The sequence below is a fragment of the Castanea sativa genome, chromosome 9 (assembly GCF_040712315.1).
Source record: "Castanea sativa cultivar Marrone di Chiusa Pesio chromosome 9, ASM4071231v1".
Taxonomy (NCBI): domain Eukaryota; kingdom Viridiplantae; phylum Streptophyta; class Magnoliopsida; order Fagales; family Fagaceae; genus Castanea; species Castanea sativa.
In genome coordinates this window covers 237256-381087 of record NC_134021.1, presented here as the reverse complement: position 1 = coordinate 381087, position 143832 = coordinate 237256, and the positions used below count along the sequence as shown (strand labels likewise).

Here is a 143832-nt window from a genome sequence, read left to right as displayed (position 1 = left end):
TTCCCATTATATTAGTGTAGTAGTAAGCATCAGCACCTGGTAAAAACCTAGCAAGCCCAAAATCTGCAACCTGAACAAAAGATCCCAGGTACATTATTTATCATAAAAGTCAATATTAAAAAAGTATTTAATTACAAAATGAGTATGAAGTTTTTCCGCATAACTTATGCCATGCAAACAGCACCATGCAATTAAATGACACAACTTTCTGTTTGTTGTGGGCAGAGGAAAAGAGAAAAAGGAATCAAAATTTTTCCCATCATGGCAGCATCTCCTGATCCATTCCAAGCCAAGGATAATCGAAATGGATCTAAATCTAGAACTTTCAAAACTCAATCACAGATATAGATGGAGAAGCAAGTCAAAAATAAACAATGGAGACATTCATGTATAGATATTTGAAACTAAACAAATAATCCTGAAACTTGTTAACATGTATAGTGTTGTGGGCTTTAGGCCCAACTAGTTTACTTGTATAGCACACATTCTTGTACTACACTCTTACTTGTACTGTACTCATATACCTCCTATATAAAGGCACTCATGTATATTATTTTAGTGAGAAATACAATACTATTGAATTCAGCATTTCTAACATGGTATCAGAGCCACTGCTCTGACCTTTTCTTAGCAGTCTTGTCTTTATTGGTGGTACTCTATTCTCAACATCGCTTCCACCATCACAGCAGCCGACGTAGTTTTTCGCCGTAGAACCTCTGACGTCTTCCAGTCATTGTCCTTGGGTTTCGGACCTGCAGCTGCCGTCGTTGAGGAGTACCGCACCACACAGATCACTGCACTTCCTATCTCCGCCATGCATCTTGCTCCAATAAATATTTTTTAGGTACCACAGTGATCGCCTCTTCCCGATCTACTCAATCGTGGAAGCCTCACAGTAATCAGAGCCTTCACGCGCCCTCACACACCATCCAAATCTTCTGCACTAAAGCTCACGCGCCCACGCGTCGAAATTCTTCCTCACGCGCCGCCACGCGCTCACACGCGCTGCACGCGCCAGACTTGCACCTGTTGACGTCAGCCCTAAGTGACGTCATCACTGCCATGTCATCGCTGACATCATCGTCCATCTGCGCTGCTGACGTCACTCGCCACGTCATCGTTGACCCGCGTTGACTTTGACTTGAAGGTTGACTTTGACCGTTGACTTTTCTACAAGGTTGACTTTTTTGTAGTCCAAGTGCTCCTTATCCAGTTTTTCGCGTAGATTTCATTTTTGCAATCTATTTTTGCATATTTTGCTTCTAAATGAAGAATAAGGACAGGTCTTCTTCCTTTTGCAACAATCGTCGCCGACAATCCAGCAAACGTTTTTGCAATTTTTGCAAACGTTTTTGCCATAATATTGAGACTTGCTATTAGCGCAATAAATCAGCTGTTTCAATTCCTGCTGCCACTATTAACATTAAGAGTGTCCAACCAATGACTCCCGTCTCTGCACAGTCTAAGTCTTCAGGTCGCACTTTCACCATGTCCACAGATGACCTTAAAAAAATCATTGCCAATGTCATTCGTATGGTTGGTAATGCATCTTATTCCTCTTCTCTCTCAGCTTTATCCAGTATGTCTCCTTCCTCTTGGCTTATGGATTCTGCTTGTTGCAATCACATGACACCTCACTCGTCCTTATTTTCTGAACTTAAACCTGCACCACACCCTATTACTATTCGCACAGCAAATGGTTCCACAATGTCTGGTCATAATATAGATTCCGTTTCAACCTCCAACCTCTCAGTTTCTAGGGTCTTTAATGTTCCTGACCTTTCTTACAATTTGTTTTCTGTGGGACAATTAGCTGAGTTGGGTTATCGAATTATATTTAATTATTCTGGGTGTATTGTGCAGGATCCAAGGACAGGACAGGAGCTAGGGATCGGTCCCAGAGTTGGGCGTATGTTTCCGGTGGACAACCTTCGTCTTCCACTTGTTGCTCCTGTTTCTATTGCCGCAGCTGCTGCAGTTTCTTCTATTCCTTCCCTTGCACTTTGGCATGCTCGACTTGGTCACGCATCTTCTTCCCGTGTACAACAATTGGCTTCTAGAGGTTTGTTAGGTTCAGTATCTACAGAAAATTTTGATTGTGTTTCATGTCAGTTAGGAAAACAACCAGCTTTGCCTTTTAATTCTAGTGAATCTATATCCACTGATATCTTTGACCTTATTCATTCTTATGTTTGCGGACCTTCCTCTGTCTCTAGTATTGGTGAATCTCGATATTTTGTTGTCTTTGTTGATGGTTACTCTCGCTATAGCTGGATTTTTAATATGAAACATCGTTCTGAATTATTGCAAGTATATTCTAATTTTGCGAAAATGGTTGAAACTCAATTTTCTAAACGTATCAAAATTTTTCGATCTGATAATGCTCTTGAGTACACTCAATATGCTTTCCAAGCTGTTTTGCATTCCTATGGCACTGTTCATCAACTAACTTGTCCAGGTACCTCTCAGCAAAATGGTAGAGCCGAACGAAAATTTCGTCATATTCTTGACACTGTTCGTGCTCTTCTTCTCTCTGCCAAAGTTCTTGCTCCTTTTTGGGGCGAAGCTGCTCTTCATGCTGTTCATGCTATTAATTGCATTCCCAGTCCTATCATCCAAAATCAAACTCCATATGAGCGCCTTTTTGGGTCACCTCCAGACTATCACCACCTTCGCTCATTCGGCTCTGCTTGTTTCGTTCTTCTTCAGCCACATGAGTATAACAAACTTGAACCTAGGTCAAGACTTTGTTGTTTTCTTGGCTATGGTGAAACTCAAAAGGGGTATCGGTGTTATGATCCTATTTCTCATTGTCTTCGTATCTCCCGCAATGTTGTCTTTTGGGAACATCGCCTCTTTGTCGAGCTCTCTCACTTCCGTACTTCTCTATCTTCCTCTTTTGTCTTAGATCTATTTCCAGATGAGACACATATTCCTTCTGTAGCTGCTCCTGACCCTCCTATAGCTAATCATGATCCTCCTGTAGCTGCTCCTGATTCTTCTATTGACTTCTTTGTCCAACCACCAAATATCCTTGATCCCTTTCCTAGTTCCCTCTTTAATGAACAGGTGGAAGATGAACAGGTGGAAGACGAGCTACCCAACCTTGATCTTGGGTCCCCTGCTCCTGCTCCGCCTGAAGATCATGCACAAGACATTCCATCTCGTCACTTAACTCGGTTAAGGTCCATTCCTGCACATTTACTTGACTATCATTGTTACACTGCCCTTGCTACACTGCACGAGCCTCACACCTATCGTGAGGCTTCCACTGACCCTTTATGGCAGATTGCAATGAAATAGGAACTTGATGCATTATCTAAAAACCATACTTGGGACTTGGTCACTCTCCCCTCTGGGAAATCTGTGGTTGGTTGTAAGTGGATCTATAAGATTAAGACTCACTCTGATGGGTCCATTAAGCGCTACAAAGTTCGTCTTGTTGCAAAAAGTTTTACACAGAAGTATAGGATTGATTATGAAGAAACCTTTGCTCCGGTTGCTCGTATCTCATCTGTTCGTGCCCTCTTAGTTGTTGCTGCTGCCAGTAAATAGGATCTTTTCCAGATGGATGTCAAAAATGCATTCCTTAATGGGAATTTAAGTGAAGAAGTTTATATGCAACCTCCTCCTGGTCTCTCTGTTAAATCAAACAAGGTTTGTCACCTTCGACGTGCACTTTATGGCCTTAAACAAGCTCCACGAGCTTGGTTTGCCGAATTCAGCTCTACCATCTCTCGCTTGGGTTACATGGTCAGTCATTATGATTCTGCCTTATTTCTTCGTCGCACTGACAAAGACATTATTTTACTTTTTCTGTATGTGGATGATATGATCATAACTGGTGATGACCTCAGTGGCATTCAAGAACTCAAGGATTTTCTCAGTCAGCAGTTTGAGATGAAAGATTTTGGACATCTCAGCTACTTCTTGGGTCTTGAAATCACTCATTGTACAGATGGACTTTACATTACTCAAGCTAAGTATGCCTCTGAACTCTTGTCTAGAGTTGGACTCACTGATAGCAAGACTGTTGACACTCCAGTCGAGCTTAATACTCATCTGACTCCTTCAGGGGGGAAACCATTGTCTAATCCCTCTCTTTACAGACGCTTAGTTGGTAGCCTAGTTTATCTTACTGTTAGTCGTCCAGACATTTCCTATCCTGTTTACCAGGTGACCCAATATCTGTCTGCTTCACGATTGACTCACTATGTTGCTGTTCTGCGAATTCTTCGGTACCTAAAGGGCACTCTCTTCCATGGTCTTTTCTACTCTGCTCAGTCTCCTCTTGTTCTTCGTACATTTTCTGATGCTGATTGGGCAGGAGATCCCACTGATCACAGGTCCACTATTGGTTATTGCTTTCTTCTTGGTTCTTCTCTGATTTCTTGGCGAAGAAAGAAACAAACTCATGTGGCCCATTCTAGTACTAAAGCAGAATATCGTGCCCTTGCTGATACCACATCTGAGCTTCTTTGGCTACGATGGCTTCTCAAAGACTTAGATGTGTCTACATCCTTTACTATCCCTCTTTATTGTGATAACAAGAGTGCCATTCATATTGCTCACAATGATGTCTTCCATGAACGGACTAAATACATCGAGATCGATTGTCATTTTATCCGTTATCATCTTGTCCATGGTGCTCTCAAGCTAATCTCAGTCTCCTCTACAGATCAACTTGCAGATATCTTCACCAAGTCACATCCTAAGGGACGCCTTTGTACTTTGGTTGACAACCTCAAGTTGGTCTCACATCCATCTTGAGTTTGAGGGGGGCTATTAACATGTATAGTGTTGTGGGCTTTAGGCCCAACTAGTTTACTTGTATATTACACATTCTTGTACTACACTCTTACTTGTACTGCACTCATATGCCTCCTATATAAAGACACTTATGTATATTCTTTTAGTGAGAAATACAATACTATTGAATTCAGTATTTATAACAAAACTTAATAACCTTACCTTTGCATCAAAGTTATCATCAATAAGAATATTAGCTGCCTTGATGTCACGGTGTATGATCTTAGGCTGACCTGAAGAACATTTAGCTCCAAAGGAGAGTGAAGCTATAACCAGAAAATATTTTTATTGTTTGCTAAAGATAGAACATAAAGGAAACTCACAGTCCTCAAGCAGATATGCCAATCCTTTTGCAGCGCCTAGAGCTATTTTCATTCTATTTGGCCAGCTCAGAGTAGGTGCCCCCTCTCCTGCAATTAATGTCATTTTTCTTTAATAAAACAATGTTTGGTAATTTAGAAAATAAGGTTACTAGACCAAAATCAAGTTGAAAAAAAAATGATCTCAATCTTAACAACACATTGAAATCCAACTTGCCATTAAAACTCTCAGGACGGTATAACCCTATAGGAATGCTACTTGAAATGACAACCCAATGATGCTACTCAGTGAAGTTTAATCACCAATTTGACTATTTTTACTCTCTCTTTTTCACATAAGGTTATTAAAGAGGTTTATGCCTCTCCACTAATACTTTCGGCCAATTAAGTTGCATTTAAGAGGTTTGTATCAATTAGAGAAATTTAGAGAAATATTTAACAATGCAAAAGATTAAGAGGTTTGTATCAATAGAGAAATCTAGAGAAATATTTAACAATGTAAAAGATCTTCTTGTTCTACAATAACTCAACTTCTCTAATATCATACAATGATATATGTCATCTTCTGATTTTGCTTATATATTACCATATTTTGAAGCAACTCTTGAGTTCATAGTAAATTAAGTATAATTTTTTCGTTTTTTGTTTTTTTAAAAAAAAATCGTTATACATTTCATAAAGTAAGCCCCAATTCAATTACTTTTGACAATTTTATCTACTAGTTCTACAATTCTACTTATACAACTAAAATCTTTCAAGAATCTTATTACTCCAGTAACAAGTTTGTTTGGCATGAATTAGTTTTGCTAACTTATTTTACTATTCAGTTTATTTTTTGCTACTATTCATGAGTCTCACTGCACTTTTTGGCACTATTCATAAGTCACACTTTACTATTTTAGCTAATTTTTACTTTTATTTATAGTATTTTCAACAAAAATTTTCAGTTTTAACAAAATAAGCGATTCCAAACAGACACTAGATATTTTCAGTTTATAGCTCTTTCATTCAAGTTTTACTATAAAAATGCTTTCCCTTGGTCATTTTTTCTAACCCGTGAAACTTTATGTAATTCTTGAGGTCATCATTCCAGTAAACCTGCACTTTGTGAACTAGTGATGCAAATTCTTGATTGACTTAGAACCGACATAGGAAAAATTAAGTGGAGCTAACCAATTGTATCATGACTATGCTTAAGGACCTTCACTTTTTTAATAGATTATCTTGGGGAAATGATAACTTCTTGCTCTATTCTTTCAACAACAACAGGACATTTCTGTTTGTAAGAACAAAAGAGACAAATATATTTTACATTTAAGACCACCAACTTGAATTATTATCCCCCAAGAAAACAAAAAAAAAAAGGTTACAGATGAAACAAAATAATATAATCACCAAAAAGACTTACCATGTAGATGAAAATCCAACGTTTTGTTTGGGACAAAGTCATAAACAAGCATTCTCTGTGTCCCATCTATGCAGTATCCAACCAGTGAAACAAGGTTTTTGTGATGGATACGGCTAAGGGTATTAACCTCTCTCCGAAATTCCTTCTCCCCCTGTTCACTTCCAGATTTCAACTGCTTAACTGCAACCTTTTTGCCACCTGAAAGGGTTCCTTTATGAACATAACCAAAACCACCTTCACCAAGGGATTCGGAGAAATTGTTAGTTGCCTTGGCTAAATCTTCATATGAAAATTGCTTCAGAGAATAATCTGAGAGGTTGCCAAGGGATGGTAATGGCTTTTGTTTCTCAGAGTCTGGAACATCAAAAGGTTCATCTGGAGAATCAACGATCAGCACAAAAAATAAATAAATCAGCGAGTATGAGTTAATATCATAATGAGTAGCAGTTTCTGAAAATACATATAGGCTAGATCATAAATTAAATGAAATATTTTCATTATCAAGAAAAATGAATAATAATATACAGCGTTCAATGAGATCCATTTGATGACAAAAGGTAAAATAAATGGATACCACTCCCACGGCCATGTGCTGCACCTCTTCTTCCATGAGAAGCTATTATTGGATTGAGGAATTATGGGAAATTAGTTCAGAAAAAAGAAAAGAAAAAAAACTTCTGGTTGTACTTCAAGAATGTTAGGCATCTGTACCTATGTTTGTAAATAGTATTGTGTTGTAAGTGACGGGTATGACAGTTAGCAATAAGTAGTTGGATTAGTTAGCTTAGCTGATAATCTGGAGGTTAGTTAGAAGCTGATGCTTGTATAAGAAGAGAATAGTTCATTGTATCTTGTCATTGATGATTAACATTGTGCTTATGAAACTGACTCTCTCTCTCTCTCTCTCTCTCTCTCTCTCTCTCTCTCTCTCTCTCTCTCTCTACATTTCTGCTATGGAGGTCTAGGTGCCCTTGAAGTGACCTACTACAATATCCCTAATCCCATTCTGATTCATAACATCGGTATCAAAGCCGACCACCACGTCGAGTAATTAAATGCAACTTGTTGAGTATGAAATCAAATAAGTTACAGTTTCGTGGTCGGATCTCGAAAGAGGTAACTTAGAGGTTAGATTAAAATGTCTTGTTAAGTCATTGAATAATTGATATGTGAGTAGAGTTGCTAAACAAAATTTGAGTAAAAGATCAACATGAATGCCTAGGAATTCACTTTATTTTTTTAAAAAAGGTTATAGCTAGGAATTCACAGCCCTCATCGTCGATTTCAAGAGCTAATAACAACATGAAACATAAAAACCAAATTATAAAATTCACGGATATATTCACCAAATGTACAGATCATAATCCTTGACTATTAAAATAGGGGAAAACCCCATTACTCACTACATGAATAGATCAAAGCATGTAAAAGAAAATAACTGAAGTAATTTCAAATTTCTCTCAGGCATTTTGTCACACTTTTAATGGTGATAAGGCTAAACTCTTTTCATGTGTAAGGCCCTAAAAGTCCCAACTATTATAGGTTATGTGAGGGCAAATATAAAATTCAATCTACAAATTGTAGACATGAAGTTGTAAACTAAATAAGTGAATTCATTTGATAGGAGTATCTAGATTTTGAATATATTTGAATTGTTATTAATTAAAGTTCATATAATTTGTTCAAAATACTTTAAATTATATGTGCATATATTTTAACTAATATTCCTATCTATTAGTACTTAGATAAACGTGGTGATATAATCTATTCGATTTGGATGATAAAGGCCATAAAAAAAAATGATTTGGATGATAATGATAATAATAATAAACTCAGGGGTTGGTCGAGTTGGTTGGGCTCTCGATCTCAAGATGCTTGTACCGGGTTCGACTGGGTGTGCTCCCTAGTTCGAGTCCGGCTACTTACACTTTGAAAAAATTTCTTGAGCCAGCGATTTATCTCATTATGGGCCCACCTGTCACGAGCAGTGATTAGTCTCTAGTTAAAAGTTTTGAGAATACACTGTGTGATAGCAAAAAATAAAAGCAATAATAATAATAATAATCATAAACAGTAAACAGATGCTTTTTGTTAACAAATGAAAGCATGTATATAATTGAAATTTAGGGTCTGTTTGGTTTGTTATCTCAAACTTACATTTTTACATTTTAAATAATATGACACACATTTTTACATATATTTTTACTCACTCATATTTCAAAAAATTACAAAAATCTCATTTTAAACTACAAAAATTTTATCTCAAACTTCTCTACCAAATATTTTTAAAATTTTAAAAAAATTGTTTTAATTTTCAAAACATTACAATAAATTCACATGAGATGTCAGGTGGCTCATAAACCAAGAGCCACAACTACCGCATAAAAGAAAAAGAAAAATAAAGGATGGTATGACTCAAAACATGAGAACAAGGGAATAGAAGAAAGGGTGGGGCAGATTGAGAAAGCTTGAGTAAGAGATGGAGATGACCAGCGACGTGAGATGACAACAGGAAAAATGTGATAACGACAGCAACGACGTGATTTTTGCCACTAAATTCTTCCTCTTCTTTTTTCTTTTTCACTTTTTTGTACGGCCTGTGGCTAGTGAGTAAGTTCCAAATTGCAAGGGCGGCAGGGAATTCAGGTTTTATGCGTGGCAGTGTGCGTCTGAACTCTGAAATTTTCAATTTGCGAGTTTTTAGAAAAAACCACAAATAGACAATTTTGCTCACAACTTGCTCATATGATAAGTTGTGATAGGTGAAAGGGTGATCTACTATCACTTCTTCACTAACCACAACTCGCTACATGAGCGAGTTATGGATAAAGTTGTACACTAGTTTGTGGCACCAGAACTTCCCTTTCAGAAACAAAGTCAAGAAACAAATGGGCCTTTTGGTATAAGAGTTTAAATAAATATTTTCAACTTTTAAACACATTTTTACATATTTTTTTATCCACATGTATTTCTAAAAAAATACAAACAATATTACTATAACATGTTATCAAACACCTCCGAAATCATGGAGTCAGATTTTCAACGTGAATCATGCGGTATTTAGGCAGTGTTTATAGTATTTGTAGATAAATAAATATACTTATTAAATAAATAAAAATAAAAACAAAAAACCTTACTTTTACCTTTAGGTCCTTGTGGTTGTGTTAAAGCACCACTGTCAGTGTGACTGTAAATATACTCCTCCTTCTTGCCATTTCTTCGTCTATAGAAAATTATGAAAATCCTCACCAAATACAACAAAATTATAATATGTAAAGGATGGATAAGCAACCCTACCTGAGCATGCAAAGTTCCCCTAGCTCATGGGTTGGCATTCGAGGACAAGTGTTAGTAACAGGGGGAGGGAGTGGAGTGATTTTATTTTGCCTTCGTGTCACACGGCTTTTTTCCAATAGAGTAAATGCAGATTAGAAAGCATTCAAAAACTAGTTCAATCACATGACATTTATGTTTTTTCCACAATTGGAACTATAAATACTGAGGCTATATCCTCATTGAAATTAAGAGCAAAACTCAGGTAGAATTACTTCAGTGTTATACCTTGAGTTTTTCAGTTAAATTCAAGCACATACATGCATGCGTAGGTCAATGCAATAAAAATGGTATTATCTTTCCCAAAGATATTTAAATTCAACTATATAACAGCTAGCAGTCACATGTTGAGTATAGTTGGGAACTTAAAGTCCTTAAGTTTTATTCATAAATTATTGATTGTCCAATTAACTACTTTATGCAGCAAAGCTCTCATTTCAACATGTATCAATTTTTCAACAAATACTACTATAATATGAAAAAGATGGATAAGAAACCCTACCCAAGTATGCCAAGTTCCATTGCTGCTTTGTACTGGAAGGGAATCTCCATTAGGGAAGCCAAAGCAAAATCTGTTTCTTTCTTTGAGGGTGTTACAACTCTAGACATAATTGCAGTAAAGTTAACAAACTACAAACAGAGAAGACATAGTTTAAAGTCAATGCATGTTGAATTATATTCAACTTATATGGAACGATACAGAGAATTACATGGAACTCAATCGTGTACTACTACTGTGATACCTGAAAATTATCATATTCACGATGAGGGATCTTATCATCAAAGTTCTTCATGCCTTCCCAGGGTCCGTCACCAACGCCGACCAGAACAATTGACAGTGGATAAAAACTGGAAGTTAAAAATATAAGTGTCCGTGCCTCCACCATATCCACTTATTTCTCAGTTAAAAGTAAGCTTGTAAATTATTGTACAGCATTTATGATTTACCGACCAAAATTTTTAATCTTAATCTTAGGACTTAGGTTGAGAGTGTTGACAAACATTATTTTGAAATAGTTATAGCTAGTTTGAATGGAGAGGAAGTAGAGAAGAGTAGAATAGAGTTGGTTGAAAATTGAATTCAATTCTCCTGAGTCACAGCAAATTTTGACGAATCCCATTTGGACAAAACAAGGCTCTCTGTACGTACACTTTGTCTAAAGATGATCTATGACACAGCATATTTCAAGTCAGCAAGTCTCCTCAGCCCTAGCCCACCATTAATATTGCAAAAGCCTAAGTGACTTTTGCAATGCCCTTTATTACATTAGCACCATTCCAAAAAAAAAAATTTGAGAAAAATTGTCAATGGTTGCCATTACTCTTTAAGGAATCACACTGCCCCATCTAAACTTGTATAGTAACCAGAACAGACTGTATAACTGGCAAAAACATTCTATTATAGGACCACGGTATCCACTACATTGCTCACTGCAAACCCACAACAACTAACATAACCAGCACTCAACATATCAAATACAAGAATTAATATAAATTATGGCTTTGAATTCATCTTGTAGTAATTTTTTTCAAAGACTCCAATCTCCAGTATATATATTTTTTAATACTGGACAAAAGAATGCCTACTCTAGTTTTTTAAAGAATAACACACAAAAAGGACAGCAGAATAGCTCATAATGTAATTATAGAATATTGAAGATAAACTATAAGATCAAAAGGCTTGGGGACGGGGGAGGAAATTTGACACAAGCCTAAGGAGAAATTTTAAATAATTAATCTGCAAGGTCACCTTGCATTGACAATTGATTTGATTGTTTCTTCTTCTTGTGCACTTAGTTCTGTAACTCTTGTATTGGCGCTTCTTGTAACCTTCAGAATAGAAGACATTGCTCAAAATAAGAATAACTGTGTGTATGCAACAATGTGTCAGTTCAAGAGAGTTTGAGAGATGACTTTGAATTTAACCTGGCCATCAGCAATGAGAACCAGTACATGGTGCTGGCCACCATTTTTCTGTACAGTGTCAATTGCAGCCTCAATTACCGGAGCATAAGAAGTTGGCCCTTAAACACAATTACACAAATCGAAGCCACGACTTTTGAGATAAAGCAAAATATTATAGAATGATGTGAAACCAGAAAAGTCCATGGTTTTGATAATGAAAAGCAATTGCCAATTAATGAAAATATCAGCTTTCAAGAATATAAAACCAACCTCTAAGTTGCAAGTTTGGAACTATTTTTTTGTAGCATGAAAAGACTCCATCAAAACCATTGCAAGGTGAATGACCATCGTGAAAGCTAAACACGCCATGATCTTCAGTACTTGCTATAACAGAAAATAAATCCAGTGATTATATGAAAAAATGAGAGAAACTTGTCCTGATATTCTTTAGGGCACTAGACATACCGTCACCAAAACCATAACAAGGAATTAAGTTGCATTTGCAGAAAGGGGATAAAGTCTTCCCAATGATAGAGATGGCCTTCTCATACGGATTAAGTTCATCTCCAATTGTATGCAAGCTCCGCTTATTGAATGAGACTTTGCCTTCAATAACAAAACCAATGCATTGGCTTCCCAGATATACAAATCAAATGCAAACCATTTTGACAAATAAATGATATTAAAAAGACAAAACTGTTGCATTGCCTCCACTTTAGATTCTCGACCATGTGATCATTGCATTATAACCAGACTGGATAGGCAGTGGCATCATAAGTAGGAGTAGAAATCACATGTTAACAAAGTACAGGGGGGAGGAGAAACAGCAGATTATGTGTTATAGAGGGCCTGCTAAAGATGCAATGACCTTCACTGTAATGCCTTCTACACCAAAACTATCTAGTGTCAAGTCTAATAATGCATGACCTTAAGGTTGAGAAAACACCATTCAAGAAGATAATAAGGAACATATATAGTAATTCTTTTCTATTTAAGTTTGATTATACCCCAGGGTTCTGTAAGGGCGAATAGAAGAATATTGACTAGGGGATATCAATTTCTGCTCCATGAATAACTCATACAATAATGAATGAAACTGTTTAGCGTGCCATCCTTACTGCCACAAACCTTTCAATTCATTGCTTGCAGTGAAATCAATTCCAACGATAAGATTGGTTGATTCTAGACCTGCCTCTCTCAATGCTGCAATAACCTATTAGAAAAGAGAGCCCATTCAAAAATTCAACTTCATGTTAAAAGTAGTTCTAAATATATCATGTATCAGATGATTTTGCAATGTTATTCTTGGCATGCAAATTGTTGCCAATAATTTCCAAAGTCACATATTATAAAAATTCAAAATCCAATGATTTGATGAATGGCAAATGTACAAACTGTCATCCATGGTTACTAAAATTTAGCATTTTGTCCCAAAAAACTCAAATTTAAAATAGTCATATAACCCATATTTGAGGGCAATGATCTTTCCAAAAAATTCCCTTTTTCATAACAAAACAAAAGCAAATCTCGTAGCAGAAAATATTCTTTGAATAAAAATATGTGTTTGGTATGATAGTTTATTTATTTTACTTATTTAGGACGAAAATTAAAAGTTTGGTATTTCGAGATTTGGGTATTGTGGAACTGTTTTCCTAATGGATTATTTATTTAGTAGCCTACCAATTTGCAATTTGTTTATGGGGCAGTTGTATTGATACTTAAGGTCTGTTTGGATATCATTTATTTTGCTGAAATTGAAAACTTATTACTGAAAGTATTGTAAATAAAGATAAAAATTAGTTGAAATAGCACAGCAGACTCATAAATAATACCAAAAAGTGTAGTGAGACTCATGCATAGTAGCAAAAATAAACTGAATAGTAAAATAATTTTAATTTTTCATTGGTATCCAAACACACACTTAGGGTCCGTTTAGTTGGAGGAGTCAAAAAGTAGGAGGATAGAAAATGGTGGGGGATGGAAAAGTGGGAGAATAGAAAATATTTTATTTTCTCTCCTTTTTGTTTGGTTGAGAGTGAAAAAGTGGAAGATGAATAAAATGAATTTGCATAAATTTATTCATATACTCTTGTTGAAGAATGATACTTAATTAAAACAAAAAAAGTGACAAATAATCACAAAAAAAAGAGCAATCATCCAATTTTATTAAAAAAAAAAATAATATCCAAAAAAAAGAAGAGGCAATGTTACTGCTAAAAAAAAAGAAAAGAAAGAGAGGCAACAACCCAGAAAAAGAAAAAAAAGAAAAAAGGCCAACGGTACTAAAAATCAAAAGAAACAAAAAGAATAAAAAAAAGAAGAAGAAAGGCAATAGCCTAGAGAAGAAAAAAAAACAAAAAAAGGGCAACGGTACTACCCAGTGAAAAAAAGAAAAAAGGCAACTGCCCAGAAGAAGAAGAAGAAAAAAAAAAAAAAGCAACTTGAGGAATGTGCACATGGATATTTTTGTCAATTAAGAAAAAATTTATCCTCACTCAGTTTTCTTTTTATTTTGGAAAAAAAAACTTTTTGGTGAGTCCAGAGAGAAAACACCTAGGCCCCACTATTTATTTTTCTCCCTCCCCACCCAACTAAACACTCTTAAAAAAAATTTCATCTTATTTTCTCTCCAAAGTTTTTCATCCTCCTTATTTCACCTCCAAACAAACACACCCTTAATTTTCGAGTTTCTAAGACATATGGAATCAACGTTTTCAATCAAGAAATATTATCAAAACTAGGTTTTATATTATATACACTTTGATTAGGTAGAATAGAATTTCGATCTTCTCTAAAAAAAAATAGAATAAAAATAAAGAATTCAAAACAATATAAACCAATCTACTGAGCACGCGTTCTTTTTTTATAAATTTTATAAGTAAATGAAAATAGCAAAAACTAAATAAATTTAAAAAAGAAAAAAGAAAAAAAGAGCACATGTAGACAAATGAAGGAAAGGAAAGCAAACCTGTCCAAGTGAGTGGAAATTATCAGGGATGTAACCATATTTCTGCTTGACTGAATACTTTCCTCCTCTTCTTGGTCCATGACTACTACTACTATTCACTGATGGTTGTCTGGACATAGCTGTAGGAATATGATACGACATCGTTCTTCCTCCCTTAAACTTCCGTTACTGGTAATAATACTACTTGGTCGCGGCGGCTGGTCCGATTGGGTGTTTTCCGTAAACTTGTTTTCAGTAGAATGAAACAAAGCTAAAAAAGTAAACGATTGGTGTATTTGTATTGTATTTTAGTGGAATGGTTTCTATTTTTGTAGCTTTATAATACTACTAGACCTGTGGACGTGGTTCAGATTATTGATTCTGCTTCTAATGATTCAGAGGATTCTTTCTAGTACTGGTCGGAATTTTTGTCACCATTATTTATGCATCTGGGAAATTCTTACCTACTCCCGGAAGCTGACCTTGTAGTCCCAGCCAATAAGAGCAAAACATGTATCACAGTTTACCAGTGGATAGATAAACAAAAGCTGAAAAAGTTGTAAGATTGCGTGGCTTACTAGAATATACTGTTGTTGCCAGGTACACCATCTTTGTAAAACTTGAATTCTCATACCATACTCCAAACTCAAAAGTCAAAAGATTATACCAATTACAATAACTCCTAGTATTTGTCTTTTTCTAGCTGGCAGCAAGGAGTTACTCAAAAAATGAAATTTTGAATCCTTGAGATACTTGCAAAAGGTCAAGGAATACATCTTTTAATACACACTTTGTTATAGCTTGTTTGAGTGTCAATGCAAAAAGTTTGTATAAGTGATGTAATCTAATTATCAATTTGACTCCAAACAAATTGTGATAAATTGTGTGACAAATGGTGTCCCAAAAAAAGCTTGGGAAACTTGCCCTACCTCCATGCCATTAACTCATTCGTTTTCCCTTCTCTCTTATGTTTTGCTTCCTCCTTTCATAATGTGTTAGGCTATCTTGGTCCTTCCTTAGGCTAGTGCTAGAACATGGGTCCAACTGATTTGGATGGCCCAAAGGGCTTTCTTGAGTGGGATTTCTTGGCCCAACTCATGAAGCAAGAAAGGATGGGCTCTCAAGCCCATTCCTTGTAATAATGAGCTTGAGTCTAATTCTTTAGGAATGTGAAGGTTGTCAGGCAAAAGCCCAACCCATGTAGGCCCTTAAAAAAATCAATTTTGGGTTCTTCCTATGGCCTTGAATAAATTGGGCCCATTTTAATTTCCTTTTGTTGACTTGACATAATTTTTTCATTGAGGTCATGCTTGTGACACATCATATATTATTATATAATAAAAGTTAGACTTAGATATCGTGGTTACGCCAAGTGATTTTATCAAATTGTAGAAATTTTGTTAAATTTTTAAAAATACATATATAATTTTTTTAAGGGGAAAAAAAAAAGCCTTTGAACAAGCTACAAAGCCTACAATTAGATTGACACCTCATATTATTCAGTTGTTAATTATGAGTTTTTTTTTTTTTAATTAGTCCATAGGGAAATATTAGTCCATATGGACCAAAAAAAAAAGGTCCATAGGGATATATTGTAGGGTTTGTATATTCAGGTGATATGCTTCTAAAAAATTGATGGACCATGTTCTTGCATCAATGATGCAAAAGGGTGGGGACTCAACGATAGGTCCGGTTACGTACCCTAAGGTATTACGGAATGATAATATTGTTGTTTATCATTTTTTGTTGTCTATCATATTGATAAGTTTAACATGTATTTCATACACTTGTAATCTATCTAATATATAAATCATACCCTCGTAAATCCTAATCCTGGAAGATTAAATGATTAAACATGTCATTTTCCTCCTACTTATTGGCGTCAAATCCTCTATAGATCTGGTATATATTTCATAAACATCAATTAGTATTAGTTATGAATCTCTTTCGTTGAATAATTGTCAAATTATACTGGGTCTTTATATATTAAATGGGGCACACGATTAACACGACACTGCAAACTTCCATTTTTTATTGTTGGGTCATCCATGATGGCATTGAGAGATGTGAACTCGCGTGAAGTGTTATAAATAAAAATAATAATGGCTTTCTTGTTCTTGTAGAATAAGTAAATAAAATACAGTGGATAATTAAGTTTCAATTTCTAGTAGCCAAGGTCAAAAATAAAAGCGGCCATAAAAAAAAAAGTCAAAAATAAAAGCACTCTTGGTCCTTAAATGATAGCTAATAACTGATTTTAGTATTTAAAATTGAAAGTGATTGCTTTTAGTTCCTTAAATAACTATTGTATGTACTTTCTCAAAAAGAAAAAGAAAAAGAAGACTATTATATGTAGAATTAAAAGTGGCCACTTTAATTAAATTGAATGTTTTTTTTTTTTTTGGTGGTTTGTACAAGACTTATGTGAAGGTGTGTAACAACTCATTCAATTGAAATTTAAAACGATTGCATTAGTTCCTTAAATGACTATTATATGTCGAGAACTAAAAGTGGTCACTTTAATTAATTTGAATGAATGTTTTTTGTGGTTTGTACAAGACTTATAACAAAGGTGTGTAACAATGAGTTTAATGTGGTATAAGATTATGAAAGAACTCCACAACTTAGACTTTGAATTAATGGCTTGTTAACAAGAAAATACAAATTTCCTTTATCGGACCGTACCACATATAAGAAAAAAGGCTTAAACAAAGGTTAGCTACAAAATTGGTTGTAGTCTTAGACTATAACCTTACTCAATAAAATAAACAATACTACATATTTTGAAATTTTTAACTATTAAATTGCATATTTTTTACACTTTTAATACACATGTCAAATTTTGTATCACTAAAATATTATATAGTATGTGATCTATAAGTTTATATTTTATGCATAATTTTAAACTATAAAAACTTGTAATTTAAACAATTTATTAATGACATATTTATTCATCTTTATTTTTTTAGAAATTTTGCAAGCATGGAGAATATAAAAAGGAGATGTAATCCAATTGTGGATTTGTCAAAATTCACCTTCAATAAAAAGATGTTGAGTAAGGTTGTAACTTTAAGTTACTGTCAATTTTGTAATTAAACTTTGTCTAAAAGGCACTATAATGATGCTAAACCAAATTGTTTTTTTATTTATTTTTATTTTATTGATATATCATGCCAAATTTTGAGGGTCTTAAGCTGGAGGAATATCTATATTAGAGATTTTCAGCACAAGCTTTATAAAAGCCCAATAGAGAACCTCAAAAAACCAATCTTAAGAATATCTAAGAGAAGATTAATTCTTTCAGAAATTGATTTCATAAGTTTTCTTTGTTGTTGTAAAGATAATAGAGAATTAGAGATGCTTGAACTTGATAGATGCGAGTTGGAACTTGGAAAGACCTTATTGGCGTCAGATGAAGCACTAAATAATTTTTTTTTTAACCAAAAAAAAAAAGGCTTTCTTGTCCATGAATTTTTTAATATTATAATCTCTTGTCCCTGGAGTTTATTTTATTTGTTTGGAGTTGGTAACTTGGTCTCATAATTTTTTTCCTTCTATTGTATTGAAATGGTTTTCCATGGAAATTTTGGTGATTTGCCACTGAGTTGTGTTTAGGCTTGGGAATTTTTGTTATATTGCGACCCAACAGTGATTGCAATGTTAATTATGACTCTTGACTTAACTGACAAAGATGTCCAACAAAATAGGAACACTTAATTTGAGCCAAAAGAAAATGACAATTTTCGGAATTAATAATTAATCAGAAAGAAAAAACTACATCATCTGCACAATGAGATAAGGCGTGGGAATGCTAAGATCCCAAATACATGATTTCTATGTCACATTGGCAATAACATATAAATTAAGCTGTCACAGAAGTCTCCACTGCAACCTTGCCTGAATAAGCAACTTCTGATTTTATGTCAGCTTCCAAGAGTTCTGGTATTGCTTCCCTAATGTTGTGAATGCTTTCTAATGCATAATCTGCACCTTTAACTCTCTGAGATTTGCCAACCTGCATTTTGGAGTAGGCACAGTAGGATACACGTTAATGTTGTGAGATTTTATTGTGTCCCAAGACTTTCACTTTCTCATGAAGCATATTTATAGTACAAAATTTCCAATGACTTACCAAGACAGTGTGAAGGCCCAAACATTTTCCAGCTTGTATGTTGCGGACACTATCCTCAAAGAACAACTGAAAGAGCAAGAATATAGATGATGAAAGATATGTTAGTAAAATTTTAACACAGAAAATTAAAAGATGATACTAAAATTCTAAAAGAAGATGATAATCTTACAGTTCTCTGGGGGTTTATATTGGCTATTTTGAGAGCCCGTTCTATGGCATCTACTGATGGTTTGCAGACAATGGGTGTCTTTGGTAATGCCAAACTGGGGTTTGGCTGAGCAAAATGCCCAATGATATCAAATATTTTAGAGCTACTAATAGTATTGGTATTGGTAGAAGTAGTAGTAGTGCTTAGTCCCACAAACTCAATATCATCTTCATCATCAGAAACGGTGCTCTTGTGAGTGGGATTAAGGGTCTCAAAGCAGATAATCCCTTCAAAACAGTCTTCTAATCCAAGCTTGTTAAGTACTTTGACTGCATGAACCTTGTCTGCATTTGTGAAGATCTATTGGCCAAAAAAAGAAAAAAGAAAAAAAAAGATCATAAGAAATAAGAAGACAGTCACACCTCTGGCCTTCACTAGGCACCATGATACCATTTGGTAATAAATTACTTACAACTTTCCTATAAGGCAGGCTCAGCAAAAGACTTCTCATAACTGGATCAGGTTTTAAATTCTCATAGGGTAATCTCCCATGAACAAAACTGTAAGACATGAAAATGAAAGGTCAATAAAAGTTCAATACCAATACAACAAGAGGCGTACAGGATACAAAAAGGAGTAAAAAAATTCCTACCCATGGTATTCATCATAGTCAAAGTCATAGCCAATTGCCTGCAAGGGAGAATCCCACAAGACATAATTTATCACTTGTCATTTCACCAAACAAAAAAATTGAAAAAGAAAAGCCACGAAAGGCCAAAGGTTCCCAACAAAATAAAAAGGGAAAAAATCAAAACCATACCCTAAGACCAGCCATTGTTGTTCCATAATTCTTGTATAATAGGTTACCCAAGTGAAAGATTTTGCTCTTGTCTATGCCAAGCTTTTCAACCATATAATCTACAACAAAGGAATTATCCATAAACAGATTAGAAATGCAGAATTGAAAATATAAGAGAGAAATCTGAGGCATAAGTAGTTCATAACTACCATATAGACTTACCTTCTATATTCTTGCTGCATGATGTTGCAATACCAGAACTAAGGGGATATAGAGTATCATCCAAATCTGCAAGTTTAAACAAACAATTAGTTACAATCATTACCTGAGGAAATTCAGATTAGCACACAAAATGTTTTGAATAAGAAGGCCTACCAAACAGAAGGCAGTCATATTTTGGCCTCTGAGTCTGCCTGAATTCCATTTTGCTCAGCAACCCTTGAATAGAGAACACAAACGAGTGAACACTAAGCTCCAAGACAACTTAAATCCAGCAAAGTTTATATGAACATTCATTTTGAGCCTGAAACGACAAATTTTCATGGCTTCTAAATAATTGAGGCCCCTATTGACTCAGATCATCACCATAGGAAATTATAAAAAAGGGTATCTATTGAGGATAAGGCTTAGTCAAGTTTCTGGATGGACAATCCACATCCACTTACTACAAATTGAATCAAAAACAGGTGGACCAGTTCACTTTATTGGGCTAAAACACCTTAGCACGTAACTGAAAGCTCAAAAGTTTCCATTTTAAAACAACTTGCTGGCGATAGCTATTAACCTCCTCAGACAAAGGCAAAGGCATAAAGGCATCATTAGAGATCTTTAAACAAAGTTCATGTGATTTAGCAAACCTTTTCCAGAGTGTATTATAACTTTAAGCATCAAATACAACTCATTAGACACAAACTTCAGGCCGAACTAAAAAGGAATTATATTAAACTAGAAATGGATTATCACTTTAATCAACAAGAGCTTTTACGAAACATAGCTATCAATGAAAGGACTACAATATCACTTTTTAAAGCTCAACATAAAATAACCATTAAAACAATAACAAACATTGAGTACACGAATCAAAACCGGGTTTATTGTGAACCAATTCAAAACTGTAGTTTAATTTGTAACAAAAATGAACCTTGGCCATATGATTTCAGTCATGACCCAACATTTAAAAAGGTCGAAAATGTTAGAATTGGAACAATAAAACAACAACAGAGACTCCAAACCTTTAAACAAATGTAACCAAGAAAACTGGAGAAAGAAGAAGAAAACACGTCCGAGATACCCATCCATTGCTAAGGGAATCAAAGAATGCAAAAGCCAAAACCAAATAACATAAGCAATACTCAAAACTCCAATGACCCAGAACCTAAAAAATGAAAAAAAAAAAAAAAAAAAAAAAACTGAAATGCTAGAGAACTAAGGACTAAAGTGCAAGAATTGGACTTACCAAATTCGAAATGAGCAATGAAAGAAAAGAAGGAAAATTGGGTAATTATGAGAGAAACAGAGGAACTGCAAAGAGAATGTGAAAGATTGAAGAAGTGGGGGGAGGAAGAAGTGAAAGAAAGGTTGGCTTAAATAGGCGTAAACCGTTGCCTCTATCTCTCGGCTCTATGATTTGAAAACTAATTAAAATATTTTATTTTAGTATTTTTAATAGACACGTTTCATTAACTAACTCAGGGACAATAATTTAAGATAGGGACTGCTTAAGATAGAAGGAACAAGGAAGGTAACAGGAAGGCCACGGAACGTTTCGACTTTCGAACGTTAAAAAAACCCGTGTAGGATTCTACTTTTAATTGTTTCTTTTGTCCATAAAACTCCCATTTTTTCCTCAAAAATTCTAGTACTGGTCGGAATTTTTGCCACCGTTGTCTATGCATCGGATTATGAGCTGTGGAAAAAAGAAATGATAGTTTCGGATTTGTTTAAAAACTAAAAATACTATTAAAAAAATAATTTTTAAATATATATATACTACTGTAAAACCCAATCTTAAAATTATATTTGCTAAAGTCTATGCTTACAAGTCCTATAAACAATACACCGAACCCACAGAAAAACACAAAACGCTAAGCGGTGAGAAATAATTTCGTTGCGGTCCAAATTCCACCTCCGTGTAACAATGATAAATAAGCATCACAGTTTACCACGTGGATAGATTAACAAAAGCTGTAAAAGTTGTAAGATTGCGTGGCTTACTAGAATATACTGTTGTTGCCAGCTACACCATCCACCAAATTGTGAATTGTCACTAACTCATTGGTCCAGATTTTCTATTTTGGATCTAAACTCTAAAAGCCTAAACGACGACTACTACTGGTCTACTAGACCCGTGGTTCAGATTATTGATTCTGCTTCTAATTTTTCAGTATTCCGGAACTGACCCTGAAGTGTAGGGTACATTTTGTGGCTGCTATAATTGGACATAATAAGCCAATACATAAGCATAAAAAAAGGACAAAACCAATTTGACAAGGTCGAACAGATTATTTTTGAAATAAGCGGGAAGGAATAAAAGTATAAAACAAGGTACATGCCTAGTGCAGCACAGTTACCTAATCAGAGAAGCCAGCTCAAAAATATTAAATTAAAGTTAATTAAAAAAGTCCACAAAACTTTGTTCCAACTAATTTGGGGGTCCTGTTTAGCAAAAAAAAAAAAAAAAAAACTAATTTGGGGGTCCTTTGCAGCTGATATTTGTATTAATAGAGCAATTTTGGAAGGTGACTCACTGGAGGTTATCACAGCACTATCTCAGGATGCTCCTATACCGTCCTCAATTGGTCCATGGATTGATGATGCTAAGATCTACTCAAATAGTTTTTTTAAATTGCAATATTCTCATGTGAAGAAAGAATGTAATAGGATGGCTCATAATCTGACAAGATATGTGATATACATTTTAGATTTTATAGTGTGGATGGAGGATATCCCACCACATATTTCATCCATTTTCCAGGCTGATTTAGCCGGGTTATCTTAATAAAGTTCAGTATTTTCTCCCCTAAAAAAAAAAAAAAAATTGGAGGTCATTAAAGTCAAATAAAAGAAATGGTTAATCCATGACTTCGTAAGCTGTAGAGACCAGAGAACATAATTATTTAAATGAGATCTTGAATATTGGATCAATAAGTTAAAGGGCACGACCAATTTCAATATAGTGAAAATTGATGTATTATAATTATAAATTACTGTCTATGACGTTAATAAATTGTGGAAAGAAAAAAATATTGTATTCCTAACATTGTTGATATTGGATAGAGAGTTCTCAAGATACATTTTGGTTCTTTTGGCAAAAGAGGTACAAATAAGAAATTAAGAGTTTATAGACACAAGAGTTTGACCACCAAAAAAAAAAAAAATGACACTTACTAATGTGACAGATTGTTTAGTGGTAGGTAAAAAGATTGGTCATTAATGAGCTTGATAATAATATGTGAAAGTTTGTCAACTTAACAAGTGTTAAAAAATTTGCCATTTTTTTTTGTGTGTGTGCGCGCGCGCAAAGCATTAAGTTAATGGCTTTCAATTCCATTCCCAACCATCTAGGCACTTCTTCTTCTCTCAAAAAAAAAAGCAATCTAGACACTTCTGGACACATGTCATTCAGATGGAGATCTAGTATGATATTTTGGTAATTAGAAGAACAAAAATCAGCATCAATGCCCCCAAGGAAGGAGAGGTGGCTTTAGTGGGGGTGGGTTTGATTGAGGAAAGATACAAATGAGAATGATTGATTCGTGGGAGTTTACCAAACAAAATTGTTTCTAGACGGCGAGTTTAGAAACATGCCAACATTTAACTTGCTTTTACAATATTTTTTTGAGTATCAAATTGATGCCTCATAAAGATCTTTGATCAAGCCAAAGAGTTACTTAAAATTGTACTACTGGGTTATATGAAACTCTACAAGTATAAGTGTTTGTGGAGTATGGAGGGAAAGAGCTAGAGTTCAAGTCTCCAGAAAGAATCTTCACATACATATACATTTAGATTAAGCTAGAGTAGAAATTCTATCTTGTAAAAAAAAAAAAAAAAAAAAAGTTACTGAAGCTCCTACCCTTGTCTTCTTTATAAAAAAAAGTTCCTGATCCTCAAATTTAAAAATCCATCTTTTGGTTTTATGAAACTTAATATGCCGATAAGTCAAATACGAGGACTTCAAGGAAATAAAAAAGGTACCAACATGAGTTTTCCTTTTTATGAAGAAATAGATCTTTTGGCCTTATGAAACTCTATGCTAATCTAGTATCAATATGAGGTCTTTAAGGAAAAAAAAGGGGTAGCATTAGCAATATGAATTTGCCTTTTTTATGAAAGTGGTTTGTGTGCATTTGATATTACTGTAGAAAGTAAAATTTCAATGGTAAAACTTTTACAGTATAATCTGTTAACTAAAAAGAAGTATTACGTTCACAACATTTTCACAACAAATTATAGGTGATAAGTTGTTATTGGTTCTAATTTAAATTCACTACTAAAATTATTTTTTTGCCAATTCTGTAATAATCAATAACAACTTATCACTTATAATATTTTAAGTAGTTGATAAATTATCAAAAAATTTAAAACTCTTTTACGGAATTGCCAAAAAATTGGTAATTTCTACTTATAGAGTTTCAAGGCTTTTAAAGCATTTTTCTAATTTCATACTACGAAACACATCCTTGTACTAATGAAAGGGAAACATCAGCCAAGTTCATAATTTTAAGGGAACTCCACTTCGAGAATCATCATTTACATGCACAAAACTCAATAAATATCTGTCAACGTGTGATGTACATCAAGACTGAGTATTTACAAGAGTATATAATTCAATTGTCACAAGTAAAGAGGAGAATTAAACCTTGATTTCTTTGTAAAGAAAACTAGACAGTATTACTAAATTACAAAACTCTTCACATACTGGAAAAGAAAATGGTGATTTTATTTTAAAAAGTTGATCTAAACTAATAATATTATACACATTAAAGATCTAATTTTGTTGTGGATTACCTGTACAAATTAAATCAATTGTCGATGTAACGTGCACAAATATAAATTGCAATTTGGAGAAAAAATATATGACCGTAGATAGTTGTCAATACAAATTGTAAATGATATGTTCCTATTCAACTAACTAAGGTCATATCATGGCAACAAATTAAAAAAACATATAAACAAGGTCATATCTTCATATAATATTTTTGCCATTGCTTCCATCAAGTACAACATATATATAATCCAAGACCACTGTTTCCTATGTTGTTATCTTTTATATAATGTGTGTGAATGTGGAGCTTCCATATGTATTTATGCATATGATACACAGGCACAGCACATATAATTTAAGCCACCAAGAAAGTGAAAAGGACTAACCTAATGCGGACCACGGTACAACTTGTTTTCTCTATAATTTAATGTGCTTGGATGAAATAATTGGATGCCTAAGATTGCATATATATCAGCAAAACTACAAGAAAAGTAGATGAAAAAACAAGCTGAGAATTGAAAAGAAAATTGTTGGGGTTGGCTTTGTTTAGTCATTCTTTCACACTCACTAAATTTTATAATATAGGCAAGATGGTCACGTATTTGAAAAACACATGAAGAGTTGGGGGAGCTAACTCAGTCTGGGACTTCGAACCCACCATATTTCTAATTATTTCTCTCAATTATTTCATAAATCTGGGCTGGCTATGATTATGACTGATTATTTTGTCATATAGTTTGAGCTACAATTATTATACAAAATACTGTGATTATTATTGGACCTTGTAGATCAATTAGGTGGGTTTGGTTGACTGTGAAAGCTACAGCAACGGAGATTGTAAATAATGTGATCTGGCTAACAAGTCATTAGAACTTTTGAACCTGAGATAATGCCATATTACAGCAATAATTTATTCAGGATGGTTTTAAATAATAGGGGTATGATTAGTATTTAAATTTGGCCATGGCACCTCCTAGCTCTAAAATTAGGTGCCCTTGGTTATTAAATTCCTGGGATTTTTGGTCCCTTGATTTTTTTTTCCCCTTGTTTTGGAAGTTCACCTATTTTTATATTGCTGATTTAACAATAATAATCTTTAATCACTGCACACACTTAACATAATAGTCACTCCACATGTATAAGTACTTGTGGGGTGTAAGGGGAGCAAGAGCTTGAAGTTCAAGACATTAGACTAAAGTAGATTTCTGTCTAAAATAAAAAAAAATATAAAAAAAAAACAATGCTAATCTTTTGAGTGCATTTTTTTTGTTTTGTTTTGTTTTGTTTTTTTGTGGAGAAGCAATAATGTTAATCTTAATGCTACTAGCGGCATTATTGAGCTTCTAAATTTTGATATTTGAATATAATTTATTCTGATACTAGATACGCAAAGATTGGTAATATAAGACCAATAAGGCAATCCACAACCATATAAATTTCAAGATTTTATCGTCCTTTTTTTTTTTTGTTAATATGCTTCAAAAAGTGAAATTATTACATTATAGATTCAGACACTAACTAAAAAAGTAATAATAATAATAAAAAGCTTATTGGAAACTAAATACTCGATTCAATTTTGAGTAGTTGTGACATTACTATCGCAATAGACAAGATAAGCTACAAGCATTTACCCAATATTATATTAAATTTTCATTCTTGTGATAACTAACGCTCTGTTTGTTTCAACATCAACGTTTTTTGAAAAATTGTTCATTTTTCGAAGAGCATTTTTTAGAAAACTATATCATTTTTCAGTATTTGGTAACGACCTTGAAAATAAGTTTGAGAATGTTTTCTTGTGTTTGGTATGCAAATTTTTATTTTTATTTTTTATATCTCTTATGTAATTTAAAACATGCGTATTATGTAAACTAACTAATGTAATCAATATTATTAAAAAAAAAAAAAACCAAGAATGAATTTGGTTTTCATACTAAAATTTTGACAATAGATACAATAAAAATTAGTTGTCAAATTTTCATAATCTCTACCACTCATTTTGCTCATATATATGGACAAGAACGTCCACACACACACACACACACACACACACACACATATCAACATTTTGTCTATATACATAAAATTGACAGGGAAATACATTTTTAATAAGTACAAAATAACAATAACTTTTCATTGTCTACTCTTTTTGCTGGTACACTAATTGTCTACTATGGCCAACTAGAAGTCCTTAATATTACTCAAAATTATGTATTTATATAATGTATTTACATAATATATTATCACTACATAGTATCTGTATAATGTATCTATCAACAAAAAAGATTGTCCTATGTAAAAGCAATTTAGAGCCACATAGGCACTATGTTTAAAATTTTCATCTTTTGCTTCATTCATTCATTCATTCTTCTTTTTTATTTTTTATTTTTTTATTTTTTTAGTACTTTTATGTGCAAAAAAAACTTATACATGGAATCCATCAAACCAAAAATTTCTTAGAGAAAAAAAATAAAATAAACTTTGAAATTCAAAGTAAAGAATTGAGATTTTTGGTAGAGGAATGAATAATTACCGCTCCAAATATGTTCTCTTTTGCAAGTTGGTAGAGAGGAATGAAATAATTACTGAGTAATAAGGGAAAAAATCTACTAAAAGAACTGTGTTATAAAGGGAAAGAGAAATATGGAGAGAGAGTGAGGGAGAGAGATCTATGGAAGAAGAGAGACAAGAGTGAGTGACAGTGAGGGTGTGAGTAAAGAAAAAGAAAAGGAAAAAGAGAGAGTGAGAGTGAGAGAGCGTACTGTGAGAGAGAGATTGTTTTCTAAAAATTTTTTTTGGAAAACAAGCTATAAAAAACAAGCCTTATTTTTATTAGGATTTTTCATTAACTAAAGATAATTTTCCATTGACCACTTTTTTTTTTTGTTCTACCAAACACTGAAAAATGTAAAAAACTATCTTTACAGAAATTTTTCCAGCAAAACAAACAGAGCGTAATTAATTATAACTCGAAATTAGGTAGTTTTGTTCATGAAGTTACTTTTTATAACATGAGCTGATTGAAATGTTTACAAACATTCTATGTATTTACGAAATCATTTGTTGTACGCCTGTACCTAATTCCAAAAAGTCAAAACTCCACAGCTAGCCCTGGCTGCTCTAGGATTTTTTATAGAGTCAATAAAAGATGAATCTTGTAGTCTATAAGGTTTTCTTATTACAAATTTGTTCATAGTACTAGCAAGACAATAAAAGATAAATTATTAATTTATTTGGCATATTGTTTCATAATATAATGAACATATTAATTATTGTTGAAAAGATGAAATTTTGGAAATTATTTATTATTTTTATATATAATAATCATTTTAATTATTGTTGTTAAGTGAACTTTAATTATTATTATTACTCAGAATTCTTTTATCTATTAGTTTGTCTTTACCCTTTACAATTCTTTATTTAACAATCCAATTCAACTTTGACAACTGCTGTTCTTTGTAATTGTATTAAGTGTACGTTTGGGTCTTGATTATAAGCCAACTTATTGCTTCTTTTTTTCCCTACTATTTCTATGGATCTCATGTGAGTTCATACTTATTTTATTTAGTTTTTACATTTTTATTTAGAGTACTTTCAGCAAAAAGATATATAAATTTCTATCTACATGAGTACTTTTCCCTACGATATATATATGGCTATGGCTAGCATCACCTCTAACAGCAAGCCATATTATTTATAAGGAGAAATCAAATTACATCAAGAACTTTGATGCACTTTTACGCTCTGCATGTAATTCACAATTCCTTTGTTCTCTGTGTTTGCAAATGTTATGGTATGAGAAGAATGATCAAGAGTCTTGTAATTCTACTAATATACTTTATGGTGTATTTAGCAAAGATATCTAGGTGGGGGAGGGGTGGGGGGCTATGGGGACCAGGACCCCCTTGACTTTTCAAAAAACCCTTCCTCCCTTTTGCTTTTTTGGTAAAAAAAAAATTGAACATAAATTTCAATAATGGCCTCCCCTAGATTTTTACTAAAAACACATAATGCATTTATATATTTGACTAATGCATTTTTTGTTTCCTCCAATTATTATTATGTCATAGATAGCTCATTAAGTTAAAGTGTATTAAATGTAGGGCAACACTTAAATACAGTACTTTAGGTGTTGTTACTTAGGTATCTTTTTTCAGATTTAGCCATGTGGTTATTTAACTAAAAAATACACTTTCAACTCATGAAAAAAAAAATCCACATAGCAAAATCTTAAGAAGAGAACCTAAGAAACAACACCTAAGTACTATACCTAAATCTTGCCCCTAAATGTATACCATACATAATTTAATTGTGTTTTATTTTAATTAAATTGATTTATATATTTTTAGACATGACAAGACTCCTTTTTTTCTTCTTATAAAGAGGTAAAGACTTATTTGATATAAATATTTTTATTTTTGTAAGAAAATATCATATATTAAATCAAAATTACAAACATTCCATAAATAAGTAATAAATAAATATTTTATATATATGTTTGTGTGTGTGTGTGTGTGTGTTATTCTTTGGATTTAATTTAATTTTTTTTATATTTAGCTTGACCCCTTGAAAAATATTTCTGGCTCTGCCACTATATCTATGCTAGGGTTTGAGAAGAGTTTGGATGTTATAAATCCAATTTAATTATGTGTTTATCCAACAAATTTAAGTGTATGTCTTTGTTTTATTTTAATAAATCAACAAAATGCATTGGCATTTCATACCACCATTTTCCGATTTGACTTGTGCAACCCTATTAATGGTAGAACAAACAAGCATATTTGAGTTTTTAAAATATAAATGGAATAGATTTAGAATGGAATGAGGCTGTAACCTATGCAATGCACAAGAAAGTTTAATAAAATACGGTTTTTTCTTATTTTTATTTTTGTTGTCTAAATGTGAAATTGGATAATTATGGATGCTAATTGCTAATTGAGCTACAAGGCTCTTAACAATTTATGATATTTATTATGGTTGGGAGTGAGGGGTTTGAACCCTAAATATCTTCATTCGATAGTTGGTCATCTTATTTAGGATACTCAAGTTTTTGTAAACTCCTTACAAAGCTTTAGATTTTCTCATACCTATAGGCAAGGTAATTCTATCATTGATGCCTTGACAAAGAAAGCTAGATTTGGTTCTTCATTAACTATTTGGATGGAGTCTGTTCCTCCTAATATATGTACTCTTGTTTCAGCTGACAAGCCTTTTCTTGATTAATAAAACCTCTCCAAACCGATTCTCATAAAAAAAGAAGAAGTTATTAATGGACATTTATTATAATTATATTTTATCTCTGATCAAAAAAATAATTGTTTTTGTATATGAAACTATATATTCTACCATTTAAAGAGATAAGATCAACTAAAAGCTATATATATTAAATGTAATAGGTTTTGGCACATATCTGACATGTGAAATATTTTGAGGGATAAGATTTGAATTTTTTTTCCCGGAACTAATCCATTACCATTCCTATATAATAAAATAAAAACAAAACATTTTTTTTAAAATAATTTTATATATATTGGTTGATAAAATCCACAAACCAACCTATAACCATCTCTTTTCACACCGTAACTATCTTAAACACCGACTAATTTTTTTTTTTTTGTTTTGGTGAGGGGGGTTGGGTTTGGTATTTGTTCTTTTATATAATTATATAGATCTTATACATACATTATGTGCTAATGTGAAACTTATGTAGCATTTAAGTATTGCCAAGTTTCCCTTTTACGTAAAGTATGAAGATTAAACAAAGATCAATTAAATATTTTTAATAAAATTACAGAAAAGGACAACCACACTAATTTAATTCACTAGTCATGGTTAAGAGAAGTATCATCATTAACAACTTTGAAAGTTGGGTTGGTAAACACAATATCAAATATATAGTAGAACCATTTGAGGAAGTGATGCAAACTCAATTCTTCTGTAACTATGCATATTTTTCCATAACTTACTATTGAAGTGGTCTTCCGTAAATTGTGAACAATTACTTTTATATAAACAGACTACTTTTCTTTATTACTCATAATTAATCACGTAGGAATTATTATAAAATTGTGCATTAGGTTTTCTTATGCAAAGTACATGATATGAGCATAGGGTCTCCACTCATCTAAACCATTCAATACTCCGTACCATTATTTATAGCCACTCAAAAACGTAATTAGCAACAATCATAAACCCCACATATGATTGGCAGTATCTCCATCGGTTTGCTTTCCAACTAGGAGGCCAATAATGCTTGGATTTATAGATTGGCTTTTACTCTCAAAAGCAACAATGGTTTGTCCAGAATGATTTCCTGGTAGCGCACTTAACCCCAACATCAATCTTAGCCTAATAAAATGAACAATAATGCTAGTATTACACTCACAAACACACATTTTGTCGCAATTATCTTATGTGACAGATTGTGATTGACTGTTTGTTAATATCATATGTACCTATTATTTTTTCTCTACCACTCATAGTCTGTCATGTAAGATAATTGTGGCAAAATGTGTGTATTTGTGTATAGCATTATTGTAAAATGGAATCACATCACAAATTACATATCAAATATTGAGTCAGCATCCAACAAATCTTAATGTCCTTACAGAGAATGCACCATAATACCATTGATTTTGGGAGGGGGGGAGGGGGGGTGTTAATAGTCTGTAGCATTCACCCTTGATAATGGATGTTGATGAAGTGGAATTTATAATGATTAAGAAACTTTTTTTTAATACCAGATTATGAAACCTTACATATATTGATACTTTGCTCAGCCCCTACAATATTAAGTTGATTAAGTCAAGTACGAATCCCTCGTTGTGTTACCTTAAAAGATATAATAAATCTAAGGACATAACTTTTATTACAATTTGTTGAAGTTATAGATTATGAGCGGCGGATAATTGCTTTTATATGTTCTCCACTTTTTTTTTTTTTAAAAAAAAAACTTATGGTTGACCACTTCAATAAGTTCTTAAAAAAATTGTGAAAAAATAAATATCAATTGAAGATATGGGACCCTCAAAAAAATTGAAGATATGGGAATATGTTATTACCACATACAAATACACATATTTTGCCACAACTATCTTACGTAGCAAATTGTGATTAATTATATCATTTTTGCAAGGACCAATAATTTTTTCTCTACCCTTAGTAGTTTGTTGTGTAGGACAATTATGGTAAAATTTGTGCGTTTGTTTGTACCATTATCGAAAAATGGAATCACATCACAAATAACTTATCAAATATAGAGTCAGCATCCAACAAATATTAATGTCCCAACAGAGAATGCACCATGACACCATTGATCCCTTGATTCTTTCTTCTTTTTTTTTTTTTGGGGGGGGTGGGGGGTGTTGTTCGGGGCGGTGTTAATAATCATTATTAACACAGGAGTTGATGGTAGAGAAACAAAAGTAGGATATAAAGCAAAAAATGTTCCAATTTTGTTAAACAAAAAGAAATTTGTTAGACCCTTGATAATGGATGTTGATGAACTGCAAACTATAATTATTATTAAACTTAAAATTTTTTAATTTTTTTTTTATACCAGATTACAAAACCTTGCATATATTGATACTTTGCTCAACTCCTAGAATATTATGTTAGTTAGGTAAAGTTCTCCTTCCCTCTCCATACAACGATATAATAAATCTAGAGATATAATTTATATTTTAACTTGTTGAAGTTATCCATTATAACTGATGGACCATCACTTTTACATATTTCCGCTACTGTTTTTTAACTTACAATCGACCAATTCAATAAATTGTGCAAAAAAAAAACTATAAAATAAAATAAAATTGTAAGCATGGGAATATGCCTGTATAGCCTAAAAATTATTCAGTCGAGAGTACAGTCCGCCTGCCTCTCATTGAAGCGGACAAAACCTACAAGTGGGAATTGTCTTTATGTGAGAGGAGGACGGAGTTGGGACTCCACCCAATGGACATTAAAAAAAAAAAAAAAAAAGAATAAAAAGAGAGATTATTTGCAGAAAATTCATGCGGTTAGATTCAATGACCAAAGGACAACTATCTCCCTGGCATCTATTAAGACATTTAAACTAAAAATAAAATAAAATCTAGAACTATAAATTTTTTTACAACTTCTTATTACAATTGTGACATAATAGAGTGTGATTGGTATAAAAAATAATAAATTTACCTGTAAATAATTATTAATTACTCATATTCTGTTACGTCAAAGTTGTAACGAAAAAATTGTAAAATAAATTGTGATACTACAAAAAAATCAACTCTCTCTGCCACGTCCCGTCCTGAAGAATACTTTCGGCCTCCTATGTTCAGTAAAATCTATCTATCATCAAATCATGAAATATATTTAAATGCCGCCAGCTACAATTTGAGGTTGAGAGACTTCAATGAAGTAAAAGATTTTGTTGTGTTCCGACGAACAAAATTAGAGTTTTAACATAGATTTTAGCTATCTTAACTGGTAAAGTCTTTGACAGTTGAATAAGAGGTTTAGGGTTCAATTCCCACCTACACCAAAAACTGATTGGTGTCTTGGTCTGATGATAAAGAGCTATCATCAGGAGCGGACGCTATAGGTTAAAACTCTCTCTCAAAAAAAAAAAAATTATAGCTTTAATCATTTTTTTTTTTTAGTATACTAAATATTTTTAATACACACGGAAAAGAGAAAAGAAGATTTTAAAGAAACTTAAGATTTGTTTGGTTTGCGAGGTCCACGTCTCACGTCTGCTTTCTTTTTTTCTTTTTTTTTTTCAGCTCAGTGCAAATAGACAAATGAACATTTCTAAAAGTAGTGAACAATAATGAACAGTAATCAGAAAATATTTTTTTTATTATTTTCAATAAAATAAACATTATCCAAACACACTTATAATAGTATTTATTCCAAAAGTCTAGCTTTAATCTACTTTAATCCAATAGAGCAATGCTAGAGCTTTAAGGGACACAACCGCACCCACACACTTTGCTTAAACATTAAAGACCCACTCTGGACGGTCCAAATCCGAGTGAGTGTATTTGCATTCATTCTCATCTCTCATTCAGTCAGTCATTCACCACTTGTTTTGTGAACTTAAAGTGGGGTCAAAAAATACATGCGGCACACACTTGAATGCAAATTGGGAATTATATCAATCATATTTATGCGTACAGTTGTATAACACAAACCAAAGCCACATATAGGTAGCGTGATTCCAAAGAAACAAAAGCCCCAAAGTGCGTAACTTTCATCATCCATCGTCAATGACAAATGATGTAAAGTCAAAAAATTAGTCACCACGAAATCCTTACTTTGAAAGGGAGTCTACCGCAGCATTCGTCAAAGAGTAAGTCACCATCCAATGTTGTATACCGTCACATCCACCAGAGTATAAATCAATTCAAAGCCCAGTGTTTTGGAATAGTATATATATTAAATAAATACAATAGTATTTCAACCAACATTGGCTCCATAATAATTATGATGTTATTTATTTTTTTGTGTAAGTAAAATTAAACTCCCAATTTCTTATTCGATAATAAGAGACTACAATTGAGTTAACAATTGATTTTTTACTTCCCTTAGAAGATATTTACAAGTTGGTTCAGATACATGTGGCTAATGAAAGAATTTTAACGTCAAAAAAATTTAATTTATACAACCACAAGCCTTATGAAGAGCTATGCCGGGACAACATCTGGTTCCAAAGGTGATGACCTGCCATCCACTGTGCCAGCCTCTGTGGTCTCTTTCGGCTCCTTATCTTCATCTTGGAACCCTTGCTTAAACCTATCATAATTTGTGGGCTCGCTTGACTTGAACGGGCGCTCCCCTAATATTCGAACCAGGTCTTCTTGATTAAGGACCTCCTTTTCAAGCAAAAGCTCTGCTACCTGCATTACATGCTCTTTGTGCTCCTCTATAAGCTGAATGGTGCGATCATAGGCCTTACCCACCCATTCTCTAACTTCCCCGTCGATAATTGCACCAGTCTTACTGCTGTAGGGCTTGGTCATCTCAAATGCATCATCCCTTTGAGGAAAAGAAAGAAGACCTACCTTGTCACTGAAACCATAAACTGCAACTTGGGCATAGGTCATCTTGGTCACTTTCTCCAAGTCATTCTGGGCTCCAGTTGAGATCTTCCCCAACAAAACCTGATCCAAGAGAAATATCACAGTACCATAATTAAATGGCTCAATGAGAATTTTATCAATCATGGCCAAACATAACCTAGTTTCTATACTTAAAGAAAAGTGGGCCTATAAAGGCAGACCAGCTCAATACCTACTAACCACGGCCTTATATGTTGGCCATTGCACAAAATTGCTTTAATGTATGTATACTTAAAAGTTAAAACACATATACCACAAATAACAAATGATGTGATAATTATAAACATTATGATCTCCCTGTTTAAGTACCGTTCACATGGTATTCATGAAATGGATAATATATACATATCAGATTTTAAACTACAGGGAAACACAGCATCCAGGAAATTAGAAATTTCTGTTTCCCCCCTTTCTTCTGCAAGGAATGATATGTTCCACAAAAGGTAATATTTCACATGAAGAAAGTGAGAAACAAAGTATTGACATTCCCTACTGTCTAGATCTAAACCTCAAGAGTTGAGTCTTTTTATATTGGGAATAGGATGCACCTGGTGGTTCTTGAACCCACAACCTCATTCTCTACCTCACTCTTTCAAGTTCAGTCTTAAGTTTCATGTTCTATCCTTTTTGGAGGAAATTTGCCATTTAACATGATTTTTGAAACATTTTGTTAGTAAGCACGTTTTTGAAACTAGTTTGTAAACTAGCATCTCGAGTCTTTGAGACTTGATTTGTAGTGCTGGCATGGAATAATTTATCCACATGGAACCCGAATTCTATAAAAGTAAATCTGAGGAAGAAGAAGAAGTAGATCCAACGAAGAAATCCGAGCAGATCCGACAAAGAAGAACAGAGAACGGCAGAAAACGCAGGAACTCAAGTCTTAGAGACTCGAGTTCCGCATGGATTTTCTTCCACATTAGATTGCCACCACTTGCAACTTGAGTCTTTAGAGTCTCAAGTTCCATTTTTGAACTCGAGTTTCAGAGCCCAAAGTGCTAGTTTGCTAAATAGTTTTGCAAACTTGACAACTAACTAAGATGTTCCAAAAATAAAGCTAGATGCCAAAAAAATTCATCCTTTTTTGACTGGTAATGTAATTGTAAAAGAATAACCATTTAAAGACCGAAATAGTGTCTGTTCACACTAACTACTTAAACATCCAAATATTGTTGAGAGATTCAGGGGAGAGGGGATGAAATAGACATAGCTCTTCAATCAATTGTCATGGAACATTCATTACCTATATAAATAAATAAAAACTTTTACAAAACTACTTTGTGCTAGTGGTCTTATCAACTTTCTACACGCAGACACAAACATATAAAGTTCTATGCTCTGTTTATTGCCAAGATGTCACTGGAAAAGAGGAGGAAAATTAGAATCTCATATAATTTCAGAACCTGAAAGTTACATTCCTTACAGCTTCTAAGCAATGAAAATGATCATTATCTATCGATAAATAAAAACCATAAGAACGAAAACACAATAACATTAGTGAAAGAGAAACGAAGTACATTACGTACAACCAATCACATGGTAGATAAATTATGCACAACATAGTTCAGACCCACACCTCATGGCTCACTATATTTGTCAATTGAAGAGTTGAAGCTAAACTGTATTTCAAAATCTCAATTAAGAGAAATTCTTTGAAAAAGTGCATATACATACCCTGATAATAGATCAGTATGTACCACTTTTAAGCAAGTCCCCACTAACTCAACCAGAAAAAATGCAGAAAGAAGGGAAAGAGGATCAGTAAAATCACCTGCTCAGAAGCTCGACCACCGAGGGTCATGCAAGTCACATCAAAGAGCTGCTCTTTGGTCATTAATAGATTTTCATTGGGAACATATTGAGCAAAACCCAGTGCCGCAGTACCACGGGGAACAATGGTAACTTTAAGCAAGGGTTCAGCATGTTCCAAGAACCATCCAGCAACAGCATGACCAGACTCATGGTAAGCAACAGTACGCCGTTCCAACTTGCTTATTACCTGCAGAAAGAAATGGGTAGTGGTTAACATGTCTTAAAAAAAAATGGACTTAATAATGGCTAATGGCTTTATTGTTAAGAGTTTAAGTCCACCATCAAATTACTGATGCCATCAGCACACAGGAATTTACAATACACTGCAGGTCCATCGCCAAATCAACTGCTGCCGTCAGCAGTTAACAGAATTATTCCATATGCCAACATTTATGCAGCTATCTTTTAATATTTGGTTGTTAACCTCAAAAAAGTTAAGTTTTTCAACACTTAAAGTCTGAAAAACACTTACACAGAGACAAAAAAATCAACTCATTTACAAAGAAGTAAACATCAACCAACCAAGTCAGTGGGCGATGGCAAATACTCCAGATGAGAAATAAGTAAAATATGAACCAACCAGGTTACTGTGGGGTGGCAACTATTCCAGTACTCCCATTCAGAACTATAGACCAGTATCAATAAAAAACTTTTTTTTTCTCTGCTTAAATAGCAAAACTTTCAAAAAATGATGCCCTTTCACCCTTGAAATCTAATTTGTCATAACTTACAAATATCATATTTAAAATTCAATTCTCTCTATAGTTTAGTGTTTGTGAAATGTACACAAAGCCACTGTCATTTATAGGCTATAGTTTGGTCACTGGAGGATCCTAACAAGCACATTTGAGAAAGATTTGAAACCAGGGCCTCCCAACAAGGTAAAAAAATGGCAGCACCCGGGAAAGAGCTCACTAAAGTGACTAAAGCTAGCCAGTGAGCTTTTGCTCTTAGTGATTAATCTATCCCTTCCTTTCCTTATCTGTCAGTGGGCTTGAGGCTTAAAACACTGGGAGAACTCTTTAGCTGTTGTCACAGAATTAGAGGCTGCAAATTGTTGCAAAACTCTAATGAACTAAACTAAAGAAGACAAGAGAAAAAAAGAGTTCTGGTTTTCTTTCATTTAAGATTTTGTTTTCACTTTTGACATCAGACAATAAAATTCTTTAGAGACTTCAAATTCCCAGAAAGAAGTCTTTTTTCAGTACATTTAATAATGAGTTCTAGGTTAAAGGGCTTTTACAAGTCAAAGATTAAGAGCTTGATAGAGTAATATGTTCTGCAAAATACTCAACTTCTACCAAGAGATAGTTTAAGTGAGAAAATTTGGGAACGCTTCTAACATATAAACTAATAATAAAATCAAATCAATTTGAAATGTAGCTTTGGAGATTAGTAAAAAATATACACCCAGAGTCAACTGCTTTTTCCGAGGGTACGGCAGTCATACTGAGTATATGCATACAACATTAGTACAATGTTCTATATAAACAAGTACATGCATGAGATAGAGATTACCCTGTTCTTCTTTTCAAGACCACCTATAACTCTGTCTATAGCTGCCTCAAAATGTTCCATCGTAATCACTGCACTCTCATTCCTCGCGGCAATTAAAGCAGCTTCATTGCAAACATTAGCAATGTCTGCTCCAGCAAATCCAGGAGTAAGGGCAGCAAGCCTTTGAGAGTAGTATGATGGCTCATGATCCAGTTTCAGCTTCTTCAGATAAATTTGAAAAATCTGATTACGACCTTTGATGTCAGGTTTATCAATTGTAATTTGACGATCAAACCGACCAGGCCTCAACAAGGCTTTATCTAAAATGTCGGGCCTATTTGTACCAGCAAGTACAACAACTCCTGTAGTGGTTCCAAAACCATCCATCTCTACAAGTAATTGGTTGAGAGTACTTTCACGCTCATCATTTCCACCTGAGAAACCTCCACGCCCCCTAGCCCGACCAATTGCATCTATCTCATCAATAAATATTATACTGGGTGCACATTGTCTTGCCTCTTGAAATAAGCTTCGAACCCTTGATGGCCCAACACCAACGAACATTTCCATAAAATCTGACCCAGATATAGATAAAAAAGGGACAGCAGATTCACCTGCAGTTGCCTTTGCAAGAAGCGTCTTCCCAGTGCCTGGAGGGCCCACAAGAAGTGCACCTTTTGGAATTTTCGCTCCTAATTCCTCATACTTCTTTGGATTCTTGAGGAAATGAACAAACTCCATGATTTCTTGCTTTGCCTCATCACAGCCAGCTACATCTTTAAAATATACCTGGACACCATATGAGAATTCAAAAGGGATGATCATGCTGATTAGCTCTCTTGAATTTCATTTGCTATCATTTTGAAAAACAAGATAAGATACAATAAATGTGATAATGCAAAGTGGAGTAACGGAACCCCAGAATAACCTTGTTTTTTGCGTTCTTATCCACTTTTGTAATATGAGCTTTTCCAATGTTGAATATTCCACGGCCACCTTTTCCACCAGAACCACCAACACCAAATCCACTTTGCATTCTTCGCCCCATGAACCAAAGGGATCCTAAAAGCAATACTGTTGGCGCAAACCTCATCAATTCTTGGTACCAATTCACTTGAGAAGCATATGTTACAGGAACATAATCATGAGGGTCAATCCCTAATGCTTCTTGCGCTTCCTGCAGCTTCTCCTCAAAAGATTCAACACTTCCAATGTTAAAATAGAATTTATACTGGCTTGCATTTCCATTTGTAGGGGTACCATTGATAGGACTTTGGGCAACATCGTCATTGGTCTGATTTTTAACACGTGGTGAGCTCCTCACATACACTTTTGCAACTGATTTGTTTGTAACAACAATGCGATCCACCAGGCCAGGTTCAAGTAGCTTGTTTTTGAATTCTTGGAAGCTAATCTGAGCAAAGACATCAATAAGCTATCAAAGAGTTATAGGAATAAAATATTACAAAAACCAAAAGACAAATCAGAAACAATTAGAAATAATTTATCCATATCTAGAGGGGGAACAGTGTCCATTTGGGAACAACTTATCTAGGCTTTTTACTAAAAGTGTGCTAAAGTATACTTGTATTTAAAAGAAGTGAGGTTTTAAAAAATTATACATAAAAGTAAAACATTGTACATAAAAGCTAAAAGCTAAAAGTTGAGTTTATGAGCTCAAGCCAAACAGACACTCAAGAATATTCAATACCACAAAGTTCTTTCTTCATCCAATAATAATATTACAACATTCAAGATCATCAAGTTAAAAGAGGTCATTCATTGCATGCCTACATTAAAATTAAAAAGACTAAAGATTAATCAGTAATGTGCAGAAGTTGGACTCCAAACAAATATCATTGGAAAGTCAAACACCAAAATCATTAACACTCACATATACCAATAGGAGGGAAAGGAAGGTGCAATAATATTTTATCAGCAGCCAGAAGAAGGAAGCATGGAGCCATTGACCATGGTGCATACAAGTAAAATGAAATATAAATTGTTTACTATGCATACCAACTATTTCAAATATCCATTAGATTGGTATGTATGGTAAACCTGATGACAACAGACAAATACTGGTAGGTGACCTTAATTCACCAAAGGCAGTAACTTAATGCAATCTACACATCTACTAGAAACCAATAAACTCGTTGCTGAAATAGTACCGAACAATCTGACCTGCTTTTGATCACGAGGACTGAATAAAACTGATGAAAAGATAAAGGCAATGAACAGTAATGGAGTGATTAAACTTTGAAACTGCTTCACCAAGTTCTCCTGGGAATTCCCATGATCACCACTATTTGAGTCCCCTAGAGAGGTACACAAAATATGAACATCATACGACCACAAATGACACTTTAGCATTAAAATTTTAAAATTATAATTAAAAGAAAAAAAAGATCAGAAGCAAATAGAGAACATGCTGCTGTAAACCAAATGAACATTGAAAATGCAGTTCTGCCTCAAACTAAGGACTAGAATGAAGCTGTACAACGAATTGTTGGTCTTGGAATCATATTTAGCTGCCAGTCCTATCACCAGCATCATCTATATGACATTAACACTGACTCCACAGTTCTAGTTTGCCACAGCAACATTTCAACAACAAAGTACACCTACCACCAGTATCATATAAGGGATGATTGAAGGAAAGTATTAGCAATACTCAAACAAAACCAACTGCCAGAAGCCTTGTAGCTCAACTAGCAGGTTTCAAATGGAGACGCCTAGGTTCCTACAATGCATGAGTATGGATATGGGTATTGGTACGATAAGGGTATGGGTACGGGGATACAACATTTTTTGAAAAGCCTATGATTTGATACATCGGAGATACGGAAATTAATTAATATTTACCTTTAGGTATATTTAAATATTTTTGTACATAATTTAAGTTTATTTTAAGTTTTAAAATTAACAACAATAAAATGCTTGAAAACATATCTAAATTTAATTTAAAGGCAATACTAAACAACAAACAAGGACAATGACATTATAAAATGTTGTCTCAAATACAATGACTGAGACTGATTATTGGCAAATTTATCAGACACTTTTTGGGTATTCATTTTACCTACGAATTTCATGAACAATAAATATAAACTATATAACAGAATAACAGTAAACAAGTGTGCAATAGTATATCACAGTGGCTAACCAACAAACAATATTATATTGTATCACTATATCAATATCTCACAAGTCCACAGGCCACAATGATGCAATATATATCCTAATAAATTCCAAAGTCAGCAGGTAACTCAAGTCAAAACAAACAATATATAGCAACATAATTAAGGCCTAAGGGCAATAAGGCTAAAAGCCCAGGCCACTGAGCAAGTGAGCAGCAAAACTGCTGTATCCGTGCATTATAGCTAGGTTCAAATCCCCCTCTCCCAACTATCAAATTATCAAAAATATTTTTTTGATAAGCAATGGTTAAATCAAATCATCAAAAATATTTTAAAAAAAACAAACTATAATCATTGTTAATTAAATCCCATCAACAATCACATTTTGTCAGAAAATAGAGAGAGTGATAAATAAACTTCTTGGTATTATTGATGTGCAAAATTGCCATCACTAAGCACTCTTATACATAATAGTAAACACAGCTAAAACTAACTAAAAAAAGACTAACCAACTAGTTAACAAACTAACTAATTACTAAAAACACAAAAGCAAATGTGGAAAATATGTAGAGAAAATCTAACCTAAAAGCTACAATCTCTAATCTAAAGATACAATTTCTGATACCTTTAACCGGTTGAGCTTGCGAACAAATATATATTAGTAGTATAAACGCAAACCCCGAACGAAAATTCACAATAGAATTGATCAATGTTCAACACAATTTAGCATATATTACACAAAAAAGCATTAGACCTTACCTTTCGACTCGGATTTCTGTCCTTTCCCTTTCGGAACTTCCTTCCTGTCCTTCGGGTAGTAATTTTCATATTCTACTACATTCACAAATTATTCAAAATAAACAAATTGAAAATTTTCTTTTCAAAAAAAAAAAAAAAAAAAACTGATTGAAAAATCAGAGACGCTAATCATTGATTTACTTTTCTTTTTGGGCGCTTCGCTAGAGAAAAATCGGCGAACCCTAGGGTTTGCGATGACGGAACTGAAATTCGATAAGTACGAATTCGAAACGAGCTGCTTCCCGGCTCCAAAGGAAGTGACGAAGCCCCTCACAAGCCCTAATCCACCATCGAGACGTGAAATGCACGCACTTCCCGAAGAGGACAAATGCGATTCGTTCGGTAACAAACTCCTCTCAGTATAGTTACCAGAATTTAAATTCTGCGCAGCCAAACAAAGTTTGATTTTTTACACCAAAAATCATAAATATCTCATCTAAAAATAGCATAAATTTTCTTTATTCAAAAGATAGAGAGGGAGAGAAAGTTTACTCTTTGGAACGAGGAACGAGTGGAGCGAAAAAGAGAGCGTCCGATCCTTGAGAAAATCATTGTATCGATGATCGGTACATGAATTGGTTGACGCTTGTGTTGTGTATATAGTGTAATAGTACTTGAATGAGTATTAGACCCTGTTTGGTTGCCGAGAAAATTTCTAACTATGCTCCGGAAATTGAAAAATAAATGGAATGAGCTATATATCAATCTGCGTGGGAGAGGTATTAAGAGGAGCTGGGGAGTGAGCTATAAATGGAATTGGACCTCTGTGAATAACCGTACTTATTAGAGACCGCCTTCTTTTTTGTCTAAATTACTCGAATGCCCTTGGGAAAGGAGCATAGATACGCCATTTGCGTAGGTCTGTTTAGCCATTAATATTATGCTGAATTTTAATACAAAGAAAGGAATCAGGATTTATAACATAAAAATTATTCTCAAGCAGGCCCACTGCATGAAGTTTCTTTGACATTGGCTTTCAGGGGCCCTCTGGGTTTCTCTCAAACGGCCCAATTTCAATTGGACCTTCTATGTGAGTATTTCAAACCAAAGCTACTAGAGAAGAGAAGATAGAAGGTGAACCACATGCTCTTATTTTGCTGAAATTGAAAATTTTTTAATGAAAATACTGTAAATAAAGGTAAAAGTTAGCTGAAATAATACAATGAGATCCATGTTTTGTACCAAAAAGTGTACTGAGACCTCTGAATAGTTGTAAAAAAAATTTTGAAAAGTAAAATAAGCTGACAAATTTCATCAATGCCAAACGCACACTTAGTCTTAATTGACATCTAATGACAATAATAATAAGTTAAGAATCATGAGGTCACTTCATGGTAAATTCTCTGTTTCACCCTTAGTCTCCTTCTACCATAAATATCTCACTCTCAATTCTTATAAATTTGCACCATTTCCTTTCATCTTTTCTCTCCCTCTTCGTTAATTCACTATATCATAGTCCCTTTCTAAACACATCATTACGGACACAACTTCTTTGCTACTTTACTTTGATTTCCCATCTTTTAATTTTCTTGTACTTCATTGAAAATTTAATATGTTGGCATCTTTGGGGGGTAAAAACTCATTAACAAACATTTTGGTTTTGGGCCTGGTTGGCTGGTACCAGTTTGTTTTTGATCAGGGCCTCCAGGCCCAAAGGTCAATCTGTACTATAAAGGTCCGAGGAGGAATGTATCATCGGACAGGCCCGACGATGACCCTAGGACTCGCTAAACGGGTTAAAGGCTGAATTCTGGGAAAAAACTGATGGGTAAGAGGGTGATCCAAGCACCCTCTAGAAGCGAGGATGTGAGAGAAATATCTAAGGAAAAGGCTGCTACCACCACATTAAAAACCTTGCATCTACCTCCCTAGCCACATTAATGGGGAAATGACTTCTGAACAGTAGGATTTAGCCTCCCTGCTATTTGTTTGAAGACTTCAAGGTGGCGGTGGACGTGACAAGTATCTAGGGAGAAGATTTGTATGATACGTGGATGAACCAGTGAAGGAGAAGTATATAATGAAACGAGAGAGGAAAGAGAAGGGGATCGACATTTTTTGCTAAGAAAACAAAACAGGAACTAAGAATTGTAAACTTGGGCATAGAAAGAGAATATTTATACAACTCGTTCTCGGCTTACGTCCGAAGAGATCCCTTTGTCATATTTGTTTATCATTCGCATAGACAGTGGCACTCTTACCTGTTAATCAAACTTCCAACATCCCTAACCTAGATTTCAAATCCATTCTCTACAAATTTTATTGTATAAGGCTCATTGGGCCTGAGCCCAACACTCGTTTTTGGGTCCGGGTACAATTATGCACTTACAATTAGCGCCGTCTGTGGGAAATCTAGCGTTGAAGGAATTGGAACATCATGGCAGGTTTGGGTTCACACCATGCAGAATCTCAGAGATCGCAGCCCGAAGATCTTTTTGAGAGTCCTGATGCGAGTCATACGCATGGTGGAGGCAGTGCCACCCATGAGGATGATGCCAAGGCCATGCAGAGGGAGATTGACCACCTTAAGAAGAGGTTGGGCCGTGTCAGACGAAGGCGGGTTTCACCCCCATCCAATCCTTCTTCAGGGGAATCCCGGGGAGGCAGTTACACTTCAAGGTCTAGGACTCCCCCCCAGCGAAACTTTCTCTTGCGAAGAGGATGACCTACCGGGTCGTAAGCATCGGAAACTCCCTTCTAGGGGCTTGGGGAACGACGCTATGAGCCGAGCGTTACACCAACTCTTCAAATCGTCCTTCTCACGCAGGATTGAGAATGGAAGGCTCCCCAAGCGGTTCACCCAGCCCACCTTCACCATTTATAATGGCCAGACAGACCCGATGGAACATGTGAGCCACTTTAATCAGAGGATGGTGGTGCATTCTCACAATGAAACCTTGATGTGCAAAGTCTTTCCTTTTAGCTTGGGACCTGTTGCTATGAGATGGTTCAATGGACTAAAGTCAGGGTCTGTCGGTTCGTTCAGGGAACTTACTAGGGCATTCGCGTCTCAGTTCATTACATGCAGCAGAGTTCCTTGACCGTTGGACTCGTTATTATCTATGGCCATGAGGGAGGGTGAGACGTTGAAAGCATACTCCGACAGGTATTGGGAGATGTTCAACGAGATAGATGGAGATTTTGACGAGGTGGCGATCAATACTTTTAAAGTGGGCCGTCCCATTAATCACGACTTGAGAAAATCCTTGACCAAAAAGCCCGTACGGAGTGTATGTCGCCTCATGGACCGTATTGACGAGTACAAAAGGGTTAAGGAAGATCAACAGTAGGGTAAGGGTAAGGCGAAGGTTATCCTGTAGGAGAGAAGGAATTTCAGGTCGGACAGGTATCACAATAATAAGCCGAGGAGAGATTACTCTGGGCAGTCTGGCTCAGCCACTCCTCAAGCAGTTAATACTATATTCCAAGAACAAGTGCACCAACTGCTGGAGAAAGTCTGTAAGGAACCCTACTTTAGATGGCCCTGTAAGATGGCGGGGGACCCTACGAAGCGGAATCTGAATCTTTTTTGCCAGTACCATCAGGATGTGGGTCATACTATCGAAAATTGTCGGACCCTCTAGAACCATCTGAAACAGCTTGTTAGCGAGGGGAAGTTGAAGCAGCACCTATACCAACCTAACGGGCAAGGCAGTCAGTCAGGCTCAAATAATCAGAAGAACAACTCGTCTTAGCCGCCCTTAGGAACGATTAACGTCATCTTCGCTGCACCTGGCAGGACCGATTCCTGTCCTACCAGGGTCATGGCAGTGTCACACTCTCAAGCCGAGGAGTCAGGCTCGAAGCCGAAGAGGATTAAAGGGGATGTGCCTGTCTTGGGATTCTCAGAGGAGGATAAGGTTAGGACCATCCAACCTCATGATGACGCTCTGGTGGTCACTTTGAGGATAGGCAATTACGACGTCAAAAGGGTGATGATCGATCAAGGCAGCGGCGCGGATATTATGTATCCCGACTTATTCAAGGGGCTAAGGTTAAAACTAGAAGATCTCACTCCTTATGACTCCCCCCCTGATAAGCTTCGAAGGGAAGGCTGTCATACCAAATGGAAAAATTCGATTGCCTGTACAGTCTGGTTAGGAAACGGTCGATGTGGATTTTATTATGGTTGACGCATATTCCCCATACACGGTCATCCTTGCCAAGCCTTGGTTGCACGCTTTGGGTGCTGTCTCCTCAACTTTGCACGTTAAATTAAAATTCCCTTCGGGAGGACTCATCGAAGAAATCCTTGGCAGCCAAGCAGCGGCAAGGCAATGCATATCGGCTACAGTATTGCATCAAGCCAAATCAGAGTCCTCGGCCTCGGTTATGAAGGACTTATAGCAATTAACGACTCTAGATGCGCCCGATGCGGTGACAGTAGAGGAAGCCATGTGTGAAGATTTGGAGAGGTTTCTCATAGCCGATGACCCCGAAAGGTTCTTTCAAGTTGGTATACGGTTACCACACCAAGAGAAGATGGAATTGGTGAAGTTTTTAAAGGACAATATTGATATTTTTGCCTGGGATCCCTATGAGGCTCTGGGGGTTAACCCAAGCTTCATTTGTCATCACTTGAATGTCAACCCTACAGTTATTCCTAGGAGGCAGCCACCTCGGCATTCCTCCAAAGAACATTCTGAGGCTGTTAAAGAAGAAGTGCTCAAGCTCAAAAGGGCTGGGGCTATTAAAGAAGTTTTCTACCCGGAGTGGTTGGCGCATACAGTTGTGGTGAAAAAGAAGAACGAAAAGTGGAGGGTATATATGGACTTTACCGATCTAAACAAAGCTTGCCCAAAGGACTCGTTTCCGATGCCACGCATCGATCAGCTTGTGGATGCCACGGTCGGACATCCTCGGATGAGCTTTTTAGATGCTTTCCAGAGTTATCACGAAATTCCATTGGCGGCGGACAATCAGGAGAAGACTGCTTTCATTACTCCAACAGGGAACTATCACTATAAAGTGATGCCGTTCGGATTGAAGAACGCAGGGGCTACTTACCAAAGGATGATGACCAGAATGTTTGAGTCGCAACTCGGAAAGACCATTGAGATATATGTGGACGATATGGTAGTGAAGAGTAAGACAATACCCACACACGTGAATGATTTGGACGACACCTTTCAAATACTTAGAAAGTACAAGCTGCGCCTCAACGCCTCAAAGTGTTCTTTTGAGGTGGGTTCCGGAAAGTTCCTAGGCTACATGGTGACTCATAGAGGGATAGAGGTGAATCTGGTGCAGGTTAGAGTCATCCAAGGCTTACAACCACCTAGAAATCCAAAGGAAGTTTAGAAATTGACCGGGATGACCGCCGCCCTCAACAGGTTTATCTCTCGCTCAGCTGAAAGGTGCAGACCTTTTTTCCAACTGTTGAATAAATGGAAACAATTTCAGTAGACCGAGGAGTGTGCTTTAGCTTTCCAACAACTTAAGGAATATCTTTCCTGGCCATCCATTATGTCTCGGCCAAAGGTTGATGAAATCTTGTTTGCATACCTAGTTATGGCTGTCCATGCAGTCAGCTTGGTCCTTATAAGGGACGACGGCGGGGTACAGAGACCGGTCTATTATGTCAGCAAATCCTTGAATGAAGCTGAAGTGCATTATTTGCCTTTAGAGAAGGTAATTCTGGCTGTAGTCCATGCCACGCGAAAGTTTCCTCACTATTTTCAGTCCCACACTGTGGTGGTTTTAACCCAACTGCCTTTCAAGTCAGTATTGCGAAGTGCTGACTACTCGGGAAGGGTAGCTAAGTGGGGGACTATTTTGGGAGCTTTCGATATCAAATACATGTCACGCACCTCGGTCAAGGGCCAGGTTCTCGCAGATTTGGTGGCAGAGTTCGCTGAACCATCATTAGAAGAAACTGCGAAGGAATCACACATGGATTAAAAACTAGTTGGCATGATCACAAGTAAAGGACCACTGACTTGGAACATGTATGTTGATGGGGCAGCCAACCAAAGGGGGTCTGGTGTCGGACTTGTTTTGGTATCCCCTAGGGGAATTGTCTTCGAAAAATCATTGAGATTAGCGTTCTCGGCGACTAATAACGAGGCCGAGTACGAAGCGGTCTTGGTCGACATGAACATGGCACGTAGAATGGGGGGAAAGGAAGTTCATATGTTCTCGGATTCCCAGTTAGTGGTTGGCCAAGTGACGGGGACCATGGAGGCTAGGGATCCAAGAATGCAAGAGTACCTAACCCAGGTCAAATGCTTACAATCCGAATTTGATTCCTTTATCCTTTCTCATGTTTCTAGAGGTGGAAACACACATGCGGACTCGTTGGCCACTTTGGCAACATCCTCGGCTCAGTTTTTGCCTAGGATTATCCTCGTTGAAGACTTGCTAGAACCAACTCTGATCACTGCAAGTGCCGTCCATATCCATCTGATAAGACCCGGACCTAGTTGGATTGACCCTGTGGTATCTTTTCTAAAAAGCGACATTCTTCCTGAGGACAAGCCTGAAGCATAAGATTCGTCGAAAGGTGCCTCATTTCTGGCTATTCGAGGATCAGAAATTGTATAAATACTTCTTCTCCGGACCATACTTATTATGTGTACACCCTGAGTCAATGGAGGCACTTTTGGAAGAATTGCATGAGGGAATTTGCGGAAGCCACACTGGGGGTAGGTCCTTAGCCCATAAGGCTCTGACTCAGGGATATTGGTGGCCCAATATGCAGAGGGAAGCTCAAGACTACACGAGAAAGTGTGACTAATGCCAAAGGTTCGCTCCCAACATTCATCAGCCTGGGGGAGTCCTTAATCCTTTGTCTAGTCCTTGGCCTTTCGCTCAATGGGGATTAGATATAGTAGGGCCTTTCCCGAGGGCCATGGGAAACAAAAGGTGGCTACTCGTGAAAACCGACTACTTCACCAAGTGGGTCGAAGCTGAGCCCTTAGCAAATATTAAGGATATTGACTCCACGAAGTTTATTTGGAAGAATATTATCACTAGGTTTGGGGTACCCCACACACTTATCTCAGATAACAGCGTCCAATTCGATAGTAGAGCTTTCAGGAAGTATTGTAGTGACATGGGCATTACAAACAGATACTCCACCCTAGCTTATCCTTAGGGAAATGGGCAGGCCGAGGCCGTTAACAAAGTCATAGTCAGTGGACTTAAAAAGAGGCTGGATGGCACGAATGGTAGATGGGTAGAGGAGCTACCACATGTTTTATGGACGTATCGGACTACGCCGCGCAGGTCCACTAGAGAAACACCATTCTCTATGACTTATGGGGCCGAGACGGTGATACCTTTAGAATCAAGTTTCCCCACGCTAAGGACGAGTTCTTTTAGCCTAGAAAGTAATGAGGATCTCCTGGAGAAAAGCCTGGATTTGGTTGATGAACGGCGAGAGACCGCTATGATCCAAATGATTTATTATCAGCAGAAGCTTAAACGAGGGTATGATGCCCATGTGAAGCTAAGGCCACTAGCGCTTGGGGATCTAGTGTTGAGAAAAGTTGTGGATACTGCCAAAAACCCAGCATGGGGAAAGCTAGGACCAAATTGGGAAGGACCCTATCGGATCATCTCTGTAGCAGGCATAGGATCATATCGACTAGCTGGTCTAGATGAAAAAATTGTGCAACGCTCCTGGAATGTAAACAACCTACGGAGGTATTATAATTAATAAAGATCACTTTTGTCATTCGTCGTTCAAAATTATCAATATGTACATGGGTTTATCCCTTACAATTTCTAAGTGTCAAACAGAAACTTGATTATGGATGGTCCTCAGACCACATACCTTGTGAAAATTAATATCTTATCATTTGTTAAACAGAACCTTAGTTATGTCGGGTCCATAGACCTTCTACTTTGGGGATATTAACATCTTATGTTACTATTTCTAAGTGTCAAACAGAAACTTGGTCATGGATGGTCCTCGGACCACATACCTTGTGAAAATTGATATCTTATCATTTGTTAAACAGAACCTTAGTTATGTCGGGTCCATAGACCTTCTACTTTGAGAAAATTAACATCTTATGTTACTATTTCTAAGTGTCAAACATAAACTTGGTCATGGATGGTCCTCGAACCACATACCTTATGGAAATTGATATCTTATTATTTGTTAAACAGAACCTTAGTTATGTCGGGTCCATAGACCTTCTACTTTGGGGAAATTAACATCTTATGTTACTATTTCTAAGTGTCAAACAGACACTTGGTCATGGATGGTCCTCGAACCACACACCTTGTAGAAATTGATATCTTATCATTTGTTAAACAGAACCTTAGTTATGTCGGGTCTATAGACCTTCTACTTTAGGGAAATTAACATCTTATGTTACTATTTCTAAGTGTCAAACAGAAACTTGGTCATGGATGGTCCTCGGACTACATACCTTGTGGAAATTGATATCTTATCATTTGTTAAACAGAACCTTAGTTATGTCGGGTCCATAGACCTTCTACTTTGGGAAAATTAACATCTTATGTTACTATTTCGAAGTGTCAAACAGAAACTTGGTCATGGATGGTCCTCGGACCACATACCTTGTGGAAATTGATATCTTATCATTTGTTAAACAGAACCTTAGTTATGTCGGGTCCATAGACCTTCTACTTTGGGGAAAATTAACATCTTATGTTACTATTTCTAAGTGTCAAACAGAAACCTGGTCATGGATGGTCCTCAGATCACATACCTTATGGAAATTGATATCTTACCAAATGTCAAACAGAAACTTGGTCATGGATGGTTCTCGGACCACATACCTTGTGGAAATTGATATCTTATCATTTGTTAAACAGAATCTTAGTTATGTTGGGTTCACAGACCTTCTACTTTGGGGAAATTAACATTTCAAGTTACTGCTTCTAAGTATTAACTAGAAACTTAGACATGTATGACTCTCGGACCACATGCCTTGTAAAAATTGGCATCCTACTTGTTCTAGAAAGGAAGTTTGGTTATGTCGGGTCTTTGAACCCTTTACTTTGAGAACATTAGCAAAAAAAAAAAGTTTCACATCAGTGCTGAGGAGTTGATGAAACACTTGGATTGCTTTTTGTCCCAAGTTAAATTCTAAGTTAAGTTTTTGATTGTATATTGCTGTTTCACATATGTTTTGTTCGTGGGTCCTGATTTGCAAAATATAAGCTAAGTATGTCTACTTTTATTTAAAGTCATGACAAGTTAAAATATTGCAAGTGGTGCTAATTGTTCTATTCATTCATTTTTGTGCTGATGAGCATTATTATACTAAAAATTGCAAGGCAAATGAAAATCAAACCAAACAGTTTGTCATTAATTTCTGTCAATGTACATACAAAGCAAAAATTCAAAGATTTGATACATAATAAAAAGAGAAGTCCTAAATAGCCTAAACCCTAAGCCTTAGAAGAGGGGTTCTGCTCGGAAGTGCTGGCAGCTTCTGTGCTTTTTAGCTCCATTTCAAAAGAGGACTAGACTTGTTTTCCCTTGTCAGTTGCCACTGGTGGGGGGACATTAGGCTCGGCGCTTTGGCTCTTAGCCTCCTCGGCCCCATCACCCTGTTCATTTTCTTTATTGGAACCTATAGGTTCTGTAGGAGTAGGAATGGGCTCTAGGATCTTGGGAGGGAGCATGGAAGATGCTGTCTCAGGGGCAGCGGCGACAGGAGGAAGTTCTTCTATCTCCTAGATGTCTAGGGGAAGCAAAACGTTTACGGGCTTCCTCAACTCGGAAGTTGAGGGAATCCCTGCCACATTCAAGGCTTCCTCCTAAACTTGCTGGCAGTACTCTCGGCACAGCCCGACGAACTCCTCAGTTAACTGGTTTTCTGCCCCTACTAGCCCTTCCTTGTAAGCGGCCTTCCTTGCGGCCTCCATGGAGTCCTTGAAGGTACGAGCCTCGTCCTTTATCCTGGCAAGCTCCTTTTTCAAGTCGAAGTATTCTTGTTGAGCTTTGGATAACTCTTCATGCCTCTGACGAAGAAGCTTGCGTTGCCCCTCCACCTGGGTCCTCATTGTCCTTAGGCTAGCCTTGGCACCATCTTTTTCTATTTTTAGCTCCGCCAACTGCGTAGTTAGCTTCCCATTCTACGTAAGAGCCTGGCCTAAGGACTTCTCGGTCTCCAGCTGGAGCTCCAGTTCAAGTCTAACTTTCTTCCGAGAATCTTCCACCCACTTCTCGGTAGCAAAGACTTCTTGGATGGCCTGTGGTGAAATATCAAAATAAATGCACTATTAGTAACACAAGTCTCATAAATACAGGACGAGGATAAAACTCAAATACTTACTAAGGCCAACTCCCTTTTTAGCGAAAGGAACAGACGGGGCTGGTTCATCTTGTCTAGGGCCTCCATGTCCTTGGGTAGAAGAAGAGGACGTTCCAAGGCATTGGCCAAGTGGAGAGCATGGCCTTGTTGGAACGCCCTAATGTTAGACTGGGAAGGGATTGGTACCCCGTCCAGCATAAGCTCGGGAGACCAATTAGCCGGTGCACGGTGCACCTCGGCAAGGTCTCTATTTTTCCCGTTTTCTACTAAGGAGGCACGTCCCTTACCCTTGTTAAGTTTTTGTTGCTAGGGTTGTTGTTGTTGTTGTTTTTGCTTCTTCTGCCTCTCCCCATCTTCCTCCTCAGCCTCACCTTTCCTTTTCTTCTTAGGCTCCACAACGGGAGGCTTAGGATCCGAGGGAGGAGGGGGTGGGGGCAAGGACTGAGGGACTTGCGACCCCCATTTTCCCTTTTGAGAGACTCTTGCGCCTCTCTTGTGCATTAGTTCTTTTAAGGCGTCCATCTCTTCTTCTTCGGAGCTAGGGTCAGAATGGGCAATCACCAAACCTTGTATCCCCGAAGTCTCGGCAGGCTCGGGCTCCTCGTCCGAAAGAATGACAAATGGATTTCCTCAAGGCCTTTCGACGTCCTCGAGTTGAAAGTTGTCTATCTCTTCGTCCAACGAATGTTGCGAGGACGCTTGCTCTTCTCGGACGACGGTTGTCTAGGAGTGCACCGAGAAGGGAATCGCTGCAATTGGGCGCGTGTATAGAATGGTGGCAGGATCGTCGGGAATTTCGCGGTTGGAAAGGAAGCCTGGTCTTGCCACGTCTATCCTTCTGTGTCGCTTATCTCTCGCGATGATGGTGTTTTCGATTTCTTGGAAGTCCATCGATATGGGGTCATATCCCAGTATCAGGTGGGCAGCTCTCAACTGTAGGTCCTCACTGACGAATACTTCCGAGCGAAGGACACGGTTCAGGTCGGCAACGTTGCAGAGGCTGAGGCGTGCACGTACGTGTTGTTTATCTGTAAGGAGAAACATTCGAGAAGAAGAATATGGTCAAACTAATGATAAACATCAAAACAAAAAGGAACAATATGCAATAAAAGTTTTTTAAAAAAAATGGTAAAGGCAATGGGGTTGAATCATAGGTTAGTAAATCTAATGCCTAAGGATTCACACCTGGTTCTCCCCATACAACTGGGTAGTGAGGACCGTCATACCAGTGTCCTGAGGCGATGAGGTAGTCGTCCTTCATGCCTTTGTTGGATTTGGGAAGACAGGAGATCAGTCTAACTATGCTAGATCGGGATTTAATGTAATATCCTACGTTTTTGAGTTTGTGGCACTCGTACATGAAGGCAACGTCGTGCCATGTAAGGTCCAGGCCCATTTGCTCGTACAGAGCGTCGACACTACCTAAGACCCTAAACACGTTTGGTGCATACTGGTCTGGGCATAACCTACGGTTACGAAGGTATTCACTAGTCACATTTCTCATAGGGAGAGTCATCCCACCTTCTATGAAGGCAATCATGGGAATAATGACTTCACCGTCTCTCCTAGCACTACTTACAGCTTCTACTGGACAGTATCTTAAGCCTACGTCCTTGGGAATATGGTACTTGGCCCTAAAACCTTCCATACCAGCTTCAGTATCAACTAGACATTTAAATCTACCCATTTGGTGAGAACGAAGATGAAATTTAAAGGAAGAAGAGGAATTTAAATGGTGGCCGAGGACAGAAGTCGAGAAGGAATGAACAAAGAAGAGCGAAAACTTACGGGAGTTAGTTATGCGATTCTTCACAAGCTTCTGGAGAGAAAAGGTGGTGATTGACACTTTGATACGATTGATTTCTGAATAAATGAATGAAGGCACGGGTTTCCAGGCATTTTGACGTGCGGGAGGCGGCCTCGAAATTAAATTTGTCTCGCTCAAAATTTTCAGGGGCAACCTAGACCGTTGGATGTCCATCTTACCATTAAACGTGGGGAACAGGATGTAACTTGCGGTCATAAATGCGCGCATTCCGGGTTTCGAAGCGTTAGAAGCGTTTTTAGGGAACGAAATGACCCAGACACGCGTGGCAGTTTACAAAGCATGTGGGAGGTATTCTGGTCGGATCAAGACTCTATTTCTCTCCTCGGATGAGTGGGAAAAATAAAGTTTTGAGGGGCTATTGTGGGGGGTAAAAACTCATAAACAAATATTTGGGCTTTGGGCCTGGTTGGTTGGTACCAGTTTGTTTTTGATCAGAGCCTCCACGCCCATAGGTCAATCTGTACAGTAAAGGTCTGAGGAGCTGTCCGAGGAGGAATGTCTCGTCGGACAGGCCCGGCGATGACCCTAGGACTCGCTAAACGGGTTAAAGGCATAATTCTAGGAAAAAACTGATGGGTAAAAGGGTGATCCAAGCATCCTCTAGAAGCGAGGATGTGAGAGAAATATCTAAGGAAAATGCTGCTACCACTACATTAAAGACCCTGCATCTACCTCTCTGACCGTATTAATGGGGAAATGACTTCTGAACAGTAGGATTCAGCCTCCCTGCTATTTGTTTGAAGACTTCAAGGTGGCGGCGGATGTGACAAGTATCCAGGGAGAAGATTTGTATGACACGTGGATGAACCAGTGAAGGAGAAGTATACAATGAAACGAGAGAGGAAAGAGAAGGGGATCGACATTTTCTGCTGAGAAAACAAAATAGGAACTAAGAATTGTAAACTTGGGCATAGAAAGAGAATATTTATACAACTCGTCCTCGGCTTACGTCCGAGGAGATCCCTTTGTCATATTTGTTTATCATTCGCATAGACAGTGGCACTCTTGCCTGTTAATCAAACTTTCAACATCTCTAACCTAGATTTCAAATTCATTCTCTACAAATTTTATTGTATAATGCTCATTGGGCCTGAGCTCAACACTCGTTTTTGGGTCCGAGTACAATTGTGCACTTACAGCATCCTCTTGAACCCCACTTGGCATAAAAAAAGTTGCAGCTATAAACCTTCCAACTACCAGCAGTCAATTAATCATAGAAGTTTCTTTTTGGAAAACAATTATATCTCACATCACTTTAAAAAAAAAAAAAAAAAAAGGAGTAAAGATTCATAATTTCAAGCTCATTTTCAAGGTTGCTATCAAACACAAAAACATAAGATGATGTTCTTGAAATGTTTATGGGAAAATGACTCGTTTTCCAAAATATGATAATGTTAAAACAAAGAAAGTAAGAGAGTAGTAAGAACTCGTTTAGGATGGTAAATAGAATGAAGTTTAATGAATTTTTAAAGAATATTCCCCCTATTACTCTCATTGGGAATTTAATACGAAGGAGTACAATTTTATTTCCTTTCCTCCTAAGCTATTTTTTAATTTGTTAAAATTGGAAGGAATTGAGTTGAATGGAAAGTTTTTTAATGAATTTTGAATCAAAGTTCTCGTAATATCCTTACTTTGTAAATTACTAAAAATACCCTTCAAAACTCTATCCTATTTTCTCAACCTTTATCATTTCTCTCACACATGGGAAGTTATCAATTCTTGATTTGATGTTTTAACTTTAGTCCTCTTAAGGCTAAACTATTTATTCATTATAAATTAAAGGGTTCTTTGTATGTACTAATGACGATAAGAATGTGTGTTGTTTGGTTTTGAATTGATATTTTGATATGGTACAAAACTATTGTTGTACTACACAATCAAATGTAGAAAGAGAAAGAGTTCGTGTGTTAACATCTTATTTTGCAACATACGAAAGCTTTTTTCTTAAATTATGTCTTGTTTTGATTAATTTGTACAAGAGCTTTTTATGTTGTTGTATGGTTTATGAGAAAATGCAAACAATCTGTTTTGTAAGAATTGAGAATGCGTTTTTTTTTTTTTTTGAAGAAAAAATAAAAATGTAATAAGGTGGCTCCATTTTGGAAAAGCTATGAGAAGAAAATAAAAAATCTCAATCTTGCCTATAGAGTGAGACATATCTTGCCCATCAAGCTGTGACTCAGAGTAGTGAGGAAATTGGATCACCATTGCCCTTAACCTTAACTCGTCTCTTACTACATCCACTTATCATAATTTTAAAATCAAGTTAATGTCTATATAAGCTCAACTTGGTATATCGACTATGAATTGTGTCGGTTTAGTCTTTTAATTTTAAAATCAAGTCAATGTCATCCACGGATTTTGTTACCAATTTAATTTTTTTTTAAAATTAATTATTAAAATTGACGCGATTTTGAAAATTTTACACTATTCGCGATAATGTTTTAACTTCTCTCTATTTGCTATATATATCAATTTTATTTTTATATAAGATAAAAATTCTACTCTAGTTTAATCTAAGTATATATGTATGTGAAGCTCCCTCTTAGAGACTTGAACCTCAACCCTTACCCCCCACAAACACTTATATTTGTTGAGTGACCATTGCACCAAAGGTATGCGGTGATAAGTTTAAATGAGAGTTAAGAGAGTTAAAGTTGACATAATTCATAGTTTTTTTTAGAATGACATAATTCATAGTTGAAGAACCAAATTACTCTTTATCCCATAATTGAAAGACCAAGTTAGTAAATTAACCTAAAATTAATTTGACTAGACATTTCTACCAAAAAGGAGCTGAGAGAAAGAATTGTGTTCTATTAGGAATAGGAGGTACATGTGAAATTTGCTTGCATAAGATTCTCGAATCAAACAAGTTAAAATAAATTTTAAATACAATAAGATTGTTCCTTGCTATATATATTAAACAAGATTTAAAAACTACATATGATCTTAGCATGTTTTCTTATTCTTATACCTAATTATTTAATCTCACATTACAAGAAAACCATAAAAGTAAACTTTAATATAATGCTAGATGCCTATATCAAAACATGTAGCTGAATAATTAGTACCAAGACAGAGAAGAAGGTGAAGTAGGAGGTGAATGGTAAGACGAGCAAGAAGAGGAATTTGAGGATGTATTGGTTGGAGGATTTCGAATCATGAATGGCACCATATCTTCAAGCAACCCCTGTGAGCTCATTCCTTCTTCTTTGTCCCAACCTTGTAAGCAGACCTCAGATGTGATTAACAATGGCGAAGTAGCTAGATTTTTTGGGCTTTCTTGGACTTCTTGTGTTTGTTGGGTTTCATGGTCTTGGGGCTCTTGGGCTTGTGAGATAGACTTCTTAGGCTTCTTGGTTGTTGGATTGACATGGGATTGGCTAGGTAAAAAGTATGGATAAGCAAAGTGCAAGTGAAGCCCTTCATATGTGATGATGAGTGTCTCAGGGTCCTCGATAGACCTCTCTACTTGTTTCTTTGCACTGCACCTTGGATTTGTACACCTATAATAGCTCCTGTGTTCCATCAAAATCACAAAGATTGATGAGAATTGTTTTTTATAAGAATAAAAGTTAGCATAATTGTGTCGTTGGTGAATTTGAATCTTGAATATTTTCATTTGAAACACCAAACAGTGTCAGTTGAACTATAAGACTTTTGACACATATTTTGATATTTGAGAGGTTAAAATAAATGCTACCCATAAATTAGAGGACCCCATATCTTCTATTTTTCCTTATGGTGACAACTTGTTCCGTTCATTTCTACCCTTTAATCAATTTAAAATATTTGCTTACATGGAGCCAACTTTAATATAATATGCCATATTTGGAGAAAGACTAAAATTAGCAAATCATATATTATTCGACTTAGTGTGTGTTTGGTAAAAATTAAAAAGCCAACTTATTTTACTATTCAACTTATTTTTTATACTATTTATAGGTCTTAGTGTATTATTTCAGCTAATTTTTATTTTTATCTACATTACTTGCAGTAAAAAATTTTCAGTTTCAGTAAAATAAACACTCTAAGCTTTTTTATTGAATGAACACACACACACACACACACACACATATATATATATATATATATATATATATATATATATATTTATGTAGATCCCATAAGATAATAGAGGTTTCTCATACATGATACATATATACATCTTCACCCCCCTCACGTGATACGGATCTAGTATGACTATGGGGCTTAAACATTATTTAAGAGAGAGATGATACACATAACGATGCATAAGATAATTATTAATACAAAAAGAATACTAACTAAAATAAATCAACACTAATTATTTCATGTTGTCCTTTATTGTGTAAAAGGCCTTTAAGAATTAATACAGCTTAAACCAAGAAAAGAACATTGGAATCGGATAATGGAAATCCAGTTTTTTGACTAGTTTAAGTGGATGGTTGGTTGTATGAAACATCTTTCTCATATGGGATGAACCATATAAATGTGAGATTTACTTCATATGAGAGACATGTTACATGCAATCTTTACGCAAATCATCATTTCGTTCAAGTGGCCTTTCCCTTGGAACAAAAAGAACCATTGCCGGGAGAGGAAAAAGCAAGTTAACTTGCTTTGCAATTAAGATTGGGCCTCACTGGCCCTGGTGATTACCATTTCTCTTTAGAAAATAAATGGTCCCAGGGAAGCCCGAATTAAAAAATGACAAGACCCCAGTACCTCATTATTATGACTATCTAATGCTTCCACGAAAAAGTTTATAGATGTAAAAATTTTAACAAATATTGATGTGATAGGCTGTATTTTTTTTTTTTTTTTAGAATGATGTGATACGCTGTTAGTAATAGATAAAAAAAATAATGTTAATAGTAGATTCAAATATAAGAACTAGTAAAAATTGGACAATTTGACAATTGTAAAAAATATTTTGAAATTTTTTGCATTAGTAGTATTGCTTGGCTGTCATGTCACAATGTCAAACTTAGGTCCTTTTAAAATCATAACTTTTGCCTCAATAAAATACTGCAAGTGGTTGTTTATAACTTTTATATGGACTTAGACAACCACTCATAATCTATGTAAGTTTTGATGTCAAAACACTCGTATACAAATTTTTGTATTATTTTTTTGATGTATTACTCTATGTTCTACTAATTACTATTTACTATGTATATGATTACTTTCCATTTTAAATTTTAGTTATTTTATAAATAAAGTGAATCAAAATACAGCAAATAATAATTGGTGAAACATAAAATGATACAGAGAACTTATATCCAAAACTCTTCAGGTTCTTAGTTTCGAAAAGATTGTAAAGCAGAAGTTAACTCACGTAATTCAATTTTAAGAGTTTCTGTGCGCGCTAGGCGGCCAAGAATGTTATGACCGAAATGGTAAAACAGAAGGAAAAAGTTACCTAGGATTTGGGCTATTCTTGATGGATTTCTGTCCATACTTCCTCCATTTATATCCATCATCAGCCATCGGATTTCCATAGCTTTTGATTTTTAGAGTATACTTATTCTCAACCTTATTTAAACTTCTGTCCAACATAGAAATTCTGCAACAGAAAGTATATATTCGTATCAAAGATTTCATAATTTAATTTGTCAAAAACTAAAAAGGTCTAAAAGTGAGTCCAAACCTGGCTTGTGGAAGTTGCTGGGGTTGGTCCATATTCGGGTTTGTCACTGATAATACATTCTCAATATCTTCAATTGAAGGCCCGGAATATACAGTAGAGATGAACCGGTTAATGGTTTCTTCATCGAAAGGGCTACTTGTTTTCGATTCAGTGGTACTCTCAGGTAGCACAAAGAAAGGTGATTGATTGTCAAGAAGCTCTCTCACAAGCTCATCTTCCAGCCCATCTGGCCAAGTACGCATTACTTCCTCCATTACTATATTGTATACCTATCTAGGATGACTAAGTTATATATTGCATATATAGAAGAAGATGAAGAAAATTTAGCTGTCAGAAGAAGATGAAGGTGGTGAAAGAATTAAAGATAATGATAATGATAAGATGTATAATAATCTAGGAGGGTTCATGAACTAAAGGAGGGAGAGAGTGGAGCAGATAAGGAGAAAACTGTGACGTCCAAGTGTTTGCCCTCTTGACTTTTTAAGGAAGAGTTGCTGTGTTTCAGTGTTTCTGCTTTGTATGTATTCGGCTTTGACTTTAGCTAAGAATTCTAGCTATCCTTGTCAACGGTAACATTTTTGGTTAACTGCACTACTATACTGGGGCACCGGCCCATTATTTCTGATGGGGTTGCTTTTGTGTCCAAGGTAAATTTTCACAATAGTTTTGTTCTTTCTCAAAGAAATTTAATAAGTTCATTGTCAAATATAGATGGTCCAGATTCTAGGGGATTTGGTTATCTAAACACACATTCAACATCGATTTGGTGCTGAAATACAGTAGATGGGGTGTCACATTTTTGTAATACTTATCTTTACTTTACTGCGTGCTTTTGTATTTACATGGTGTATCTTTGTCTTCTTATATTTTCTGATGGGATAGATGCATTAAGGTGGACCAAAGCTACCTGACCCATGACTAAAGTTCAACCAAAGCAAAGGTCAACCACTAAAGAATTATTAAAAAAAATCCTTCAGATTATTTTTTTGAAGTGTTTTCAATGGTATCAGATTCTTTGAGCTTACATTATTGGATAGATAATAATGGGAAGCTGTATAAATTATGATAATTTTAGTGTGAGAAGTATTTTTAATAATATAAATCACAAAGTATGATCCAAAATATCCAAACTCAAGAATATTTAATTTTAGTGGGAAGGTTGATTTCAAATGTGAAAACGTTTATAAAACTACTGAATGTTTTGATACCCGGTTAAAAGTCTTAATGGCTATGTATTAAAACTGTGTAAAACAACTTTAACATTGGAAGCATTTAAATATCAAGAAGAATATTCTTGGTTTGAGACATCTCAACAAATTCTCTGTAGTTATTAATTTATTAATTTTATTTTCTTAGTGTGGGATGTGAAACCTCACATAAAATTATAAAAATCATTAAAATTTTATATTTTTTAGAAAATGTTATTAGTTATAAACATTTATTTATTTTATTTATAAAATACTACCCTTCCAATCTTAATTAGAGTATCAAAACTGATCCTATTTTCGATTATGTCCAATCAAATTTTAAAAGCATCTTCTAGGCTAATGCAGAAACAATTCTTCGTGAGCATGATGGACATAAATTATTTATGATATTATCGATTTGACCACGAATCTAATCTCGGTTAGATGGGAGAACCAAAATAGATCCTATTTTTCATTTCTTTATTCAATACCAGTTTACAAACCATGGTTTGGACTATCCTAGAGTAGAGCACCTTGAAGTGAACTAGATCTCTCCATAAACATGACCAACAAAAAACCATATGACAATAAATAAAAATAAAATAGAGATATTCCATTGAAGGCTTGAGTCATCAAAAATATCCTTTTGAGTTCTATACCGCTTAATTTGACATTAGAATTGTAAGTATTCACAAATTATCCTTTACTAAATATACACGCATTAATTGCACTAATAAACACCTACCCAATTTAAAAAAAGAAGCCACCATATATATATTGAACACTCAAAGTTACAAGTCGATAACACATTGACACGTTGCGGATTGGTGATCCCAGAAATGGACAAGCAAAAATATAGAGTTTAATCATGGGGCATCCACTCTGTTAATTATGTAACCACCGCAGGAATTTTGTCTTTAGAGGGCAAGGTGATCCGTGTTGTTTCCTTCAAAGTCAGGGAACTTTTGGTTTTATATGGCTTTGACTTTGTGAATCCGAGAAAACTACTAAACTAAGAGGAGGGGCACTGCGAGACAAGCATTATGGGTTGACTGTCAGAGTGGGCTTAGGTTAGCTGCTGAAGCGTCGGTTAGCGAAGCTGGGGCTGGTGAGTGGTGTGGTGAAGATTGAAGAGCCAAAATCTTTAGGCCAAGAAGGTGCGTTCGTTTGGGCACAAAAGTCAGCGCCCATTTTGGGTGGGGGCCAAGCGGCTCGTGATTTGGGAGACACGTGTTGTCGAATTTCACGTGTTAAAGGACGGAGCTGGGTTCGAGCTGTCCACGTCCTGGTGCTGACTGCGTAGCCCTATTCCCAAGAAGTGACCCAGTCTTAGGGCAAAACCAACCAAAAAAAAAAAATTTGGCAGGGCTAAGTAAGTGGGTCCCTTAGAAATTGGGTATTGGACCTTTGGTTAGACAGAGTCAGAGAGATTAGGCCCAAGAGCTTGAGGTATCGACGAACCTTCCTGATGGTTGATGGTCCTTCGGCAGATTCGGGAAACTTTGACTGTAATAACAATTTTTCTTGAGTAACGATAGGGACATAAAAATGTATAATTTTATGACATAACTCGCAATGTGATTAGTTGTGAGTGAGTGGTAAAAGTGTGTCTTCACATGATTCACCATCACACATTTATTAATTATAACTCGCGTTGTAACATAAAATTATATATTTTTATATTTCTATAGTATTACTCATTTTTCTTCCACAGGACAACAGACTATCCAATTATCAAAACGAAACCCAGACTTAGAGTTAGAGGCAAAAGTAAAAAAATAATAACCATTATAAAACTCCAAATAAAAATCTTTTTTTATCTAAAAAATAATAATTAAAAAAAAATCCATTTAGTATTAACAAAATCAAATACACTCTAGCATTATTCCATATGAATTTCTCTATTTCTTATCGTCTCCAAGCTATTTGTTCTTATAATACAGCCTACCAAACAAGTAAACAAAATAGTAATTAATATTTGTTTTCGGTTAGATATACATGAAATTATGCATATTTATTTAATCAATTCCACGGAACTTATACAATTCATGGAATTTATTTATGACAGAAAAAACTTAGTTTCTTTACAATTTGAAATGCAATTGTTCAAATTCAATCCACTCCAGGTTTTGTGCATAATGACAATATTTTTTGAACAATATTCCATTTTTATGTTTAAATTTATTATAACTGTGGGGTGCAAAAATTCATTGAGGAGATCATGCCACATGTTATAGCATAAGCTAAGGAGGCTGCTATAGCTCTGAGGAGATCACGTCCTTGGACGGTAGGGCCGCTTCAGTGGCACAATATCAGAGGAAGTCACACTAAGGGAAAGGAACTTCGCGGAAGGTGCCAGCCCTGATTGAAGGGATGGAAGCTGCCATCACATTTAATGCCCCCCACCAAACCTCCTGGCAGCATTTATGTGGAGAAGACCTCTGAACAATGCTGCATTGGTTGCCACGACTCAGAAGGGGTTGGGGAAGGTGTTTGATGGGACAGACACTCAAGTAGTGGACTGGACGATCAACAAATATAGGGCCAAGATCATCTAGGGGGAGCTATATAATGTAAGGGACCCTCATGGGAGAAAGGGGGCAAAGAAAAACACTGTAGTAGTAAGGACTGTAATAAGACCTAAGTTTAAGAGAAATATAGGCCAAGATCATTCTCCTCGGACGTTGCCGAGGAGGATTCCTCTTGTTTAAAAGATTATTCTTCTTACTTTCTTGCTATCTTTCATTCACTGTATGTACTTGGATCCCTTGAAGCCTAGCGTTTAAGCTTATTCTTTACAAATTCATTGTATTAAGCTCTTTGGGCCTTAATCCATTCACCCCTTGGGCTTGAGAACCAAAACCCGCTTTTACAATTGACGCTGTCTGTGGGAAAGCTTGAGCTTTGGTGGGATCAACATCCATTCATGGTAGGTTTAGGGCCTAACCAGGAAGAGTTTGTGGGTTCCCCGCGTCACAACCACTTCCTCAACCTCGAGCGTAGGAGAGATTGTGAGGTCAGTATACACACTACCCAAACCATCAAGAGTAGTCTCGAGGTGGAAGTCACATCTCTTGCGAGGAAAACACTAAGAGCCTGCAGCGAGAGATAGACCATTTACGAAGAAGACTACGCCACAAGCAACGCAGAGGAACTCTTTCGAGTCCTAACCATTCTCCTAGTGATGATAGTAATGGTAGCTACTGACCTAGGTCAAGGACTCCTCCCAGTGAGTCTTTTTCGTACGACAAGAGGCGCCGCGACAGACGGAAAGGGAGGAGCTCGTCTCACAAAGACCTGGGCAACGACGCTATGAGCAGGGCCTTGAATTAGATTTCCAAATCACATTTTACCCGCAGGATAAAGGCAGGTAGACTTTCTCGGCAGTTCACCCAGCCCACAACCGAATTCTCCCTTCGATCACTGCTTCGAAAGGCTGATTACACAGGGAGGGTTGCAAAGTGGGGGACGATCCTAGAGGCTTTTGATATTAAGTACATGCCTCGCACTTATGTAAAGGGCCAAGTTCTTGCGGATCTAGTTGCTGAGTTCACTGAGCCTTTGCTAGAAGAAAATGCTTAGAGGCTGAACATGGATGGAAAATCAGTTCACATGATCTCCGTAAAGAAACCTCTATTGTGGAAGGCGTATGTTAATGGCATGGCAAATCAAAAAGGATCAGGAATGGGGTTGGTCATGGTATCTCCTGAAGGGATCATCATTGAGAAATCCTTGAGACTGGACTTCTCGGCCATGAATAATGAGGCCGAGTACGAGGCATTGTTGGTTGGAATGGCTATGGTTTACAAAATGGGAGGGAGAACGATGGAGATATTTTCAGACTCAAGGTTGTTTGTAGGGCAAGTAAAGGGAGAACTAGAAGCTTGGGACATAAGAATGCAAGACTACTTGAATCAAGTTAAGCACTTGCAATCAGGGTTTAAAGCCTTCTCCCTACAACACATCCCGAGGAGTTGAAATACACATGCTAACTCTTTAGCCACGCTGGCAATCTCCTCAACCCAGAGTTTACCTCGGATCATCCTGGTTGAAGATTTGTGTAAACCTGCTGAGGTAAAGAGAGACGCAGTGCAGGTTCATCAGGTTAGAATGGGACCTAATTGGATGGATCCCATTGTTTTGTTCCTCAATGATGACATATTACCCAAGGAGAAAGGTGGGGCCGATAAAGTGCAAAAAAAAGCTCCTCGTTTTTTGTTGTCCGAGGACCAAAAGTTGTACAAGTGCTTTTTCCCAAGGCCGTACCTATTGTATGTACATCCCGAGACGGTAGAACCCCTTCTAAAAGAGCTACATGAAGGGATTTGTGGTAGCCATATAGGTGGCAGATCTCTATCTCATCGGGCCTTCACTCAAGGGCACTAGTGGCCAAGCATGCAAAGAGAAGCGCAGGAGTATGCAAAGAAGTGTGACCAATACCAGAGATTTGCCCCAAACATCCATCAACTTGGGGTTATCCTTAATCCTCTCTCTAGTCCTTGACCCTTTACTCAATAGGGCTTAGACATTGTGGGACCCTTCCCTAAAGCAGTAGGAAACAGAAGATTGCTTTTGGTCGGCATAGGCTACTTCACCGAATGGGTGGAAGCTAAGTCGTTGGTGAACACCAGAGATGTGGATGCCAAGAGATTTGTACGGAAAAACATTGTCACTTGGTTTGGAATCCTTCACACCCTCATCTCAGATAATGGGCTTTAGTTTGATAGCAAAGTGTTCAGGAGGTATTGTCGTGAAATGGGTATTAAGAACAGATATTCAACCCCGGCTTATCCCCAGGGAAAGGGGCAGACCAAGGTGGTGAATAAAGTCATTGTCAATGGACTTAAAGCCAAAGGAAAATGGGTGGAAGAGCTGCCTCATGTCCTTTGGACATATAGAACTACCCCTCGTAGGTCCACAGGTGAGACTCCTTTCTCTTTGACCTATGGGGCCGAAGCGGTAATTCCTTTGGAAATTGGGTTCCCAACGTTGAGAACAAGCTTGTTTACTCCGGACAGCAATGACGAATTATTGGAAAAGAGCTTGGACTTAATTGAAGAACGGAGGGAAAATGCCATAGTTCAATTAGCCTATTAACAGAAAAAGCTCAAACAAGGCTATTACTCAAGCGTGAAGTTAAGGCCATTAGCCCTAGGGGACTTGGTATTGAGAAAGGTCATAGGCACTGCAAAAAAAAAAAAAAAAATCCAGCGTGGGGAAAATTAGGACCCAATTGGGAAGCGTCATACTGTATCACCTCAGTAGTTGGGATACAAGCATATTTCCTAGAAACTTGGATGAAAAAGTTATACCACGCCCCTAGAATCTAAATAACCTGAGAAGGTATTACTATTCGTAAAAGGCATTTCAGCCATCTTTGACTCATAATGTTGTTCATTGCATTGATTGTCTGTCTAAGTGTTAAAAAGAACTTTGGTCATGCCTGGTTCCTCATACCACATACCTTGGGTAAATTAATACTTCCTACTATTTCACTAAGTGTTAAACGGAACTTTGGTCATTCTTGGTTCCTCGAGCCATAAACCTTGGGCAAATTAATACTTCCTCCTATTTCACTAAGTGTTAAACAGAACCTTGGTCATGCATTGTTCCTCGAACCACATACCTTGGGTAAATTAATACCTCTTACTTTTTCACTAAGTGTTAAACAGAATCTTGGTCATGCTTGGAACCTTGGTCATGCCTGGCTTCTCGGTCCACATACCTTGGGTAAATTAATACTCTTGACGATTTAACTAAGTATTGAACAGAAAACTTTGAAACTTCGTCAAGAAGCCTCAGAGTATGCATCACCAGGAAAGGTCTGGGGCTTTGGACAGAAGGCCTTAAAGGCACACTCACAAGGAACTCCTAAAAGGAGAGGCCTCAAGCGTTCACTTTTTTTTTACTACTACTTAGTGTTTTGCTTGTTCCTGGGAACTTAAACATTCCTCTTGAATAAGAAATTTTTAATACCAATCCATAGTTATTCTCCTTACTGTTTATATGGGTTTGATTAACTTCAATTGGCAATAACGCATTACTGACTAGCTCTTGCCAAGACATGGATTTTTACCCTTAGAAGTCTCATTTTAGCTACTCAAATGTGAATAAAAAAAATAAAAAAATAAAAAAAAATCAGAAGAAGGACAGAACATCACTTGCAAAAGAAAAAAAAATCCTTATCTTTTCATTAAGAGAGAGAGGATATACATCTCAGACAAAATCAGGTTACGTGTAAAAATTTAAAAAAAAAAAAAAAAAGAGAAGGAAATCCTAAACTAAGCCTTGGCCTTGGGAGGAGGGTCTTCTTTGCTGCCAGGAGGAGGGTTAGCAGCCTTGGGATCAGCTTCTTTGGATTTGGCCTTAGCCTCTTTTGCCTTAGAAGTAGCATCCTTGGCCTTGGAAGCAGCATCCTTGGTCTCAGCCTTTTTCGCCTTGGTCTCTAATAGAGGCTTGACCTCTTGGCCTTTGCCCTTGCCCTTGTCCTTAGCCATCTCAACCCCCTGGCCTTGGTCACCAGCTTGTCCAAGCCTCTTGGAGGTCTCGGGAGGGGGAAGAGAGGCCTGGGTGGTAAAGGTTGCTCGGAGAGAGTAGGCGTAAGAGTAGCAGGAGAAAGGAGTGCAGCTGAAGCCTCACGAATATCTGGAGGGTAGTAAATGTTCTCAGCCTTCCTCCACTCCGAGGTACCAAGGACTCTTGCTAGGTTGAGGGCTTTTGTCCATGTCACCTGTCAATATTCCTTGTAGATCTCGATCAGCTCCTCTACCAGGTGGACCTCGGTCCCTTGTACTCCGAGGTCATAGGATGTCTGCTTCGTGGCCTCCGCGACTTCCTCGACCTCCCGAACAGTTGCCTTTGCTTGCTCCAACTCTACTTTCAGCTCCAGGACTTGCTGCTTCGTTGTTGCCAACTCTATCTCGGTGTGATAAAGCTTTTTGCGTTGGTCCTTAGCCTGGTCTTGGGCATTCTTCAGGCCGGCCTCAGCACTCTTTCACGCTTTCTCCTCAACAATCAACTTGGTGGTAAGGTCTTGGTTCTTCTGCGTAGTTGTGCCCAAGGCTTTGCTGGTCTCGGCGCGGAGGTTGGCCTTAACCTTAGCCTGATTTTTGGCATCATTGACTCACTCCTCAGCCACAAAAACCCCCTGGATAGCTTGCACAGAAGCAATGGGTGAAAACGCTAAAAAAAAAGGGGAGGGGGGTAGAGAAAAGACAGAACACCCTTAGTGAGTCATAGCTAGAAACTTACCAGAGCAAGGTCCCTCTTCAGGGACAAAAAGAGGTCTGGCTTCCTTACGTGGTTTAGAGCATCCATGTCCCTCAGTAGCAAAAGAGGCTGGTCCGGGGCTTTGGCTAAATAGTAGGTGTGCCCTTTCTAAAACTCCCTAATACTAGAGTTCCACAGATTGGCAGGCCCATCCAACTCCACCCTAGGGTCCTAGGCCGGGTTCTAAAGGCGCACCTCAACCACTATTTAGTCTTCCCTGCTGTCTACTGAGAAGGCCCTCCCTTTACCTTTGGTCACCTTCTGCTGTTTGGGAGGAGGAACCTCGTACTTCTAAGGGACCAACTCCCCCTCCTCGATCCCCTCATTGTCTTTCTTTCTCTTCTTCAAGCTAGCTGAGGCAAATACATTGACGGTAGGAGGAGGAGGAGGAAGGGGGGAGCGTATGATGGGGCTAAGACCCTGAGGCATCCTTGGGGCTTGACCCCCTAGCCATGAGAAGGTCGCGCAGTCCTTTCTTTTTGTTGTCTAATGGCATCTCGTCCTCATTTACGGAGCTGATGTCTGCACGAGCGACAATGAGCTTTGGGGAGCGAACAACGGAAGACCTGTCTAGCTTGGCTTTCGAGTCTGAGACCTAGATTATTGGCCCTCCCTGTGTTCCTCGAAGCAAAACTGGTCTATCTCTGCCTCCAGCAACAAGCAAGAAGATGTTGTTTCCTCTCTCGGGACCGCGGCCTCACGGGGAGTACGGTGGGAGGACAGTTCCGCGTGGGCAATGTCCTCTCGGGCTAAGAAATCGAGCAATGAGACATCTATCCGAGCTAGCCGAGGATCGCCTACCCTGATCGCGTGGCCCATGTCTTGGAAATCATAAGATAAGGGCTCAAATTCTAGGATGAGATGCACGGCTTTCAATTGTCTGTCCTCGCTCACATATACCACGGACCATTGTACTCTGTTGAGGTCCGTGACGTTGACGAGGCTAAGGTTGGCCGCTACGTGCTTTTTATCTACAAAAACAGCTGAGAAGCAGAATCACAGTCATAAATAATAAAACCCGCCGTCAAAAGGAAATGAGATGCTAAAGGAAAGAAAATGGCAACAAAACTAAGGAACTAGTGCCTATATTAAAGGACCTAAACCTAAGGTACCCCACCTGGCACTCCCTTTCAGGTTGGACAGTGAAGACCGTCGTGCCATTCATTAGAGGCGATCAGGTAGTCGTCCTTCATGCCCTTGTTGGATTTGGGAAGACACGAGACGAGCCTAATCACCGAAGACCTATACTTAAGGTAGTAGCCTGAGTCTGCCAGCCGATAGCATTTGTACATCCAAATGACATCGTGCCAGGTGAGGTTTAAACCCATTTGCACATTGAGGGCGTCTACACCACCCAAGACCCTAAATAGGTTGGGCGTGCATTGGTGGGGGCACAACCTATGGGCAATTAAGTAGTCCTTAGTTACGCTACCCATGGAGAGTGTCATTCCTCCTTTTATGAAGGCGATCATGGGAATGATGACCTCTCCCTCAATCCACTGGGTAAGCTACTGCCCCGGAGCGGAGTATTGCAGAGATACCCCTAGGGGAATATGATATTTAGCCCTAAATCCCTCCATACTGGCAGGAGAATCTACGAGGTGAGCAAATCTACCCATCTAAACAAGCTAAAGAGAGGCAAAGGAGATACTTGTGAAGGAGAAGTAGAGAGTAGAAAGCAGAGGAGACTGGCTGAGGAGAGAAGTGACCTAAAAGTGAAAAACTTACGAAAATAAGGGCAGATGACACCTCAGGAGCTTTTTGGAGGTTGGAAGATTTAGGAAGCCTTGGGAGCTTGAGAGTATAGGGAGGCTTGAAAGTTTACAGATTTGTAAAGCAAAAAAAAAAGAACCCCCTAGGTGCCTTTTATAGGAGGCAGAATTGGGTGGGAGTTATCCTGCTCAAAATTCGAGAAAAAATGCCAGCCGTAGGATCTCTATCTCACTATAGGACGTGGGGAACAGAGTGCCGCCTAGAGAATTTAATGCGACGTTACGGGTTCCGAAGCATTAGGAACAGTTACAGAACTCGCGAAGCGACGTTCTCACATGGGAAGAACAGGGAAGCATGTGGAACCAATTATTTAAAATCAAAACCCCACTTTTCCTCCTCGGACAAGAGGGAAAAATTGGGATTTTGAGGGGCTATTGCGGGGTGCAGAAATTCAATGAGGAAATCATGCCACATGTCATAGCATAAGTCGAAGAGGCCGTTATAGCTCCGAGGAGATCATGTCCTTAGACTATAAGGCCGCCAGTGGCACGATATCAGAGGAAGTCATACTGAGGGAAAGGAACTTTGGGGAAGGTGTCAACCTTGACTGAAGGAATGGAGGCTGCCACCATATTTAATGTCCCCCACTAAACCTCCTGGCCGCATTTATGTGGAAAAGACCTTTGAACAATGCTATCTTGGTTACCGAGACTCAGAAGGGGCTGGGGAAGGTGTTTGATGGGATAGGCACTCAAGTAGTGCCCTGGACGATCAACAAATGTAGGGTCAAGATCATCTAAGGGGAGCTATATAATGTAAGGGACTCTCAAGGGAGAAAGTGGGCAAAGAAAAACACTATAGTAGTAAGGATTGTAATAAGACCTGAGTTTAAGAGAAATATAGGTCAGGATCATTCTCCTTGGACGTTGCCGAGGAGGATTCCTCTTGTTTAAAAGATCGTTCTCCTTACTTTCTTGCTATATTTCATTCATTATGTGTACTTGGATCCCTTGAAGCCTAACTTTTAAGCCCACTCTCTACAAATTCATTGTATTGAGCTCTTTAGGCCTTAATCCATTCACTCCTTGGGCTTGAGAACTAAAACCTGCTCTTACAATAACTATTCACTATAAAATAAATAAATGAATGAAATGCTATCTAGCAAAATAGCTATAAGCCTATAAATAGTTTTTATTTGTATGATCTATTTCTAAGTATATTATATATTTATTATATAATACTTTCCCACTAAACTTAACTCATATATTATAGTGGTTTCTAGTTAGCTGAATTGATAAAATCTCTTATTTGACAATAAAATATTTGAGTTTCAATCCCTGCCTGCATCAAAAACCAATTAGTGTTTTGGTTTGATGATAAATAGTAATCATTGAAAGCATATGTTATAGGTTAAAACTATCTCTAAAAAAAACGTAACTCATATATTCTTCTCAAATATATATATATATATATATATATATATATATATATATATATATATATATATATATATATATATTATATTTGTGTGTGTGTGTGTGTGTTTTTTTTTTTAACTCATATATTGATCGGATCATTCTCTAACTTATCTCATCATTTCAAACTAAGAGAGAGAGAGAGAGAGAGAGAGAGAAATATATATATATATATATATATATATATATATATATATTGAATAGAATAAGAAAAATAAATCAAGATATTTTTAGTTTATATAAACTAAAAAGGAACTGTACATAAGTAAGGGACGCTAAGGCTTAGGCCTTGGCCCAGATTAACATTTAGAATGGTATGTATTGGGCTACTTGTGTGGCACTACTAGCGGTGAGGTCATGCTATTCAGAAATCAAGATTCAATGAAACCCATATTGTGCTTATACCAAAAGTTAAAGAGCCTAAGAAAATAACTGACTATAGACCTATTAGCTTATATAATGTTGTTTATAAGATTGCATCCAAAGCTATTGCTAATAGGCTGAAAAAAGTTTTACCGTCTATTATTAGTGAAACCCAAAGTGCTTTTGTGCATGGAAGGTTGATCACTAATAATGTGTTAGTTGCTTTTGAAACCATGCACCGCATTAGTCAGAAAAAAGGTGAAAGGGTGGGAGAGATGGCTCTTAAGCTTGATATGAGCAAAGCGTATGATAGGGTGGAGTGGAGATGTCTGGAGAAAATAATGGAAAAATTGGGTTTTGCTGAGAAGTGGAGAAACTTAATCATGCAGTGTGTTACCAGAGTTACCTATGCCATAAAAATTAATGGGAGTTCGAGGGGTCACATCACGCCATCTAGGGGAATCCGTCAAGGAGACTCCTTCAAGGAGACTCCTTATCACCTTATCTATTTCTTTTGTGTGCAAAAGGATTATCAGCAATGATCAAAGCTTCTGTAGATAATGGCCAGATGAAGGGTGTTGCCGTATGTCGAGGGGGCCCAAAGCTTTCACACTTATTCTTTGTAGATGATAGCTTGATTTTCTGCAAAGCAGCTATAGCAAATTGTGACTATCTACAACGTATTCTTGATGTATATGAGAGGGCATCAGGTCAACAACTGAACCGGCCAAAAACTTCATTGTTCATCAGCAAGAATACACCAAGAGATGTTCAAGAAGAGATCAAGAAAAGATTTGGAGCTCAAGTAATCAAACAACATGAGAAGTACCTTGGTCTGCCATCACTTGTGGGGAGGAACAAGAGGAATACGTTCAATGCAATAAAGGAGAAGCTGGGCAAAACGCTTGCAGGTTGGAAGGAAAAGATGCTATCAAAAGCGGGGAAGGAGGTCCTAATCAAAGCAGTAGCACACACCATACCAACCTACACCATGAGTTGCTTCAAATTACCAGATTCCCTTTGTGATGAATTGACAAGTATGATTAGGAATTTTTGGTGAGGATAAAAACAAGAAGAGAAAAAAATAGCTTGGCTGAGTTGGGAGAAGATGTGCCAACCTAAATCTAGTGGAGGTTTGGGTTTAAAAAATATAAAGCTTTTCAACTTGGCACTCCTTGCCAAACAGGGTTGGTGCCTTCAAATGGACCATGATTCTTTGGTGTACAAGGTGCTAAAGGCAAAATATTTTCCAAATAGTGATTTTGTGCATGCATCACTTGGAAATAACCCTTCATATACTTGGAGAAGCATCATCACTGCTCAAGAGCTAGTAAAAAATGGGCATAGATGAAGGGTAGGTAATGGAGTAAATATTCGGGCGTGGGGTGACAAATGGTTACCGGTATCATCCACGTATAAAGTGGTATCTCCAAGGAATTGTTTGCACTTGGACACACGGGTTAGTGAGTTGATTGACCCAACAACTGCAAGCTGGAAGTCTGCGATTGTGGATGCTCTATTTCTACCTCATGAAGCTCAAACCATTAAAAGTATGCCTTTGAGTACCTAGCTGCCCGCAGATTAATTAATTTGGACTGAAACGCAGAATGGTATCTTCTCTGTACGGAGTGCCTATTCATTGGCTGTAAAAATAGGCCAGTCTGCTACTCATGCGATCAGTTCAGATAATAGCCAAATGAGAAGGTACTGGAGGATGGTGTGGAGGCTACCAATTCCTTATAAAATACGTCACTTTGGCTGGAGGGCGTGTCATGATGCTTTACCTACAAAGGCAAACTTACTGAGGAGGAAGGTGGTTCGGGATGATACGTGCGAGAGCTGTGGCTTGGATTCAGAGAATAGTGGGCATATTTTCTAGAGTTGCCCGAAAGTCCAGGAAGCATGGTCACAATCAAAAATAGTGCTAAGAGTTGGTTCAGGTGACTACCAGACGTTTATGGACCTAATGTGGGACATTTTAATGGGTGAAGGTGCTGGAGAGGACAAGGCAGCACGGGTCATGACAGTGGTGTGGGCTTTGTGGCATAACCGAAATGAAATCAGGCATGGGGAAAAAGCAAATCGAGGCAAGCCGTGGCTTAGTAGGCAACTCACTATCTTATGGAGTATTGGATGCCAGTGGAGGATGCTGAAGTACCAGAACCAGTGGTGGAACAGATAATTTCGTGGTCCCCTCCAATAGGTGGATGCTTAATGGTAAATGTAGATGGCGCCATCTTTTCATCACAGAAAACGGTAGGGATAGGGGTGGTTATCCGAAATGAAGATGGCTGTTTTAGAGCGACATTGTCGAAGAAGATTATGGCACCGTTGGGGGTTGTTGAGGTAGAGGTAAAGGCTTTCGAGGCAGGGCTGCTTCTTGCAAAAGATTTAGGCTATCAAGAATATAGTTCTCGAAGGGGAATCAATGATTATTCACAATGCTTTATGCGAAAAGTCCCCACCCCCAGCTTCAGTGGCATCGATCATTGCTGGTATGAAGGAGTTGTGCAAAGATTTCAAAAGAATTGAGTTCACTTACGTAAAGAGACAAGGCAACAGACTAGCCCATCTCCTAGCAGAACATGCTTCTAGCATTGCTGACTGTTTTGTTTGGATTGAAGAGATCCCTTGCTACATTGAGCAAGCTCTTATCCAGGATATACTCACTTTTTCAAATGCTTAATAAAAGTTTTGGTCTTCTCATAAAAAAAAGAAGAAGAAAGAATTCAAGACTATTTTAGTTGGTTGTGTGCTCGTATTATGTACATTTGTTGTACGGTACATTTGCATTGATGGTTGTATTTATAATGCTAACTCAATAAATTGAGAATTGTTGACAATTCTTACGATAGCGGTCAATTGTCATAACTGATTCACTTAATAATAAGAATCTTAAATTCCAAGATATTTATTGCTATTTATAAATTCTTTATGTAAAAATTTAAGAACGAATTAGGAGCAAGGTAAATATTGATTTTTCTTATACTTGTGATATAAAAAAAAATACCTATACAATTTTAGAATAATATTTACTTAGTTTGCTTAAAAAAATAAACTTTTAGAAAAAGACACAATTACAATAAATTTATAAGTACAAACAACTGAATTATTATGGGTTTTATTTAGATCAACTAATAAAGTATCTTAATATTAAATAATTGGATCTGAGTTTAAATCTTGTTTATGCAAAGATACAATCATTTTTATCATCGTGAACCAAACGAAACAAGTTCAAATTTATCATATCGATAAAAAAACAAATAAATTATTAAAGAGTTTTTTTTTCCCTCAAAAAAATACTTAGGTATAGGATATTAGGGGTCCGTTTGGCAGAGGAGTTTGACTTAAGTTGTTTGTAGTTTTTTAAAATACGTGTAGGTGAAAAAATGTGTGAAAAAATGTGTAAAGTTATTTAAAATTTGGTAGAGTGGTTTAAATCCACTCTACCAAACAAGCCCTAATTTTTCCTATTAAATCTAAATGCAAAATTATTTTGAATTCAATTCTCTTTTAGAAAAAATAACATGGCTACTTTGTACTTTTTTTTCTTGGAGTCAGTCAACAAACCCTTGTATTTGTAATTCGCAGAAGCCATTTGTATATCAACAACATTCCAATGGAACCAACTCCAAGGACATTCAAATGCAGTCTTTTCCCAAAGAGGGAAAGTGGGCCCATTTGATAGGAGTATAGTCTATCTCACAGATTGAATCCCTACCATAGATCATGTAATCACATTGAAAAACACTGGTCCCACATGATGAAAAACCCTCCTGCACCAAATCATCGTGACTCATAAACCCAATAAAAAAATAAAAATAAAACCATAACATTTTTTACAATTTTTACCAGAACTTGCTCATGTGTCAAGTCATGAGTTGTGAAAAAAAAGCGATAAATTTACGACTCAACCGCTTAGCTTGTTACGTGAATAAATTGTAACAAAAATTATAAAAAAAGTCACATTACTATAAATCTCTTACCAAACAACCTAAAAAAACCTCAAATCTCATTACCTTCCTATCCTTGATACTGCTGTGACGAAATTGGGAAGAAAGAGATAAATGCGGTACAGTACTGAGTACAGAAGGAATAATACATTACAGATTCAAAAAACACCAACATTTTCCCGCGCAAACACCGACTCAAATTCGCGCCGCCCCATTTGAAAAAATAGAAATAAAAACACAAGACAGAAACGCGTTCCAACGTGGGACACGTGTGACGAACACGTAGATTATTAGACCCAGTAATGAACCGACACGTCAGTCAATCAAACTCATGCTTAGGTGTCATCTATGTCCACCGCACGATCAACTCCCACTCAGCAGCTTTGGGTCCCACCCGACAGAACATTACCCGAATTTACGAAGCCTTTTGTTTTTTTTTTATTTCACTCCCACCGCCTTTGAGTCCACAATTTCGAAAATTCAAATATTTTCAAAACCTCTTTATTTTTATATATAGGTACCGCTCTTGTTTTGCTACTATTTCCATTTTTCAGTGCTTCAAAGTTTGGAGTAGTAAAGGAAGGAGTTCACAGCTCAGAGCTGAGAGAGTCACAGGCGTTGTTCTACATTGTAATTAGTGTATTCTTGGGAATAGTTGTGGCTGTGATCAGACGGCTGAGAATGGGGTTTGAGGAGAGATCTGAGGACAGGTGTACGACGCCGAAGCGCCGAGAATGCCAGATTCCGGTGGTGGTAGTGTGCCCACCGCCGCCGAAGAAAAAATCGGCGAGTGGAATGAAGCGTGACCCACCTAAGAATGGGTATTTCCAGCCGCCTGATCTTGATGCCATTTTTACTATGCCTCCTAGAAGAGAAGCCTGGGCTTAACGCTGGCTAGCCATGTTAACGTTGTTTCTATGAATATTTTAGTTAGATTAGGGGGTTTTAGGGACTAGAGAGAGACTAGAGAGGGGTATTTCATATTTGGTAATGTGTATAGTATTAGTAGCGTTGTTAGGGCCGGGAAATGAAATTCCTAGTTTTGTAGTAAAATGTTTTTCCTCAGATTTTTACATTAATTAATGATTAATTCTTTAGTTTTTCCTTGATAAATATTATTGTGGGATGTTTATGTTTTTGGTTTGGTTCTTTAATCCTGTCTATGCAAAACTGAAATGCATTGATGGATGGAATTGCTGCTTTTTTAGTTGTGATTTCTGAATGCTGAGGTATTTGTTCTTTTTCCATTTCTGTTACATGTTTTCTCATTACTGTTTAATTTTGAGTGATTTTTTTTTTTGGGGGGGGGGAGGGCTAATGGGATTGGGATTTTGGGAGCGTTTTATTGTTACGGCAAAACTGGCGAATGATTACAATGACATTGTTTGGGCAAATATGGTATTGTCCATTAAAATAAACTAGTAGTAGTAGTAGTAGTAGTAGGCTATCAGTAGTAGCAGACTAGCAGCAATGCATGTGCACCAGTTCATGATAGCTGAATAGAACTAAATTCTGTGCGCTCATTATTTTGAGCACACATTAAATCATTCATTTTTAGAAATATTTTATGAGAAATTAAAAAAGTTGTAAAATTTTTTCAATTTTTGATAAATTTTTTTTCAAAAATAGTATATTATTGTGTGTTATTAGAGCACACGTTAGTAAAAAATATATATATATATATTTATATATATTTTTTAATAATCCTTCTAGATTTAGTACTCCAATGTATAACTAAAAGAGGTATAATAGAAAAATGACTATGTTTTGCTCAATTAAATTCAAAATTCACCTATATTAAATTATGCAAAGTTATACCTTTTACCTCAAAAAAAAGTTACGTAAATTTGTGTAAAAATATATTATTACTATTGTGGTGGGTAAAAGTGTTTGAATAAACGTTTGGCTTTGGGCCTGATTGGTTAGTACAAGTCTATTTGATCAAGGTCTCTAGGCTCACAGGTCAGTCCGCATTATAGTGGTCCGAGGAGTTGTTTGAGAAGGAGTATCTCCTCGGACGGGCCCAGCAAAGGCCCTAGGACTTGCTAAATGGCTTAGAGGCAGAATTCTGGAAGAACTGGTGGGTAAAAGTGTGATCCAAGCACCCTTTAGAAGCAGAAACGTGTGAGAAATATCTGAGGAAAAAGCTGCTACCACCACATTAAAAGCCCTGCATCTACCTCCCTGGCCGCAATAATAGAGAAATGACATCTGAACAGTAGAATTTAGCATTCCTGCTATTATTTGAAGACTTCAAGAAGGTGGTGGATGAGACAAGTATCTAAGAGGAAGATTTGTGTGACACGTGGATGAAACATGGAAGAAGAAGAAGTATATAAGAAAACGAGAGAGAGAAGGAGAGAAAAATCTTCTTCTTGGCTGAAAAACTAAAAATTGTAATCTTTTGCTTAGAAAAGGAAATACTATATAAATTGTCATCGGCTTACGTCCGAGGAGGTTTTTTTGTTACGTTCATCTATTACTTGCATAGACAGCGGCATTCTAGCCTGTTAATCAACTTTTCAACATCCCAAACTTAGGTTTCAAACCCATACTCTACAAATTTCATTGTATAAGACTCTTTGGACCTGAGCCCATCATTTGTTTTTGGGTCCGGGTACAAATTGTGTACTTACAACTATAGTAAATTTATATTAATACTGTTTATTTTTCATTTTTTATTTATTTACATATACTAAGAATGAAGGAAGTGAGTGAAGGATGATTGTTGCAGATAAAGAAAAGAAAGAAAAATAATTTTTAAAAAAATTTTAAAAATTTTTAATAAAATATAGTGTAAAATATATAATTTGATGTGGAGTATTTTGAAAAATGAGTATATAAAATTATAAATAGAAAAAATAGATTTTTATGCTAAAATAGATATGAATTTTTACACGTGATGCGAGTACATCATACTTATATAAGAAGGAAAAACAAATAAATAAATAAAGAGGCTGGTAGGGCTATAAATAAGTTGAGTTTTGTCAAGTAGTTAATGTTTAAGTTCAACTTAACAACAAAAATAAAATGTTGAAGTTCGGCTCGAACTTAAATCAAACCTATAAATAATGTTCAAGCTCATCAAAAAGTTAAAAAGCTTGAACTTGGTTAGGTTCGACTTAGCTTGATTCCTTAGGTTAGCCGAACTAGAGCTAAAGATCAAGCTTTAGAGCTATTGAGACCTAACATAAGTGCATTATCAAGCTCATATCATGCTTTTTATGAAGCTTATTGGTTTGTACAAGTGGCCTCAATTCCTAATTAATTAAATTCTTAATTAGATATGAGTTTATTTGTCGGGTTCATGTGAAGCTTATCACCAACATTGAAAATTGTTGTTCCAAAAAAAAAAAAAAGTGTTTGGTAGGATTTTTTTTTTGGAGTGTTTGAGTTACATTGCCCATTTTAGAGTGTTTAAACACTAAATTTAGAAAGCTCTTCATACTAATTTTCAGATTTTAAACAAATTTGCTTAATGGAACATTCATAAATATTTTAAAAACTCGTAAATATTTTAAAAAACATGAGGCCCACTTGGATTAGACAACACCTCCACGGATCCCTCTCTCCAATGCATACAGCCCCTCTTTTCTCTCTGTACCCTCTTCACAAGTCACGCCAAAGACTTTTTCCTATGCAAACCCAGCGCCTCTCAAGCTCATCTCTCTCCCTCTTTCACAACAGCAGATCTCACTCCATCATAATATTAAATTCTTCAAATCCAAACTCCTGCTCTCATAAATCCATCATAAATTCTGCATTTCATTTTCAAACTATCCAAAAGAATCAGGGGAGAAGAGTTAGGGCAACAGTATTAAGGCACGGATTTCTCTCTCCTCAAGTAAAAAAATATAAATTTGTACCAAATTGTTAGCCTTTTAAAAATAAAACACACACACGTATCAAACACACAATCATGTTTTTTCACACACTGAAACATGTTGTTTAAAACATGATACTAAACATATTTTTTGCTTTATGAATAAAGTAAACATTTGTTTTTACCGTACTTTTTAAACTACAATTTTCACATCATTTTAAGTAACGGTACTAAAATCTCCAACCTTACTGCCTAAGCTTTATAGCTTTTAGATTTTTGCCTCAAACGTGATTTATGCATTTAGGGCGCACTTACATATCCTTTCTACGGCTCCTGGGTCCTCTATGTTTCCTAGTGACCTAAAAATTTCCAAGCATTGACCAATCAATTGACGCAATCCCAAAGCATTAGGTGTACTTGAGTTTGTCTAATCACAAACATTTTCAATGCATGTTTCGAGTTACAGTGACATCTCAACATGAGTCACTCAATGCCTCTATTTTAAAGTTTAAAGGGGCAGATATATATCTTTTTCGTAAGTGGCATATATGGATCGGGACAATCGGGTGGGGCATCATTCTCTCTTTTTCCCCAGTCGGTACATAATAGAAATGAATTTCACCGACTCGAGAGCAACATAACCAACGGCTGTCTTCAAGTTTCAACATCTAATCTCAAGTTTGAATTCAACCTTACACGCAATCTTTCACTCGTTCCATTCAATCTCAGGATCACATAGAGGAAAAGACCAATAAACAATGTATGATCTTCTTATTATGTTATTTCCAATATTGCAAGTTTTATTTATATATAGATTGAATTGACTAACAGTGGTCTTGAACCTGAAGGTTGTGTTTGCTTTCTTGAAACTCTTATTACAATATATTCCTTAGTTTTAAAGACAAAAAAAATAGTTCGAGATAGGTCCCATTTTGACCCATGGATTTCGAATGAAGGGAAGTGATGAAGAAAGTAGCTAGAAAGTACTCGTACCTTGAGAATACGGTAAGAGGGGGCACTAGTCATTAGAACTACCCGGCTCCTAAAATAAGCTACAATCTCCTATGCCATGAGCAATGAGTCAATAGAAATTTCAATTCAATTGAAGATAAGGCATTATTTTTTATTTTGGCCCATTTAAAGAGGGGTTGATGGGAAAATTTGGCCAAAAAATGCAACAATTTAATGATTGTCCTTGTACTTTAGTTCGGAGGACTGGTGAAAATTGAGTAAAATTTATGGCATCTAATGCGGGGCAACTTGATATATTTGGGGGCTGAAGATGAAAAATAAAATTGAGGTATTTTATCTATTTAAATATGGCTAAAAAAATTATATATTATTTAAACTTTATTATCTTGTTTTAGATGCAAAATTATTACTAATTAACATAAACTATGTATAATTTTTATTTTATTTTATATAAAAAGTCTATAGACACAAAAAATTTGGCAAAATTTTTCACACCTGTTGATATAATAGAATGATAGTGATAAGTAAAAGTGTGATGTTAGTGGTGGACTTAGGTTTGAACTAGTAAAAATTTGTCAACTCAACTATTGTGAAAATTGTTATGATTTTTTTTGTGTGTATTACTCCTTTCTTCTTTTTCTATTTTTTTGTTTTGTTTTGTTTTTTTTTTTGAGAAGTGCTACATTCACAATAGAACCCATCATTGAAATTATTTTTTTGTCATCAATAATAGCTTGTAACAACCTACTACTTAAGATTTGTTGTAAAAGTATTGTGAAGTTTTTGTAAAAGTAGCATTTTTATCTTCTTTTTTTTTTCCATTTGATAAAAAATATTGTTTTATTTATTGACTAATATTTGGGCTTAATAAAATTAAAATTTGGGGCCTTTTATATACTTGGAGCCTTAGGCGATTGCATTAATTGTATTTAGTGTAAAGCCAGCACTAAATCTAGTTCAGAGAAGTGCTACATTCACAATAGAACCCATCATTGAAATTGTTTTTTTGCCATCAATAATAGCTTGTAACAACCTACTACTTAAGATTTGTTATAAAAGTGTTGTGAAATTTTTGTGAAAGTAGCATTTTTATCTCTTTTTTTTTTCTTGTTTTTCATTTGATAAAAAATATTGTTCTATTTATTGACTAATATTTGGGCTTAATTAAATTAAAATTTGGGGCCTTTTATATACTTGGAGCCTTAGGCGATTGCGTTAATTGTATTTAGTGTAAAGCCGGCACTAAATCTAGTTCAGAGTTATATATTGATGCAGACAGAAAGCCATAAGAAACAAAACACGTCTACAGCAAGATGATTACTCTTGAATTCATAAGGAGAACTTTGGAATTCACCAAAAAATCTAAAGAAGAAAAAACTCTATGAAATTTTATTAATGAGAAAATTGAATTGGCTTGGAGGCTATATTACTCTTAAATAGGAAAAGGAACCCTAGGGCTACCAAACACATTCTTAAGGCAGCTAGGAAACACTAAATAGTAAATACCCTAATTCGTGTTAGGCATGAAATTAAGCTAAAAAATAGGAAAAATTGCCAAAATGCAATTTGAGAAAATTACAAAATTAAATCCTATAGTGTTTAGGAGATGATAGGACTGGCGAATTCAACTTCCCTGGACGAGATCAGCATTGTCGACGAGGTCATTCCCGGAGACGAACCCATCAAATGTCTAAGTCATTGACGAAAATACCCAAACTATTTAATACGGGCAATAATGTCTCGGACAGTTACAAAAACAGCTGTACAGACCGTTGAATGCCTATTGAAGTCCACATTACAAAGCCTGAGGCGTTACCAAGGGAGGCATTAAAGCCACAATAACTACTACAACGGCTAGGGGTTGTAAAAGCATACATAAGGTCCTCGCCATTGGCAACACAAGGTACATAGACACTAAGAAATACTACTTGCTTTTTTACTATATTGCTTGATTCTTTCCCTACACTAACTTTGGCATCGGAGGCGGTGTGGCAGGCACCACACCGGTGACCACGATAGGGGAACAACTCATCGATTCCACATCTGTGGAAGCTAGGGTTCAACTTCATCTGGACGCATCCACTGTGACTGACGAGTTTGTGCTTCATCAGGAGATATCCCAAGACAGAAGAGACATTATTTTACCTTTTAATTAAAAAGTTAGAATGAGAAGAATAATTGCTATAAATAGAAAAAAATGATTAATTAAGTGCCTAAATGAAGAAATTTGCTAGAAAAGCATTGGAGGCCGTGGCATGAGTTTTGATCTTTGCAATGAAGTCACCAATTTTGACGTGATTTCGACGTTGCCTCCAATGATCTTTACTGATACTTTCCTCTTCATGGATTTATTGTGTATTAACTTCTGAACTTCTCTTTACTCATATATGGACATTAATAGAACCCTAACATGATGAGGGTTGATGGGACTGGCGCCTTCAGCTTATATGGACGATGACAACGTAACTGACGGAGTCATCCCCTGTGATGAGCCAACCAAGCATCCACATTAATGACAAAGATATCCAACTATTCAATAAGGCAATAACATCTCGGGCGGTTACAAAAACAACTGTATAGACTGTTGAACGTCCATTAAAGGCCGCATTAAAACGGCACAAGGTGTTACCAATAGAGGCATTATAGCTGCAATCATTGCTACAACAGCTAGAGGCCATGGGAACATATATAAGGTCCTCACAAGCACCAACACGAGGTATGAACATCACAAAAACTATACTTGTTATATTTCTAGAATATCGCTTTAAGCCTTTCATATACTGACTTTGGCATCGGAGATGCTGTGACAGGCACCACATCGGTGACCACCCTAAGGGAACAATCTTATCCTCTTCACAGCCATAAGGACGAGAAGTTGGCTTCATCTGAATGCACTTTCCGTGACTGACGAATCTGCACTTCATCAGTTTGGCGCCATCTGTGGGAACAACATTTTCGTACTCATATTCGAAAATGTAGTTTCTACCAATTTCAATATTCAGATGGAGTCCAACCAGGATACAACAGCCTTAGCTCAGCAAGTCCAAGCTCTTGTGGCCACTGTCGAAGAACTCACCTGGCAGAATCAGGAAATAAGGCTACGACTTCAACAGGAGGAGAATAGGTTCAAAGACTGCCAGGAGGATGAGGGAGATAGCCATGGAAGAAGTGACCGCCTAAGGCCCACAACTCCAAACGAGTAGAACTCTGATCTCCTTCAAGAGATGAGGAAGGAGATGGACGAGTTGAGAAATGTTATTAAGGAGAAAACAGACCGAAGCTTGGATAGAATGGTCAGGGTAACAGACTCTCCCTTTACTACAGCGGTCTTAGAACGCCCAGTACCACCAAAATTTCGGTTACCTCAGCTTGAACCATTTGACGGGCTTAAGGACCCCAGGATCACCTCAACACCTTCAAGACAACATTAGGCCTTCAACAGCCTCCCTACGAAATATTGTGTCGTTCCTTCCCTAGTACTCTTAAAGGGGCTGTAAGGGAGTGGTTCACAAAGTTGCCCATTTCGTCCATTGAGAGTTTTGAACAGTTAAGCAGTGCCTTTTTACGCCACTTAGTCGGAGGACAACGCCCTAAAAGGCCAGCGGACCATCTACTCACTATCAGACAGGGGGAGAAAGAAACCTTGCGGTCCTATGTGAAACGCTTCACCTGAGAAACCCTAAAGGTAGACGATGCAAACGACAAAGTGCAGTTGACCACCTTTAAAGTAGGGCTGAAGTCTAGAGAGTTTGTGGTTTCTTTTGCAAAGAATCCACCTAAGACGATGGCAAAAATGCTCCTGAAGGTATAGAAGTATATGAATGTTAAAGATGCATTAGCAGCCATAATAGACGAAGAAAAGCCAGGAAAGGAGGGAAGGAGAAGAGATGATTGTAGGGGACAGAAAAGGGAGTGTCTAGGTCGTTGAAACAGTGACGAAGATAGACGAAAAGACGAAAAAACCCCTAGAACGGTAAAATTCACCCCTCTAATTATGCCTATTAACAAAATTTTGACGCAGATTAAGGATGAGCATTACCTTAAATGGCCAAGACCATTGCATTCGTCCTCTAATGCTCGAGACAAGAAGAAGTACTGCCGGTTTCACAAGGATCATGGACATTACACGGAAGACTGCCGAGATTTAAAAGAGCAGATTGAGGAGTTGATACAGAAAGGAAAACTACAAAAGTATGTGAAGAAAGGGGAATCTAGCGGATTCAGGGATGGTAACAAAAACCATCGTGAGCCCACACCTAGAGACGAAGATAATACATCTCAACCTCCATAGGACGTGATCGGAGAGATAAAGATGATCGCAGGAGGACCATCCGCAGGAGGACCATCCGCAGGAGGGTTGTTCAGATCCCTCGTTAAAGTATATCAGAGGCAAGTGAACAACATCCACATGATACCCCCATTCAAGCAAAGACAGACGGGTTAGGACATGTCCTTCAAAGTGGAAGACGCAAGGGGAGTGAAGCAGCCTCATAATGGCCCCTTAGTCATAATGCTCAAAATAGAAGGATTCAACACCAAAAAGATCCTCGTAGACAATGGTAGCTCCGCAGACATCATTTACCTTCCCGCTTTTCAGTAGTTGAGGCTAGACCTAGGAAGGCTGCGTCCATTCGACTCTCCCTTCGTCAGATTCAGTGGGGACAGAGTATATCTCAAGGGCATAGTGACATTGACAGTAACAGTAGGGACTTACCCGAGGCAGTTAACCCGTCAGTTAGACTTCTTGGTGGTAGACTGCCCTTCGTCTTACAATGTGATCATTAGAAGACCAACACTCAACTGATGGAAGGCAGCCACGTCCACCTATTACCTAAAGGTGAAATTCCTAACTGAGAATGGTGTTGGTGAGGTGAAAGGAGATTAGGTCCTAGCCAAGGAATGTTATCAGGCTGTGTTGGCTGCAAAGGAGAACCATGCATGGACGATTGAGGAGAAAGAAGAAGATAAAGTGGAAGCCTTGGAAATAGTGGAACTGGTTGAAGGAGAAGTATTTAAGACGACGAAGATAGGGACGACCATAAGTCCCGAGATGAGGATAAAGCTCGTTCAATTCCTCAGAGAAAACTTAGACGTCTTCGCATTGAGTCACGAGGACATGCCTAGTATATCCCATAAAGTCATCCAGCATAGACTGAACGTGGATCCTGAGAAAAAGCCTGTTCAGCAAAGACGACGAGTCTTCGCCCCTGAACAAAACCAGGCAATCATAGACGAGGTCAACAAGCTGTTGTTAGCAGGCTTTATTCAGGAGGTTTACTATCCCAATTGGCTCGCCAACGTTGTACTGGTGAAGAAAGCAAACGGGAAATAGAGAATGTGCGTGGATTTCACAGACCTGAACAAAGCTTGCCCGAAAGATAGTTTCCCACTGCTGAGGATTGACCAGCTGGTGGATTCGACAGTCGGGCACAAGTTACTGACGTTCATGGATGCTTTTTCAAGGTACAACTAGATAAAAATGGCTGAAGAAGATCAAGAAAAAAAAATGCTTTCGTCATGAGTCAAGGGCTTTATTGTTATAAAGTGATGCCCTTTGGACTGAAGAACGCAGGGGCAACCTATCAGAGGTTAGTGAACAAGATGTTCAGTAAGCAGATTGGCAAGAACATGGAGGTGTATGTGGATGACATCTGGACGACCTGAATGAGACATTTGCCACCCTCAGGGAATACCAGATGAAGTTAAATCCCAACAAGTGCGCCTTCGGTGTAGCCTCAGGGAAGTTCTTGGGATTCATGGTGTCCCAAAGGGGAATAAAAGCCAACCCGGAGAAAGTACAGGCCATACTAAACATGACTTCACCTAAGACTGTCAAGGAAGTCCAAAAGCTCACAGGAAGGATTGCGGCACTCAATAGGTTCATCTTAAAAGCAACGGAAAAATGTTTACCCTTCTTTAAGATGCTAAAGCAGGCGTTGGCTTGAACAGACGAGTGCGAGGTAGCGTTTCAGGAACTTAAACGTTACCTCAGCAATCCACCCCACTTAAGTCCATCCAAGGAAGGGGAAGATTTATATTTATATCTGGCAGTATCCGTCACGGTCGTAAGCGCAGCCCTGATTCGAGAAGAGGGCAAGATGCAGCTCTCGATTTACTATGTCAGTCAAGCTTTCAAAGGTGCAGAGGCTAGGTACCCAAGAATCGAAAAGATTGCATTCGCATTAATAGTCGCCTCGCGTAAATTGCGACCATATTTTCAAGCGAACCCCATCTTGGTAATGACGGACCAACCCATCAAGAAGTCCATGCACAAGCTTGAAGTAGCAGGGAGAATGGTCCAGTGGGCAATCGAACTCAGTCAGTTAGACATTAGGTACCAGCCTAGGACAACCATTAAAGCACAAGCCCTGGCGGATTTCATTGCCGAGTTTACTTTCCCTGACGAGGACAACCTCACTGAAGAGGGCAAGCGGTGGACAATACATACCGATGGTTCGTCAGCCCAAAAGAGAAGGGGAGTAGGGGTCATCATAAGCACTCCCGATGGAGAGGTACTCAGGTATGGAGTTCAACTGAAATTCTCGGCCACCAATAACGAGGCCAAGTACGAAGGGATATTGACGGGATTGAGGCTTGGAAAAGCACTTGGAGCTAAAAACCTATTAGTCCAGAGTGTTTCAAAATTGGTGATTGGGCAGATCAAGGAAGAATATGAAGCAAATGAGGAAAGAATGCAGAAATACCTCAGGCTGACGAAGCATTTGATTCAGGAATTTGATAAAGTTGAGTTTACACAGATCCCGAGAAGCCAGAATGTCCTAGCGGACGAAGTCGCAAAGATGGCATCATCAGAGGAAAAAACGGCGAATGCAAACCTAATGTTGGAAATCCAGAAACACCCCAGCATTGAGGAGATCCTTACATTTGCAATCCAGAGCACAAGTAGCTGGATGACACCAATCATATCCTTCCTTCGGGATGGGCACCTCCCTTAAGACATCGAAGAGGCCAGGAAAGTCAGGAAAAGAGCAGCTAGGTTCACAATCCTAAACGACGCCATGTACAAGAGAGGTTTTTCCATGCCTTACCTAAAGTGCGTGGACGAAGAAGAGGCAAAATATATCCTAAAGGGGATCCATGAAGGAATATGTGGAGACCATGCAAGCCCTAGGTCCCCAGTAAGTAAAGTTATTAGAACAGGTTATTTCTGGCCTACAATGCAGGTAGACACAAGGGAGCTTGTCAAGAGATGCGACAAATGTCTAAGGTTTGGGAATGTCCAATGCCTTCCAGCAGAGAAGCGGATGGCGATATCCTCCCCCTAGCCGTTTGCATAATGGGGAATTGACATCGTTGGTCTGCTACCTCAAGGTAAAGGATAGGTAAGATTCCTGCTAGTCGCCATTGATTACTTCACAAAGTGGTTCGAAGCAGAGGCTCTAACAACCATCACAAAGGCCAGAATCCAGAACTTCGTATGGAAGAACAAAATATGCAGGTTTGGGATTCCACGGACGATCATATCAGATAATGGGAGGCAGTTCAACAACCAAAACTTCTGAGATTTCTGTTTAGGATTAGGAATCAAGAACCAGTTCTCATCCCCAGGGCATCCACAGGCAAACAGACAAGCAGAGGTGACGAATTAGTCACTCCTCAAGATGATCAAGGCAAAGCTGGATGACGCGAAGGGCACTTGGTCTGAAGAGTTGCTCAATGTACTATGGGCTTACATAACTACAGCAAGAACCCCTACAGGAGAAACCCCTTTCAGACTCACCTATGGCACCGTGGCAGTCATCCTGGTCGAGGTGGGAATAACCAGCGCGATGCGAGAAATGTTCCATGAGGAGAGTAATGATGACCAGTTTCGAGTCAACTTGGATTGTTTGGATGAAGTAAGAGAAAAAGCCTCCGAGAAGATGACAAAGTACTAACAGAAGATGGCCGAATACTACAACAAGAGAGTGAAGCTCAAACAACTCGACATAGGAGACCTTGTCTTATGCAAGGTCAATCCTGCAACCAGAGACTCCACCCAAGGAAAGCTTGGCCCCACATGGGAAGGTCCCTACCGAGTCGTCCATTACTCTAGGCAAGGCAGCTACCATCTAGAGACCCTAGACGGACAAAGACTCCCACGACCATTGAACATCGAGCACTTGAAGAAATACCACCAATAGATATAACAGATGATTGTATTATTCATTCTCAAAAGCAATAAAGAAGAATTATTTAGCCAAATGTTTTAATAAAGTGCAGGTTTCTAAATACGAAAGTCGCCCAAGAAACGACCAAGTAACAAGATTCCGCCTAGACGGATGTAAGTTACTGACAACGACAAAAAGTGACAAGATCCCTAAAAGGGTGTAAGTCACAACAAAGCTCAAAAAACGGCTAAGTAACAAGATTCTGCTTGGACGGATGTAAGTTACTGATGAGGACAAAAAGTGACAAGATCCCTAAGAGGGTGTAAGTCACAACAAAGCCCAAAAAACGGCTAAGTAACAAGATTCCGCCTAGACGGATATAAGTTACTGACTAGGACAAAAAGTGACAAGATCCCTAAAAGGGTGTAAGTCACAACAAAGCCCAAAAAATGACTAAGTAACAAGATTCCGCCTAGACGGATGTAAGTTACTGACAACGACAAAAGGTGACAAGATCCCTAAAAGGGTATGAGTCGCAACGAAGAACAAGAATGTCTAAAATTCAATTCAGACTAGTGTAAACTATTGACGAAGCCAACATTCAATAAAGTGATGGTACAGGAAAAGAAAGAAGCACAGGGCATAACGAAGGGCACAAAAACAATCACGAGCCGGAATACGTGCAAGTAAGTATGCAATCATGAATAAAATTAAAAGCCCAAAAACAAAAGGGCCGATACAATAGCTTTAACATTGAAATTAAAAGCCTATAAAAGCTGGGCTAAAAGCATTGTTTTTAGACTAGAAATATTGTTTTAAAAATATAACCAAAAGCCCAAAACACACCGGGCACAAAAAAAAAAACAAACAACAACAATTGAACTTGAAACATGGTCAAACATTAGCAGCAGTGTCTTCGCCATCTAGAGGGGGCAAATGAGTGTCCGTGGGAGCATCTTCAGAAGCTGCAGATTGGGTAGCCTCGTTTGTTGCCATCTCCAGGTCGACTACTTCCATATCGAGGCTCTCGAGGTCTACTCCTAAAGGGTGCTTCATCATATACCGACGAAGAAGCTCGAAACCCTTAAAGTACCAACTAAAGAGCACGGAATTGTACTCTTCTGTCTGCTGAAAGCCCTCACAGCCTTGGCAGCAATAACCTTCAGCTTCTCCTGAGCAGCAAGTAGTTGTTCATCCTTCTACAAAATGAGCTGCCTCTCCACCCTGAGATCATCCTCAAGAGTCTTAATCTTTTCCTTGACAAAGTTGGCCTCGTCCATGGAGGAGATTAAATCCTTCCTCTACTTAGAATTCTCTACCTCCAGGGCCTCTATCCTAGATATTGATGAAGTAACCTTCGCATCTTGAGCGAGGTACTCAGAGGTGATGTGAAGACTCTCCCCGAGCACCTGGAAATAAGCCTATATCAAGAAGCAACACAAAAGGATGAAAGAGGTGAAGTCATACAAATACAGTACCTGAACAAACTTGTGGAAATGACGACCCACAACTTTGTTAGCCAATATTCCTGAAAATGCCTTCATATCGTCAGCAGTAAAAACGTCTTGCACCTGAGCCTGAGCCACCTTGGCATCATCCCAGACGCTAGAAGACCAGGAGTCAACTTTCTCCTTCTGCTTATCCCCAATCCTCTGCCTTTTAGTCCATTGAGAAGGAATATCCTCAACTGAAATGTTTGGGGAAGCCGTCCTCGCTGATTCGATAGCAGGAGTAGACGGCGTGGCTGTAATGACGGGGGTCCCCTTTTCCATCACCCGTACACCCTTAGTCCTGAGCTTGGACAAAGGCTCATTCTTCTTAGCCCTCATCTGGGCATACATTCCTTGATTGAATTTTGTAGTCATTCCTGCAAAGGGAAAAAAGTCAAAAAAAAAAAAGAGAGGAAGAAAAAGATAGCAAAAAGATCAATATGGACGAGCCTAATACTTACTCTTTTTCTCTTCTATTTCCAAATTTCGTAGAATGTAAGCAGATGGCTCAGGACCAAGACAATAAAAGCCAAGAGTCTGGGGATCTACCAAGTCATCAAAATCCTCGATCGTTTGGGCATATTTGATCGCTTTCTCAACCCGATCCTTGTACCTGCTTTTGAGCTTAGGTCGTCTCTTAACTGCACAAAACAACGAGCATAAGAGTTAAGTGATGGTAAGTAAACAGAAAGCTGAAAGGTTGGGAAGAATAATGACGCACCTAAGTTCAGGGTATTCACCGACGGAGCAGCCTTGGGAGATCACCCCAAACCTTGTTTGAGGGAGTTTCCCAATCGTTCCCAAACACGAAAAAGAACCGGGACTTCCAATTTCTGAATGACAAGGGCAAATCCCGGATGATCCTAGTTCTTCTCTCCCATATCACCAGCTCATAATAGCCATATTCTTTAGACGCTTTCAAACGATATAGGTAAACGAGCTCATCCACCCTAATCATGTCTCCATCTGTAGCGGCCAGCCATATCCCCATACAGCTGACCACTATCCTCCTCAAATTCGGCATAAGTTGCCCTAAAACGATACCAAAATGACCCAGCAATTCCATAAGAAAAGGATGGACAGGGAACCTAAGCCCACAAAGAAAGGCAGCCTCATAGAAGCATACCTCCCCAGGGAAAAAATGGCAAGCCCGATCCTCTTCACTCAGCAGACGAACCCTAACCCTAGCCGGGAATTGAAATCTATCCTTGAACCTAGAAAGTGTATCGCCGTCTAAACTACACACAGCCTCGAGAGCATGAAAAGCCCTAATCTCCCGAGGGGCAGAGACGACAGTATCCCCCTCTACGGGTCTATCACTAGACGATAGCCCAGTCTCTAATTCGCTCGATCTCACCTCCGACATCATCCCCTTTTCCTTCACTAAGTCCTCAAACCAACTAATTGATTGACACAACAACAACAGCAGATCACCTAATACTACACTCAACCCACTACCCTCTAAAACGTACTTCTCAAGGTGTGGGAAAACTCCTAAGGACCACCCTAAACGAGCAAAAAGGAAAGAAACAGAGGGACAGAGGGCCCTAACCTCAGAATTGCTAAGCATAGGACTCAAGACAAGCTAAGAAAAAAAAAACACGAAAAAGCAAAAGGAAAATCAGAAATTACTACAAAATTATCTACTCAAAGGAGGGCAAACAACAAGAGAAAGGTCATACATCAAGAAGTAGCGGAGAAAGAAAGCAAAATTGCAGAAGGAAAATAGCAACAATGGCGACAGCGGTGGCGACTCGAAAACCACAGAGCAAATGAAAAAATAAGAAAGTAAAGAAGAAAGGAAGAAGTTTAAAAAGATAAACACCAAAAACTGAAAACCAGTGGGAAAATCAAGGGTCACAATGGGAGCATTAAAACTGCTCCATTCGAAACATGCCACGTGGCCGCAATATACAAAACGCCGCCACTACGCCTTAAATACGGAATGGAACCCCAAAAGCCGTGGAAAACTTTTAAACTTCCATGGTCATCTTGACACGCCACGACGACGACGGAACTCGAGGGAGCAATTGATGGGTTGATGCTTTCAGCTTATATGGATGATGACAACGTAACCGATGGAGTCATCCCCTGTGACGAGCCAACCAAGCATCCACATTAATGACGAAGATATCCAACTATTCAATAAGGGAATAACATCTCGGGCGGTTACAAAAACAACTGTACAGATCGTTGGACGTCCATTAAAGGCCGCATAAAAGGGCACAAAGGCGTTACCAATAGAGGCATTATAGCGGCAATCATTGCTACAACGGCTAGAGGCCATGGGAACATATATAAGGTCCTCACAAGCACTAGCATGAGGTATAAACATCACAAAAACTATACTTGTTATATTTCTAGAATATCGCTTTAAGCCTTCCATATACTATTTTGGCATCGGAGACGCTGTGGCTGGCACCACACCGGTGGCCACCCTAAAGGAGCAGTCTTATCCTCTTCACAGCCATAAGGACGAGAAGTTGGCTTCATCTGAACGCACTTTTTGTGACTGACGAATCTACACTTCATCAAGGGTAATAAAGTATATAGGCACAAGTCTCATTCGGAGACAATTATAAATCGACTCACTAGAGGAAGAAAGCTTTTATTTATTTATTTATTTATTGATACGAAAGAAAGCTTTTATTAAAGTATTAAATTTATTGTCATTGAAACATCAACCCAATAAGCTTTTCAAAATTTAATTAGCATTATCCATGAGTACAAAAAAAGTAGAAGTTTGTGAAGTGAGTTATCTGTCTTGGATGACTTTGTCTTGTGGGAAACTAAATTTTCTTTTTTAAGTAGGAGATTTCAAATTGTTGAAGAGACATTTTCTAGGTTCGTGTCATCTCTCTATGATCCCTTTACAACAGAGTGCAAAGTTGTTGCCTGGTAGAGACATTTCTATGGTACAGTCAACAATGCTATATAGAAACAAAAATAGAGAAAATGGAGGATCACAAATATTTTGTCATAATTTTAATGTAATAGACCGTGAGTAATTGCCTATTACTTTTACATAAATCACAATTTTTTCCCCATTACTCACTGACTACCACATTATAGTTGTTACAAAATTGTGGTAAAAACGTATGTCCTAGATTTTCTTAATAACCAATTATCTCAACTACCTAAAACTTATGTCATTAAATCTCTGGATTATAAAAAAAAATGTCTTTAAATCTCTGGAATGCTTCGGGCTCAAAAAAAACAGTACATCTAGAAGGCGGGTAATGATTTTGTAGTGGTATTGCTGGACTAATTGACTTTTTAACCATAATTAAGCAATTTTATAATCCTCATTTTTCTAATATCGTTTTGTAATCAAATTCAGCCAATGCGCTATAAGAAAAAGGTCATTGTGGTAATCAAATTTAACCTTAATTAGATGGTACAGGAAAGTGTTACTTTATCAACACTCTAAAATTCAGCTGGACCAACAGCTAACTGGGGCAGACGAGGTTAACATCTGATGTATGAAACCTGATGAATATTCATTCTGCTTTATTAGCTACCTAATTTCCTCTATATAATGAGGCTCACAGGACCTAATTCTCTACACCCATTGGCTCTGAGCTCTACCCCTATATCTTATGTGCAAAAAGAAAAATAGACGAGAGAGATGAGTTGCCCCAATGTTCCTTCATTTGCTTCAATGCGAGCTTTGCTCTTTGGTTTATGTGTATTATTATTATCGCCAGAATTTGCTGTAGGAATAACGAGGCACTACACATTCAATGTACATAACTAACGAAACATATATTCAAGTTTTCTCTAGTTAAATTAGTTTTTCCTGTTCTAATTTTGTAAATCTTCCTTAAATGAAGGTCGATTACCACAATGTGACCAGATTGTGTCATACAAGAAGCATTCTCAGTGTTAACGGTCAGTTCCCAGGGCCTCCATTGGTGGCAAGGGAAGGTGATCAAGTCATTGTTAAATTGGTTAATCATGTTACAAACAATGTTACCATTCATTGGTATGTACACAAAATTAACAAGTTAATAATGTTGAGCACGACGATTTACTACATAATTATATATGTATATACTAATTTTCATTGACAGTGTTTATTTTGTATGAGAGTGCAGGCATGGGGTTAGGCAGCTTGGGAGTGCGTGGGCTGATGGACCAGCTTATGTTACTCAGTGCCCTATACAAACTGGCCAGACATACACATACAACTTCACCATCACTGGTCAAAGAGGAACTCTTTTATGGCATGCCCACATCTCATGGCTAAGATCCACACTTTATGGACCCATCATTATTCTTCCGAAGCGCAATGAATCTTACCCATACGAGAAACCACACAGGGAAATTCCCATTATTTTTGGTAACTAGCTAGCATATGAAACTCAGGCCTAAAGATTTTTTTTGTAATTAATTTGAAGTAAATTTTATTTGGTAATTTTCTTTTAAACATTATTGTTTGCATAATATTGGGATTACAGGAGAGTGGTTTAACGTAGACCCAGAGGCTGTGATTAGCCAGGCTCTTCAGACAGGAGCAGGTCCCAACGTTTCAGATGCATACACCATCAATGGTCTTCCGGGTCCCTTGTACAACTGCTCTTCTAAAGGTACAACTGCAAGCAACTTTAAAAGTGGAAATAAAAGTCAAAATAAGCTAAACCATGCAAGATATGATTCTTACACATTTTTTAATATACATCACTTATATATTTCAAGTTTTAAACTTGGATATTACGTGTGAGTTTTGTAGACACATACAAGCTAAAGGTGAAGCCAGGAAAGACATATCTCCTCCGTTTGATCAACGCTGCACTCAACGACGAGCTCTTCTTTAGCATAGCCAACCACACCCTCATCGTAGTTGAAACCGATGCTGTTTACCTTAAACCTTTCGAAACAGACACCCTTCTCATCGCTCCAGGCCAAACCTTAAACGTTCTTCTCAAAACCAAACCCAGTTTCCCTAATGCCAGTTTCTTCATGGCCGCTAGTCCCTATTTCACAGGCAGTGGCAGTTTTGACAACTCCACAGTTGCAGGTATTCTTGAATACAAGCACCCATCTCATTACTCTGCCTCAAAAAACCTTACTCTTTTCAAACCAACCCTCCCATTATTCAATGCCACAAACTTTGTAGCAAATTTCACTGGAAAACTCCGGAGCTTAGCCAATGCTAAATTCCCTGCCAATGTTCCTCAAACCGTGGACAGGAAATTTTTCTTCACTGTGGGACTTGGGAGTAACCCATGTCCTCAAAACACAACATGTCAAGGACCTAATGGCTCAAAATTTGCTGCTTCGATTAACAACGTGTCCTTTGCTCTCCCATCAATTGCTTTACTTCAAGCCCACTTTTTTGGAAAATCCAATGGGGTGTATACCACTGATTTTCCAACACAGCCATTAGTGCAGTTTAATTATACAGGTACACCGCCAAATAACACACACGTGAGCAATGGCACGCGTGCTGTGGTGTTGAGATTCAACACGAGTGTGGAGTTGGTAATGCAGGACACGAGTATTCTTGGTGCTGAGAGCCACCCTCTCCATCTACATGGTTTTAATTTCTTTGTTGTGGGACAAGGTTTTGGAAACTATGATCCGAATAAGGACCCTGCTAAGTTCAATCTGGTGGACCCGGTCGAGAGGAACACGGCCGGTGTTCCGGCCGGTGGCTGGCTGGCTATTCGTTTTCTATCAGACAATCCAGGTGTGTGTTGATGTGTTCTTGGATCATAACAGATTGAATTAAAATTGTTGGTAGACATTGAAAGATGATGATAGTAACAATAATAATAAACCTTACCAAAAAATTTAGTAATGTAGTTCTAATTTAACTAATTATGTTCATAACAGGTTGAAAAAAAATTGTTGGTAGACATTGAAAGATGATGATAGTAACAATAATAATAAATCTTACCAAAAAAATTAGTAATGTAATTATAATTTAACTAATTATGTTCATAACACAAAGTCTTCAATAGCTACATCTTTAATTTCCATTCATACATGTAGTAATTTAGTACATTAATATAAGACAATAAGTCTAATATGATAGGTTTTAAAACCAAGGTCACAAGCTGATAATCCATGGTAGTATATAAAAATTCATGCTTTATGGTATATATGGGATCATTATAGTATTTTAATAATGTAAATTGCTTAATTTGATCTTTGGAGATTTTGTTCCAATAAAAACAATTACAACTTATATTATTTTAAAACCACATAATAATAATGTTTAAAATAATTTTGAGAATTTTATCCAAATAATTTTTTTTATTTGATTTGAATTATTTAATTAAAAATATATTCTTGAAATTTTTTACCCTATGTCACATGTTTGTATTTCAAATGAAGAAAAAATACTAAAATTATTAATAATTTTATTATAAGATAATAAGATAATTAAATATCTTAATTACTTTTTTTTAAGTGATGGATGACATAAAATTTGTAAAGCGCATGTAGTAAAATTTTCTCTCTCTCTAATTTCATTCCAAATCGAATATGTATTCTGAAGAGCAATGTTATGGACAAAACATTGTATTAAATATGTTCAGGTGAAAATTTATAATTGAGGTAACATTATTTTTAATGGTCCCATTATTAGTACTATTTTTTAATGTATTAATCACATCATGTAATTTATTTATTTATGTGTGTGTGTATAGCTCGTGTGTTTAGACCTATTGATGTTATTCAATAAAGTAATATTAAAGACACAATATTTTCATAATAATTGAGTTAGTAAATTTTTATTAGTTCTCATTAGAACCTATGACTAACATTATTTTGTTATTTATCATTCATAACTTACCATGTTGCAGTTGTAAAAAAAAATTGGGAAAATATTGAGTTTATGGACATAACTTTTGTATCACAACTCCGACACACACAACTATGAATAATGGAAAAAAAAATAATGATTTTATGTGAGAGTGATAGCTAAAAATATTTATATTAATGATTTATATTTTTATTTTTGAGAAGGCACTAACGATTTTATTTGAAAGTGATTGTTCAAAACATTTACATATCATCAGGTTATGAAAAGAGTGTGGTTCGGTGACTCTAGAATTTATTGTGCTAAATATTGTTGGATGCACCTTTAATTAGTACTTTTTTTTTTTTATTGACGTGTGAACAGGGGTGTGGTTTATGCATTGCCACTTAGATGTCCACACGAGCTGGGGGCTGAGGATGGCGTGGGTTGTCTTGGATGGACCAGAACCGAATCAGAAGTTACCACCACCACCATCAGATCTTCCAAAGTGTTGACTTAACTGACCAACCGTTGGTCCGGAATTCTCACCTGTTTTTTTTTTTTTTGGAATGGTCGTGTTTTATTGTCCCCTTCTAACGTATATTTATCATCTTTTTTGCTGCGCGATTTATTTAGATAACAAAGGGCTTTCACTTTCTTTTTTTTTTTTTATGAAATTTTTTTGGATGATTTTTTTTTTTTTTCCTGTTGGTTGAGAAACAGAGAGAGAGAGAGAAGAAGAAGAACTCATCTGTAATCATTGCAATGGCTGTTTGTGTCAATTAATGGGAAGCGTTTGATATTTACCTCAACTACCATAATAGTTACCCCTCAACAATTTCATTTACATTTGATAGTCTGTAATTCTGTACTCTTTTGCTTCTTCTTAAAGTTGAGCTTGAGTAAAAGTTGATAAATATATTTGTTAAAAATTGATAAATATACAATTATTCGTAAAAAAAAAAATTAAAATGAGTTCACACAAACAAATAAATGTCTAAATATAGAAAAAAAATGTTAATCCAAACACAAATTAAAGTGATCAAAATATACTAAAAAATGCAAATTATAAATTGAATCTTAACTATTAAATTACCAATTATCCCAAAAATTTAAACTTTTAGAATATAGTAAATTTAATTATTTAACTACATACTCTTAATATTGACACCCAAAATGTGGTTCATCAAGACATAACATGGTCAAGGTGAAAATACAAATGTGACACAATTGAGTGGTAGTGCAATAACATCAAGATTGGAACTTAAATCATCATAGAATAATACTTTTAATTTAAGGGTGTGTCTAAATACTACTTATTTGCTGAAAACTGAAAACACTGTAGCAAAATACTTTTTAAATATGTGAATAATGCTGTGAGACTCAAATTTATATTGAAATTTGTGTTTGGATGACTTTTGTGAGTCCATGAACAGTGCCATGGAACCCACATTTTTTCAACAAACGCACAAACGTAAGAATGAGACGCTTCCCAAACACACACTAAGAATTCTTTGTTATCTCTGGCATAAACTTGGATATAGAGGGAAAAAACGAAAAAGAAAATGAGCTAGCACGCAGACCGTATATATTTCATGATAATAATTATAAGAAAGCCACGGTTAATATATTATAGGAAACACCTTCAAGCTTCAACTGCAACAGGCAAAGCCAGGATAGGTTGTAACAAAGTTTATATAGAACGATCCCAACGTACGGCTTCAACCATGCGTGATTGTTTTGATGCATGAAGAAAATGGAGCAAATAAAATACGAAATTTTATGGATGGTAATCGAGAGAAAAATACACAAGGAAGCATGATGAACTTGAGAAATCTCTCATTTATTTTTTTTAAAAATGACCCACTCAGCCTCTCTACAAGTCTACTTAAGGTGGAGAATCACTCTCATCAACTAGAAGATCCCTCCCTCTTTCATAAGAAAGCTCACAACTCACAAGGCTTACACCAAATTTTTTTACAAGGCTTGTGATTGTAAAGTTTTTAAAAGACATAAATTTAAAGTATATCAAATAAATAAATTAAATGAGTCTTTCTTAGTAGTCTTGTTTTTAAACTTGACCGTGTTGGAACTTCATGACATTTGTTGTTTTTGGTCTTCTAAAATATCTTGAAACTTCACATTGGTCTTTTTCAAAATTCTTTTCTTTTTCTCTCTTAGTTCAATCACATTTTCATTATCCATACTGCTTGCCATAATTGTTCAAGTTAATTGTTACAGAGAAAACCCAAATTTAGAGAGAATTCCTCTCACCTATCACCTACCTGTATGAATCGCTTTTAGTTGAAACACTAGCTTATTTGATGGCTAGGTTAGGGACCTCTCTCCATTTTAATGTTAGGTCTTCTATAAATTCCTTCCATTAAGGAGTTAGTAATTTGTAGTTTTTTTTTTTTGAAAAAGTCATTTGTAGTTATTTGATGTGACTTTTTTCCATCCCAATCTTAATAGGACAAGTATTTATTTATCAATCATAATATAAAATAAAAATATATAACTACAAAATAATTGATTATTAGAATACATCCTATGACCCACATGCCACTTAAATAATAAGTGATAGTCATTGTAATATGGCAATAATATTATTCATGTCATCTAGTTGTAGTTGTGAAATAAACGCACTCAAAAAGTCCCATCATTGCAACAATACTCTCATAACACTCAGTACTTTCATCCATATATTACAATGCACAAACTTTCTAAGTGAATGCTTTATAAGTCATTATGTCAATGTAAATGACCTTCCACTTAGCTATTTGGACCCTCTAGATAAAAATGCATACATATAGGTGCAAAAATTAAATAAATAAAAAATCGTGTATTTTTCTTCTTTAAGAACAACCAAATTTATGTCCAAAACATAGAACCACTAGAGAGAAATTAGACACTAATAAGTCACGTGTCCAAATGACTTCCATATTGCTTTGCCAGCAAATTTTTAATCATGGAATCAACAATAATTAACTCAATAGTTATACACTCAATTATCATAGAAAATCTTGTAAAGGCTTCAGTACATAATCTACCCCCTTAAAACATACCCATAATGCTTCTTTTATAACTTCATAGTATATAGGATGCCTTATGTAACAACTCAAATCACTTGTAGCAGGTGCAATATCATCTACATATAAGACTGGGAAAATATAATTGCTGCCACTAACCTTAAGGTGATATATAGTATCAGAGCATATAATATATTTATTGCTTGACGTTTGTTAGTAGCAATAAGTCATTGTATGGGTTGAAGCAAGAATCTCGACAATGGTTCTCCAAATTCTCATCCACTATTTTGAGGTTCACTAAGATTGCAGGGACCTTCATTGCTAATAACAATCCTCAAGCAATAACTGCCTTAAAATCTTTTTAGTCTGCTCTGATACCATATCAAAAAATAGAGAGTGATAAATAAACTTCTTAGTATTATTGATGTGTGTTAATTACATCAATTTTTATATATATCTTTCTCAAAAAAAAAAGAAAAAAAGAAAAGCATTCTTATATATACAAGAGGTAGCCTAAGAAAATATGATTAATAATCAAGAAAATTCTAACTAATTATAAATCACATGTGGAAAATATAAAAACATGTGGGAAGATAAGGAAAAGGTGTAGAGAAAATTACAATCTACAAAATGCAAAAACTAATCTAACAATGCAAATTCTGATAAGAACTTCTCTCTCAAACAAAATTTAGAGAACAATAAAGTTTGAAGGAAGCTCTAATATCACATCGTAAGAAAAATTCATACAGAATAAAAATAGTGGGATAGTGGAACATTTGTTCAGCCATAATTGTTCAAGTGCTTGAAGAACAAACCCAAATTTAGAGAGACTTCTTCTTATCTCTATTTTAATGTAAGTCCTTTATAAACTTCTGCCATCAAGGGATTAGTTATTGACACTTATTTAATATGACTTTTCACAAATAATTGTTCACCACAATTGTTCCTAATAGGATGAATCATGGATCTTATCACTCATCATGATTCATGACTGAGCATGAATCTCCAAATAGAGATATGGCAACAAAATGACTGAGCAAGAAACAAAAAAAATTATTTAGATGATTTTTATCTCCTTGAAGTGCACCCCAAGGGACCAGCATTGTTGATGTTCACTTTTACAGCTTCGGTGAGAAGACATTCCTCATTGGAGGAAATAAGTGGACTAGCATAGGGCTTTGAGTTTGTAGGGGTTTTCTTTGATCAACCTCTAATCTTAAGGAGAAAAGGGATTCTTGGGAAAGATACCTACATAAAGAAATTACGCAAGTACTGGGACCCCAATAAAAAAAAAAAAAAAAGTTTCCTATACTGTAACACATGCAAGCAAGATCTAGGATGAGTAAGGCAGGGGGAGGGGAAAATGTAAGAGTAGTCTAACATTGATCATTTGGAATGACCAAAAATAACAAGCTGTTTACATATTTATGTCAGTCACAAAATTTATATACAGCAGATTTATATAATTATTTCAACATAATTGCTGCTACAGCATAAGCATGGAAAAGTACTGCTCGAATTCTTGATCAATGGTTGGTTTCCTAGTGTCTGATTGAGCATCTGCATTCAAAAAACGAAATTATTTCTCCACACCCTAAAAGGTATAATACAGATCCTTTATGCAACAAATTACATATAAATACTAGCAGACATGACTGACAGGAAGAAGAGGGGATGGTATGAACCCCCATACAAATGCACATCACAGGCATGATCACATATATTGAGCTCCAAGCCACACAAATACACTTCCTGTTGAATCCTAAATTACCTTGGTTTACGTTCCATCTTCCAGATGAAAGAATATACGTATTTGGGTTAGCCCCATTGGAGTAGAGAGTATCTTCGATACGTTCTCCATATTCCAAGCAATTGTAATCTGCATCATAGTTACCAAATTCTAGGAGGTCATCCTCTGCATTCTGAAATGATTGTAATCCATCGCGATGGGAAGGAGGATTCCCTCCACTCAGAAATGCTACTTTGTCTTTTCTGGAACCAAAAGAGTAATACTTACCACAATTGCTCGGACAATTAACAGATGAAGTGGATGGCCCATCAGATAGATGCGTGTTTGCATACTCTGGTTGAAGTCTAGCTTCATCATATGTAGACATGGCAGAATCCGAGTCTTCAGCAAAGCTATTGCTACCTTCCCCTGATTCAGGTTCTGACTCATTGTTGACCATGGTTGCTCCCCCTGTTTTCCTGTTGATTATGTTTGTACATAAGCTCTCTGCTTTAGGAATTTTTTCAAACACAGTGACATCTTCAGAAGCAAAGCTGTGATCCCAGCACCCATGCTTTGGTATGGGTAATTCCAATTGCTCCGCATGTAATTTTCTTTTCTTGTTGAAGCTAATAACGTTATTCTTGAAAGCTTTGTTGACTTGGAAGCTGAAGATTGATAAGCAAGTATTAAAAAGGATAACAAGAGGCCTGTGCTGAAAGCTATATGTAGCAATAATTTAGTCAAGAAAAAATAGGCAATGCACATAATATAACTCACTTTAGTCTTCACAAGATCAAGATAGAAGAGAGAAATTGACGCTTGGTTTGTTCTTCATTGACATGCTTATCCCAATCTTAGGTTTGGAAACTAGACCAGAAACCCATGCTAGATAACATTTAGGAAACAATCACTATATGTGAACCCAATCACACTGGCCTAGAATTAGTGATGCTCTTTGTTGCAAAAGGAGGAGAAATTTTCAACAACAAAAAAAACACACAAAGTATATAAATAACGTGAGGCCTTTAGTTATAAGCACCAGTAAACTCATCGGTAAATAAATGCAGGACACTAATACAAAATTTAAAGAGTATTAATTTGAACCAAATACAGAATCAGAAAAATTATCTTCAGTTCGTGCGGAAGAACCCTGATAAACTATCATTTGTCCCAAAAGCTTAAAGCCATTAGGAAAGGGTTAATTGAATTGCTTAATCGTTATTCTAACGCTTCCCTTTATGTGTAGACTCAAAACTCATACATACCTATTCTGATAGTCCCTTGTTGTTTAGTTAAAATTTAATCCCACATATACAGTCCTATTGAGTTTTGACAAGGTATCAATTGATAAGCATCATAGTTTGTTGATCAAAATAGGTTTTACTTATAGGAAATGTGAAACGGTCTGAGCACATGGCATAGAGTCAACCATATAAATTCTTTTTATGAACTAAGTGCAAGGAGTAATGGCATAGCAAGTAGTGGATCCAACAAAGAGATCTATTAATCCCTACTCATAATTGCACACAAATATTCTGCATTAAACACAACCCAAGACAAGATACACTCCTAATTTACTTACTTTCAGCTGATTTTCCACAATAAGTACACATATAAACAAGCTGGAATCGAATCATATAGGTTCATTAACTCAAAAATAAGCACTACCTTCAACAAATAATAACCAAAAAAAACAAAAACCCAAAAGAAAAAACCTGTTAATCTCAGATGGGTTCTCGTTATATTCATTCATCTCGACCCAGAACTATAGGAGCTAGTCTCTGAAACCCAGAACTGTAGGAACAGTTTTCTCTTCCAGGATATCCCAGAATAAAATAACTTTCTTTCGGTGAGTGAGAGTGTCTCTCTCACTCTTTGTTTCTTTCTTGTCTTCTTCTTCTTATCTTTGGCATGTGAAACTATAAGCTGCTACAGAGCGCGTGTGATCACCAGCATCGTAGCATAAAAGGCTATTTATGTTTCTTTATGGGATCGTTATGACTTATGAATAATGAAGTCAAATTTTTACTTGGTTCGGTCGTGGAACTGAGAAACATTGTTTGTAGTACATGTTTGTGGGGGGCGCGTGATAAGTTGATGCTGACTTGGATTGCACCACGTCTCGTCCACGTGATTTTGGCGCGAGGCTCGTTGTTTTGTCGGCCACACGCTATCATTTTTTTAATTTTCGGTTTTTTTTTTTTTGATGCTGTGTTTGGACAGAGGTGAAGGTGGAGGTAGAAAGAAAAGCAGAGCATAATAGATGAGCCAAAAGGGCTGTGATGATTTTATTTGGATATTTTTTACAGAAAAGCTTTTTCAAATTGGGCAACTTTAGATTATCAATTTTGTCGGTAGCTTATCAAATTTAGATTCCCATCCTCTTATATTTTCATTGCCCATTGCATTCTCAACTCAAATTAAGATCATCCTCTACCTTCTTGTTGCCTATTGGCTATTGCATCCTCTACTAGTCTACTTTAAGATCTACTAGAATTATTAGAGCTAACTCTACAGTAAAGTTCTTATCCAACTCATCTTAAAATAATTTTTATTTTGGCAATTTACATTGCAAAATTATCATTTTTGAATTTTGTTATCTTATTAGCCATGCTATTCATTTTCATCTGTAATCTAGTGACATTTGGCATTATATAGGTGACGTGGCTTAAAAGATATTACTTATTGGCACTAAACAGTCAAAATACTAACAAAAATGATTTTTAAAAAAAAAGAATGTAAAATTGAAATCAAACATAAATAGCCTAAATGAAAATTTTGTAATGTAAATGACCAAAATAAAAATAATCCAGTCATTAAGGATAAAAAGCGTACTAAAAGACCAAAATAAAAATCATCTCAGACATTGAGGATAAAAAATGTTTTTTTTTTCTTTTTTTTAAAAGTTAGCAATCACATTTTAAGTATCTATAAAAATTATTGATTAGGTAATAAAATCAATCCACTATAACTGCAATTACATTTTTGGTACAGAACAATCATAAGAAAATATTATCTTTTGAGATAGCTTCATAAGACATCTCTCCCATAATACATGTGAGAGAGATGTCTATTTCTACTTGTCTATTAACTATATAAAAAGAGGCAATGCTTCTACAGTGCCTTTTGGTTTAGTGAGCTATTTTTTTTTGAACAATTGCTACAGTGCCACTTTGGTTTGTTCAAGTGGCACTGTAGCTACAGTAGTTACAACGTTTTTATTTTTATTATTTTTTTCAGTCTTCTATTTGTACTTTTTTTCCTTTTAAATATTTATAAGAACTTGCATATATATTGTTATACTGATACAATATTTTCATAATTATTGAGGTAATTTTTTATAAGTCAAAACAAAATAATAAAATATGAAGCAATGCCTCTATCGTGCCCTTTTGGTTTAGTGAGCCTTTTTTTTTTTTTTTTGAATAGTTGTTACAATGCCACTTTGGTTTGTTCAAGTGGCACTGTAGCTACAGTAGCTACAACATTTTAAAATTTTTTTTTTTCAGTTTTACGTTTGTACTTTTTTTCCTTTTAAATATTTATAAGAATTTGCATATATATTGTTATATTGACACAACAAATTTCATAACATTTTCGCAATTATTGAGGTGTCAATTTCTTATAAGTCAAAATAAAATAATTAAATATGAAACTATGACCAACCACAACTGAAAATAAATGTTTTGTGAAAATGTTATGACACTTGTTGGGTGAATGTGTAAAAGTTACAGCACTTTTAGTTTGCTTAATATGTACTGTTCATCGTTGTTATTGTTTTTTTTTTTAAATTTTTTTTTATAGGATCTTTATATGTTTACTTTATAAACAGTATTTTTGGTTTAGTCAGTTGTCTCTTTCCTTTTTTTTATTTCTTCAAGTTCACCAACTTTGGTTTGAGCTTTTTTTTTTTTTTTTTTCCTTTTCCTTTTAAAGGATCTTTAAATGTTTACTTTCTATTTGTAATGTAAGCTTACATTGTATACACACAAAACGTAACAAATATTATATACATTTGCAAAAAAATATATACATATACAAATTTTACAAATGTGTGCAACATTTACCAATTTTTATGTGTTTACCATATAAATTTACATTGTAAGTGCAATGTATATTTCTATATATATAGAGTGAATGGGAAAAGTTACAGTAATTTCGCTACAGTAGTTTTGGTTTGTTCAATTTTCATTATTTTGCTAGCTGTTTTTTTTTTTTTTGAATGCATAAAGTTGTAGTATATTTGCTATATTATTTTTGGTTTGTCTAATTCACGCTGTTTCACATTATAATAGAATATTAACACCACAAATTGTCACAATATTTTCACAATTATTAAGATGTTAATTCATTATAGGTCAAAATAAAATAATAAAATATCATACTATAACCAGTTACAACTAAAAATAAAAGTATTGTGAAAAAGAAGTGTTATATCTACAATAATTTTCACAATATTTTCATAACATATCAAATATGATAAATTGTTATTGGTTCTAATTTAAACTTACCAATGAAACTACTTTTTTGCCCACCAATAACAACTTGTAGTAACCTACTACTTATGATTTGTTGTGAAAATGTCATGGACATAACATTTTTTGTGTGAAAAATGTTAAGACATCTTGATGTTGTAACAATATTTTCAAAACTGCTAAGTTGTCAATTCTTTACAAGTTAAAATTAAATATAACAAAATTATAAAGGTAATATAAAAATGTTGCATCATTCTGTTGTATTTTTAGAAATTTTTTGTTGGTTAAACAACTTTGTTAAGCCAAAATTCACTATTCCATGTATAATTTTCTTGGGTTAACTTTTTGTATATTTTTTTTACACACTATTTTAAGTAAAAGTGCATAGTTTTACACACAAAAACTTAGAAAAAAAAAAAAACATTTTTCATCCTTTATGTTTGAGGTAGTTTACAATTCTTCCTTAAACTTTAAAATCAAGCAATTTTTCCCTTAATATTTTGTAAAAGAGCCAATATGTCATATTGTTATTCTCTCAGTTAAACTCTAATGAAAGCTTATGATTCTTAAAATATTTTATTGTGTAATGTCTAAATTACTCATTCTAAATTTTAACATCCTAAATTTATTTTTTTTTACGTATTTTGAGTTTTAAATGATAAAAATTCTTAAAAAGTTAGAATGATGATATTAGGTGTTCTATTTGTTATCTAAAAACGTTGATTTTCTAGGTTTAAATTTTCAAAACTTATAATTTATCTAATGAAAAATTCGATGGCACATGCCTTTTGTTATCTTTTTTTTTTTTAATTTTAAATTTCTTAGCAAAACTCAATTGTTTATTGTTGGAAGATAATGATATTTGTTATCATTCTTAAAATTTTTTAAAGAGTAGATATATTGTCTTTAGCAAGTAGGTACTAAAAAACTATTATAGTTAAATAAATATTTATATGTTAAATAGCTACCCTAACTTTGTGGTTGATCAAAATTCTTAAACGAATGAGATTAACTTTTTGTGACATAATTATCAAAATTCTTAAAATTAATGTCTTTTTTGATTAATGTAAATCTATATATACTTTAAAAATCAAATGATTCATATCTTTGTTTTGTAATACAAACAAAATCTGAAATTGACCTCAATTCTTGTCATTTTTTGGTTTTGTTATGAAAAAGCAAAAGTTGTTTTAGTGAGAGACCAAATTTAGTGAGCAAAAAATCATCATTTCACGTGACTTGGCTTTTTTTGGGGGGGGGGGGGGGGAGGGAGAGAGAGAGAGAGAGAGAGAGGGGGTCTAATAATCACCATTCATGCCGGTTTGCTTTGAGCTTGTTTTCATTTTTATTTTTAAAAAAGATTTATACGTGATGATAGATTATATTGGTTTTAGGAGTTGTTATACATACTCAATAAATTATCATGATATTTTTACAATTATTGAGGTGTCAGTTTCTTTCAAGTCAAACTAAAATATAATAAACTATCAAACCGAGACTAAGTTAACTGAAAATAAAGCTCTTGTGAAAATATAATGACATTTTAGTGTTGTTACAATATTTTTTACAATTAGGCACAAGTTGCATATAAATCAAAATAAAATTAAAAATAAATAAATTACTGTAAGTGCACAATTGCACCTGGCCCCAAGAACAGTTACGGGCTCAGGCCCAATGAGCCTTAAACAATATGATTTGTAGAGCGTGGGCTTGAAACCCAGGTTAGAAGTGTTTGAGGATTAAATGACAAGCCAAAGACGGTAAACACTTGAAAACAACAATGAATACTGTAAATCAACCTGCTCGGACGTAAGCTGAGAACTGTTCTTATATTATTTCTCTCTCTTGTTTCTCTTTCTTTTAGGTTACCAAGAAAAGGGTCCCCATTTCTGTTCTAAGTTGCTCCTTAAATACTCCTCTTTTTGATACTTTGTACACGTGTTGCCCCTACTCCCCCTTAGCCTAGATATATCTTTTCTCAGTTCCTTTGAATAGTAACCAGAAGTTTCCCTTCCACTGTTCAGGTGTCATTTTCCCATTAATGCGGCCAGGGTGGTAGGTGCAGGGTCTTTAATGTGGAGGTGACAGCCTTTATCTTTGGTATCTCTCTAACATCGGTGCTTCTGGGACATTCAAGGGCTTCCCCCCTTTAACCATCGGTCTTGACCGTGTCATTCCCTAACCTTTATCATGAAGTCTCGGGTTCTCTGGTGTCCGTCCGAAGATAAAATCACCCTCGGCTGGATCCTCGGATCCTCAGAGTATGGGCCGACCCGTAGTACTGACAAGTCCTAAACCCAAAAGCAGGTCGGCCTTCCTTAGCATGGTCCAACGGCCCATATTCCCATCAGAGTCTTTTTACTCCCCACAATAACCCCTCAAAACACTAATTTTCAACGTCCGAGGAGAAAAATAGGGTTTTGACCTGACGAGAACTTACTCCACATACTCTGTGAATGATTGCTCGTGTGGAAACCGTTTCACGTCCCAGAAGATGCCACTTGGCGGTTTAATTTTCAAAAACGCGCCCATTTATTGCTGTAAGTTACACTTTGTCCCCCACGTTCAACGGAGAAATGGGTATCCAACGGTCCTCGTTACTCCACGAAAATTTGGGCGGGATAAACATAATTTCGAGGCCGCTTTTCCGCACATCGTGACGCTTCGGGAACCTGCGCCTTTATTTAATTTCCCAGGGGCTAATCCCATCAAAACATCAGCAATCATACTTTACCTGCAGAAAACCGTGGAAATTTGCACACCTTTATCTTTGTAAGTTCTTGCTCTCTATATTCTTAACCTTTCCTCCTCGGTCCTTGTCCTCGGCTGTCACTATAAGCATTCTCCCTCTTAGAGTTTAATCTTTCGTTCCTCTGTAATGGGGAGATTCAAGTGTCTAGTTGATACCGCCACTGGGATGGAAGGCTTTAAGGCCAAGTACCGTATTCCCAGCGATGTAGGTCTAGAATATTGTCCTGCAGAAGCCGTCGCCGATTCTAGGAAAGAGGGAGAGGTTATCATCCCAATGATAGCCTTTATAGAGGGCGGGATGACCCTCCCGATGAAACCTGTAACTAGGGAGTACCTTCGCAACCACCGGTTGTGTCCCGATCAGTGCCTCCCAAACGTTTTTAGAGTTTTGGGTAGCGTCGATGCTCTAAACGAGCAAATGGGTCTAAACCTCTCCTGGCATGATGTCGTTTTTTTGTACAAGTCCCGCAAACTCTCCAATGTAGGTTACTACATTAAGTCCCGTTCTAGTGTCGTTAGGTTAATCTCCTGTATGCCCAAATCCAACAAAGGCATGAAGGACGACCACCTGATCGTCTCTGGGAACTGGCACGACGACCTCCACTGCCCAGTTGAGTGAGGGGACCTAGGTGCGATGCCATAGGATTAATCTCCCCACAACACAACTTCCCCTAACACACAAGAAAATGAGTATTCACAATTACTTAAACTTATTACATATCTGTGCGAATCTGATCAGGCTTGTCTGTTTTGACGTCTTTTTTGCAGATAAGCAACACGTGCGCCCACGCTTAAGCCACTGCAACGTAGCGGATCTTAACCGAGTACTGCGCTCCGAAGTGTTTGTCAGTGAGGACCTACAACTCAGAGCTGCTCATCTGATTCTAGGGTATTATCCCATCTCCTCGGACTTCCAGGAGATAGAAAACGCTATAATCGCAGGTGACCGAAGGCGAAGAAAAATAAACGTAGCCCGGCGCAACTTTTTGGACGACCGCGATCTCCCCGACGCCCCTCACACCGTGTTGTTCAACCAGCCCATAGCGGCAGTTCCCCTCACCGTACATTCTCAGGGCATTTCCATCCCGGAGGAGCGAGTGTCCTCTTCCAACACTTTGGACGAGGAGATAGAACAATTCCAGTTCGAGGGCTCTCCTCGACCTCGCGAAAACCCATTTGTTATCCTCTCCGACGAGGAGGAAGAAGAAGAAGCCGAGGCCTCAGGGATTGTAGGTCTAGTGATAGCGCGTCCAGACAATAGTTCAACCGAAGAAGAAATGGACACGCTTAAGGATCTCATGTCCGACAGAGGTGCCAGGGTGGCAAAGAAGGGTGCGAGGGGGTCCCAAGCTCGTCCTACCTTGCCACCACCTCCTCCTCCTCCAGCCGACACTAAGCCTCCTACCGACGATCCTAAGAAGAAGAGGAAGGTGGACGCTGAGGTGGCTGGTGGGGAGAAGGCAAAGAAAATAAAGCAGCAACTGCCGCTGGCCCAGCAGCAGAAGCCAGATAAACGCAAAGGGCGCGCCCGCTCGGTTGAGAGTGGGGAGATCAGAGAAGTGGCTGAGGTGCGACGAGCGCCAACCGTTTGGTCTCCTAACCTAAGGCTAGACGACGCCCCTATTCCCTGCCACTCCAGCATCAGAGCAGCGCAACAAGGCCACGCCCACCACTTAGCCGAGGTGCTTAAGCGGTCTCTTCTGTTGCCCAAGGACATGGAGTCTTTGGAGAAGATGGGCCATCCGCAGCTATTCCTCTCGTTAAAAAGGAGTTTAGCTCTGGTAAGCTCCAATTGCACACTCTTGTTTTCTATACTTATTTATAAGTATTTCATTGCCTTTAACCTTCGTAACCCTTTTTCAGTCCATCCAAGAAGTTTTTGCGGCCGAGAGGTTCGTGGAGGACTCTCGAAAGCGTGCTGGGATGGAGCAGGAGTTAAGACAAGAAGCAGAAAAGTCTCTAGGCCAGGCCCTGGCAGAGAAATGAAGGCTCACTTCACAGCTGGCCGATCTGAAGAGAGAGAGAGACGGCGACAAGGCCAGCTTGAAGACAATGGAGAGTCAGGTGGAGGCGCAGCGTAAACTCTTCCGTCAAAAGGAGGACGAGCTTACCGAAATCCAACAGGCACACTCCGATCTTGAAAAAGAGCTTGTGCTGGCTAAAGAGGAAGCTCATGCCCACAAGCACGCCATGGAGGCCGCGAAGAAGGCCAGTTATCAGGAGGGGGTCATCAAAACCCAAGAGGAGCTGACAGAAGCTTTCACGGCCTTGTGCCGTGAATACTGTCAGCAAGTCTGGGGAGAGGCCATGAATATGGCAGGGGTTCCCCAAGTTTCTGAATTGAGGAAGCCCGAAAATATTTGGCTTCCCCTAGACATTCAAGAAATTGAAGACCCTCCTGCCCCTGCCTCTCCTACTCTTCCTCCGGTGGTTCAAGAGCTTGTTCCTACTCCTACAGAACCTGAAGGTTCCCATAAAGAGGAAGACAAGCGTGATGATGCCGAGAAGGAGGAGACCCCAAGCCTAGAGCCCCTCATGCCTTCAACAAACAAAGGGAAACAAGCCTTATCAACCTTTGAAATAGATTTGAAGAGTACTAAGGATGGCAGTAGCTCCCATCAAGCTCCTTTTCCCTAGCTTAGGGCCCAGTCTATGAATTTTTATATATCTCTTTTTTGTATATGCTTAATGAAAAACGTTTTATTCGGTCTTCATTATTACTGCCTTTACTTTACTTTATTTTCTTTATGTTTGCCATGAAAGTTCGTAATAACAAGTAGTTACAGGGAATGTCACTCCACCATGCAAACCATCATGACTTCAAAAATTATCATATAACTTTAGATATTAAAGCGTGTCACCGTGCAAATAACTTACATAAAAATCAAACCTTTATAACCTGAACAGATTTGACACTTTTAAAAATAAAGAACCAAAGATCTAATTTTAACAAATGGAGAAGTAATACTTTCCTTAATATGTGTGATAAGGGCAAGGACACCAACAAGATTTGTGTTCTGAGAACTGTACTTGGACAAGTTCTTGTTTGGTTATTGAGGGTCATAACTTCAAACGTTAAATTTCCCAAAGTAGGAGGTCCGAGGACCCGACATAACTGAGGTTCTGTTTAACAATTGATAAGATATCAATCTCCTCAAGGTTTGTGGTCTGAGGACTACACTTAACCAAGTTTCTGTTTGATTCTTAAGAATAGTAACTTCAAATGTTAGTTTCCCCAAAGTAGGAGGTCTGAAGACCCGGCATAACTAAGATTCTGTTTAACAAATGACAAGATATCAATTTCTACAAGGTTTGTGGTCCGAGGACTGCACTTAACCAAGTTTCTGTTTGATTCTTAAAGATAGTAACTTCAAATGTTAATTTCCCCAAAGTAGGAGGTCCGAAGACCCGGCATAACTAAGGTTCTATTTAACAAATGACAAGACATCGATTTCCACAAGGTTTGTGGTCCGAGGACTACACTTAACCAAGTTTTTGTTTGATTCTTAAGAATAGTAACTTCAAATGTTAATTTCCCCAAAGTAGGAGGTCCGAGGACCCGGCATAACTAAGGTTCTGTTTAACAAATGACAAGACATCAATTTCCACAAGGTTTGTGGTCCGAGGATTACACTTAACCAAGTGTCTGTTTGATTCTTAAGAATAGTAACTTCAAATGTTAATTTCCCCAAAGTAGGAGGTCCGAGGACCCGGCATAACTAAGGTTCTGTTTAACAAATGACAAGACATCAATTTCCACAAGGTTTGTGGTCCGAGGACTACACTTAACCAAGTTTTTGTTTGATTCTTAAGAATAGTAACTTCAAATGTTAATTTCCCCAAAGTAGGAGGTCCGAAGACCCGGCATAACTAAGGTTCTGTTTAACAAATGACAAGACATCAATTTCCACAAGGTTTGTGGTCCGAGGACTACACTTAACCAAGTGTCTGTTTGATTCTTAAGAATAGTAACTTCAAATGTTAATTTCCCCAAAGTAGGAGGTCCGAGGACCCGGCATAACTAAGGTTCTGTTTAACAAATGACAAGACATCAATTTCCACAAGGTTTGTGGTCCGAGGACTGCACTTAACCAAATTTCTGTTTGATTCTTAAGAATAGTAACTTCAAATGTTAATTTCCCCAAAGTAGGAGGTCCGAGGACCCGGCATAACTAAGGTTCTGTTTAACAAATGACAAGACATCAATTTCCACAAGGTTTGTGGTCCGAGGACTACACTTAACCAAGTTTATGTTTGATTCTTAAGAATAGTAACTTCAAATGTTAATTTCCCCAAAGTAGGAGGTCCGAGGACCCGGCATAACTAAGGTTCTGTTTAACAAATGACAAGACATCAATTTCCACAAGGTTTGTGGTCCGAGGATTGCACTTAACCAAGTTTCTGTTTGATTCTTAAGAATAGTAACTGCATGTGTCAGAGGTAGTCATAACTTTGAAATGTTCACTGATAAGAGCACATTTTATTAATAATAATATCTTCTAAGATTATTTACATTCCATGGGCGTGGTACAATTCTTTCATCTAGGTCAGCTAGCCGATATGACCCTATGCCTGCTACTGAAACAATGCGGTAGGGGCCTTCCTTGTTGGGTCCTAACTTACCCCAAGCTGGGTTCTTAGAGGTGCCCACAACTTTTCTTAGTACGAGATCACCAGGTGCAAGTGGCCTTAGCCCCATGGTGGACGCCAATTGTAAGTGCACAATTGCACCTGGCCCCAAGAACAGTTACGGACTTAGGCCCAATGAGCCTTAAACAATATGATTTGTAGAGCGTGGGCTTAAAACTCAGGTTAGAAGTGTTTGAGGATTAAATGACAAGCCAAAGATGATAAACACTTGAAAACAACAAAGAATACTGTAAATCAACCTGCTCGGACGTAAGCCGAAAACTGTTATTATATTATTTCTCTCTCTTGTTTCTCTTTCTTTTTGGTTACAAAGAAAAGGGTCTCTATTTCTGTTCTAAGTTGCTCCTTAAATACTCCTCTTTTTGATACTTTGTACACGTGTTGCCCCTACTCCCCCTTAGCCTAGATATTTCTTTCCTCAGTGCCTTTGAATAGTAACCAGAAGTTTCCCTTCCACTATTCAGGTGTCATTTCTCCATTAATGTGGCCAGGGTGGTAGGTGCAGGGTCTTTAATGTGGAGGTGACAGCCTTTATCTTTGGTATCTCTCTAACATCGGTGCTTCTGGGACATTCAAGGGCTTCCCCCCTTTAACCATCGGTCTTGACCGTGTCATTCCCTAACCTTTATCATGAAGTCCCGGGTTCTCTGGTGTCCGTCCGAAGATAAAATCACCCTCGGCTGGATCCTCGGATCCTCAGTGTATGGGCTGACCCGTAATACTGACAAGTCCTAAACCCAAGAGCAGGTCGGCCTTCCTTAGCATGGCCCAACGGCCCATATTCCCATCAGGGTCTTTTTACTCCCCACAATTACCATATCAAGACATACCACAACTTAAAATGAAGTCATTGTAAAATGTGACATTTTGTTATTGTTATAATTTTTTTACAGTGTAAGTTTTTCAAAGCATTCGCATCAATTAATGCAAAATGACATAAGGGCTAATTTTTGCCCAACCAACCCCAAAAGTCACCCACATCAATTTATGCATCTATTGTGCAAAATGCATTTTAGCTATAGTTCTTGTGCAAATATGCACAAGCACTGATGTTGTGCATTCAGTTTTTATTATTTTTTTTCATTTTTTGACAATGATGAAGAAGAGTAGTTGGTGGCTTTGTTGTTGTCACAATATTTTTACAATTGCTGAGGTATTAGACTATTAGTAGTTTATAGATCAAAATAAATTAATAAAATGTTATATCAAGATCCATCACAATTTAAAATAAAGGTATTGTGAAAATGTGACATTTTTTTATTGTCACAATATTTTCATAACTGCTGAGGTGTAAGTTTTTTATAGGTTAAAATAAAATAAAAAAAATTATTAAACTAGAACCCACCACAACTGAAATAAATATATTGTGAAAATGTTGTAACATTTTGTTGTTGTCGCATATTTTCAAAACTACTGAGGTGTAAATTTTTACTTTTTATATGTCAAAAATAAAATAATAAACTATCAAACCGAGATTGACCACAACTAAAATTAAAGTTATGTTTGAAAATATTGACATTTTTTTTATGTCCCTAAACTTTTTTGGTTTAGAAAATTTTGATAAGTGTAAGTGCACAATTGCGTCTGGACCCTGAAACAAACGTGGGCTCAGGCCCAATGAGCCTTAAACAATAAAATTTGTAGAGTGTGGGTTCGCAATCTAGTTTAGTAATGTTCGAAGCTTGACGAATAGGCTATAATGTTACAGTATTTGTAAACAATGGACAAGTAGGGCAAATGAACCTCCTCGGACGTAAGCCGATGATGATTTATATATTATTTCTCTTTTTCTTTTAAAGATTACAATTGTTCCTTTTTTTTGTCTAATCCCCCCTCTTTTCTTTACTCTCTCCCCTCCTTTTATACTTCTTCTTCTTCTTCCTTCTTTATCCACGTGTAACGCAAATTACCCTATTAGACACCTGTCTCATCCACCACCCTCTGATAGTCTTCAAATGATAACAAGAAGGCTAACTTCTACTGTTCAGGGGTCATTTCCCCATTAATGCGGCCAGGGAGGTAGATGCAGGGTCTTTAATGTGGAGGTAGCAGCCTTTTCCTCAGATATTTCTTTCACTCTGTCGCGTCTAGAAAGTATTTAGATCCCCCTCTTAACCCACAGTTCGTCCAGAACACTGCCTTGATCTTTTTGGCGAATCCCAGGGTCTTTGCGGGTCCGTCTGAGGAAAGACTTGTCCTCGGACGAATCCTCGGATTCACGACCTATGGGCTGACCTGCAGCTCTAGAGGCTTTTAGTCTAAAATAAACTAGCGCCCATCAATAAAGCCCAAGGCCCAAATACTTACTTAGGTCCTTTTATTCCCCACAATAAGCATATTTTACTTACAATTTTCTTATGCTAGCTTTTTATTTTATTTTAATAAGTACCAAGATAGTTTTACACAAAAAAACCACTTCCCCCTTTATGTTTGGGATAGTTCACTTATTTATAGGATATTTTATTTGTTATCTAAAGAACACTGATTTAGTAGGTTTTAATTTTCTAAAATTATAATTTTATATAATTCGATGACACCTGACTTTTGTTATCTTGTTCTTTTTTTTCATTTTCTTTTTTAAAATTTATTTATTGCTTAAAAGGGTGTTTATTAAAAACTAAATATGCTAAACACCGTAGTTACATGCATAAAATGCAAGTTAATAAAGAAGGAAGTATAAATTAAGATTTTCGTTGTGGATAGTTGAAAATATTTGATAAAGAGTTTCAATTTTCTCCCTAATATCATTCATTACAAAAATTTAAATATTACGATAATATCTTAGTAAAACACAATTGTTTATTGTTGAAAGATGATATTCGTTATCATTCTTAGAATTTTTTAGTCAAATAGCTTTTAAGAAACTATCATATTAAAATAGATATCCATGTGTTATATAGTTACGCTAAGTATGTAATCAAAATTCTTATATGAATGATATTAGCAATGCATGACATGCATTTTTTTAGTACATGGTTTTATACTTTTTCAAATAGAAACTCTATCCTAAATTTTTTACTTAGGTGGCAGCACGTGCCCCGCACGTGCTATCCAAACTAGTCTTACCCTAAAATCCCTCAATTGACCTCTTGAGTTTGGCAGGAACATGCTATTCTAGAATAGACGAACTAACCATAATCATTCCGTACATCACATGTTTCCTTCAAATCATCAAATGCCATTAACTGACCCTAGCAAAGCGAATCGTGGTCTAGAGAATCAGAGATGGGAATACAGGTGCTATTACCAGTTCTAAAATTTTAGACTGCCACTTGTTCAGTTTTCCATTAGGTAACAATCTAGCTGAACTTTTTTTTGCCCATATTTTTAAAAAAATAAATACAATAACATTTCAACTTATGAATAAACAAACTCAAATAATAATTATATTTGAGAAAAATGAACGCATTGAACTATAATACACCACAAATTTGTTTGCCGTTTGGTAACAAACCAACTGAATAAATAACCTCAAATAAGAATTATGTATTGGGAAAAATGAATGCATTGAAATATAGTACACCACAAATTTGTTTATTTTTTCAAGTTACAAGAATTGCAACTCTACTAACCTAAAAAATAAAAATAAAATTCAATTACAAATCTAGGTTACATTGATACTACTACAATCATTTCGCAGACATAAAACATCTCTACATGAGACTTTGCTTGGCAAACTGGGATTCTGGTTCCCACTTTATATGAACTTTTATCAGCTATGTGCCTCTTAAACTCTGCATTATCCTAAGGTCAACAGGTAAAGGAGAGGAAAAAAAATTGAAAAAAAAAGAACCTGTACGTCTGAATCTGATGATGCAAAGACCAGTTTGGCTTCAGTTATTAACAATGGTCCTCGTACTCAAATCATTCCTGAAAATCACCAAGCATACAGCTTTTACATCTCCTAGAGTGTGGTTATGATCGGTGAGACACAGATCAAGGTTTTTTTTTTTTTTTTTTCTCCTTCCTGAACTATCCAAGCAGGTATTCTACATGCCAGGACACTTCCAAGCAGACCACCCAAGTCGTCAACTCATCATCTCAAGATCAGCACTCACCCACCCTTCACAGTTTAACTGTTAAAAAAAATTTCTGATATTACCAGTGCAATGTCAAAAAATCAATAACCAATCAACTTCCTTTAGATGTTGATGCACCAATAAGATTATCATAGGCAGTCCGGAAGCGAAGGCCAGAATCAATATGTTTTGAAGTGGGGCATACCCAGCTGAGGATATTTGGACCCAAAACCTGAAGCAGTAAAACAAATAGTTAATAAGATGGGTGTGAATGAGAACAGAATGCATACATACAAGCATACAGACAAGAGGCAGTATCCCGCATGTTTTAAGAGTGATGCTGGATACATCCAAAACTTTAGATACATTTTCTACAGATCCGTTGCAGTATCTTGCATCCCAATTTGGACAATGTACACAAAGAAAATTGGGCACAGAGAATCTCCACCCCTTTATGACACAATTCTTCCCCCACCATCACATTGTTACATTTCTATAGATTAGAAGGAGCATAAGTGGGTTGAGGGTCTGTGTGGCTGAGAACTGAAGTAGTCGTAAGCTTAGGATTGATGATGGCATAACCATAATATGTTTAGAAACAATACCCTCTTTAAAAGTCTACGGTAGGTAGTTAAGTTTTATATTTTATATTATGTTTTATTTGGTCATTCTAAAGCCAAGGGTATTTTAGTAATTCTACTATTGTTGGTTATGAGCCCATGGGTTTTATTTTATTAACGAGTCTTTTATGTGTTGACTTTGGGTCAATTCAATTAGGGTTTGGATTACTAGTCTAAATCCTAGTTCTACTGCAAGAAGTTAAGAGTCTTATCGTACCCAAAACAAAAGAAGTTGATAAATAAATATTAAATATTTTGAATTTTGAATATTGAGGCATGTTGGCCTTAGTGTTCTTTGTCTTTTCTTTCTTGCAGTATTGTTCATACTTTAGTACTATTCAGGGGTAATAAACATATATATGTGTGTATTTTATTTTCTTTCTTTCTCTCTTTTCAACCATAAATATATTTTATCTTTTGAACCCTAACCCCTCTTCAAAAAGGTTCTAAACCCAAAATCCACAAATTCTCCTGACCCTATACGCACGACAGGCACACGTAGATAAATTCCTCAATTTGTCCTACACAGCAATGTCGAAGCTTTCCAATTTTCAAGAAGATTCAAGGGCATATTTTAGATTTTTCCTGCAAAAAAGGGGAAGGGGCATGCCAATGAGCTCTAGCTCAAAATGGTACATCTCATACCCTAAGCACAGCATGAAAAGTGCGATTGTGATTCTGGGTTCAAGACCCACCAGATGCGAAACTTACCAATCAAAGAAAAGGGAAGAAAAAGAAAAGGGAGATGGTTCTTACTGTTGTAAGGTTTTCATAGGCACCAAGATCATATGGATGGGTATAGACATTCCCTCCTTTCTCTGCAAGCCACATAGCTCGAACTCCTTCATGGTACTGCAGGAAATGCCAAATAAACAGCGCTCATCAATTATCCATCAAACATAGCAGTTGTGAAACAAACTAATTTGTTGATTTTTTATAACCTCAATTGTGGTCTTGTTATGCAAAATGAGGTAGATATGCCAACCTAAAAGAACGCCCAGTGCCACACATAAGGGGATTAGTAACAGCCCCGAAATGATCTGTAAAATGGGATCAATAAGCAAAATGATTTACATGCTGAGTTGTACTTAAACCAAACAGATTGTATAAATAATAGTATATTACTTGTCAAAAAATAAAAAAAAACAGTATATTACGTATGCAGTTCTGAAAGAGTCTCCACTTTGCAGCTCATCCTTTGGGGGATCAATTGTTAGACTACCCACAAGCAAGACCTGAAAATTTAAGAAGGAAAAAAAAAATAATAAAGAAAGTTATGGTCTTGGAACCTTCTCCATCTGGTGATTACAAAAGGATCAACCAAGTCCAAATAATGAAAAGTGACAACAATAAAGGTTAAGTGCCAGCAGGAAACAAAAGAGTAAAATACAAGCAGGTAAATGCATATCATAACAAGTTAACAACATACAGAAAAGAAGTTTTGAAGCAGAACAGAAACTGTCAAAATCTTGGACATAAATAAATTAAACATACCAGGGAATAGATGCATGCAATAACAGCATACACGACGAAGATGAAGAACACCTTATAGTTTGCATGCCCAACACAATTATTGATCCAAATGCAATGGTGATCCTTTACAATCAGGAGTCAGTACTTTCACACATTAAACAGGACATTTGAGAGAATGCAGGAATAAAAACATAGATCATGCATACCATTCGCAAAACACATCTTTTGCAAACACGGCAATGATGTGCACGGGGAGGCTTATACTGAGAACACTTTTGACAATATCTCAAATCCCCACCCTGCAAAAACAACAACAACAAAGCCTTAGTCTTAAATTTTTGTGGTCAGCTATGAATCCTCAACAAATACTCAAGGTTGGCCACATGTATTTTTTTCCACTATTCTATTCAATCCAAAGTCATATTCCCCATTACTTCCTTAAATGATATGCCATTTTTTACTACTGCTAATGTTATTTTTGGTCTTCCTCTACACCTCCCCCCACACCCACACACACCATGCAAAAACATTCCATAACAAGCCACACTGTAGTATCCCTCAACATATAGATAATTGCTGGAAACATATAAATTTACTAAAGGAACTCTAAAAAATAGAAATTCCACAGAAGCTGGATTCTCTTCATACAACTGAAAAGCATCTGAATATATAAAAGGAATAGACTGCAGCACAACATCTCAGCTGGGCCATATACGAATCTATCAGACTTATGAGACGAATATTCGGCTGCAAGGGTTTCCGTAGGCACAACAAATTTAAGAGATCAATTTAGGAAAAGGGCATATGTTTCCTAAACTGAGGATGCAACATACGAATATGCTACCTATTGAAAGATAACCTTTTAAAAATAAACAATTAGGACTAAAAGAAGGAATGCATCTAGGAATACCAGACCGGTTTAGCGACACTGGAAAGGGAAGGGGGATCTCTTGTACAAAAAAATCGATTAAGGGATTACACCAAACAAGCAAGGGTAGTCCTATATCAGCTGGCATTCTCAGTTACCTGCTTTTTTTACAGGAGGTTATGTGATGCAAATCTTACACTCATATTGGAAGGGACTGAACTCCACAACATATTAGGAGTAGGGGCTTACAGTCCACGCATTAAAGCACTTATTTTGGTGCATCTTTAGAGGTCACAATTTTGAGGGGGAAAAAAAAAACTGGTCTTGGATTGACAAAAATTCTTCATTCAAATATGTGAGACGTAACAAAAATATTGTCCTCTGATTACTATAGTTCGAGCATACACGGTGCAGAGAAATACAATAAAAACTCTTTCCACATGACAAAAATCAGATTTGCTTAATCTTAATGGAAGTTGCTGGGAGCCAGGTTAAGTTAACCAACTTCAGTAGTTGAGATCCAAGTGAAAAAAGTAACATAATGGCCAATGAAATTAATCCATGCTTTTCAGCAATCTGTTTGGAAAAGGAAATGAAAATGGTGGTGTATGACAACAGCTGAAAACGACAATAAAACTACTAAATGTAAGAAACACCTTTCCTTCAAACCCTAACAGCAAATCACCTTGACCCAGATCATGGAAATGCAATAAAATTGTCTTCCTTCCTTTATGCAAGCATAATAGAATTCTGGCATCATTTCAACGGTTTCAAATATTAAGAAATTATAAATCATTTCATCTAGTCATAGAATTGAATGATTGCATTTAAGAACACTATCTATTATGGGGTATTCGGATCACAAAAAAATTGATAGTTGAGGAAGGGTGGATGTGGATTTGAACCTGGACATCTCCGTTGGAAACACCAGAAAGTGTCAATTGAGCTACGAGCTGTTTGAAAATTTGAGATCTTTTGATACAAAGAAGAAACAAATTCACTCATCAAGGCTGTTCCTCCAACATAATTGTATACATTTCATTGCTTATCAATCCTTAAAAGTTTTGTTTTTCTTCCTAACTATAACTCAGTAACAGTAACCAAAAAAAATGAAAACGAATTTCTGCACCCAAAAATAGCATTTCGAGAAACTCATTGTCATAGCAATAAATCAAATCAAATTCCAATTGAGAGAAGAGAGAACCTTGCGCTTGATTTCGTGAATTGGGTTCTCGGGGTCTTCGATATCGGGTGAGTAGGTGGCGGGGACCCGACCCGGATCCGTGAAGACAGAGACGGAGTACGTGAAAACGCACATGAGGGCGATGAAGGTGAAAACGATGGCGTTGAAGACGCCAGGGGAGGACATGAGACCGAACCAGCGTTCTATGAAGATGAAGACTGTGGACAAGTATACGTACAAGATGGCCAAAACGACGACGGTTACCGGTAGAGAGAAGCCGGAGCGATCCCTCATTGTTTTTGGTGGAGAGAGATTGAGGTGTCGGAGCCCACCGGCGTCAAAACGACGGCGTCTCCGGGGGCGGAGGTTTTTTGTATTTAAAAGTTTGCTGAGAAAATGAGAAAGTTTGGAGGTTGGTGATGGTTCTGTGAATCTCTAGATGCTGCCGCTGTATGTCGTTTTACTCGTTTGGCCTTTTCTTTCTTCTCCTTTTACAAAATATACCCTTTATTTTTATTTTGAAGATTTGATCCTTTCATTATAAATTTATAATTAAGCTTTTTTTTGGTTGAGAAGAAGCTAATATGTTAGTATATCCAAATTTCTAAATATATTTTCCTTCTCAAATTTCAAAATATATATTATTTTTTTAAGATACGATTAAATCACGTTTGTTTCATGATGATGAAATGCTTTGAAAATTAATATCAAACTATAGTTTGATATTAATTTTCAATGAATCAATGTCAACAAAATTGTAATGAGAAATAAAAAATTTGGCTCATTGTTTTAACTTTCATAGAATTCAATAGCAACATAAAATTCAAAAGTGAGATTTCATAAATTCTAACAAAAAAGTGCATGCATTATTATTATTATTATAAGTTGTAATCACACATGTACAAACAAAATTGCCCAACTCAAATCAATTGGAACAAGTATAATTTTTGGCTAGAAAGGTTAGGATTTGTATAATTTTATTATTAATGAACAAATATCAATTCATTTATATAAACTATTTCTTGACATGAGAGAATCCAAATTAATGCATTTCACATATATATGTTTTCAAAAAAAAAAAAAATCCTAAAATAAAAAAATATATGTTCAAAAAAAGAAAAAGGAGTCGATCTGACTTGACTCGTTTGCCTCATCTACCCTTCAAACTCTTTAGAAATAGTTATTAATATAAGATATTTTTGAAAAATTTGCGAACATGAAGAGTATAATAAGAAGAAAAAAAATTAGTAATTTAATTGTGATTTTGTCAAAATTCACATAGAATTAAATTAAAAATACTGAGTAATATATTACTGATTAAAGTTGGCTTTTAAACATAAAATATGTTTGCAATGTGATAATTGAAAACCCAATTCTTTTTAAAGAAAAAAAAAATGAAAAAATGAAAAGAAAAAGAAATGCTTCGATGTACTAACCTCACCCATCACCTACCACGCACCTGACCACTATACCCTTGCATCTTGCAACATTCCCTAACAAGCTATCACTATCCACACAGGATACCTCAAATGGATCTGATATTGAATTAGATTAAACTAATGTGTGTTGTATGATCATGTATTGATTTCTACATCAAATGAATACTATGTCCCATCCAGCACCTTCTTGAAATCTTCAAATACTAGCTGGAAGGCTGAACCTTACTATTCAGAAGTCATTTCTCCATTAATGCGGCCAAGAAGGTAGGTGCAGGGTCTTTAATGCGGTGGTAGCAGCCTTTTCCCCTTTGATATTTCTCATATGTTCTTCCTTCCAATAACTGGGTGGATTATGCCTTTACCCAACAGATCTTTCGAAACTCTCTCTCCAAACACCTTGGCATATCTTATGACCTTTACTTGACCCATCTGAGGAGATGCGCCTCCTCGGACAAATCCTCCAACCCCTTTTAGTATGAACTAGCTTGCGGGTCTCAAAGGCTCTGCTTGGACAGACTTACTCTACCAAATCAGGCCCAAGGCCCAAATGCATATTTTAATTATTTTACCCCCACATGCATTGTCCATTAGCATTAAGAAAAAACAATTATTATCTTTATTTTTTTAAGAAAAAATGTTTTTGGAAAATAATGTGTCAAGAATGGTCTGTTTCTTGAGATTTAATGTAAAAAACAATTCCCAATAATCTTCACAGTTTCTTAGTTTTAGCCTGTAGTTTGAACACGCACACGATTTTGATTAAGGGTGAGTTTGGTTGGGCTTTTTGAAAAAGTGCATAATGAAAAAGTTGAGTTTTCAAAAAGTGTATAATGAAAAAGCTGAGTGTTTGGTAAAAGCTGTTAAAAAATGCTTTTTGAAAAAACTGAGTGTTTGGCTAGCACTATAAAAGTTGCAGTTTGATGGATAAATTACCAAAAAGGACAATTTATATATAAGGGATAAATTACCTAAACATTATCTCAAGTTGTTCTAGATTCTGTGGACCTTTCTCTCGAAATTTTTTAGCTTTGGGTAATTCCTACAAAATGTAATTGTAATTTCACTCATATAACAATAATATATAAAAAAAAAAAACTATCTCCAACTAACTACATATTAATAAAATATTCAACTCACCTTCAACTTCAAGTCCTACCAATAATCAGGAGCAGCAATCGTTCCCTTCACTACATCCCAACCTAAACCTGTGTCAAGATTCCTCAATTGTTCCCACGCTCTCCAATCACCTTTTAATACATTCCACCTACTTTTTAATTGGTCCTTATCATAGTTTTAACCGGTCTTATCACAAAATTTGGTCACCAAATTGAACCAACCTTTGGTACTAAAGCCAGCACCTTTTGTTCTAATCCCGGCTTGAATTTGTTACACACAAAGGTTACAAAAAGTAGTTGTCCACGTTGGATTAATATACCAATCTGCTCTAGCCTTTTTTACCTCGAGGTTGGAAGTGGTCTTTTTACCCATCTATAAAGTTAACCAACCATAAGAAATGCAAAAAATAGAATACATAATATTCCAATTTAGTGAACTAGTTACAAACATGATCTAATAAATCCAGAAAAAAAAAAAAAATTGCTGCCTAGTCTGAGCATAAAATAGAAAGGGCTAGAGAGGAATCTCATCATGTCACCGTTTGTACACTCACTAGTCAGTAGTTAGTAAATACAACCAGAAAATTGCTGCCATAAAAGGTGGGAAGAACACACTAAAACCTTTGTCTGAAACCCAATCTTTTCTCCTCCATAATTCTAGGCTAAAGTTATGCCAAACCATAAAAATCCATTTCATTTAAATTGGGTTTCTTTATCAAACCTACAAGAGTAACTCTTCTGCTTCTATGGACCTTAATTTTATTTATTTTTTTTTTTTTTAAGTAAAGGATAATTTATTAGAGACGAATAGGAGTGCTTCAAGTATATGTATACAAGAGGTCCTCTTAAAAGTCTTACACTGAAATTTTAACAAGTCGTGAGAATCTAGAAAAGAGGAAGATGAGACTGCCCAAAACAAAACAATTCCATATAGTGGTCTTAAAAATAATCTTAATCCAACAAATCAACTGCAGTATCCAAGGTTATTAACCTTGAGAACAAATCATAACTGAAGCAAAACACTTCCACTCCTCATTACTAAAGACCAAAAAAATCACATAAACAATAAAATTTGCAAAAAAATCTACCATTCAGTACCCAAAAAAAATAAAAACATTGTATAGCTTACAAAAGCTTGGGTTTGGGGTCTGAAAATCAGAGGAGAAAAAAGAAAATATGTAACTATTGTCAGGGTGTGCGTGCTCTGCTGATGTGGGGTGCAGCTGCTGCTGATGGGGCATGCGTGTGCAGCTGCACAAGCATGCCCCATTAACAACAGCCGCATCCCACTGATTTTCTCCTCTGATTTTCAGACCCCAAACCCAATCTTTTGTCTTTTTTCTATTAGAATTATGAGCTACAAGTCTACAAACCATTCATAGCAAGATTCAAACCACTGTAAATTCCAATCAACAAAAACAAATAACTAAACAAGTAAAGGAACAATACCCATTAATCTATAACAATAACTCTCTTCTGGGTTGCCGAGAAAACAAATCAAACACAACAAAAAACAAAAAATTTGAAGCAACCCAATACTTTAAAAATACATTCTTTTTTTTATCTGTTTCAGCTTCCCAAAAAGTGTGTGACTAATTACAAAAGAAAAAAAATTACAAAGCATCCACAAAGCATGTAGCTAATAGTCAAACAGAGCATCCACAAAACATCCTTAGTCAAACAGAGCATCCACAAAAGAAATAAAAATTACAAAGCATGTAGCTAAAAAAATTTTCAGTACCCGGCAAGAGAACAAATAGATCATTAGCAACAACAAAGCATGCAAGATCTGAAATTTTTTTTCCCAAACTCAGTAAAAAAAAAAAAAAATTTCAAATCAGTGTTGGTACCTGGTGGTTTTTGGTAGCAGATCAGTGTTGCTTGGTGTTTTGTTGATCAAATCTCTACCTTCAAAATGTATTTCTTAGATCAGATTAGACATAAATAAATTTTAAAAAAAATACAGATCAGATAAGACGAAGAAGAAGATGAAGAAAGCAGAAGAAGAGGAAGAAGATTCACGGATGACTTACCACGGAGAGACTGGTAGCAGCACGGAGAGGGCAAAGCAGAGAAGAGATGAGACGCGTTAAGCTTCAGGGACAAGAGAACTGATGATTTATTAATGGGTAATTCAATAATTTTAGGAAGAGCCAAACGGATAGCTGAAAACGTGCATAGACTTTTTGTTTATGGAGCTCCAGAGCTTCATAATTGGATTGGGCGTTTTTGCCTTGGCCCAAAATGCAAATTTTACCCAGAAGTTGCGTTTTTCTTCACCAAACGCTCAAAGAAGTCCAGCTTTTAAATGAAGCTGCGCTTCAACCCCTAAAAGCCCAACCAAACGGGCACTAAGTGGCAACTTGTAGTTTGAACATGGTAGTTTCTCATGAATGATATTCTGTCTAATAAGTTTTGGTGTGAGTGTGTTCTAAACACTTAACTATCATTGTGAATCTCACTTTTTTTTTTGATAAGATTGTAAGTCCCACATTGGTTTAGAGTGAACTCTTTTTATTTTATAAGTTCTCTATTTTACTATCTTAAGATAGTGCGTTTGGTGTGCACTTGGACTTTATCTATAACACGTGTGTCTTGCGCTTGCATTTTGTTTAGGGCTTTTATTTTATTTCTCTCTTTTGCAGCACATTTGAGCTTTTAAGAGCTATTTGTGATCGATGGAGATTAGCTTCCTTAGTAAGCTAACTTATTACTTTATTGTTACGTGACCAGCTTAGTAGCTTATTTAACACACCATCAGAACACTTTCCCATCAATTGTAATTGCTCTCTTTCTAGATCAAAACAATAACATTGTTCTTTTCTACTCTTGAGAGTGTTTTTCCTTGCACATAGTTTTCTCTTGTGCAAATAGTTTTTATGCGTGTAGTTGGCATGTTTTAGTCAATTGAGAATAAATGAAATGCATATATAGTTTAGAAGGTTGCCCTTGAAACTTTGTGTGTGAAAGTGGATTCAACACAAAGGTCAATGTTATAGTTTAATTATGGGGGGTTGTTCAATTAAGAGAACCAATCGCATTAAGTTTTATTTTGAGTGACATGAATTGACGTTTAAGCACAATGCATTTGCCCTGATTCTGTAGTATTATAAGATAATTTCTAAACTCTCTTTTATTTTCTATTGTTGCTTATTATTCTAATATTGTTGTTAGATCAATATTTGTTTATTCATTAAAGTTTTTCCAATAGAGGGATTTGCTTGTAAACTTTTAGGTAGATCATTCCCCTCCCCCATTTTCCTTTTTTAAATGACAATTCGGATTTTGAAATTTGGATAATTGAAGTCTCCAAACTTGTAAAATAAGCAACATGTCAAAATGTTTGTTGTGCACGAAAGAATGTGTTGGCAAAAATTTATTAGTGAAAGATCATTATCGTCGCAAAAACAGAAAGGGAAAGGACGCAAAGCCTTTTTTTGGTGCATTTGATATAGCAATATAAAAAGGGTAGCAACATAAAAAGGGTCATCCAAGCCACCCCTATTCCTCTAGTTGCTAGATCTGAAGATAAATTGGCCTGGAATCTATCCCCTAAAGGAGAATTTGACTTGAAAACAACATATATCTTGTCTTTAGAACCTGATTTTGAGGTTCCCTTCAGGGGAAAATGGATTTGGAAACTCAATTCCATGCCTAGAATCCAAACTTTCGTATAGAAGTGTATGCACAAAAGTATTGGTGTGAGAGATTGCCTCTCAGCAAGAGGGTTGTCAGTGGATACTACTTGTCCTCTCTGTCAGACAGATGCTGAATCGATTCTTCACGCGCTGTGTGACTGCCCTTCGGTTAGAAATATTTGGCAGTAGCTCGGTGTTCCCCCAGCAGATCCATCCTTTTTTGTAGTGAATTTAGAAGATTGGCTATACTCAAACTGCAATGCTGGTTCTAACTTCTAAGACTAATGATGGGCAACCCTAGTGGCATCAAGTGTTCTTATTCGCTATCTGGCAGATCTGGAAAAATAGGAACCAGGTTGTCTTTCAAGGGAGAGGCCAGTGCGCAAATGTTGCTAAGGAGATAATGGCCCGAGTTGTTGAATATACCCACTGTGCATGCAGTTTTACAGCTTCTAAAAGAATGACCTTAAAAAGAATTAGATGGGAGAAGCCTAACACCGGATGGATGAAGCTTAATACGGATGGATCATCATGTGGAAGTCTTGGGTTGGCAGGAGGAGGAGGTGTTATCAGAGATGAGAAAGGAAACTGGATTATTGGCTATGCTAGGAAGATTGGGTTAGCAAACAGTTTTCTAGCTGAGTTGTGGGCCCTCCGGAATGGCCTTTTTCTATGTTTACAAGCTCATGTCCAAGCTGTGATGATTGAAATGGATGCTAAAGCTATAGTTGATGCCTTTACTAACCGGGATAAGTCTAATGCTATTCTCTCATCCCTCATGGATGACTGTAGGCAGTTGCTTACTTGGATTTCTCAGTCAAGATTTAGGCATGTCTACAGAGAGGCGAATAGATGCGCAGACTACCTTGCGAAACTTGGCGCTTCCTTGGATGTTGATTTTGCTGTTTTTTCTTGTCCACCTGTGGATGTCTTTTCTATTTTTGAGGCTTATTGTCGTGGCTTGTATGTGAACAGGCTCTGTCCTGAGTCTGTTTTTGCTGCTTAGTTTTTATAATATCCTTTTTCTACCAAAAAAAAAAAAAGATATAGCAATATTTATAGAACTTTATCTATACTTTTTCTCTTTTTATTTGACTTATTTTAAAAATGAGAAGTACAAGAAACTCATGAAATAATCATAGTGTTTCATTTGGAACAAAAAAAGAAGAAAAGAATAGTATTTCAATCGTGATACTCGAAATCAAAATTCTCACTTTCTTTAAAGAATTGGGTACAAAAATTCTAATGGAAACAATTATCATAGACTAAGAACATAGAGAACCCTTTTTCCATCCCTCTGAATATTAGAAGGAAGAAGAATGATAAAAAGTAAAAAATAACTATAAAAAAGAAAAAAAAAAGTACGAGTATGAATGAATCATGGATCTGAGATAGGAAAATGATTTCAACATTTGGGAAGATCGGACGGTGGAGGTGGTAGCTTTTGCTTGGACCCTTTTCCGTCCTGGACAACCCAAGCCATTTTTAAGCCCCAGCTTGTGTGTACTTCCAGATGGCAGTGCATAAACCAAACACCTGTTTGTCCACAGAATAAAAAATTGGACCGCGTTCAGTTATTAACTTATTATGGATTTGGTAAAAAAATAAAAAGAAAATCATTTTAAATTTATTGCAATTTTTACAAATTTAATTTTTTTTGAAAGGTATTTTTTTACAGATTATAGAATACTTTATTGCAAATTTGTTAACACATCATAAGCATTTATAATTAGATACATTGGAATTGGTTTGCTTACAAATCAACATCAAGATGGAACAATGAATAATTTGAACTAATACTTAGAACATTTCACATTGCAGATTCACTGAATTTCAGAATGAATATGTTTATATGTAAAACAAATCTAGGAATGTCAAAATTAGATAATTTGTCATTGTGCCCGGTACCACTTAAGATACCTTCGGTACCATTTAAGATACCTTGGAATTTCTAAGAATTCAGTATTAGATGTAGTCAATGGCTTAATTTGACCATGTGAAGCATAATAAACGAAACCTATGGGAGATCCCAAAACAAACAACAAATGCAGCTAACTAAGTCTAGGAATAATTGGATTTTTAATTTTATGGTAATGTGAATCTGTCACACATAAGCCTCTCAACTAACTTTACTCTATGTATAACTTCCAATTTAATTAGAAAATACTAATTGATGGTCTTCTTCTACCCCAACCAAACACTGAAATTTCATCATTGTCATCATAACTTGAAGATAATAATTAGCCCACACATACTGCTCCATTACAAACTAATTTTCCTTCACATTAATATTATTAATTGAATTCAGTCGTGTACCAACCTGGATTGTCTGCAAGAAAGCGAATTGCAACCCAACCACCAGATGGTACGCCTATGGTGTTCCTCTCAGCTGGGTCAACGACGTTGAACTTAGCAGGGTCTTTCTTGGGGTCAAAGTTTCCAAAACCCTGAGCAAGCACAAAGAAATTGAAGCCATGGAGGTGAAGAGGGTGGCTCTCTGCACCAATAATGCTAGTGTCCTGTAATACCAACTCTACACTAGCATTAAATGGTAGCACCACAACTTTAGTGCCAGTGCTCATCATAATGTTGCTAGGTGGATTGCCTGTATAATTAAATTTGACCAATGGGTTGGCAGGAAAATCTGTGGTGTAAACACCTTTAGATTTGTTAAAGAAGTGGGCTTGAAGTAATGCTGTACTTGGTTGCACAAATGACACGTTGTTGATTGAAGCAGCAACCATGGTGTTATTTGGGCACGTTTGGTTTTGCGAGCATTGAATTATACCTAGACCTACAGTGAAGAAGAAGCGTCTATCAACGGTTTTTGGAACCTTTGCTGGGAATTTTGCTGAGTTCAAGCTACGGATTTTGTTGCTAAATTTCGTAGCAAAGGATGTGTCATTGAATTGTGGAAGCACTGGTTTGAGAAGCTGTAGCTTCTTGTTCTTGTTTTTGGCTTTTGAGACTGAAGGGTTTTCGTATTCGAGCAATCCTGTGGCTGTGGTGTTGTCAAAGGTAGCAGGGCCTGTAGCGTAAGGCCTAGCGGCCATTATGAAAGTGGCATTTGGGGATTTGGATTTGGTTCTAAGAAGAACGTTGGTGGTCTGTCCTGGGGTGATGAGGACAGTGTGGGTTTTGAAGGGCTTTACATATACTGCATCGGCTTCAACCACAGTGAGGGTGTGGTTTGCAATGCTGAAGAAGAGTTCATCGTTGAGTGCAGCATTGATCAAACGGAGGAGATAGGTTTTCCCAGGCTTCACCTTGAGCTTGAATGTATCTGCATGCATGAAAATTGATCAATTTGTTTTTCATATTCCCTTAAAAATAACACAAATGGGCCATAATACCCCTGTTCTTTTATTAGAATCCACTTCATTTTTAATTTATAATGCATTATTTCAAGTAAAATAAGGAGAAATGAGTACCTTTGGCAGAACAGTTGTACAAGGGTCCTGGAAGACCATTAATAGTGAAGGCATCTGAGAGATTTGGTGCTGATCCTGTGTTCATGGCTTGGTTGATCATTTTCTCTGTGTCTACTTTCCACCATTCTCCTGCAATTGGAGGAAAAAGCTCATAATAATTAAATCAATTTTTAAGAAGCTACAGTACCTTTACTTAAATATGGATACTAGTATACAATTAATGCTATTTATCTATTTCTTCTTGTTTTTTTTTTTTTTTTTTTTTTTTTTTTTTTTTTTTTTTTTCTACTCTTATTTTCTAGAACAAAATCTAGAATTACCAAAAATGATGGGAACTTCTTTTTCGGGTTGAGGAAATGGGTAGGACGCATGTCGTTTTGGGAGTATGACAAGAGGTCCATAGAGAGTTGCCCTAAGCCATGAGATGTGAGCATGCCAGAACAAAGTCCCTCTTTGGCCTGTAAGGGTGAAATTGTACACATAGACCTGGCCTGTCTGAATAGGGCACTGTGTAATGTAAGCAGGTCCATCTGCCCATCCACTTCTTAGTTGCCTCACTCCATGCCTGTCCTCCAAATTAGGCCAACTTTCATCAGAATCCAATTACATGCAACTAATGACTATTAATATTCATTAGTGGCAAACAACCAATGAATATTAACATCATCATCAATGAATAATGAAGCTACAAGTATCATACCAATGGATGGTGATATTGTGTTGGACATGGTTAACCACTTTAATCACCAGCCGGTCACCTTCCCGTGCGATGATCCGAGGTCCGGGGAGCTGCCCGTTAACTGTCACAATGCTCTTTGTTTGGCATAGTCTAGTCACATTTTGTAACTTGATCTGTAAAAGGTTGACAAAACAACAGAGAAATTAACAAGTTGAACCGATTTCGAAATACAAAAACTTGGAATGCTCATAATGAAATGCAACACGTACATCAAACTTGTAGTGTCTGGTTCTGCCTGCGTGCTTTGCAAGTACCAGCTCAGGCGAAATCCACAGAGCAATCAAAGCAAGAAAGATGGCTCTCAAAAAGGCTGGTGATGGAAGAAACCTAGAACCCATCTTCACTCTTTTGCTGGACAAGACGATAAGCACTAGAGACAATAATGTTGTTGTTGTTCAAATGACTCAAAATGCTTTGGATGCATAATAGAGAGCAAGTCTAACGGTTTATATAGTTCATAAAAGGGGATGTGTGGAATTTGGATAATTAGGTGATTGAGAATGAAGTTTCATTGGAGACGGCCCATGCCTTCAGCAACAACTTGCAAACTTTGATCAAGCTAGAGCTGCTGGTCAAGTTTTACTTTAGAGTATTGTTCAAGACACATTATAAAATATTAGATATCAGAATTTATTCCTAACGGTATCACTTTAAATTCCATAATTGCCCCTTATTCACTGTCAATTAATTAGGTCAACTGGTCTCAGTCGCTGGACTTATAGTGGGTCAGACCAAAATAATATGGATATTCTCATAAAAAATTACATTTTTTCACATGGATCCAGTTTGTTCTTTCTAAATTTCTTTTTTTAGAAACTTTCTTTTCTAAATTTTTTTTTTTGAAGCAATTTCTAAAATTTTAAAGTAGCTATATTGTAAAGCAACATAAGGGTCTCTAATTGTGATTTACTATATAGGGCAAATTTGTCAAATTAAATTAAAGCTGTATCCATATATTGTTTGAGTAGAAAAGAAATTAACTTACTTTTAAGCACTGAAAGGTATTAGATTATCGAAACTAGGGTTAGATGGAAATGGTTGCCTGGTACCCTTCAACCTCCAATGGTTGACAGTTGTTAATCAAGGAAAAAAAGGAGGGTCGATGGAGGGTGTTACGCCATCTTGTTAGCTGTCGGTTGTTCCATACTGTACAAACTCTAACAGCTTGTGATGTTACTGCCATTTCTTTTGGATTCTCGATTTGTTTGATTTGGGGATGGAATATTGATTATTCTAAAATCTTAGTGAGTGGTGACCACTATGCCAAACTCTGATAACACCATCTCAGATGTTTTGAGGAACAGAATTCAAATACTACATCATATTTTTTTGTTTTCTTTGATAGCTAGGTACTGATCGAGATACTACATCTAGTACTGTTCACTACGCCAAATTGCCAATGGGAGTGATCCTCTAGAAAGTTCTCTATCAGACCATTACTGAAATTGTTCTTATTATTTTGAATTAATCGTTATTTTTTTTTGAGTAAATGAATTAATCATTATTGAAAGTTAATTAGAGCATCATTGGATCAAATATTGACTTCAAAAAAATCAATAATTAATTTAAGATAAAGAAAAACCAAATTTCTTGCATGGTCAATCTGTTAGGTACTGCGAGACTAATTAATATGCTGATGCATTGACAACAATTTGATTTGGATTCATTTCCTCTTTCGTATTTTTTGATGTTCCTCTGCCTGAGGTGGAAAATTTGTTAGCTTTTGGCTGACAAAGCTGATACTTTAATTTGTTACAAACTTTTTAACTCCTAAATATTATATATCTTCTGTTTAACCCAAAAAAGAGGGCTGCCAGAATTTGCTTGCTATGCAGAAAACAATATTTCTGAAAATACATATTGCAATGGTAAACTCAAATAAATAAGAGGAAATTATATATTATACGTTATTCAGAAAAATTTATATATATATATATATATATATATATATATATATATATATATATATTCAAGTTGCACTTGGTATAAACTCTACAAAAGTTACATATTTTTTAAACTATAGTTCTAAAAATTCTAATGACCAGAAAATCACTAAAATTCATGTCTTCTTTAAAATTTATTGATGACCATATCAACTAACCTAATTAATTTGAGAGATTGTTATATTATTTTCTTTTATACTTTTTTTCTCTCTCCTAATTAGTACATCCCTAACCTTGCACAAGTGCCTATTCTTACTGTCTTAAGTTGCATATTTTCTCTCTATTATTTCTAACATTCTTAAGTTGCAAATTAATGAGTCGAAACTGCTGTCCACAATTATAAACTAAGGACATGATTCACAATAAGATAATATAAAATACATAATATTTGTGTGGCCTAAAAAAAATTAAGGTTTGGTGGTGAGGTAATAGACGCCCACCAACAACATGAAGCCCATGTTAAGGTTAAAGCTTGTGTCTGAGGCAACAATACATGCACAAAAAAGTGTTGTGGAACGTTGTTTAAGTATTATAAAAATACGTGTGGATGAAAAAGTATTGTGAAAACATGTGTACTATTGTTTAAATAACAATACCAAACAGACCCTTACTGCTTCAAAGATTTGAAGTTTAAAATATTAAACCTTTCTTTCCAGCTTTTTTTTCCTCTTCTGAAAGCTAGTATTTAAAACTAAAAATTACTTGTGTGTTGAGTCTCTACTTATGTATTGAGTTCCTTATTAGTTGAGTTTATAAATGTGAAAGATTTTAAAAAACTACAAATTCGAATCTGGTTTTGTTTTTATAATGAATTAGTTGTCGTTGATTAATGAGGGGTCATTGTTTTAAAATGCAAATATGACATCATTTTATGAGAAAGGAAGTTGAATTGCTGAAGTGTAATTTCAGGGGAGAAAATTAACGAAACCTAGAAATAATAGCAACTACAATTCTTTAGTTTTTCTTTGCAAAAAAAAAAAATAAAAAAAAAAAATAAAAAAAATAAAAAGAAGAAGAAGAAGAAGTGGCGGTACATGTGCCCTTCAATGAGGATGAATTTGGAAAGCAATAAATAAGGAGGGATAGAGAAAAAATACAATTAACCAAGTAAGGATGTCAAAAGCAAGGAAGTCAATACCGTACCGGAGGCTGTACCGGTTTGGCCACCGGTACGATATATTTCGGATACCGGTCAATACCGGTGTACCGTTTCGGGTTTACCGCTATTTTATATATATATACACACACACACCAAAATCTCTAGAACCATGTTTATAAACATATAATATTTCACTTATATTATAGTAAATATAAAAATTTATCATAAAACATTACCTCAATTCAGAACAAATTATTCATAGTTTTAGACTTTAGTATCAATTAAAAGGAAAAAAAAAACACAATATAAAAAATAGAAAGCTTGTTGTTCATTGCATATTAAGAAAAAAAATAATACTAATAAGTTAATGTAAATAAGTTACCATTATGCCCTTACAAAAATTCAAAAATTACAAAACTAAAAAAAAAAAAAAGGCTTTTTTCTGTACCGGCCGGTACGCTCGGTACCGGCCGGTATTGCCCGAAATTGGCCGGTATGGCCGGTACGCGGCCGGTACGGCCGGTATTTTTTCCGGTACAAAATAAAAGTGTACCGGTACCGGTGCACTGGCCGGTACGGTATGTACCGGCCGGTACGGCCGGTACCGGTACGGTATCGGTAACATTGGTCAAAAGTAATAAACATTAATGACGCATTTTTCTAACGGATAGATCTCTTTGAAATCTAATGCGTGTCTATATATAAACAAAGTAGGAGTAGGTGTTATATGCATAGGAAGGTGTATTGATCAAAACAAAGACTTGTGCACTCAAGAAAATAAAAATCTCCAACGATGGGAGGCCATCTTGTAAATATCCAAGGATTTTACGCTTGAATTCATTGAGATGTTTGTTAAAATTATCAAGCTCAATCCAAATTAGGCACAAGCTCAATCATACTTGGTATGCAAGAAAAATATGTTATTTCCCTCATGGACACAAACCAGTAGACCGAATCATAGAATAATCCTTGCACTCTCTCTCTCTCTCTCTCTCTCTCCTTCTTCTTTGTTCCCCTCCAAATTTGGCTCTCTAAACGATTCAATTTCATATTTGTGTTGAGCCCCTTTCACTTTGTTTGATTTTTTCTATATAAATTAGTTGTACTCTATTTAATTTATCCTTGTAAAAAGGAGTATAGACCACTTATATCCAATCTACACTCCACTTTAAATGGACATATGGACAGGTACCATTAATTCTTTTGTTTACAATTTGGAATGAGATAGTGGGAGGTGGTATCTCATACGCATGACGTATGAGACTTATGTCTCACTCTCATTGACATGCGAGCAATGAGGCATAAGTCTCATACACTAGGTGTATACAAGATTTTTCCCGTATAGTGGTATATTATATGTTTTTTGAAAAATTAATAGTAATATAGGTGGTCTACTTTCCACATTCCTTTCTTTGTTTCTCAGCAAAAAAAAAAAAAAAAAAAAAAAAGGAAGAAGAAGAAGAAGAAGAAGAAGAAGAAGAAGAGTTTCTTTGTTTTCTTCTTTTCTTAAATTAAATTCTTTGTTACCTTGTAAAAAAATTGTTTTTATTTATTTTTAATATACTAGTTGTTAACACAAAGTGACATGTAGCAAATTTGGATTTATTTAATAATTAGCCTACAGAAAAAAAAAAAATGGAAGTAAGGTTGCTTACCTATTACCTCTCTCAGGCCTTATAAAGTGAAAGTTGTGCCACTTTTTTTCTTTTCACTTTGTTAACAAAAAAAATAAGTTTTGAGGAAAAATCAAATAAATATATAACTAATTACCTTTTTTTTTTATTTTAAATTGAGTCTTACATAACTAATTACTAATAACTAAATTTATAGGCGTTTTTTTTAGAATCAACAAATTTATGAGTCAAAGGCAATACACATTAGTTTAAATTGTTCTAAAAAAAAAACATGAGTTTAAATGGGCCAAGGCCAAAAAGTTGAATTGAACATTTTATTCCAAGCTCATTCCTGCAAAGTCTCCAACTCAATCCGGAATTTGTGAAACTCAACATTTGGGAAGATCTGCTGGCGGAGGAAGCAGCTTCTGATTGGGAAGCTTTCCATCGAAGACAACCCAAGCCATTCTTAGTCCCCAGCTCAAGTGGGCTTCATAGTGGCAATGCATTAACCATACCCCTATTTTCACACAATGTAATAATCACCATTATCTTTAAAGATTCAGTGAACAAATTTCAATTAATCAATTAAATGCTCGTTTCTACTTTCTACACACACAGAACAGACTTGAATTCTCCATTTAAAAATAAATAGTGAATAGGGCCATATGTTAGTATAACAGTTTTATATATATATATCAACTACTCTCCAAATTGTGATTTCAATACCCTCTCATTTATCTGTTTAAACCTTAAGATCCTCTTTTTAGACTATTTCATCTGGACCTAACAAAAATGGATCCGGATTTGCCAATCCGCTCAAAGCCCAATAAAAAAAAAAAATGTATGGCCAATATAAATAGAAACCTATTTTAGTTCGATAAGCTTTTGTCCTTGACTCGATTTTGATCCAGTCTAGTCAGGTTGTACCTAACCCGACTCTCTCATCAAAGCCTTAATTGTTAAATTATAACCTTAACTTTTTTTCTTGACTCATTTTCAATTTATGTTTGTGTCCTAAAGTTATATAAAATTTTCTATATTATAGATGAGAATACTAATGGCATTACTCATCAACTTAATGAGCAATTAACAAATATAAATGTTTTCAATGTTGGATTCACTACTAACATTGAGTAGCTTTTTTGTAAGTTCATTAGATTTTCTTCATTAATTATTTATATATTTTCTTTACCTTTCATGTTATATTTTATTCTTAAAGCTTATGTATTGTATAAGTTCTGGATTAGTTATTTGTTTATACAGCATTTTAAAAGCCTCCAGTTTTTCTTTTAAGGTAAATTACACAAACCTCTCTTTAGGTTTGGGAGAATGATACTCGACCTCAAAATTTTAGTAAAATAACACTTTCTCACTTTAAGATTTGAAGAAAGCAATACATTAGTCTTTCTATATATAACATACACACAATATTCTAAATTTTAATAAGATTCCCTTGACTAAACCCAAACTGTGCTTAGTGTTTTTTTTTTTTGGTTAACTATTGTTCCTTGTCAACAAACCGTGGTTAGGGTTTGATCAATGAAATCTTTAAAATTTGAAATATTTTATCACTGTTATTAATGGATGAACTAATTTCTCTAAATCTCAAATGAGAGAAATATCATTTCCCTTATAGTTTAGGGTTACTACTATAATTTTAAAGCCATGCATATTGTATAAGTTTTCAATTAGTTTTTACTTTTTACTTCTTACGTTTTATCTTATATTCTTTCTTTTCAAAACCCTTAAAGTACAACTATAATTTTTTCAACTTTTAATAAATAAGTAATTAAGTTTTGGATAAAAATCTAATCCAAAAGAAGAGATAGTTTATAGGTGGTTTAATATTTAAACATTCAGGATTGAAGGATAAGATTTACAACTCATGTTAAGGAACCAACTTCCACTTGCCAATGGGTAATCTAGTAGGAATAAGGAAATAAGGAAAGCGTTAATGATTAAATGCTTAAATTCACCTAATAGCTTATTATATTTAGTATACAAAACTCTCAATTTTATGGAGTCTAAGAGAGGTCATGATAGACAGTATTACTCTCAATTTATCAAAGAGATTGATTCTCTGATTAGTTTAAGTTTTTAGTACAATCAATTATTAATTTATCATGGTATTAGAACACGACATCTTGAGTTCGATAATTGTCTTCACTTTATCTTTTATTTAAAATGTTAAAAAACTTATGTGTTAAGCCCCATTAATCAAAGAGGATTTTAGGCCTACACGTTAGAGGGAATATTAGAATTATGGTTAAATAATTAAAGATAGTGTTTGTTACATATACTTTTAAACACCAATTTTTAAACTGAAATTGTGATGAAATCATCTTTTCAACTCAAGTTTGAAATCATATTTTCAACTCATGATTTTAGTTAAAAAAATGTGTGAGTAATAGTGTGTGCAATAATTTTTATTTTTCAATAATTAAATTAATTATTTATTAATAGCTTAAGTTTTTTGAATAGTCAGTGATTTATCAAAAATTACTTTATTTTTATCATAAAAGATTTACAAACTAATTAATATACTAATGAAGGTGATTAATGAATTTAACATTATAATAACTATGTGTCTAAATTACTTTTTTGTAATTTTCTCGACATCACACATGAAATAAATATCTACCTATACTCTTTTGTAATTTGTAAAATTTTTGTAGTAAACTTTATAAAATGTTTGACAATCACTTCATGAAATAAATATCTACCTATAGCAGATCGGACGTAATTTTTAAGTTTAACCATTTTGTACGAACACCTACCTAGAATAATTGATAAGTGCGTTGCATGCATGTATCTTTTTCTGCCACCTAATTAGGAATAAATTCTATTCAATGAAATATATTGATTTTTTAACAGTATTGATGTTTCTCACCTGGATTGTCCGCAAGAAACCGAATTGCAACCCAACCACCGGACGGCACACCCACGGTGTTCCTTTCACTGGGGTCAACAAGATTGAACTTTGGAGGGTCATTGTTTGGATCGTAGTTCCCGAACCCTAGTCCAACTACAAAGAAATTAAAGCCATGCAAATGGAGAGGATGGCTCTCAGCCCCTAAAATGTTAGTGTCCTGCAACACAAGCTCCACACTAGCATTAAAAGGAAGAGTCACTACTCTGGTTCCATTGATAATCCCTGTATTGTTCGGTGGTGTGCCTGTATAATTGAAAGGAATGATCGGGTTGCTAGGAAAATCAGTGGTGTAACCACCTTTTGATTTTCCAAAGTAGTGAGCTTGGAGGAGGGCTGTGGTTGGAAGTGTTGAGAAAGATATATTATTGATAGAAGCTGTGAACTTTGTCACATTAGTAGGTCCTTGACATGTTTGGTTTTTTGGACATGGGTTTGTTCCTAGGCCTACTGTGAAAAAGAAGTGCTTGTCCACACTTTGTGGGACATTAGCTGGGTATTGAGCACTCGCTAAGCTACGGAGTTTGTTTGTGAAATTTGCGGCATAGGAAGTGTCATTGAGAGCTGGTAGAGTTGGTTTGAAGAGTGGAATTTTCTTAATTGAGGTTGTAGAATGAGTGAAATTAGATGATATTTGTTCATATTCAAGGATACCTGCCACAGTGGAGTTGTCAAAGGCGCCTTGGCCAGTTGCATATGGCCTAGCAGCCATGAGAAAAGTGGCATTTGGGAAGTAAGGTTTAGTTTTGAGAAGAACATTTGTGGTTTGTCCAGGGGTGATGAGAATGGTACGAGTCTCAAAAGGTTTAGCATAGACAGCATCAACTTCAACAACTGTTAAAGTGTGGTTTGCAATACTGAAGAAGAGCTCATCGTTGAGTGCAGCATTGATTATACGGAGAAGATAAGTTTTCCCAGCTTTCACCTTCAGCTTGAATGTATCTGACACAAAGAAATCTATTTAATTATATGTGTAGATTTGATTTGTATATTTCTCTGTGGAGTATGAAAGCATGTTTATTTTTCAGTCATGTGTGGGATATGAGCAGCAAGATGCTTTCCATTTCTCTTGTAAATGTGAAATGAAGAAAGTCTATTTTATAGTTAATATTTTAATTCTTGGACCTGACAGTATATAGACTATCAAATTATTTAGAGTTTTAAATGACATCAGGCCGGCCAACAAAATTTGAGGCCTAAGGTGGAAATTTTATATGAGGCATTTTTATATATAAACATTAATTAAATAAATTTATATAATAATAATCAAATTAAGATTAATTTGATGTAAATACAGAAATTGATTAATGATAATAATTAAACTAAGGTTAATTTCATACAGAGGATTGAGTATCATAGTTGAACCATAAATTTAAACAAAAAGAAATAGAAAAAATATTATTTAAAAAAGAAAAAGAAATTTACTTTAACTTGGATATATAACTATGCATAGTTAAGTACAGTTGTAACCTAAATTTTAATTTATATATTCTTTTTAAGAGAAAAAAGATAGATAAATATTATTTGGTGCGTGGCTTTGTAGGATATTAATTTACAAAAATTAAGATCTCAAACTATTAGAGGAGATTAGTCATTATTGATGATTTATCACATTTGCAGCATTTTTTTTATAAACATTTTAGGGTTTTAATTGGTTTTAATTTCTATTGGTCTCCTATTTTGGAAGCCTTGTTAGAAATGAAAAAGAAAAATACTACGTAATACGCAAAATGTTTACAATATAATGTGATAATAGCGTAATTGATAAAATTCAACAACTTAATTTATTTGTGTTTGAATTAATTTTTTATGTGATTGGTGACATGTTAGTTAAATCTAAACTTAAACCTATAGTAAAATTTGTGGTATCTTTAACATCACTTTAAAAAAAAAAGTACCGATTATTTAAAAAATATTATATTTTTATAAAATTTTGGGCCTTTACAAATGGAGATGAGGCCTTTTTTTAGTAAGGAATTTTTTTTTTGGTTGTGGGGCCTTAGGCCTAGGCCTAAGTTGCCTTGGAATTGAGCCGGCACTGAATGACATGATACTAAATACAATTTAGATTTGTTATATCTAATTCTAAATATGAAATGAATTCATTTCAAATGAAGATGATTCATTTCCTTTAACGTGATACCTTTGGTGGAGCAATTGTATAAGGGTCCTGGGAATCCGTTGATGGTATAGGCATTTGAGACGTTTGGGCCTGCACCTGTTTGGAGGGCTTGACTAATAATTGCCTCAGGATCTACATTAAACCACTCTCCTGCAATCCACATTTAAACTACTTAGTCACCAAGGGTGCACAATAATGGCAAGAAGAAATCAGTTAGTCATTACACAAAATTATACAATACTTCGGACATATAACAACATCATATTCATTCCTCTCACAAAAATAATAGATCTAACTATGAATTTAATTGGTAGAATTTATTATTAAGAGAAATGAGTGATTATGGTATTCTTGTACTCTTAGAGTATTGTATAACTCCCTACTCATTACTTAATTCATTACCAAAAATGATGGGAATTTCCTTGTAAGGTTTGGCAAATGGATATGGGATGCCATGTTTGGGTCGAATGATTATGGGGCCATAGACAAAGGATCTTAGCCATGAAAAATGGGCATGCCAAAGTAGAGTCCCTCTTTGGCCCACGATAGTGTAGTTGTAGATATAAGTCTGGCCACTTTGTATAGGGCACTGAGTTATATATCCTGACCCGTCAGCCCATCCACTTTGAAGTTGTCGAATTCCATGCCTATTTCATGGAGAAGCACCCTTACAATTAATTTTGAAAGCCTTTCAATTATGAAATTCCTTAATCTTAACTTGTTAGGTGAAACTCCATACCAGTGGATAGAGATATTGGATTGAACATGGTTAATCACTTTAATTAGAAGACGGTCACCCTCCCTAGCCACAATGCGAGGCCCAGGAAATTTTCCATTTACAGTCACTATGCTCCTCGTGTGGCATAGGCGTGTAACATTTTGTGCTACGATCTGCAAAATATTTTTAACATTTAACAATTGGAAGGGGGAAAAAAAAGAGAGTAGAGAACGAAATAGGTTAAATCTAAGTGTTAGAATTTGTAACAACAAGAGCTAGACTATATTAGTGCAAAGGTAATGGAACAAACATAGCACACTAATAACCTTTTTAGCCCATTAGTATAGCTATTCTTCTTTATTATTAGAACAAGGATTCAACCCCCTTCCCTTACCCTCAACCAAAAAAAGAGAAGAAAAGCACATACATCAAATTTGTAGTGTCTGGTTATGCCTACTGCCAGTTCAGGAAACAGAAGAAAGGCTATGAATGGTAAAAGAAAAGCTTTCATTTTTTTTGTTGTTGATGCAAGAAAAGAAACACACATTTCTCCCATTCTCGCTGTTTGGAGAAGTGGACGGAGCAATGAGTAAAATTCTGGCTTGAGTATTGAATCACCAAGATTGTACACATATATATAACTAAATAAAAAGTGTCAGGGTTACTCCACAAAAAAGAAAAAGAAAAGAGTTCCTTAATTTAGGGTGGTAGCTAGAATATGCCTAATAAGATTATTACAAATGATGAAATGATAGAATGCTAGTTCAAGAATAACTTTAGAGTGTGGCCCAAGAAAATCCATGCTTCTTGAATCTTGACCAACATTAAAAAATCTGGTCCTGTCAATGTACTCAAACCTTTTTTCTGGTCTTGATGTCAACTGGACGGGTTTTCAAACGAGTAGACTCCATCGCGACCAACCTCCATTTGCATGCAAACAAAGATACTTTTTTTTTTTTTTGTTGATAAAAAAGATAATATTTACCCTTCTATTTCTATTTTAATTATGAATTTTAGTGGATTGTTTCATATAACTCCAAACGGTTAGCAAGAGTCCATTGGAAATGCCAAAAAATCGCCAAATAGTTGAAAGTCGTGATTACTTTTATAAATGGTAGAGTGAGAGTCATCTTGTTTTGTTTTGCTTTTTTTATTTTTATTTTTAATTTTTTAACACTATGATGATATTGTCTGTGTTTGTGTTTGTATGAAATGGGTCAGTTCAAAAATATTATTTTTAGTTTTATCATACAGAAAGACCTAATTAATTCCACTTGATTTCCAAACGTGTGGGAGCATG

At 36.3% G+C, this 143832-nt stretch overlaps 11 protein-coding genes across 15 annotated transcripts in view; 3 read left to right on the top strand and 8 right to left on the bottom strand.

Moving 5' to 3' along the window:
• LOC142609406 (uncharacterized) overlaps window positions 1–15177 on the bottom strand; it is a 17570-nt gene extending 2393 nt beyond the window's left edge. Inside the window, exons 1-14 of one of the 2 annotated variants that reach the window (XM_075780987.1) lie at window positions 14744–15177; window positions 12904–12988; window positions 12241–12381; window positions 12046–12159; window positions 11797–11894; window positions 11621–11700; window positions 10614–10719; window positions 10373–10500; window positions 9835–9939; window positions 9675–9760; window positions 6538–6912; window positions 5133–5219; window positions 4972–5042; window positions 1–70 (exon numbers count right to left, since the gene is read on the bottom strand). The exon at window positions 1–70 is cut by the window's left edge and continues 7 nt beyond it. In XM_075780987.1, coding sequence (XP_075637102.1) covers window positions 1–70; window positions 4972–5042; window positions 5133–5219; window positions 6538–6912; window positions 9675–9760; window positions 9835–9939; window positions 10373–10500; window positions 10614–10719; window positions 11621–11700; window positions 11797–11894; window positions 12046–12159; window positions 12241–12381; window positions 12904–12988; window positions 14744–14884 — 1687 coding nt within the window. In that variant the 5' untranslated portion in view covers window positions 14885–15177. The remainder of the gene's footprint in view (window positions 71–4971; window positions 5043–5132; window positions 5220–6537; window positions 6913–9674; window positions 9761–9834; window positions 9940–10372; window positions 10501–10613; window positions 10720–11620; window positions 11701–11796; window positions 11895–12045; window positions 12160–12240; window positions 12382–12903; window positions 12989–14743) is intronic. The other variant, XM_075780988.1, reaches the window with a different exon arrangement.
• A 3239-nt stretch (window positions 15178–18416) lies between these two features.
• On the bottom strand, window positions 18417–21394 carry LOC142611411 (suppressor of disruption of TFIIS). The gene is made up of 9 exons (XM_075783530.1): window positions 21258–21394; window positions 20177–20239; window positions 20024–20089; window positions 19823–19920; window positions 19655–19692; window positions 19475–19562; window positions 19024–19362; window positions 18855–18920; window positions 18417–18737 (listed from the first exon to the last, which is right to left on the bottom strand). Exons 2-9 carry the CDS (start codon window positions 20223–20225, stop codon window positions 18585–18587), a joined length of 897 nt encoding a protein of 298 aa, XP_075639645.1. The 5' UTR covers window positions 20226–20239; window positions 21258–21394; the 3' UTR covers window positions 18417–18584.
• Window positions 21395–34325: 12931 nt separating this feature from the next.
• LOC142610609 (ATP-dependent zinc metalloprotease FTSH 8, mitochondrial-like) lies at window positions 34326–42875 on the bottom strand. Of its 2 annotated transcripts, XM_075782470.1 has the most exons (8): window positions 42628–42875; window positions 42277–42517; window positions 42097–42168; window positions 40382–40515; window positions 39126–39611; window positions 38219–38986; window positions 36660–36887; window positions 34326–34930 (listed from the first exon to the last, which is right to left on the bottom strand). In XM_075782470.1, the coding sequence occupies exons 1-8, from the start codon at window positions 42685–42687 to the stop codon at window positions 34454–34456; spliced, it is 2466 nt and encodes an 821-aa protein (XP_075638585.1). In that variant the 5' UTR covers window positions 42688–42875; the 3' UTR covers window positions 34326–34453. The 2 variants fall into 2 exon arrangements, with proteins under 2 accessions (XP_075638585.1, XP_075638586.1); XM_075782471.1 differs by lacking the exons at window positions 40382–40515; window positions 42628–42875 and having other exon boundaries at window positions 42277–42416.
• Window positions 42876–57114: 14239 nt separating this feature from the next.
• LOC142611322 (putative WRKY transcription factor 49) lies at window positions 57115–60221 on the bottom strand. The gene is given in 4 exon segments (XM_075783432.1): window positions 57115–57277; window positions 57279–57725; window positions 59612–59755; window positions 59840–60221. Coding segments are annotated over 4 exon segments (885 nt in total). The 5' UTR covers window positions 60094–60221; the 3' UTR covers window positions 57115–57237.
• Window positions 60222–65781: 5560 nt separating this feature from the next.
• Window positions 65782–66123, top strand: LOC142610429 (uncharacterized). Its single transcript, XM_075782243.1, has one exon. The coding sequence runs from the start codon at window positions 65782–65784 to the stop codon at window positions 66121–66123; it is 342 nt and encodes a 113-aa protein (XP_075638358.1).
• A 20569-nt stretch (window positions 66124–86692) lies between these two features.
• On the top strand, window positions 86693–87550 carry LOC142610428 (uncharacterized). Its single transcript, XM_075782242.1, has one exon. The coding sequence runs from the start codon at window positions 86693–86695 to the stop codon at window positions 87548–87550; it is 858 nt and encodes a 285-aa protein (XP_075638357.1).
• A 6209-nt stretch (window positions 87551–93759) lies between these two features.
• Window positions 93760–97755, top strand: LOC142610753 (laccase-17-like). The gene is made up of 6 exons (XM_075782678.1): window positions 93760–93940; window positions 94029–94180; window positions 94293–94537; window positions 94656–94784; window positions 94928–95887; window positions 97328–97755. Exons 1-6 carry the CDS (start codon window positions 93824–93826, stop codon window positions 97456–97458), a joined length of 1734 nt encoding a protein of 577 aa, XP_075638793.1. The 5' UTR covers window positions 93760–93823; the 3' UTR covers window positions 97459–97755.
• A 3571-nt stretch (window positions 97756–101326) lies between these two features.
• LOC142611377 (protein FAR-RED ELONGATED HYPOCOTYL 1-like) lies at window positions 101327–103663 on the bottom strand. Of its 2 annotated transcripts, XM_075783491.1 has the most exons (4): window positions 103420–103663; window positions 101990–102369; window positions 101744–101851; window positions 101327–101532 (listed from the first exon to the last, which is right to left on the bottom strand). In XM_075783491.1, exons 1-4 carry the CDS (start codon window positions 103455–103457, stop codon window positions 101459–101461), a joined length of 600 nt encoding a protein of 199 aa, XP_075639606.1. In that variant the 5' UTR covers window positions 103458–103663; the 3' UTR covers window positions 101327–101458. The 2 variants fall into 2 exon arrangements, with proteins under 2 accessions (XP_075639606.1, XP_075639605.1); XM_075783490.1 differs by having other exon boundaries at window positions 101744–102369.
• A 13383-nt stretch (window positions 103664–117046) lies between these two features.
• On the bottom strand, window positions 117047–122213 carry LOC142611331 (putative protein S-acyltransferase 16). Of its 2 annotated transcripts, none has more exons than XM_075783445.1 (7): window positions 121765–122213; window positions 119899–119991; window positions 119714–119815; window positions 119377–119454; window positions 119161–119259; window positions 118976–119071; window positions 117047–117831 (listed from the first exon to the last, which is right to left on the bottom strand). In XM_075783445.1, the coding sequence occupies exons 1-7, from the start codon at window positions 122035–122037 to the stop codon at window positions 117712–117714; spliced, it is 861 nt and encodes a 286-aa protein (XP_075639560.1). In that variant the 5' UTR covers window positions 122038–122213; the 3' UTR covers window positions 117047–117711. The 2 variants fall into 2 exon arrangements, with proteins under 2 accessions (XP_075639560.1, XP_075639561.1); XM_075783446.1 differs by lacking the exon at window positions 117047–117831 and adding an exon at window positions 118593–118804 and having other exon boundaries at window positions 121765–122175.
• A 6897-nt stretch (window positions 122214–129110) lies between these two features.
• LOC142609587 (laccase-17-like) lies at window positions 129111–132529 on the bottom strand. Its single transcript, XM_075781204.1, has 6 exons — window positions 132315–132529; window positions 132067–132218; window positions 131687–131931; window positions 131367–131495; window positions 130256–131218; window positions 129111–129471 (listed from the first exon to the last, which is right to left on the bottom strand). Exons 1-6 carry the CDS (start codon window positions 132441–132443, stop codon window positions 129341–129343), a joined length of 1749 nt encoding a protein of 582 aa, XP_075637319.1. The 5' UTR covers window positions 132444–132529; the 3' UTR covers window positions 129111–129340.
• Window positions 132530–136980: 4451 nt separating this feature from the next.
• Window positions 136981–143130, bottom strand: LOC142610846 (laccase-17-like). Its single transcript, XM_075782798.1, has 6 exons — window positions 142960–143130; window positions 142554–142705; window positions 142217–142461; window positions 141836–141964; window positions 139654–140634; window positions 136981–137280 (listed from the first exon to the last, which is right to left on the bottom strand). Exons 1-6 carry the CDS (start codon window positions 143086–143088, stop codon window positions 137150–137152), a joined length of 1767 nt encoding a protein of 588 aa, XP_075638913.1. The 5' UTR covers window positions 143089–143130; the 3' UTR covers window positions 136981–137149.
• Window positions 143131–143832: the final 702 nt, after the last annotated feature.

Excerpts from the sequence above, each read along its gene's own strand:
- LOC142610428 (XM_075782242.1), top strand. The coding sequence starts at position 86,693 with ATGCAGCTCTCGATTTACTATGTCAGTCAAGCTTTCAAAGGTGCAGAG.
- LOC142611411 (XM_075783530.1), bottom strand. The coding sequence starts at position 20,225 with ATGGAATTCAGGCAGACTCAGAGGCCAAAATATGACTGCCTTCTGTTT. Across the intron at positions 20,090-20,176 it reads ATATGACTGCCTTCTGTTTG|ATTTGGATGATACTCTATAT; the intron begins GTAGGCCTTCTT and ends TTAAACTTGCAG. Across the intron at positions 18,738-18,854 it reads TGGGCCTTCACACTGTCTTG|GTTGGCAAATCTCAGAGAGT; the intron begins GTAAGTCATTGG and ends TCCAAAATGCAG.
- LOC142610846 (XM_075782798.1), bottom strand. The coding sequence starts at position 143,088 with ATGGGAGAAATGTGTGTTTCTTTTCTTGCATCAACAACAAAAAAAATG. Across the intron at positions 140,635-141,835 it reads ATACAATTGCTCCACCAAAG|ATACATTCAAGCTGAAGGTG; the intron begins GTATCACGTTAA and ends TCTTTGTGTCAG. Across the intron at positions 137,281-139,653 it reads GTTTCTTGCGGACAATCCAG|GGGTATGGTTAATGCATTGC; the intron begins GTGAGAAACATC and ends GTGTGAAAATAG.
- LOC142611377 (XM_075783490.1), bottom strand. The coding sequence starts at position 103,457 with ATGAATGAATATAACGAGAACCCATCTGAGATTAACAG. Across the intron at positions 102,370-103,419 it reads AACCCATCTGAGATTAACAG|CTTCCAAGTCAACAAAGCTT; the intron begins GTTTTTTCTTTT and ends ATCAATCTTCAG. Across the intron at positions 101,533-101,743 it reads AAGATGGAACGTAAACCAAG|ATGCTCAATCAGACACTAGG; the intron begins GTAATTTAGGAT and ends TTTTGAATGCAG.
- LOC142610609 (XM_075782470.1), bottom strand. The coding sequence starts at position 42,687 with ATGATTTTCTCAAGGATCGGACGCTCTCTTTTTCGCTCCACTCGTTCC. Across the intron at positions 42,169-42,276 it reads CGAAGCGCCCAAAAAGAAAA|AATATGAAAATTACTACCCG; the intron begins GTAAATCAATGA and ends TGAATGTAGTAG. Across the intron at positions 40,516-42,096 it reads ACAGAAATCCGAGTCGAAAG|GGGACTCAAATAGTGGTGAT; the intron begins GTAAGGTCTAAT and ends GTACCTCTCTAG.
- LOC142610753 (XM_075782678.1), top strand. The coding sequence starts at position 93,824 with ATGAGTTGCCCCAATGTTCCTTCATTTGCTTCAATGCGAGCTTTGCTC. Across the intron at positions 94,785-94,927 it reads GTACAACTGCTCTTCTAAAG|ACACATACAAGCTAAAGGTG; the intron begins GTACAACTGCAA and ends TGAGTTTTGTAG. Across the intron at positions 95,888-97,327 it reads TTTTCTATCAGACAATCCAG|GGGTGTGGTTTATGCATTGC; the intron begins GTGTGTGTTGAT and ends ACGTGTGAACAG.
- LOC142609587 (XM_075781204.1), bottom strand. The coding sequence starts at position 132,443 with ATGGGTTCTAGGTTTCTTCCATCACCAGCCTTTTTGAGAGCCATCTTT. Across the intron at positions 132,219-132,314 it reads CCAGACACTACAAGTTTGAT|ATCAAGTTACAAAATGTGAC; the intron begins GTACGTGTTGCA and ends AACCTTTTACAG. Across the intron at positions 129,472-130,255 it reads CTTTCTTGCAGACAATCCAG|GTGTTTGGTTTATGCACTGC; the intron begins GTTGGTACACGA and ends GTGGACAAACAG.
- LOC142610429 (XM_075782243.1), top strand. The coding sequence starts at position 65,782 with ATGGGTATTAAGAACAGATATTCAACCCCGGCTTATCCCCAGGGAAAG.
- LOC142611331 (XM_075783445.1), bottom strand. The coding sequence starts at position 122,037 with ATGAGGGATCGCTCCGGCTTCTCTCTACCGGTAACCGTCGTCGTTTTG. Across the intron at positions 119,816-119,898 it reads AAAGATGTGTTTTGCGAATG|GATCACCATTGCATTTGGAT; the intron begins GTATGCATGATC and ends CTGATTGTAAAG. Across the intron at positions 119,260-119,376 it reads ACTCTTTCAGAACTGCATAC|ATCATTTCGGGGCTGTTACT; the intron begins GTAATATACTGT and ends CCCATTTTACAG.